This window comes from Lepisma saccharinum, chromosome 16 (genome assembly GCF_977018435.1).
Source record: "Lepisma saccharinum chromosome 16, izLepSacc3.1, whole genome shotgun sequence".
In the NCBI taxonomy this organism is placed as follows: Eukaryota; Metazoa; Arthropoda; class Insecta; order Zygentoma; family Lepismatidae; genus Lepisma; species Lepisma saccharinum.
Window position 1 is genome coordinate 48,082,519 of NC_139244.1, and position 111,081 is coordinate 48,193,599.

General features: G+C 38.0%; 2 protein-coding genes across 6 annotated transcripts; one reads left to right on the forward strand and one right to left on the reverse strand.

Annotated features, from left to right (window-relative positions):
- The first annotated feature begins 3,772 nt into the window (after positions 1 to 3,772).
- Positions 3,773 to 29,562, forward strand: LOC146000066 (thioredoxin-2-like). 2 transcript variants are annotated; one of them, XM_083137391.1, is made up of 4 exons: positions 3,773 to 3,885; positions 11,161 to 11,262; positions 23,300 to 23,431; positions 29,387 to 29,562. In XM_083137391.1, the coding sequence occupies exons 1-4, from the start codon at positions 3,781 to 3,783 to the stop codon at positions 29,462 to 29,464; spliced, it is 417 nt and encodes a 138-aa protein (XP_082993517.1). In that variant the 5' UTR covers positions 3,773 to 3,780; the 3' UTR covers positions 29,465 to 29,562. The 2 variants fall into 2 exon arrangements, with proteins under 2 accessions (XP_082993517.1, XP_082993518.1); XM_083137392.1 differs by lacking the exon at positions 11,161 to 11,262 and having other exon boundaries at positions 3,779 to 3,885.
- Positions 29,563 to 40,372: 10,810 nt separating this feature from the next.
- Positions 40,373 to 58,763, reverse strand: LOC146000472 (F-box/LRR-repeat protein 12-like). Of its 4 annotated transcripts, none has more exons than XM_083138137.1 (4): positions 58,671 to 58,746; positions 58,140 to 58,200; positions 50,672 to 50,855; positions 40,373 to 43,743 (listed from the first exon to the last, which is right to left on the reverse strand). In XM_083138137.1, exons 3-4 carry the CDS (start codon positions 50,797 to 50,799, stop codon positions 42,828 to 42,830), a joined length of 1,044 nt encoding a protein of 347 aa, XP_082994263.1. In that variant the 5' UTR covers positions 50,800 to 50,855; positions 58,140 to 58,200; positions 58,671 to 58,746; the 3' UTR covers positions 40,373 to 42,827. The 4 variants fall into 4 exon arrangements, with proteins under 4 accessions (XP_082994263.1, XP_082994261.1, XP_082994262.1 ...); XM_083138135.1 differs by lacking the exon at positions 58,140 to 58,200 and adding an exon at positions 58,500 to 58,556 and having other exon boundaries at positions 58,692 to 58,733; XM_083138136.1 differs by lacking the exon at positions 58,140 to 58,200 and having other exon boundaries at positions 58,692 to 58,763.
- Between the last annotated feature and the right edge of the window lie 52,318 nt (positions 58,764 to 111,081).

Below are 111,081 nucleotides of genomic sequence, written 5' to 3' on the forward strand. Positions count from 1 at the left end.
TGTTAATTTCGTACTGTGTGAAAGAGTGTGGTTTTTATTACTTGCCGTGCTACTTTTTTGTGTATAATTGCAGTGTGTGTGTTGTGTGTGTAAGTGAGGTGATTGAAATGCCAGCCGCAAAGTTCACGTTAGAACAAATATATTTTTTTTATATATGACACTTACGTGTGCGATTATTATTTGTGGGGAACCTTAAAGAATAGAGTCTACCGAAATAACCCTCATAGTATCTACGAACTAAAAGACAATATAAGGGCAGAACTTGGAAGAATTACGGAAGAAGAACTTTTGCGTGTGAATCATAATTTCGTCAAAAGATGCCAGGAATGTGTGACTGTAGGTGGACATCACATTGAACAACTCTTATAACACAGGTTAATGCTCGTCTTGCAACATTAATATAAATGAAGGGCCAGGGGGAAAAACGATGAATGTTCATTCGAGACGATTTGCCAGGAAATGAAAAACAAAGTATTTCTTTTCATAAGTACGTTAATATATGCCAAAATAATAATGCGTTTTTCAGGCACTTCTCATCGTTTCCCAACCAAGGCCGTTCTCATTCTTATAGTACAGCTTCTGAACTATCAGATGGCGTTGCGATCTCAAAATGGGCGAAAAATCGACATTCATCGTTTTTCCCCCTGGCCCTTCAAATATCTGCATGCTAAAGATATGTCCATAAAAATAAGCGGGACGTTACTAATCGAAAATATCGGCATCTCCGCTAGTTCCGCCCACCACACTCTCCCGATCTTGAAAAACTAAATATGCTGACCAAGGCAGTAATTTATTTTATTAAAAACATGAACTAACGTAACGTTTCAACCTTCTAGCAAGGTCTTCTTCAGACTCTGTATCAAGTACAAAAGTAGAGAGAAAATAAAAATAAAATTGAAGAGGAAAGGAGAGGGACTAGGATGGAAAGAAGAAAGAGGAGAAGAGGAAGAAGAAGAGGATACCAGAAGAAGAGTTGTGGTAATAGGGAATGTAGACCTAACAAAAGAAGAGGAAGTTTTTTTTAAAACTAGGCAGAGGTTTCAAAGTTAAAGAAAGAAATGTAGATTATGAGGAAGTTATATATGACATTGAAGAAGCAGTGCTCCATATAAAAGAAGAACCAGAAAGAGACAAGATTAGAAGAAGAACAGCAGCCATACTGAAGAAAGAAATGGGAAAACAAGGAAAAGTAGATAATTTGAGTCAAAAAGAAAGGGAAGGGATGAAGAAAATCAAAACAAGAAATGATGTGGTGATAGAGCAGGCAGATAAAGGAGGAGCAATTGTGGTGATGGAAAGAGAATGGTACGAGAGGAAGTTTGAAGACCTAAAAGAAAATGGATATGAGGAGATTTGTGGAACAAGTGAAGAACAAACTATAAAAGAAAGAATCATAAAATACTGTAGGAGGAGTGGTTTCAAGAAATGCATAAAGGAGACAGGAAGACTACCAAGTTTGAAAGGCTTTCCAAAGATACACAAAGAGGAGATGAAGTTAAGACCAGTAATGAACTGCAGAAACAATATTTTGGAACCCTTAGAAAAGAAATTAAAGAAAGTTATTGACGTGTTAGTAACACAGCAAGAAAGCAGAGCAGTTAAGAACAGTGAACAAGTAGTAGACCTCATAAAAGGACTTAAGTTAAATGAGATGAAGACGACAATGTTTAGCTTAGACGTGAAAAGTATGTTCCCGAGCATCAAGAGGGGACACGTTTTGGACATTATTAAAAAGAGAATGGGACAAGAAATTATAGGAGAATGGGATAGTGAAAGGGTAGTGAAGGCGCTGGAAACCATTTGGAATAACGGTTACAGTATAATGGGAGATAAAATAATGTTAATGAGTGAAGGACTAAATATAGGTTCCAGTCTAAGTCCAGCATTGGCTGAATTGGTTATGAATGAATGGGAAAAGAAAGTGATAGAAAAGGGAGGTGACAAAATGATTCTGTTTTGCAGATATGTGGACGACTGTTTTGGCATATGGAAGGGAACGAAGAGGCAGCTTGACATTTTTGCCAAAGAAATTCAAGATGAAGAAAGAGGGATATTATTGGAACTTGAAATAGAAGAAGAAGACAAGTTAAGCTATCTAGATATATTGATGAAAAGGAAAAGAGGGCAAGAAATTGAAACCGCTTGGCATCAGAAGAAGTGTGCAGCAGGAGTATTCTGCCACAAAAGAAGTGATGTAAGTGAGGTGACAAAAATAAATTTTATAAAGAATATGGAGGACAGAATCAAGAAAATATGCATGAAAGAATGTGAAAAAGAAGGCAAAATAAATAGCCTATGGAAACAGCTGGAAAAGAATGGCTATGAGAAGCAGGATAGACTGGACATAAACAGAAAAAGTAAGAAAACGGGCAGGGGAGAATTGGAAGAGAAAGAAAAAGAGGAGAGAAGGTTTGGAATAAGGAGTATGGGGAAGACCACAGAAAAGATATGCAAAGTGCTTAGGAAAGCGGGAATTAAAACTTACAGGAAGGGAGGGAGAAGCATCTTAGGAATAGCGAGGAATGCTAACAAGAAAAAGGAAAACAGAGAAGAAGAAGAGGAAGGGATTATCTACGAAGTAAAATGTAAAGAATGTCAGAGTGTGTACATAGGAGAAACGAAAAAAAGGCTGAAAGACAGGTTGAAACAACATAGGGATGATGTACGACTTAAGAGAGAGAGAAATGCAATATTTAAACACACGAGAGAAACAGGACATGACATAGAGTGGGATGAGGCTAAGCAGATAGGAAGGGAGAAGAGAATGCTAGTTAGAAAATGGAAGGAAGCCAAGGAAATAGAGAAGAAAGGTGAAGAAGACACAATGAACTGGAATGGGGGACTGAAGTTAAACAAAGAATGGAAGATGTTGGAAAGAGTGGAAAGGACAAGAGAAAAAGAGGAGAGGAGAAGGAAGAAAAATGAAGGGAAAAGAGCGTGAGATTAAAAAGTCCAACCACATTCTATGGAAGTAATTGTGTTTAGCCTTTTAGGTGAAAGTAAAGTTGGGAAGTGAAAGTCATCTGCTAGAAAGTTCCAAACAACTTTCTAAATAGTCTGGAGGGAGTAAGGTTTGTGTATATATATTGCCCTTTTGTTGTATCTGGTTACTTTTGTACTTGATACAGAGTCTGAAGAAGACCTTGCTAGAAGGTTGAAACGTTACGTTAGTTTATGTTTTTAATAAAATAAATTACTGCCTTGGTCAGCATATTTAGTTTTTCATAATCATGGAAACAAGGCTTAATGGTGTTATAATCTCCCGATCTCTCGGCCTCGCAAGGAACTGGGCGCACCGTAAGTTACTATTTATTTATTTTATTTATTTTATTACGAACACAAATTATATTTTATCTGTTGTAATTTATATTACTTATTATGCCTATAGTTTTATAGATGTAGTCTGTTTGTACATGTACAATGTGACAATTCCAAACTTTGTAAAAGTATAATGGATGCTAATAAATCAAATCTGTCTTACTATTTTACTTTGTTCTGGTATATTCTGGTTGCTAGCATTCTTCATCTTTCGTAACAACCTGAAAAGGGCGAACTTGAATATTTAAAATATAAAATCAATGAATGTCTGTTCCAGAAACTTCTAAATCTACGCTTTTCTGAGAATTTACTGTTGCACTGACAGTCCCACTGGATTTTTCATCCTATTTTTTTCATATTAATCTCTGACGTCTGTATGACAATCAATGAATGCTTTTATCCATTCTATGGTTTAACCTCATTATATTCACCTTGATTTATACTTATGAAAGAGAAGACACAATGTATTGCTTGCGTTCGTCTGTTAATAGTGCAAAGAAAATATGTGCAGGTTTGGATAATAAGAGGATCAAATTTATGGACATGATTCATCAAGTATCTACAAAGGTTTGTATTACGCAGAATATGGTTTTCATAATTATGACCCCTCTTTCTTTTCTAATGTAATATAGTATGTCATAAAATTTAAGGTCACTTAATGTTAATCAGGATATTGCCTATAATTTTGTATGAGGTCCGATTTTACTGAACCATCACCAGGAATCGAACCCTCAATATGAGTAACCAGAAAACTATCGGAGCCCTTAATGTTTTAAACGCATTAGATTATCGATATAATGCACTTTCTTCCTTCAAGCTACCCGAATTGAAGCTACACAAATTGCTATGGTGATTTTGCTGATGTTACTTTTAAACATCTACTCAAAATGTCCTTACATACAATCACCAATGATTTTCAACACCTTCATTCATCCGAAATTGTGTTTGCATTTTTGTATTTTTACGTCCTTTTCTGCCACTTTTAGTTAACCGCGACGATGAGTGGCGAATAGACGAAGTTGACGAAGGGACACTCGCAAATAACATCCACGCCACGCAGGAAATTCGAACACAGGAACATTGCCTCCCCGATAGTGTAGTGGTATCGTTGTCGCCTTTTAATCAAGGGGTCCCGGGTGCGTATTTATCTCTGAAATCTACTACACTGTCAGTTTCAACCCTGCCATCTAGCGTTACCTTGAAGAAACACTGCATTAACGCGTATTTACAAACCCTAAATTGCTGCAGAACCAGATGTATATAACGCTCTCTTATTGGCTGTGCGCACCGGAAGTGTTTACGTTCCTTGTCCGTCATTCCTTGTTTGACTGTTTGACAGGATAAATATGGAAAGATCAGACTCGTGATTATTTAGGAATAATATTTGTAATCAAATTGTCGAAATTATGCTAAGAAATATATATTTAAATAAAAAAAACTGTTAAGAATTGGATCGTTTTCAAGTGATAAAAATCAACATGAAGCCATCGAAAATAATAATGTTGGTATGTCTCAAAGCAAGTATTGAAAGCGCTTGTAACATAATTATAAAAAGTGACTACTATATTAAAGGAGAAATTTCATATCTTGGAACTGGGAATATACTAAATAAGAAATCGATTCACTTCAAGAAGAGTTCTGATTTCCTCTCTTTCAAAGCATTAATTTAAAAAATATGCTAGAAAATTAACCTCAGTTTGAGGGGGTTTCTTATACTGTTGGGATGGATCTCTGAAATCTACTACACTGTAAGTTTTAACCCTGCCATCTAGCGTTACCTTGAAGGAACACTGCATTAACTTCCCGAATGACAGCCAATCAGAAGCCACATATTGCTGGAGGTTCTGCAGCACTATGGGGTTTGTAAATACGCGTCCCGGGTTCGATACCCGGTGGGGGCACGTAGTGGTTCGGATCCCACTTTAATGTGCAGGACCAGTCCCGATTAGCTTTACTGTACATAAAGTGGACTTAAAAACATAAACTCACTCACTCGAACAGGGGAACGATGCTGGCGAGATCGCACCGAGCCGCCATTCATTCGCGTGTGTCGTTTCTTGAACTAATTAACTTGGCTTTAATTTTAAACACCAATAACATATCTTCATTTATATACATGAGAAAAATAAAGTTGTTAATAAATTTGAAACGTTAAATGGCTAGAAATGATTGATATTATTTTTATTAAAAAAAAATATGGATAATATGCAACTGATGTCGTTACCAGATTAATTATTAGACTGTCACTTTACACAAGGTGGCACATGAAAGAGTAGCCCGTGCCTACAGCACCGCAGATTAATACTACGTAAGTGAAGAATAAAGAAATACACGGGAAGGGGGAAAAGCGGAGACACTGCTGACGGAGACAATGGCATGTGAATCCTTTTGGCGTTCAAAACAATACAGGCGAATCCAAAAACCAACATTCGCTCCGGAAACCTGCCAATCAGCATTAAGATTGTTGTCACCTTCAAGTCATAAATTTTCTCTCAATTTCACTTGCATAACTCTAACAACGAAAAATATGAAATTTGGAGGCCAATCGCTTGAAAGGGATATCCCCGAAAATTAACAACCAACCATTAAACCGCAGAGCACAAAAAGAAATTAATAAATAAAATAAAATAATTGAAGTACTTAGCTTAAACCAGTGGCGTGCCCAGGATTTTCGAAAGGAGGGTGATTGCGTGTACTTTTTTAGCAGTCAGCTCTAATGTTGTCATCTTTTCCTGCCTTTGACATTCTTTCTTTACGAATACTGAGCCAATTCCCCTTGAGTTCCCCACTGGCTTAAACGTATGTACTATTTTCCTGCTTGAATCCATGATACTCAAAAAAGTAAATTAAAATCTGGAATTAGTAAAATAGTGTATAATTTGCCTTGTTCAGCTGCAACTAATGACTGTTTCAATTTACGATACAATGGCCTTACTACAAATACAGGTCTATTCGGAACTGAGGGACAGCCACATAAAACGCAAGATAATGCTTCAATTCGTCCATTCATGCCTTTATTTCACTATCCACGGCAGGCTCCGCAGTTGGCTAGGTCACCGGATTTGTTGGAAAATCACACGCCTATCCAGTGGCGTGGCGTGGATTTTTAAAAGTGTTACCGGTTATCAGTAGGACATTGAAGGGAGACTTGGGCGCCTCCCCACCTCATGCCCCCCCCCCCCCAATGTCTTCCAAGTAGTTCATATAATATTAATCTGGTACGTATGCAATTCAATACTAGATTTTGGTAAAGTTATTAATCAGGAAAAAAAATGTTGACATAAGGACTAAAGTGAAATCGCAAACATTAGTTGTTGACACAATAATACGTAATTTGATATACTTACAGAAACATCGAAGGCTACTTAGAGAGCAGATCAATCCGACTTTGATAATAGTTATATGATGCTGGGATCCCGGGTTCGAAACCTAGCTTGGGCATGGGCGTTTGTGATGTCTATTCATCAATTTAATCATATCATCACTCATCCCCATCTTCGCAAATTAGCCAAAAGTGGCACAAGCGAAGCAAAATCAATCAAATCAAATCAAAACAACTTCTATGATGCTGTCATAAAGAGAAGTTTTTCATTTGAATTTGAATTTTTGGGTGCGTCATGGTTATGGTCCATGTTATCCACATCTGAGTTCGACACGTTTTTTTTTCACCCGAAAATAGAGTACATGGCCAACAAAAGAGTTTCGACAACTGCACACATCCACATAACCACGGATAGTCGTTATACCACGAAACATTGAAATGTCGGTCATATCCAGCAGACGACTTGGTTTTTAAATCGTTCAAAATAGACTTTGGCCTCCCTTTCGCCACAATTTCGATTTTTTCTGCAAAATAACGAACCGAAAGATTGCTTCAAAATATCTTCTATCGCCCGATTACACACACTGTCCAGATAGGATGAACCCGCCACCTCGGAACTCGGAGCAAGCTTCATTAATTAATTGACAATGCCCGAAAACAACATAAAGACGAAAGACACCAGTCACAAAACTCCCACTGCACAGTCCCTCCCACAAACCATTGTTTACTTTTGTGACACGTGAAGCACCTTCCTTGCCCCCTCCCCTCTCAGCATCGTCCCTTCTCCAATATTTCCTTCGGAACCTGCAAGAAGTCCAGTTCTACTAATGTTGCCATCTTAGTTCTTTTGAAACCAGATTTACCCAAATCGCGAAACTTTTCGTTTCAAATAAGACGTATGTAGAGTAGATGTAGTCTTCATCTGTTTCCTAACTACTCCCACTCCCATGTTTCGCTAAATCCACTGAAATCTCATTTCTGACACCACTACTATTTCGTATATTTTACGTCCTTTGCTACCTTTAAGGCTTTCGCTTTATAGGATAATCGTGACGATGAGGATGCATGGTGAATTATTGAAATAAAATTATTATTTCTTTGTGTATGTAATTATTAATTTTTATAATTATGTAAGTAAAATAATAACAACGAACATTGAAATAACCATTTCTTGCTGAGGATTCGAACCTGCGACACCTGACACTTCAGAGCGTGCTAAGATAACAATCAGGAAATTATGCTTGTAAGTATTGTTTTCACCCAAAAACAGATCTACCACCTCAAAAACATTGCTTCAATCCGAAATTATTGCATTCCTGCGACAACGTATGTCAATCTCAATCAGTATTATCAACAATTATCACAAATTCCTGTAACCGAAATAATATTATACGTGTGAAATATAGAATTTTAGGTTGACATTTTTAGAAGGACAGCGGACCCCTTGACCATACCCATCCCTCTCCTCTCCTTCTCGCCCATGATGTCGAAGAAGGACAAAGAGGACTTTCGTAATCGCTGATATTTAGTGTAAATACAAAATATCACTTGGTAGTTTGCTTCTGCCCCAGTGTGATTTGATTTTTTAAAGTTTTGATTTGGCGATTTAAGTCCACTTCATGAACAGTAATGCTAATCGGGACAGTTTAAAGTTGGATCCGAACCACTTGTGCCTCCACCGGGTATCGAACCCGGAATCCCTTGATTATACTACCACTGCGCCATCGTTCCCCAGTGTGACTGGACACCTTCAGAGTAAGATAGACCCGATTAGGCGACTTAGCTCTTTTCTGTCAATTGAATATGGCAACACTGGTATGTTTCCGGTAAGGATCACCGGCAACTGCGCCGGCTAAACAGGCATGCCAAAAACCCGCCTCCTCCTCCTGCGGTCAGTCTTTGCCGCAACGCGAAGTCTTCCTTGCCTGGGCTCAGGGCCCTTTCCTCATGTTGCCTGTGGAGGGTACCGGATCAGTCCTCCTCTTCGCTTTTGCCGGTGTCAGAAAAAATGTCAGTCTGCAATGTTTACTTTACGACAATATTACCAGTTTATGTACGTAATAATATTTTAAGACGGGTTCTTCAATTCTTTATATTTTGGTGTTACCTGCGGTAACAGCGGCTACATGCACGCCACGCCTCTGCGCCTATCAAAGGTTAAAAACCCATCACCGGCGATGCATGCTATTCGTCTGCTTCTCAGCCGAACAAACAGGCCGAGGTAGCGAAGAGGAAGAGGTAGCTTCAGTGAATGAAAGAATAGGCACATCGCTATGAAATTCCAGTACACTGAAGTCAAGAAATATATTGTTTTAAAAGACGAAGAACAAGTAAGTGAAACAAATGAAAATTCTAATGCATTAAGCCAAAAACATGTAACGACATAATTTATCAAAAAAAGGAAATTAATTTAATACACACGTACCTTACGTTTCATCCAAAGTTTGGATTCCTTCAAGTCCACGCTCAGTCTCGTCAGATTCTCTGTCATCCAGGGTCTCGCCATCGGAGTCAGATTCACTTCCAGATGATAGAGAAATGATAAAGTTCTCTATAACTTGATCGAGCACCGAGTCCTTTTCACGGTAAAAGTTCTCTTTTCCGCACACATGGTCGCATGCTTTTCTCCAGTTTTCCGCTGTCACGCTGTCAACTGCCTCCCGAAATAATTTTTCAACAAATACAAATGTATATTGTATTTTGCCACATAACCTTTTACTTGCCCCCAGATAAGTTCTATTGGATTTAATTCGCACATATATGGTGGGAGCCTAGCAACAGTATGGCCTGCTTTTTCTGCCAAAGAATCAATGTCATATTGCCGAAACCTATCTTTGTGTTGTTTGATCAATTCATATAATTTTGGTTTTACCATATCTAACTCGAAATAAATATTTTTGTCTTGTAACCAGGCTTGCATTTCACCCTTTTTTGAATTTGAGGTTGGAGCTTTGTTAATAATCTTGGAATGATATGAGGCGTTATCCATAACTATCACGGAATGTGGAGGAATGTTGGGTAATAGTTGATTTTCGAACCATTTTTTAAATCGATCGGCGTCCATCTCTTCATGGTAGTCTTTTGTTGATTTGGATTTAAATATCAACAAAGTATTCGAAATAAACCCATTGGAACTTCCCGCATGAACAACAATTATTCGCTGCCCCTTTCCTAGTGGTGTTTTCAAAGGTGTTGATCTTTCATTCTCCATCCACAATTTGCCTTTGGTGTGGTTTGCGTTAACCCACGTTTCGTCAAGGAATACGATAAATCGTTTAGCCTCCCCAAACCTTTTCATTTTCCGAAGATACTCGCTTCGTTTGGAAACCACGTCGTTTCTCTCTATTAAATACTTTCTTCCCAAATCATTTTTTTTATAGACAAATCCAAGTGCCTTAATCACTTTTCTGAAAGCCCACATAGAACCTTGAAACGAAATAACCTCCTTTGCTTTGTTGTACATATCACGCAGGCTCGGAATGCACTTGTCATCCTTCTACGCAAGAGATCTCTATCAAAATTGTCAATATTTGACCTCGTGGCTTTCCTTCTCCTCTTCTTACCTGGAGTTTTCATAGGGGACCCCCTGGCATCTGCAGCCTCCTTTTCTTTCAGAATGAGCCGAATGCAAGTTTCCGAAAGAAACTTTACACGCTTGTGGCTTTACACGCTCTGGCCATCACCAAACTTACTGAAATAAATGGTTCGTTTCTTCTGCACGCATCAAATTCTGACTGAAAAAAATTATACACATTCACCACCAATTCCCTCGCATCTGACCGTATACTTCTTCCACTACGTAAACCTCCTACAACCAATACAAACACTAACACCACAACAAACACAGGTATCAACATTTCCATCTCGAACACGTATTATATTTTGAGCACAAGCGCGCTCACTTACAAAAGGCAGAGGTCACTCACCCTTCCAGAGGGGTGCAGCGAGCTAGCTGTGGCAACCAGGCTCGCTCATTCGCGGACCTGATTGGTTCTCGCTGACACACCCCATATTGTCGTCTGCTGCAAGCCCGCGAAACGATCTTTCTAAGACCGCATGGATTATCGAGCAGTGGCGGAGATGGGGTTCCAAAAGTAGAAGAAGGGAGCAAGGTTCCATTTTTTTCAGCTGATTTTCTAATTCTAAGGTGGCACATTTATTACTTACCTATATGATTTAAGATGAAATGATACTACTAAGGTTACCTATATTTAAAATTTTTGAAATTAATTAACAGTATAGTAGAGTAAGATTTCTTTCGTAACATCTGTGGCAATTATGCATTTGCAACTTGGGAGCGAATCATAAAACTCGAAGCGTCCAATCAACAAGTGAGCCGGTGACGTCATCTCAACTCAGCACCTATCACTAAGCCTCTTTCTCGCGCTCTAGGCTCACTAGATGGACTCGCGTAGTCAGCTAGAGATGTTCCGAAAACAATCGGACTCTACTCATACTTGGAATATCTTATATTCTTAATTTAATTGTACAATTTACTATAAAGTTTCTTATTTTCTCAGAAGGAAATTGACGACCGACTCAAAGACAGGGACAAGTTAATAGTTTTATATTTTACTGCAGCCTGGTGTGGACCCTGCAAAATAATTTCTCCAAAAATTGAGGTACTTAGGAAAAAATCATTATGTTCACAGCTAAAGATTAGGCCTACTTATTGTAGCAATGTTGGAAATATCAACATAAAAAATTTAGTTCAGTGTCGGTTTTACAACGCTAAAACAACTATATAATAATACCAATAGTAAGAAGAACTTGAACGTGCGTCATTACGAGACTAAATAAATATATAAATGTCGATGTTTCTTCGATTAAATGAAACGTAAACGGCACACCTTATAGTAAAGTGGGGTGCATAAGTAGCAAGCACGCATCTACTGTAGAAATATATTTCGGGGTTGGAGTCAGAAACAAGTGTCTCAAAATAATGATAATAATAATGTTTAAATTAAAATGATCTTAATTCTATTAAATCATTAATATTAAGTATTCATTAAAATATTGAAATTAATTAATACTGTATTATATTTGTATTACATCAATCGGTAAAAAAACGGTGTAAGTATAGTGATATAACAATAAGTATTCATTATCTACCTTACGTATAGTTAAGGTCGGCAAAATTTGTAAAAAAAGAAAAAAAAACGTCCTAGCGAGGAACTCAATGCCAAATAGATCAAGAATTGAATATCAAAAACGGTGTTAGATCCAGTAGACGAAAAGTAAAGTTCCCGGTAATATTTTTTTGCATATTATAAGTAGTAATAAATCTTGCATAAATCTTCTTTGGTACTGTCATCCAAAGCAATATGATCTCAATACAACACTTGCATTCCAAGAAGTTTTGCTTCTCGATTAAACAACAAGTATATTTTCATTATTTAATTTCATTATTTATGTACTTAGTAAGTCTTTCTGGGGGGGGTCAGACGCTCTGGTTTCCCCTCTAAATACGTCCTTGATAAGTAGTACCAAGCAAATTGTCCATCACCATGTACAGGGTGGCCCCAAAAGGTAACCGAACACATAATACAACGGTTCTACATTTCGGTTACCTTTTTTTGGGCCACCCTGTATATTCTGTTGGTTTTATGCCAGGAGAGTTTCAAGATTCGAAAAAAAAAACACCAAACAAGCTGCTGACAAATCTTTGCTCCAATATACATAAAAATCCATTCCTTGAACACACATAGGATGCAAGAGAAAATTCAATGAAAATAGTCGTGGGCAATTTGCCGAGGAATCCACTTCACGCTAAATAGTCCTGGGGCAACCTATGCATCCGAGCCCCCTTCCCCAACTTTTAAAATTTGTTTAATGTATTCTCCAACCTGTTGAATCATACAAGAACCCCTCTCTGGACTTCATTTCCCTGAAGAAAAAAAGAGCAAAAAAATTCGGTTCAATTTCCTATTCATAATTGCATTCGGGTATTTTCATCTATTTTTTTCCAATTTATGGCAATTTAAAAACGAAGAACTTTATTTCACTTAATCTTGGTTGTAACAAGTACCGTACTCATTATTCATATGTTAGGGCGTATCCAGGGTGTGGGTCCAGGGGGTCCGGACCCCCCAAAATTTTGAAAATACTATGGCCACTAAAAGTTCTTATGTATCAGCAAGGGTGTCCACAGGGAGGGGGGGTTATGGCGCAGGCTGTGCCATCGAGATTATTTGGGGGAATTTTTTCCCTTCAATTAATGTAAAATTCAACATTAATATTTTTCTAAAATGTATGTAAAAATTTTACACCTTAAACGCACCATATTTAATCAATTAAATAAAGAAAAGGAAGTGTTTAAAGGCATTATCGAAAGGGGGGGAGAAATATCCAACTCTTACATATTACGCCTTAATTGACACGAGTTCTGGAGGGGATTCTGAATTCAATGTTGGAGGGGGGAGGGACAGTACCAACTCTAGGTCTTAGATTATGACATGGAAATTTTGGTGGTAGTATTGAGTATTAAATATAAATGGAGAGATATGAAGCTCTTGATAAAGTGTTAAATCTTAGATTGTCAAGGGATTTCTGTAGTGGAGAGAGAGTTCAAACACTAAATTTTGGAGACTGTATTTAGTGATATGGTATCCACACGTTTTCGGCCCAGAACGTGCCAAAACAGAAGCTGGAAAAGACTAAATATCTCGGGATCCTAAGAAAGTATTGACACACCATTATATTAATATTCTTGAAAGCCTGCAAAGAAATGGATGAGAAAATTTTCATGCTCGCTTCGCTCGCAATGTTATGTTCACAGAATGCGTGTTTGGAACTTTGCTGGGGGTGAATACGTTTTATGCTATACCTGCATTACAAGACTTAAGCGATATTCTCAATATTAATTAATAACATCACTTCTTAAAATGTAATGCTTAGTGTTGGTACAGCTACTGCTTAATTTAAAGCAGGTGCATCAATTTGGAACAAAAAGCTAAGAAAAAGTTACTTTCGGTAGACACGCTGTCGTAATTAAATACTTTGTAGAGATTACAATATAGTTTGAGGGCGCATGGGGGGGGGCGCATGACATGTTTTGTTTTGGGGAGGATGGGCACCCCTGTGTATCATACTGGGTAGTGATATGTCAGCTGAAAATCTGACAGTTCTTCTTGAAAAATGTCACAAACTTGGTCTTGACATGGAAAAATTCATGAGTCAAGGTTATGATGCGAGTGGCAGATTTAAACATTTCCGTATTTAGAGGGGGGGTTTCTAGGGTTCAAACCCCCCCCCCCCCCCCGAAACTTCTGACATGTTGGATTAATGGAAGTTCAGAAACCAAAATCTGTAACTCATTTTCCAAATTTTTTTTCGAAGCATCACAAAATACAAGGAGACAACGTTGAAACGATCAAGCTAGAATTTTCATACATTTGGAATTCTGAAACTTGAGTGAAACAGGATTTATTCCCGGAATCGCAACTCGCCCGCGACCCCTCCATTTTCACTTCTGCTGTCCTCTTTCCAGTCTTGTTCCTGCTTCACAAGGAATATAGACTGAAAATTCACTTATGATTGTCAAAAAGTTCCCTTTCCAAATTTGTAATTCCCTGTTCGATAAAGTTGAAAATCCCCTTGATAGGAGTTCAAACCTAGGATCTCCAATTTCGTAGCGCATTACATTCGCGATTGAGACAATCCATGCACCAGGCTAAGTTTTAAAAAAATAATAACTGGTTCCACACTTTTCAAAATTCCAAAAATTAAGTTTTAAGGTCAAACAACAAAAACATTGTGACTAAACTTTTCATCAGACTTTTAAAGCTTTTTCTTGAAGGTATCTAAAATTTAATAACAAACTATAATAATTGTGGATTTCAGTACACACTGTATGAAACGTAAAATAAAAAACAAAAAAAAAACAACTTGTGCTGGATATTCACTCGTCTGCTAGATTGAGTGAGCCCCGTCAAGGATATAACAACAACAGGGGCGGTTACAACAATAATAATAATAATAATACTAATAATAATAATAATAATTGTTATTATTATTAGGCCTATTATTATTATGGAATAAAATTGTTTTATTATTATGAAATTTTAATTATTATTGTATAATTATAGTTATTACTACTATTATTCAAATTTCTCGCGACGCCCATGGGAACAATTATGGATGAACCCCCCCGGAAAACATTTCCTGTCTACGGCCATGGATTTAATGGTGTGCAATCATGAATAAATCAACAATACCCAAAATAAATGTGTGCGCACTCTGCCAGTCATACGGTAAATGCAGCCTTATCTTCAGCCATGTCGAACTCCACCGTGATAAACTGTATTGGTACAGTAAGAAAAGTTTTTTTTGTCAGAATAATACATGCAGTGGTGAAATACTAGAAACAATATTGTATTGTGTACCAGGCAGTAAAAAAACACTATTTCTCAGTGTGTGTGTGTCTAGTAATTATTATTATTATTAATCTTTAATAAGATAGTATTATTATTATATCACTGTTATAACACTGTCTTAATGTAAAACTTTATGCGGCTTATGACATGCATTGGGGAATGGGCACCCCTAGCTGGACCCCACAAATTTTATTTCTGGATACGCCCCTGTTCATATGATAAATTTATTGGATTCTAAAATAAACTAAACTAAAATTGCTACTGCTACTACTAATAATAATAATATAATAATAACAATAACATAATTTAAAATACCTATAATGCAATAATTTTAAAAATGAACCCCCCATTGACAAACTTCTGCATATGCCACTGGTTTGTCACAATATTTTTGAGGGGGTCTCCTCGACATCTTCGATTCGACCCCCCCCCCCCTACGAAAATTTCTGGCGACGCCCATGATTACATTCAGGATATTTTCTCAGCAGTTGAACAGCATTTTAACGTTTCTGGGTGCGTCTGTGACACCACATATTGTGGTGTTACATATGGGCTCAAACTGTGTATAAATAATTCCACTTTCCACTACAAATCTCGCTTCAATAAACTCGAAAATAGTTTTACTGTAGATATTATTCACAGTTCTTGGCTTACAAGTTGATTTTAGGGACAATATTCGTGCATTCTTCACAACGAGTAAAAAAGATAAAAAAATGTCAATTTATATTCAACGAACACCAACACTTCACCTCAGTTAAGAGCTTTGTGCTTGAAGCAATTTTGTAGTCAAGTGTGTCTATTGATAATTTCAACATTCTTCTATTGATCAACTCCGCAGAAGCAAACTGATCTCTCTCTCTCTTTCCCACCTTACATATTTTATCCCCTTTTTCTTGCCTTTCTTTCGTTGTTTCTTTATCCCTTTCTCCTGTCATACATCTGCTCTCTTTTCTTCACTTCCTCCCCGTACAACAGGCCCGTAGCCAGGCAGCCCCCCCTGGCACTGCCGTCAACCCCCATGACATTAGGTAAAACCATTTTGTATATATTTTTTTGCAGTGAAGAGTGAAAATGTAGACAGCACATATTATTTTGCTCACAACTTTGGTGAAGGATAAATTCACATAACATGAACAGCAGCTTTTACATTATTTATCTGTACCTTTGCTGCCACTGTTGCGACCTCCCTTTTAGGCAGAAATCTGTGACTTTGACGCCATCATGCACATTCCCTCCGCATCTGCGTCAAAGGTAAACAGATCAGTAGCGTACGCAGGATTTCATCAAGGGGGGTGTTATTTCTAAAACTTTATTCCAAATTGACATTACCATTGTTTTATTATACTTTAATTAAATAATAATATTCAATTAATTAATAATACTTATAATTAATTAATTAGCTGAATTAATACTAAAATACTAATACCACTACTACTACTACTATTTCAGTCGTTCACCGCCAGAGTGACGGCCGTTCGGCGGACTCTTCATGCAACAGGTCCCGGCAAATTGCGTTCAGGAAGTCCGTAACAGAAACCGCTTGTTTTGTAATGTTTCCACTTTTCACAATTACAGTTACAATTACAATTGAAATAAGCACGTACCTTGTCGCAAGGATGCTGTGTGTGTGTGGAAAAGGTGTCCTCCCAAATACAAATATTTCTGGCACCTTATTTCTGACAGAAAATCTTAGATTAGACATCGTTACTTTATCGTCAGTTGTCAGAAAGGGAAGACAGCATCCCGGCGCATAAAGCAAACCGAAAGTGTAAAATGATATTTAAAAGTAATAATAATGATGATCACTAACCTCCTGTGTTATAAGAGATGTTGAAAATGACCTCCTTTAACAGCAATACAACACGTTTCTTAGGTTCAAGAGATCCTGTCTATCGTAATTCCCTGACCACTTTTCTGCAAGAATTCGTTTTCACGTAATTATCGTACATAAAAACTCTCTGTTCAAGACTATATTTGTTTAACGACATAACTAATGAATGAATAACAATTAACACACAATAAAGCATAAAGCACTGGCCATGAGTAGCACATTACAATAACACAGTATAAGCAACACGTGTACTGATAAACGCAAACAGAAGTGAACATGAACGTACACTGACTACGTCTGGTAGCCGACAGTGTTGCTAACCATTTTTCGGCAATGTCCCTACAGACGTAGTCAAAATGTCCCTACAACTGACCAAATGTCCCTACGCCAAGTAAAGCGACTAAAAAAATTATCACCTCATGAGCATGCAAAACAGAAGATAAAATATACACATTTACTTACCAAATCTTTCTGCTCGGTGCTTCCACAATTAATGAAGGAGCGAATTTACATTTGCCTATCCTAACTTAACCTAACCGTACCTGGAAGCGGCTCCGGCGCCTACCCAGCGTCGAATAACATGGGTACCTGGGGGAAACCCTGGGGGGTAAAGGCGGTCAGGGGCGTGATGCTGATCACATCACCCCCACTCACGACCGGATCAAGAAAGTGTGGGGCGTTACCCTCACACCCCCTATACGCCTTCATGGCGTGGTGCTATGCACAGGGGAACACTTTACCTTTTTTGTACCTGAATGGTTCGTAGGGCTATCCGTCAATGGTTTGTTGGGCTACCCGTTTTTCGAGCCCAAATTTTAACTATGTTTGCCTTGCCTAACCTAACTTAACCTAACCTTACCGAGAATGCTCAGTGGGGCTATTCCTGAATGGTTTTGCGGTAATTGTGATTACGAACCGATAAAAATTATTTTTTTCGTAGCACTTTAACATCATCGAAGACGCCATTTTAGTATCCTGCAATTTTATGATTGATGTAATGTTGCCAAATTTACCTGTAATCAAATCAGTTCTTCTACATCGTGATTGTCGCTGTCACATGTAAGCACGTTCTTTGGGCAATATACTGAAATGAATAAGTTTATTAATTAGCCCTCCTGCACACTCCACCTAACAATCTGTATAACATTAACAACTTTTTTACTGTTCTCTTCCGCTATTCTTACACAATCCATGCTCTCCAAGTATGAAATCAACAGTGTGGCAACGCTGTAGACAGCGTAACTAATTGTCATTTGTTCATATCAACAAATATGGCTACCATACTTGTATACGGAGAATCATTGCGAGAATTGAAATGCTTATTTTACAACTTCTACACGTTAATTAACATTTTTTCCCCCTCACCCCAACATGTTAACTTGAGATAAATCATCACGAATAATTATTTCGTGAGTATAAGACGTAGCATAGAAATTACAGAAGGGTCCGGTATTGTAAATTCTTGCCTTAATAAATAATAGGGGTGTGCGGGACAGAATTTTTTGGGTCGGGAGGGGATCGGGACGGTAATTTTTTTAAATCCCGACATTCGGGACTGAAAAATTTGCAATTTCCCGACCAAGTCGGAAAATTTTCGGGACGGGAAATGTTCGAAATTTCCCGAAGCACTGGAAATCTCGAATTTTACAAGTCATTTTCACTTTAAGTGATTGTTTTTGCATTTCTAGAATAAAAACTTACAATTTTCGATAAGTTCCAGAAACTTACAAGGCAGAAAACGTCGAGAATTAACGACTTTTTAAAGTAAAGGATCCCGCACACACCTAATGAATAACGTTGAGTCGTTTACTGTTGATTATGTTATTTGAAGTCATACATGCTGCTGCTGTGCAGAGATAGGTGTTGGTTGGTGATGCTGTATTTCCTGCAGTCTTTAACAATTCTGGTCCCATTTTATTTCCCTTTTTTGTTTTTGTATCACTTAACATTGAAAATATTCTTTCCGTTTCCGCTTTAGAATGTGGCAATGTTAGCACTATTTTCGCGAGAGTGGAAATGTTTTCAAAAAGGAACTTGCCTTGAAAGTTTTTGGTAACCGATAACATGTTTCAAAATTCTGATGGAGATTTGTTAGTTAGTTCTTTTTTCTCCTCTTCGCTAAAGTATCCAGATAAACTAATTCATAAAATGTCATTTACCAAGATTGAAAAAAGTACCTACGTTTTCCCTCATTTGGCAAAATCTGTCCCTACGTTCCTACGCGGGCGAAATTTAGTGAAAAGTCCCTATGCTTAGGGACATGTCCCTACGGTTGGCATCACTGCCGACACGTGCAGTATGAAGCGCCCTCTCGCGGCTGACAACTCACCCAACCCCCGATAAGCTGCCGGCGCTGTCGTGACAACTGAGGATAAAGTAGCGATGACTAATCTAAGATTAGATGTCAGAAATATGGTGCCAGAAATATTTGTATTTGAGAGGACACCTTTTCCAGCATACTTGCGACAAGGTACGTGCTTATTTCAATTGTAATTGTAACTGTAATTGTGAAAAGTGGAAACATTAGAAAACAAGCGGTTTCTGTTACGGACTTCCTGTAATGCAATTTGCCGGGACCTGTTGCATGAAGAGTCCGCCGAACGGCCGTCACTCTGGCGGTGAACGACTGAAATAACCTCCCTGTATTAAGTATTAGAGATCTACATAAATATAGTATTTATGAAAACTATAGAACTAAATTACTTTCTAGTCATTCGATTTTTATCAAATCCTGGGAGCATTTTTTGTTTCTTTGTTACGAAATAATTGTCTGGTCAACGAGGTGAGACATTTCAAGGGTGAAGATGATCCATAAATACAAGAAAATATATTAAAATAAATTGAAATAATCAAAGTATGGAACTCATCCAAGGAGCTGTGGTGATCTGGTCGGTAGAGCGTCTGAAAAGTGACAATCACGCGGGAGATCCGGATTCGATTCCCGAAATTGGTTGGAATTTTCCCGGCTTTTTTCCGGCAGAAATGTCCCCGATAATTCACATCCTGCGTACGCCAGTGTGTTGAACATTGTTGCAACTGAGATACAAAACAACTTTTTTCTCTTTTAAATCATAGTTACCCTAACCTAACCTCAAAAACTCGTGTTTATTTTCAAGGCATCACTCTGAAAGACGCATGTGTTTGGAATGCTCAGCTTTTCTCCATGCTGCATGGACATAATAATTCAAATTATTTATTATTATTATTATTATTATTAGTAGTAGTAGTAGTAGTAGAAGTAGTAATAGTAATATTATTGTCCCAGATGTTTGACTGTGAAAAATTGGCCATTTAATTTTTTCCACAAGCTCAAGGGGGGGGGTTTAAACCCCGTAACACCCCCCTTGCGTACGCCACTGAAACAGATCCCAAGTTTTGGGAACGAAGGGGTGTTTCATTGCTTCGGGCAGGGGTTGAATGTACTGTAGGCACTATGATTGAATATTGTACATTTTTGTGTGATTATAAATATCTGTATCATCAAAAGTAGTATGGATTGTGTAGTAAGGGATGATTTCAATAGCAGTCAATTAACACTTCAAGCGAAGTTTTTGTATATTTCTAAATTTTATGTAACATTATGACACCCCCCCCCCCCCACACACACACGCACATACTTTACCTTCATTTAACACTGTTAAACTTTTGAAAAATGGACTTTGTTTACAAAGCCCCCCCTGATAACCTGTGAGCCCCCCCTGGAGATCAATTCTAGCTACGGGCCTGCCGTACAATCTCTTCAATCTCTTAGCCTCCCCGATGGCATAGTAGTATCGTCATCGCCTTGCAATCAATGGGTCCCGGGTTCGATACCCGAAGGACCTCTATTTAAACTGTAGGTCCAGTCCCAATTAGCCTTGTTGTGCATAAAGTGAACTTAAAACACCAACTCAACTCTTCAATCTCTTCCCCCTTTAACTCTCTATTTCTCCATGCTTTTTCTCTCTCTATATTTTTCATCCATCTCCTCTCCTATCTTTGTCGATCTTTCAGCTTGAAGTTTTAACTTGATTGTTTTCGAAAGAAACACGAATTTAATCGTGCACAACTGAGAACACAGGGGGCGCCAAACCAGGACGTGTCCTCCTTGAGTAGCTAGCTTTGAAACCTTAATTTTGATTACATAACCATGGCTATTCGTTTTTAAAAAGTTGTTACAAGAGATAGAAGCGAGTTTCAGAAAATAAGTCTAGATGGCAGCACAACGTGAAAGAATATAAATAAATTGTTGAAGGATAAATATCGATTTAGTGAAAGTAAATATACAGCAGAAATGTGTAGAAAAATGAAAGCAATTTACAAAGTATAGGTAATAGATGGAAAGGAAAATAGAAGTCGTTTTCATCGTTCCGCAAATTCAAACCTACGGTCAATTGTCAGGCACGTTTAAAGAAGTACTCAACGAAGCAATACAACAAAAATAAATACATTTTGCTTTGGTGCTCATTTTCATCACCTGTCTGATCAGCAGCAGCGCTGCAGCTATGTAATAATTAGAGCCCGGAAGTTTGGCAAAATGCCTCTTTTTATCTACTGCATATATTGATAACATTTTTCAAGATATACGTTTCTTATGTTGTTTCGAATGTTTTGGAAGCCTTTTCATTTTGCCTATTTTGCCTATTTGGGACCCCACTGCCTATTTTTAATTATAATGCCTTCTTTTTGCCTTTTTCAATGAAATTTGACATTTTTTTTAAAAAAAATGTGTATATAAATTATTTTTCTCCCAAAAAACGTTGTTGGCATTTATTTTTCTTCCGTTTATTATGTGAATATTTTTCGCCTTATTTAAGTAATATTGAACTCACGCATGTTTCAACATTGCTGAAGGAGAAAAGTGTGAGAAAAAAGTATTTCATGCTGAGTCAGGATATTGCCTTTCGGTTAACATTTCTTGTGCACGATTGACTGCTGAAGTGGACAGGTTGATTTCGAACACAAAGAAAATATTTCTGAAATCTCCCTATCGAACCCGAAAATTTCAGGAAGTTGCGATTCAGCTTAGTTTACCTCAGCAACCAATCTTGACGAGATAGGGAACCTGGATATCAGGAGCTATATATTATGCTAACAACCTTCAAAAATCAATGAAGTGATCGATGCTCTTCCAGAAAATGAAGCGGCTTCAATTCATGAAGTGAAAAAACTCCTGTGCTATTCAAGTTTACTTTTGCACATTATCGTGCATTGCCAGAGACAATTACAATTATAGCATCCATGAAAAATCTTCGAGGAATCTATGCAGCAGATGATGGAAGTGCCAGGAGAAAAGGGGTCAGCTGTTGCGGAAAAGTGCAAACGGGTAGTGAGTGCAAATGAGGACTTGAAACAATTGAAAACAATTTGTGATATTCTAAAAGGTGAAAATGCTGTTACCAAAATGAGTCCAGCTACATTAGCTTGTTATATGTATGCTCCAATAACTTCTGTCGAAGTAGAAAGATAATTTTCTATTATGAAAAATATTCTCTCTGACAGACGACTATCAATGAATGTTTAGAACTTAAAAAGCACCTTGTAGTTATGTGCAATCAAGACGGAGAAAATTGAAATGCTCTTCCCAATTTAGATTTTAACATTTTGCCAGAAATTATAGATAAAAGTAAGCGACTTCTAAATGTGCCTTTTTTCGGTTTATTTTGCCTTTTTTCATTTTTAGTGCCTATTTACCACATTATAAATGCCTTTTTGCCTGCCTATTTTAACGAAAATAAATGCCTGAACTTCCGGGCTCTATAAAATGCGGTACATTTATAAACCAACGAAGCAGTTGTAGGGTTCCGGGGGGGGGGGGGGCTATAGTCCCCTGATCACCTTACTAGTACTAGACTACGTGCCTCTCCAATGAAGAAAATTCTTAATTTAGTACTGACTGTATAACGTAATACATAAATTGCAAAATCTTGTAGCAATTTAAGCTGTTTTGATATCATTATGTAGGTATTAAATCAATGCATACCTACAATAAACATATTCTTTAACAGTAATACTTAAGGTATTTAAAAATATGGGTATTATTTTCTTATTTAAAACCATAAATATGTAACGTGGTCAAGATTTTTACTGGGAGTGGTAAGGATGTATAGTAAGTAACCCTCTTATTCACCTCGCCCAGGTGAAAATTTCATCTTGAGCTGCCAATGTGAGAACACTTAATTTTTGCAATATTTGTGCGTTTTAACTGCAAAAAGGCAAATTCACGCGAAATTACAGAAATCGTGTATTGCGTCAACATCCCCTTTGTTTACGGAGTTCACGAAAAACATGATTAAGATGTATTGTTCCAAGTATATATTCAATTTCTTGCAACAATTAATGATTTTCAGTATTATCGTTTTTAAATAAGAAATCCAGTGTCCACTATCTACTTTATATACAAGTCCTGGGTTGGAACGAAAATTAATTCTTATATAATGCATATTTTCACTAATAATACTTTCTATCCTTTAGGAGCTGGCAGAAACTATTTTGCAGGAGGCAGTAGCCATCCTGAAGATTGATGTTGATGAGCACATAGATATAACAGACGATTACGGTATACTGTATGTACCCACTTTTGTGTTTTTCAAGGATGGGAACAAGGTGAGAATAAATATTCTTCTATGTTGTACTTTGATAATTTTCGTCGCTTTTATATAACTTTATGTTAATCGTGACGACGAGGATGGATGATGGTTTGATGAATAACACTGTAGTGGAACCTGGACAGGAGTCGAGCGTAAATCCCGAGAGATCAAAGAACCAACTTCAAATTCTATTTTTGTCTTGTCCGCCGAAAGCAGGGAGGGTCACATGAACCATTGAACCAATCGCCCTTGGTCCAGTTGCCATGGTGAGGGGAAATTCTTTGGTATTCTAGGTTGCCAAACTTATGCAAAAGTTTTCGAAACAGGTGTGATATGTTCCTTGATCATGTGAGATTTTAGAACCTTCGGATCGAAGATTATGTAACGAACACGTTTTCAATGTTGGAAAGTTAGCAGAAAACATATTTTAAAATCCATCGTCAACCAGTCCTAAGAATAAACAGATGAACTATAGTTCATGATATGTAGTGGAATTTCGAATAAAAGGGCTTCTATCAGCTTTATTTATCTATCAAGAATGTATTTTACCATCCAGCATTTAAGAGCAAATTTTCAAAGACATGCCGGACCAAAGGGCATTATAACCCCCTCTTTGGAAGGCCACTGATAATGCGAACAAAGATATTATCCTGCACAGTGGCATGCCTGAGAGGGGTTGTTAAATTTCCACGTCCCCTTCGAACCTGCTTTCTTAAAGAAACAAAAATTAAATACAGGAAAATATGCACAATATAGGATTGATCACGAAAAATGGGCGTAATCAGGGACGGCTAATGATAAAATTTTCACCCGGGTGAGATGGATTTTTGGCGCCCCCTACGTTATACCCTGCCCCCCATATCTTTCTGCCCTGATCCTCCTACTTTCCCCCTTCCTTGAATAATAATAATAAAAATATATGACCAAGTTATATATTTATGGTTTTAATGACAAAAAATCATAGGCTTATTTTTTTAAATGCTTTAAGTGTAAGTGTTAAAGAACACGTTTATTGTACATGTGTTTTTTAAAATACCTACATAATTACATTAAAATAACAGTAATCTCTTGGCTTAAATTGCTACAGGATTTTGCAATGTAGTTATTATGATATTATGCAGTTGTAATTTCAATTAATTATTGTCATCAATAAATACAACTTAAGAAGAAGAGAAAATAGCCACGCACCCAGTGGAGGAAGGCACATGGTGGTTCGAATTCCACTTTAAACTATAGTTCTAGTCCCGATTAGCCTCTCTGTGCATAAAGTTGACTTAAAAATAAACTCAACAATCAAATAGCCACGGTTATGTAAACGAAAATAAAGTTTTGACGCTAATCAAATGGGGCATCCCGGGCAACCGTCCGGTCCTTAACCCCCCCACGTAATTACCTTTTGCAGTCGTAAATGTCCTGTACGAAATTTCTGAATTTATCACTTCTTCTTTATCTTTTTCATACAACTCATTTCTGTCCTATAAGGACAATCACAGACACTTCTGGGTTGTAACGATGACACAGGAAGTCAACCGAGAAATGTCCGTGACTGTACACGTAAGTCCAGTAGTGAATTGGCGATCTTACTCGTGGGCAGGCGCGTGCCCAGGATTTTCGTAAGGGGGGGGGGGTTATGAATCCAATACATTTTCCAGTTCACATTTCAAATTTCTTGTAATAAATTAGATAATTAATATACTTGGATTTTACCCCAATGAACGCAATCAATGTATTTGCTATGGATGCTTCATGTTTTTATTGCATCATATAAAAGCACCTGCTTGAATATTTCCAAATTATTAATATTTTATATTTAATTGCTCAAATATAATTTTTAAACAAAAAATATGTACACTCAACATTGTAACAACATTAAAGAGATTAAGACTACTTGATGTCTTAAAGACAGTAATAAATAAGGTACCTCAGTTCAACAATTTAAATTCTGAAATTTAGGCATCGAGGTTTCTGTGTGAGTTCTGACAGTATGTCGTCACAAGTAACTTTTATATCCCGGTGAATGTTCAGAGCAGCTAACCCATTTAATCTTTCTTCGCAAATGGTATGTCGAAGATAGGTCTTCAACCGCCTCAAAGTTGAGAATGATTTATCATTTGATGTTGTTGTTACCGGGATTGTACATAATATGCGCAAACGTGTTTACCCAGGGAAATATTGCTTCACTGCACATATCAATTGCTTCAAGAGCATTTACTGGACGTGTTTGCATTGCTGCAAGATGACGATACCACAGTCTCATTTCAGTGGGAGCGTCGTCGCCTTGTAATCAAGGTGTCCAGGGTTCGATACCCGGTGGAGGCACATAGTGGTTCGGATCTCACTTTATACTTTAGGTTCAGTCCCGATTAGCCTCACTGTGCATAAAGTGGATTTAAAACATCAATTTAATGAACATTGTACTTGTTGTGGAGATGATTTTGCTAAATATTGTGTACATTTTTGGCATTGTATTATTATATTATTGGTCAAAACATTTGTTTGACAGTCGACAAACAAATACGAACCCCTTCAGTAATTAACATTTTCTACTACAGTGTCATTAATGTGTCATATTCATTTTCATATTAGGTCTGTGGAGAGGAATTTTGTATAATGTTAACGTTATGGAACTGCGAAACCAACCGTTGAAGGGGCCACTCCCCCCTTCCCCTCCGAAGCCCAGTACCGCACCACAGGATCTGTCACTGAGCCCGACAAAATCTTGCCACACAGTGCTCGAAATAGAAATTCGTAGCCGAAAAGGGAGGGGATATTTGATCGATTTTGGAGATACGAGGGGGTACATCCTTGTATGGATCAACATGGAGACAATACAGTAGGTGGAGGATGCTCAATATGCAAATTATTCTAATTGGGGGTATGATTTGTGAAACTTTCTTAACTGGAGGCAGCATCCCCTACTTCGACCACTGATGCCAGAAAAGATGCTTTCAGAAAATGAATTTATTACTCCACACACATATTACTTATTGTATTTGTTGCGTTTGTACAAGAGAAATATTCAGAAGATTTGTAAGGAATATTTACAGTTAATAGGATGCCTATCTAGTCTATCCCGTGTCGTAATACAAATTTTATCCCTTTCCTACAAAATAATAAAACTCTCCATGGCAACCGTGATTTTATAATGTGGTTGCATACATATACACTGTATAGTAGCACCAAGTTTTCTGGGACCTCGGAAAATACGTGCCACTGCTCCGACGCCAGGGTTTCAAATGCCTTGGTGGATCTATAAGATAGGTAATATCGTTTTTCGAGGGTTCGTGAACAAAACAAAAAGTAAATGATTGTAAAGTCCATTTTATATTCAGATACGTTAATCGGGACTGGACTTAAAGTTTAAATCGGGATACGTACCACTGTGCAATGCACCTTCACAGGGGATCAAACCCAGGACCTCTTTGATTACACCACCATCGGTGAGGCCCCTGAAATCATTGAGGGAACTTGTTCATCTTCATGTTATCTCGCCCTGCGAAAGTTTATTGGTGACATCCTACACACGTCTTCCAGACATACACACGCGGGCACCCCCCCTCCCTGCACACACACGATTGTATGCTTACAGCACATGCTGTGGCCTCCCAGAAAAACAATTCTAAATCCGCCTATGGATATATCTGCTATCAAATAATGAACGTCACTTACCTCGACAGTTCCTTGACATAATTTTGCAACAAGGTTTGCAATATCTTCTGTTATGCCTTCTTGTTGAATATCAAGAGTCTGAAAGTTCGCACGTTTCACTCTCGCAATTCGGATGGAATTCCTCTGAACTTAAATCGACCATTTCTGACGTTCTATTTGTGGAAGGTGAAGCTTCAACTTCCATTTTTTGTTTCTTTTGGAAATAATCTAATACGTATTTCTCCTCTTTTCTCTATCCATCTTTAGTTCCACGTCAAAAATCTATTACACACGCAGAAACGTAACACACAACACGACCACTTCGACTTGCTACCTTGCAGACTGCAACTCGCTACAACCCCAGTGAACACCAGGACTTGGGACAAAGATACCGGGCGGTCGAATGTCTGAACCATGCATCCAGCTTGGTCCAGCTCAAATTACGTCACCAGTGTTGACAGCAACCAGTAGTGTCAGTGTCAGTAGTGTTGGCAACTGCTAAATTATTTACGCACAAATTCAAGTGAGATCTTTCACACATGTTACAAGAAAATTCAATAAACTGAAGGCTGGAAATTGGTTGAGAAAAAAATATCTAATTTGTAAAGAGCACAAGAGTTACCCCCACACCCCCTATACGCCTTCATGGCGTGGTGCTAAGCACAGGGGAACACTTTACCTTTACATTTATACAAGAGTAAAACGTATAATATTTTGGCATATTAATTGCTTTTATTTTGTTTATGAACTGACTGGGCCAGTTGGGCTATTGTTGCATCCTTCACCCCTCCCTTCCTCCCGGCATGCTATTGTACAAAACATCGCTTGCCTCCTTCGTAAAACCATGCTTCGCTACTGCCTGCAACAATTATTATTATTATTATTATAATTATTGATATTTTGAAATAAATATGCATCCAGGTGCGAAATAAGATTTCGACTTACTTTGCCTACTAATTGTAGTGATTCAAATCTCACAGAACTTTGCTCTGCTGGCATAAATGGTATAACAAGGGGGAAAAAAGGAAAGTTAGCAGCACTGTCGTAACAGGAAAGGGAGGGTCATTCTCCTAAGAGGGCCATCGTGGGTGAAAGAAAGGGGAGGAGGGATTCCTTCAGTTCGCATTCCAAGGGTTACGGCTCTTTTCTTGACCATACTGAGAAGGAAATTCTCCTTTCTTTTCAGTGACTAAGGAATGAATGAATGCTTGTGCATTGCTGTAACTCAACTCCAATATTATCAAAAGTAATTGAAGAAGCAAATACATTTCTCATTGCCAAATGTAAACATTTTACAATATTGGCGATTTATGAAATAAAATGTATTTCTGTTTTGAATTTTTTTAAATTACGAAACCAATGGGGGGGGGGTTTAACTCCCACCAACCCCCCCCTGGGCACGCCACTGCTCGTGGGCATCCTACTTTATTCACCTCCCGCTGAAATAGTATTCGTCTAATACAGTTCTTGATTTTTTCTTCCCGTTCGTCTCGCCTATCAATTACGGATTTATCGAAACAAGATTTGGCCGTGTCTCGGTTTTCTCTCGGGTTGAAAATACCGCTCTCGTTCTCGAATCCGTCTCCATTTATAAACGTTTTTACGAGGAAGTATTGATCTCGTCTCGCTCGAAATATACACGGTATGAATAAGGAATACATGTCATCGTGCCAGTAAGACAATCAACTTGTTTTTTATTTGACGCTAGCGAGACCTCCGAAAAAAAAGAGGGATTTTTATACTCGCTGTATGCAACCACGAAGCACAGGTTCAAAACTGCCACTAAAGGATAGACTTCAAAGTCAGATTTTTGTCTAAACGGAAGGCCGGAACAGGGGCAGAGAAGGTACAGATAAAGGCGTCCCCCGTGAAAGAATTTTCTAAAGTCTAGAGAATCACCTACATATTTGATGCTACTTACACTTCTGCTCCTAAAAAAGATGAACGAATGTAATAGCTGCTGTTAATGTTCTGTGAATTTAACCTTCACCAAGTTGTGAGCAAAATAATATCTGCTGCCTACATTTTCACTCTTCACTGCAACAAATTATACAAAATAGTTTTACCTAATGTCAAGGGGGCTGACGACAGGCCCCTCCCCGGCTATATTTATATCATATCTAATTAACCTTAATCTATATGGGTTGTATAATTAATACTGTATATAGAATAAATAACAAGCAGGTGAAATTTTGAGAATACGCCACTGATTGAAATATATTATAAGATTCAATATTAGTGATCAAAGAGCTAAGTGTCCCAAAATATGTTATGTCATTTGGAATTCATAATTGGGTTGATTATTTGATATTTTTCTCAACAGGTAAACACATATGTTGGCTCAAGTGTGGATGACTTCAAGAAGTTAGCATTGGAATTGAACCCACCATCAGAAACATAGAATCTTCAATATCAAGGTTTCCAATTTGGACATTATAGCATCAGTTTCACACAGCTGAGGGTATTTAGTCAGTGCACAGTGCTAACACAAGAATTGTACAAAAGCATTCAAAATTTTGTATATTAAAAATGTAGTTCTTGATACATCCAAAGGATCTTATTATTAAGAGTAATGTACGTGATTTAAGGTAACATTTTTCCAGGAACTTTGAATATGCACCTGCAGGATGTGCCAGTGCATCAGCAACAGCATTCAAGGGACATTGCACGCACTGGTGGAGAGTACAGATATCTGCCATGCCTTGGTGCCATTATAGCTACATACTTCTGATTCTTGCACAAGAAATTAGATTTAAAAATAACCTTTTTGTATTACATATTCACAATCTCCATTATCATATCTAACCCTAACAGACACGGTTTGTGCCTTGCTTTCCTGAGGGTTCACCAAAGTCACACGGCAAATATCCAGTTTCTGTAAATATACCTTTTCTGCCAAACAAGTAGGTGGTGAGGACTTGAAAAAAGTTATCCAGAACATTTTCATCTGGGGGCATAAAGTTTTATAGAAGGGGTAAATGCAACATCAAAATGACAAGGAATTCTGTCGTTATGAAAAACTTTGGAGGGTTGTCTGCAAAATGAATTAGCACATTGACGCCATCACCTGTCACTTCACTGTTGTTCCTTTCTTCATCAATATCTGGTTTCCAAATGGAGGTGAAAGTCAGGATGTGCTAGTCTTGTTTCCCGTGCCACACCAAGTGTTGCCCCTAGCTTCTGCTCTGTGACTCGAGCTGCAGGTCACATAAATGTAAGCAAAGGCAAAGGAGTTGATCAACCCGCAGAGGCAATTAACACTCTTCAGAAGCAATATTTTCATTACATATGTTTTTCCCATTGCTTTTCTGCTCAAGTTATTAACGTTGGTAGTAGAAATAGATGGAAACTATAAGAAATTCAGGATTGATTGCACACAAAATCTTAATTTGTTTCATTAAATTATAAAGGTTACTCATCTGCAAGTTTTTTTAAAAAAGCTAATCACTACAATCAAGATGGATGACGATTAGACGAAACAAAGCATGATAGAACATGCATATCCTGCATGCAAAAAAGTCATAAAATCTCACAACCTAGAACATTATCATGTCATATGCCATTATAGCAGACTACAATTACCCAATATTTCTAAAATACATCATGTTCATCAGCACCTGCATGTGGTGGAAGAGGTGGACTGTCATGGAACCTCCGCTGAAATAACCAATGTAATGAAATAATGAATGTGTGGTATGGGAAACTGTAAAAAGGGTGTTAGGGATGTGTGGATGAACCACTGACCTAACTCTTTCATACAACCCAAACAATAATCAATTATAAACTACACCCACAAATAAAGAATGACTAAGCAGAACTGGTCCTTCAGTTTTTACCAACAAATCGCAAGCACTGAAGTGTGCATATACTTGAAATTCAACCTGACACCCCTTGATTGAAATGTTGACATCTTGTTCAAATTTGGGATTATCTCTATCCCTTCAATGGACAAGAAAATTAGTCTGTGTTAATTATATCCAATTTCTAGTGGTCATTTCTTACCTTTGCAAATAGCAACAGCTACAATGTATTGCATAATGTAACCTAAAAACAGTCCACGCTTTGTTTTGCTCAACTCATTATTTAATATTTTCCAAAAACTAGCCAAGCACTTCAAAAACTAACAAACTTGAGGCTATGACAGGGTTAGTCACATCTTCGTATTTTGTCTAAGATTGCTCCAGTCTTATATTTCCATTTAGAGGAAGTGTTTCCACCTTCAAGGGCAACATCTGAAAGCATGAATGAGTTATTTTGCTAATGTATCTCTTATACTTTAATTCATCATCATTAATCCCAGTTTCACTCAAAACTAGCCATCTATCTCTACCACAATCTTGCAATTATTTGAATAAATTTGGCACAAATGTGATACAATAAAATTGAGTTACATTAGCATAATGGCTTCAAACTTGAAAGCCCACAGGGCAACAACACTGAAAGGGAGAAAGTAGCGAGGGTGGTGTGTTCTGCTGGAGCTTCTGAGAGAGCAGAAACACTTGTTTCTTGGAGATGAACCTTGAGTGCATTCTGCGTTAAAGGAGCCATCACAACTGGCTATTCTAAAATTATTTCTTGTGCAAGAATGAACTTCACCAAAAGCAAGAGCTCTGAGGCAAGTTAGTTGTGTTAAAATCATCTGCTAGTTGCAGAAATAAGGGAAAACAAGCAGGTTGAACTAAAAAGCACAGACCAAAAGTTTCTCCAAACTGCAGGAAATGCTGAACTGTTAGGATGATCAGTACGAGCAAAACGTAGAGTGGAAATTGCAACGTAATTAAAGAAAAAAAGGAAATCTTAAATTAGTATACCAAACCAGGAAATTTTGTGGCAAAACATACATTCTTGGTGAAAGCATTGTTTTTATCTTATTTTTCCAATCTTGTGGCAACATTGCTAACAGCTTGTGTAATAAACAACAATTTTTGATGAATTATGCAGGTCGGAAAATGGACATGCAGGCAGGAGTTGAGACAGACTAAAGCATCTGAAACATGTAGTCACGTGCAAGTGAAATTTGTACAAGTATTCAAGTTAACAAATAATGAAAACTGTTAAGAATTCTTTTCAAAGAATGTATTTAAGAGTTGGTCGAAATCTTGTTCAGAGATGAATAGCTTTTATATCATTTGTGTAGAGGTATGTGTCATGGTGTAGATTTCAGTATTTTATTTTAAAAGCAAACTTCAATGCAGTTGCAGATTCTTTTTCTAGTTCATTGTTATTAATACTGATTTATGGTATATTTGTCACTAATATAGCAGACCATTTATTATTCTCCATTCGTAGATATTTCAAACAAAATACATCGATGTCGTTCCTAAAGTCACAATAATAACTAGTTTCACAAGCTTCACAAAGCCAGTTACTTTCGCTCAATTTGTGCATTCTTTATAATTTTTGGAATGCACCTCTTTTAGTGTTTCCATCTGCATATATTTCACAATATGGCCAATCTGGGTTTCTGCCTGCTGTCCGATGTTTTCACCATGGTTAGTTGTCCTGTGAAAGTTCATCTGCACCAGCATGGCTGACTCAACTTCTCTCATTCTCAACACTTGCCGAGTTACAGCCACAAATACGTCACTTATTATGGGTGCTTTCCGAATCAAACGAGAATAACTGGCCTCGTGAATGTGGTGAAACTAGTTATTATTGTGACACTGACTGTGATTTATTTGACATTTTTACAAGTGGCGGTCAATAGAAGGTCTGCTATATTATGTGCTGCAGATGCCATTGTTAATAACAATGAGCTACAAAGAGAAAGCTGTATTGAAGTGTGCTTTTAAAATAAAACACTCAAATACAATCTGCATCATAACGTGTACCTCTATACAAGCTGTTAATCTCTATACACCCAGATTTCGACAATTTTCATGATTTGTTAACTTGAATATTTGTGCAAATTTCACTTGCACTTTCTGAGCACATGATTCAGAAGCTTCGTTCTGACCCAACACCTGTCCATATGCACACATTACTACCTGGATAATTAATTGAAAATGAATCTGCACAAGCTGTTAGCAATTTTGTTACAACATTTTGAAAATAAGACAAAGTAAGTTTCTTTCACCAACATTGTATGTTTTGCCACAAACTTTGCTGCTTAGTTATACGAACTTACGATTTCTTTCTACTACAAAAAAAACTACATAATTACTTATTCAAAGAACTAGCATGCTGTACAATTTCCTCTTGCTCTCCAATTACTTTGCAATTTTAACACTTATACATAACACACGTTTCACTCACACTCATCATCCTAACAGTCCAGCACTTTCTGCAGTTTGCACAGGCTTCTTGATCTGTGTTTCTTGGTTCAGCACATGTTTTCCCACATTTCTGCAAGTAGTACATGATTTTCATGGAACAAACTTGCCTCGGAGCCCGTGCATTTTGTGAAGTTCATTCTCACATGAAACGAATGAAACACAAATCTAGGAACGGCAAAATGAACTTGACATTCTTCATGAAACCACTTGTGGAATGGTCAGTACCATAACTTGTTAATGTGTTTAACTCATTCGACTTTGGGAATGCACCCTATGTAGAAATTTTAGCGCCAAATTGATTTTCACTGCTCTTGTGTGCTACAGGGGCAACAATGCCTAAAGCCTACATTTGATAATACAGTTCTGAGAATATTCTTCTTATGATCGAAACTTGTTCTGTAATGGTAACAAAATATCAGCATACTGTACAGTCAAGGAGGATTGACTTAAATCAGGTGGATTTTTTTTTTAAAAAATAACCGATTTAAATCATTTTAAATAAATAATTTATACAATAATGTACATAAGGATTTTGTAGATATCAGAATGACTTTTGGTGAAAGTACATTAATCTCATAATCATTTAATGGTGTTTATTAGGCTCTAAGAAAGGAAAAGAAAGGAAACAAAATACATGTACTCATGGAGTGAAGCACATACGAAATGAAATGTAATACGTTAACTGTAAACACACTTGCATTTCTCTTGATTTAAAATTCAATAATTTTTATGGGCAAAAATAGCAAACATTTTGCTTTGAAAAATATTCAAAATACTAATCATGTTAAATCGTAAATAGTGTCATTATTATTAAACTGGAAATAAACATTGTAGATTCATTAACACACTCAACAAACATTTCCATAGTAGGTTCATGTATACAATACTAGAAACAGAAAAATGTATATTTACATATAATTTATTATTTGCTTTAATAAAACTGTTCAAATATTTTACAGGGCCGTTTAGTAGAAACAGCCTATCTATAAAAAAACATATATCTGTATGTATGGTGCTAAAAACCATACAAACAATAGCAATTTTAAGTGTGATATTTAAAAAATATAAAAAAATCAATTTAAATTTAAAAAATCAGATTTAAATTTTAAAAAATCATGAAAAATGATTTTGTAAATAAACATGATTTTCATCCACCCTGTGTACAGATCTACTAGAGAAATAACTTGTTTTGTAGTTTAAAGGGATAAAGGAATTCTCATGATTACAAAATAATAGTAATATTTTCAGAATTACTTAAAATGTATTCTCTAACAATATGACTTAGCATTAACACACATTCATTCCCTAATATACAATTTATATACACATTATTGAAAAAGATGTAAATTACAATTCCAGACATAAATATTGAATGCAAATAGTAAAATTATCTACCAAATTACATTATACTTTATGCAAACATGGTTGGTCCAATTGATATTTCTTCTATCATAAATTTACCCTACATATAATTCAGATGTTGATGAACTTCATGAAACATGTTCTGGTAAAAGAGTAATCACATCCAAAAACTGATGTCACTAGGAAATCCACCTTACAGGAACACGAGTTCTCACATAACCTGTATGGGTTTCTATCATTCTACAAATCGCCATCTGAATATTATTTTGTCGTATCTCCACTTTTCGTCAGAAATAAGTTGATGTTATCATGTTCCAAACATTTTAATCCATTACGTTAACAAGCGGAGCATCTTGATGTCCAGTGGTGTAAATTATTAACATTAATAAAATGTTTGTGCATATATCGTGTAGTGTGTTAAAAATCCACATATGTCTAACTTCAATCGGCTCTCTTGAAGAGTTGGTGCAGATGGACATACAACGAAGTAGCATTCAGCCGGTGAAATGGTTGATTCTTTTGGTGAGAATACCATACTTACAGATACAATACTAAAGTTCTGAGACTTCTTCAGGTTTATCAGAAAGAAGTATAATTTAATTCATTGATCTGAAGCTTGAATAACAGGGTGGCTAGCCTAATGCCAAGTAGATGCATATAATCCAGAATAAACTGAAATATTTTCAACATGAAAAATTTCTTGTTATTTTCAATTTTCTATTCTTGACTACATCTGTCGTAAAATTACAAAGAAGGGATCCTCTAAGGGAGATTTTAAATTCTGAATGACATATTTCACATAAAAGCTGTGTTTCATTGTACATCGTAAAGTTAGAGGAGTTTGCTTATTTGTCAAAGAAGGTTGCTGTGATGTTTAAAGATCTTTCTTTTACAGATTTTAGGTCATCATAGCAGCAAATGCTAGGGGATTAAGCAGAATTTTCAACCTGAGGTGTTGCAAGTTCGTATTTAGGGCAGTATAAGGGTAAATGATCATAAATTGGGTCTCTGTTATCAAATTTAGCAGGTTGCTGAGGAAATGTACATGGGGTGGACAAATCACTGGCAAAAATTGAGGCGTAATTTAATTTTGCCTGTTTAGCAAAAAACACTAGTGTCTTAATAAGCATGAAACTACTACTATGATAAATATATAACATTTAGTTTCTGCTGTTTTGGATGACATATCTATCGGAACTCTTCAGTTTTCATGTTAAAAAGAAATATCCACACAATTTTTATGCAGTTCCCGGTGTCAATTATTCCCTTAGAATTCCTTGTCAGAAAACCTCAATAATATCACCTTTGACACACAAGAATGAGTGCACAATTAATTACTTTAGGCATAATAAAGTATAATGAGAGAATACAATTTTGCTACCATTCATGGCTGTAACTGTTACCTTTTCAGAAAACAAGTAAGGAAATTAAAGTTTACTTTTCTGTAAATTTGAAGGGCCAGGTACGTCGATTTTCTGTTGTAAGTGAGGAAGTTGTGTCATTTACAGCCATGTTGATGCTGTGCTGGACTTTATAATATGATTTTTTTAGTTTCACACATCTTACACTTCCATTCATCAAAGCATTGTTCTTGTACCTTTTCATTTGCATGTTGAGTAAGGTTTTGCGATTAAAATGAATTTTTTTCGAGTTTGACAAGCACTGACTAACTAGCTTTCCCCCCCCTGTCCCTTCATTTCGATATGAATAAAAAATATACACAAAGTTTGATATGAGCAAGTGTTTGTTGTACATGTGAGGGTAACCTTTGAATTTTTTATCTCTGTATTTCCATATTTAAACATATGGAGTTATCATCATTGAATGAACATTAACGTTAATTTTCCATGATCCTCAGTGGAAAAACAAAAACCCATTTGCAGTTCATACAGAAAACAAATAAATATCTAGAACCAAGTTATTGTAAACTAACTAACAATTACTTTTCAAAATAATGGTAACTAACAGTTACATTTTAAAATAATTAACTGACTGGACCTGAGTTATATTCTGAGCAAAGTACCTGTAACACACTGTTACTTTGATTAATTCTAGAAAACTGTTATTTGCAGACGACCTGAAATTCTTTCAAAGAATAAAAAATATTGAAGACTGCGTGTGTCTACAACAAGACATAAATAGGTTGAGTGCGTGGTGCTTGCGCGACGGTCTTTCTCTTAATGCAGCAAAATGCTATTCCGTTACTTATTCTAAACAAAGAACGATCTTAAATTTTCAATATAAACTTAATAATACCAATCTAAAAAAATCTGAAACAGCAAAGGACCTAGGAATATATTTTGACTCTAAGCTAACTTTAACTCATCATTAGAGCTAGGAATTTTAGGTGCAAAAATTTGCCAATAAAGGTGCAAAAAAAGGTGCCAATTTTTGTACAAAAAAGGTGCTAATTTTCAGATGTAAAATTTATTGTGAGAAGTGCATACATATATGATTCAGCTTGTCTGGATAAACACATAGAGTATTCTCTGGTTTTAAATCGTTTAATATAACTAAGCAAAGAAAATTCTCTGATACATTAGAAAGCGACATAAAGGAAAACATGCTTCTTACTTGCTTAGAATTAGTCATCTAGAAAACTGTTAAAATAGATTACATTCAAAATTTCTATGTTCTTCTGAGTAAGGCTACATATGCGGTCACTAAGCAGATACTTGTAAGTTGAAAAAGAACGTTCAACATCAAGAGACACAAGTGGTGCGTATTTTGTTTTCAACCGGTAATCCACATCCTTGTTGGTTGCGACTTCTTGAACATCAGGGGTTTTGGCTAAACTTTGTTCTAACTTCTCTTTCCCGACCCCTTGCAGCTCTCGTTGCACATCCATCAAAACAGCCCACTGTGCTTCCTTTTCAGGACACTGCTCCTCCAGTTTTGTGATTGTAGTAGTAAGGAAAGAGAAGCCATGTACAATATAGAGTTCATCTTGCAATTCCTGTTTATGTGCAAGTTTTTTGGCTTTTTCTACAGCTGAGGAATTTCTAGGCAAAGCATCTAAAAATTTCGATATTGTATGGAAATCATTGCAAATAAACACTGCAGCTTTTAACCATGTACCCCATCTAGTGAGGATGGGAGAGGGTGGTAGTGGACGTTTCGTAATTTCTACGTACTTCTGTATTCTAGAAGGAGCCCTTTTCAGTATTTTCTTAATGCTAGAAACAAATTCGTTCATATATGTATATTCATCTTTAAGAGCTTCACAAACTCGATGCAAAGCATGAACAATGCAGGTCATATGTTTTAAGTTAGGATATATATATTCTTCAGATTAGAAAATGCAGCTAACATGTAAGATGCTTGGTCTGTAAGAACTAACCACACTCTATTATATTTTACGCCCTCCGGCCACAATACAAAACTTGCATCATTGAAACTTTGCATTACACTTGCATTATCTGTTTTGCCGAGAAAATAAGTTTTTAAAAGCATGGGTTTCACTTGATGTCCATTGAGAGGTGCTACTAAAATGTTCAAAACGTACCTGTTTTGCTTATCTGTGGTTTCATCTAGTATGAAATAGACTGGATGGTCAGCTACTACTTGCCTGATCTGCGAGATTTTAGGTTCATAAAGAGGTTGAAGGTAAGATTTCCTTAAGGTGGTCTCATCTGGAACTGACTTCCCAGTCTATTTTGCAAATATGATTTCATGACAGGATTGTTAAGTTTCGAAAGAGGTATTCCACACACTATAAATGTCCTTGCTGTCTCACTGAAAAATTCACTTTTATTTTTGGAACTCGAAGATGCAAGTGCCTCACCAATGAATTGCTGTCGCTTCCCACCTTTACCATCTCATAGTTATTTATTCCTGACGTGCTTCCCACTTTGTAGATGCTGCACAACCCGAGTGCATTGGTGTTTGTCATCAACAGCAATAGAAATATCACACACATCACACCTCAGAACAGATCCATCACTCTGAATGCCGTCACTGCTAAACAATGTCCTGCAGTTTCCCAACATTTACTTTAAGTTTTGGCATGGTGAACAAGCAAATCCGATGCATCGATCAGTCGATCACATATTGCAGTTACCTTGCTCACTGAGACGGGAGAAGGAAACGAAAACAAAACAGCTTTCATACAATAATTCATAAACAATACAGCATAGGACAAAAAGAGCACAACTTCTAGCAATTGTAACTCGTCATTATTGGCACTGTTTAAAGTCCGCGCGCTTACTACATTAACGTCCAAGAACTGAAGAAAGCCGATTCATTGTTGTGCGGTAAACAAGAATCGCGTGCTAAGAAGCCGTGCCTCGAATGTGGGTGGGGTTAAACAGCGTGCGAGTTGTATTTTAAAAAATGAAAAGATGCAAAAAGGGCGAAAAGGTGCAAAAGGTTCTGAGATTGTGAAAAAGGTGGAAAAGGTTCCGAGATTGTGAAAAAGGTGCAAAAAGGTGCAACCGAAACACCATGAGTAGAGTTCAATACGTGCTTATTTTGGGGATGAGTCACTTTTTTACCCATTTTCACACAAAAAAATTTAAGGTGCAGCACCTAAAATTCCTAGCTCTGCTCATCATATTAACAAAGTACTAGGCAACGCTTACAAACTTATCGGGTTCATTATTAGAATGGGCAGAGACTTTCAAGACACCCAAACACTTAAGGTATTATATTACTCATTAGTGCGTTCAAAACTTGAATTCGGGTCTGTTGTATGGAACACTGACAGTATAGTACAAACTACAAAAATAGAGCGAGTACAATCAAAGATGTTACGTTATATGAAGTATAAACTTGAAGGTACTTATCCCAAATTTGATTCGTACAGTAATCTAACAGAAGAGCTCCGAATGCACAGGCTTGACGATCGAAGGACAGTGCGTGACCTGCTGCTGCTCTGGAAAATATATAATGGAAAACTTCGCTCTCCTCATTGGATCTCACAATTTAAATTACGCGTTCCTAAGAATAAGACGCGACCCAATCATCAAACCTTTTTTGTGAATAGAGCGCGAACAAACATTGTCAAGAAATCCCCTATCTGGAGAATGAGTATTCTCTACAATGCCTTAGAAAAGCGTAACAAAAAAATTGATTTGTTCTCTATGCCATATATACAATTTAAAAACTGTGTAATGAATACAATATCAAATAACAGTCACTGAAGCATGTATGAAAACCTGTATCTCTGAACTCTCTAACAGGGCGCCAGCCTGTTGAGTTCATTATTGAAAAAATAAAAAAAAAAAATAAAAGAAACTTTCAAAAGACTGATGACTACAGTGATACCTCGATTTTATGTTTTTTCAGGGTACCAAACGAAAAAAAACTTGAAATAAGGGAAAATGTAAAACTGAGGAAAATTTCTCAACTATTTGCTATATTGGGACCATCAAGATTGCCGCACTTTATTTACCTATTATGCATTCACTTGAAATTAAAGCTTGAACAGAGCGCAAATATATACCGGTACTGTATTACTCCAGCATGTAGAAGAAATATAAATGTATTGACAGTGAATATTTGCCAATATCTTAAGCTCTTAATACATATCAATACACTTGTGCATGACATGGCAGACAAAGGAATTGTTTTGAAAGAAAAATTTGTCGCAGGCTTAGCCAATCGTTTAATTTTAGTTGGTAAGTTACGAGGGAGGGAGGAACTGCCTGTCCGTTACATCTAAAATGCATACATAATATATGAGCACATGTGTGTTTTTTTATTTATATTTCTGATACATATTTTTTTTGTACAATATTTCAGTTGTAGCAGTCACCATCAGGTGATATAATTTTCATTCATAGACCAAATCAAAATAACGTCATAATTTCTAACTTGCCCCGTTTTTTCATGCCTAAGCTTATGTAAATACATTTCTAGCATCTAGCATTTTTGGTCTTTGGTGTTATTAACATTTTGTCCATCCCTTGATAAAAAATAAAATAATTTTGTTTGTTCATTTCCCCTTTCCTTAGAAGGGCAAAACATCTTGGTTTAACCACCTTAGAACAATATTTGTTACAACAGATGCATTGCACAAAAAAGGTGACAAATAAAGGTACCGTAAAACACATGCAAAAGTGTTCATATTTTACTCACACACACACACACACACACACATACATGTATACATGTATGTTTCTTGTTTCAATAAATATAATGGCACAAGGCATTAGCAATGATTTATAAGTCAACAGAATTGTCAAAAAGACACACACAAACGTAAACCTAGACTACAACTGGTTTCATTTCTGTAAGGAAGAAGAAAATGCACAGCTCGTTAGCTTTATGAACTTCAACCAGTATTTAACATGAAATTGACTTTTTGATAGTAGTTCGAATGAACATTTTTCCTTGTTAAATCCTTACTAAATCCATCACAAAAACACATTCTAAAGCAAAAAAAAAAACAAAAACTAGTTAACTTTTATCAACTTGTGATATAACATTGTCCAAAATTAATACAAAGTGATGAGAGTGCTAAATCCTGACTAAGTCCATCACAAAAACACATTCTAAAGCAAAAAAAAACTAGCAAAGTTGATACAACATTATCCAAAATTAGTACAAAGTGTTGAGATATTTGAAACACACAACGAAAAATTTGAGAACAAGCAAAACATGTAAGAAATTTTACACAAACATTGTTACAGTTTTTGATTGATGTTGAAAGTTGGAACAGACAAAATAGCTCTTTAAGTACTATTTGAAGCTACTGAGAACAGTACCACCAAAACACACCCGGAAATGCTCCAACTGCCACAGCTGGTCACTGTCACATTATATACTCCGCTGATAGGAATTCGCAAGCATTCAATAAAACATGATTTAAACTCACCTGAAAATATCCAAGTTGTTTTCAATCTTGTCCTACCATGATTAACTTTACTAGAATATTTCAAAATCACATAGTAAAGTTAAGTGAAAACGAAAACAACTCCACAAAACCAAAGTATATTAAGGATCAGCAGAAATTATGGTTATTAACAAAATTATTACAAGAAAACATACCAATTTGGGTTTGAGGTTGTATTACTTTGCATTAATTGTATTTAGTATTGTATAATGAAAAGTAGAATCTTCATATAAATCTCTTCTTTCAATGTTTTAAAAAGTTTAAACAACACACAAGATCATAAACATTAACAGTATGTAAAAAAAAAGGCAGAATAGTGATCGAAAAAACACCATTATAGACAATGTGTTATTATCTGATGAAAACAATGTACAGAACTAATAAAAAAATTGCATGACTAAATACATATTATATACTTCAAACACACCTGTGCATCATAGAGTAATCTGGAATATATTGTACATCTCAATTCTAAATTCTCAAAATTTTGAATGAAAAACAATGGAAAATACTGTGAAAGAGCTATGGTTGTGACAAATATGAGAATGTTGGTAATTAATAGAGACAAAACCTAACACTTCATCCGATGTGTGCTTGTTTGTAACATAATACCCTAAATAACATATTACCATTTACATTAAATGGTAGGAAACAATACCGATGCTAAAAAGTCACAATGTGTAATGAAAACAAATATTACAAAAAACACCCTAGATTTAATGCGCAATCTGATGTATTCTACAACAGGATCCATTACACGATTCTTTGGGCAGAGAGAGAACATTTGTTTCTTTGTTCTGTTCAACATGGTATATTCAAAGCCAAGATCCTTGGGTCCATTTACTTGCAGGAAAACAATAAGTTTTAACCACCACAACGTCTACCTGACTAGATGGCTTCACAAAAAATATATACATACTGCTGTTTCTCCAACAGTTACAAAACTAAACATTTTCAATTTGTTTTGTTTACATTGAATTGAGTATTAGTAATTTAAAACCAATGTATACGATGAGAAAGGAATCACAGTAAAGGAAAAGCTGTCTATGCATTTTACAAACAGCTGCTTTACATATGGCATGGAAGAATATCTCAGAAAACCAGAATTTACATGACTTAGATGCTACAGAAATGCAACATGCAGCATTTCAAAAATTTACAAATACATGTATACTACACAGCTGCAACTCCCTTGCACAGTACCACAAAAATATTATAAAATAAAAACAATACACACTTCAGTGCATAAATACAAAACGTAACAATTTTTCTAATACATGAGTAATGTCTTCTTATCTCCAATCAGAAATAATATCACAGTTGCATCTTTCAGTTTTGAAGTTCAGCACTGCTTCCCGAGTCACTTTTGTGTTCCGAACATCCAAACTTCTCAAACTCAATGCTTTCTCCGAAAGGTAACGCAAGACCCTGTCCGTCACATCACAATTTTCAAGTACTAACGTGTGAAGGTTTGGTGTGTGAGGGCCCAAGGTGCAGATGCTCAGATCCGTCACACGTTTATCGTCCTGGTTATCTTGTGAAGAGCGAACGCCATTACTGAGATAAAGCTGGGTGAGCGTTGCCTTTCTGTTGAACGACTGCACCTCACTGTCGCCAATGGAAGTCTTTCTTAAGTCTAAGACTTCCAACGCAGCGAAACCAAACCTTGCTGCTAGGGCAATATATGCAATGCACTCACCAACGTGAACGCACCCGTTCAGTCTTAGTTCTTTCAACTTCGGACACTTACTGATGGCCATTAACGAATAATCGTCCATCCATTTGCAACCACTTAGGTCCAGCGTTGCAAGGTTCACTAATCTTGAATGCAAACCGAGGAAATAGGAATGCTTCACTGGTTTATTCTTAAGTTCACAATTCTTCAGAGACAAGCAAATGATGGTCTCTGGGAATATATTTATTGGTATCTTCTTAGCATCTATGTAATGTGCTTCCAAGTACAAGGACTCTAAATTCGTGCACTCCTTGCCAATGCTTTTCAGCAAGACTGGTGACAAGCATTCAGTCCTCCACTTGCCAGTTCTTCCTGTACTTGTGATGTATCCAGATGCGCCAAACACCTTGGTCGTTGGTCTTAGGAACTTCAGGCACTTTCTCAACTGCATGAGAGTCAGAACATTGGGTCGGAAGTCGGCTGCAACCCACAGAGTACGATCACAAGCAATCTGGGCTAATCTCTCACAAGTGCTGCAATGCAAGGGCAAAAATCAAATACGATTATACCCCTACAAACTTGTGTGCTGTAACTAGTAAGTATAACTAGTAAGGCTTCATGTTTGAAAATTCAAAATGGGGCAGATTTCCATTTTCTTCAGAATTTCCCTTTTTCATTTCATTTGTATTAATTTAACTTAGTGTCATACTGAATTTTAACTCTGAAGCTTAAAAAATAAAAAAAGGTTAATAAGAAATATGAATTTTCAGATTTAGAAAGATGTCACTTAAATAGTCATCCTCTTAAGAGATGGAAATCTCTTCTACACGTTAGCCTCTCCGAACAGAAACTCTTCAGGTGCATATTTTTCGAACTTGCCACAAAAAAATCATACCTATTTAACTAATTGTCATAGAGGGATGAAATCGTTTTTACTCTTCTTTTTTTGTAATGATAGGACTCACAGTGGATGTTAAATTTATACGTTTTACATCCTAATAAAGAATGTTAAAAAAAAGAAGAAACAAAAAAATTTTCACAAAAAATTGTATCTAGTACCCTCATCATATGGCCACTAAGTCGACCAAAGTGAAAGAAAAATATAATATGTAGCAGTGGCATATCGCTACAACCATGTAGTCACACTCAAAATAGGTACACACTTCTTTGGGGGGGGATAACAACAATGCATAAGAAAAGCAGTGTTGCCATCTAATGAAACAATTTGTGGAAAATCACTTCTAGCGTTGGCCCTATGGATGCTGGATGGACCACATTTGCAGAAGCATGACAGAATACCACTGTTTGAAGGAATATAATACCCATCCCACAAAATTTTGAAAATTGAGGTCTCCTGTTGGACTCCTAATTGTCGCATGTTTTGAACAAGTTATCTCTTTCATTTTTGTCATTATTACATGTTGAATATCAGCACAAAACGGTGGTTGAAGAGTAATATCCCATTAATGTTACATCGCATGATTTTTGGAGGGAAAAGATCAAAATTTTCAAAATGCATTTGTTGAAAATAGTAACAAATACATTGCGTGGCTTAATTCAGGAAATGCATGTTACTTTTCTCTTCATAAAATTTTGTCTTCTCATTTAATATCTAAGGAACTAAAAGTTAAAATATACAAAACAGTAATTTTGCCTGTATTATTATATGGATGCGAAACTTGGTCCCTTACATTGAAAGAGGAGCATAAATTGAGAGTATTTGAAAATAAGATCCTTAGGAAAATATTTGGGCCTAAAAGGGATGAGGAGACAGTTGAGTGGAGAAGGTTACGTAATTTGTATACAGGTCCAGATATTATTAGAATGATTAAATCCAGAAGATTTAGGTGGGCAGGCCATGTGTCATGAATGGGAGAGGAAAGAGGAGTTTACAGGATTCTTGTTGGGAAACCTGATGTAAGAGACCTGTAGGAAGGCCAAGATGAAGATGGAGGGATAACATTAAAATCTGTAGGGATGGGAAAGAGTATATAGATCTTGCTCAGGATAAGGACAGCTGGAAGGCCTGTGTTGCTGCAACCATGAACCTTCGGGTTTAAGAAGGCTAGAGAGTTAGTTAGTTAAATACAATGCTTTGTCATTCAAGTATGTCATACCTTCATATGTATATAAATGAACAAAAAGACAGAACTGAAATAATATCTGTAGTTTTCAAGAAATGATGTGGTAACTGCTGCCACGTGGTGGTTGTTCAGTTTCATACCAGCCATCCTGAAGTGCATAATTTGGGTGGTTTTGTTTCAGACCAACTAAAGGTTAATACCATTCCTGCTTGCGCAAGTTAATACCATATTGAAATCTAATCCTAGATCAATATGGCAACAAAAATATTACAATTTTTCCAAAATTTCAATATTTACCATGTATTTCACACACATTTAGCATAATTTACTTGTAAATTACTTGGACATGAAAAGAATTTTTTATGTCTGCATAAAAAAGGCTTTCTTTGATTTATTCAAGAAAATATTTTACTCAAAACATTCAGATAATTGATTTGATTGTCCACCCATACCCAAGCCGGATTTTGAACGTGGGACCCCTTGAGTTGTAGTATGCTGGTCAACCACTGTGCCACAGAGGCCGAAAAAACATTTGGATGAATCCAAATACAGAGTTCAATAGGATTGTGATGCTGAAAAAGCACATTCTGTTGTGTTAAATATTTTTTTTGTTTGTTTCTATCAGTTGAGAAATCTCAATTATTGACTTCAGTTCCTAAATGTTGCTTAACCAAATGCCTCATGCCCTATGTGTCAGGCATACTTCACTTTAATGCTACATCAAGTCATTTCTTCTAACCATGAATATGGCTGGGCACCATTTCTGTAACAAAAATGCATTGGTATGTACAAAAAAGATCTCTCCTGATCAGTCTCTTTTTTGCTGGTGGAACCACAGCTGAACAATCTACAGGGTGTCCTGTAAGTCTGGACCCATACAGATTTCCAACAAGATGGGTGTCATCTGCATTACATGCTTATAGTGTGCCATTACCTTAACACACAGTTCCTGCACATTGGACTGCATGCTGAGGATGAATGAAGTGGCCTCAAGGAACCCAGATCTCAAGTCTGCTCAATTTTGTTTTGTGGGACCATCTAAAAGCCATGGTGCACAAAGTCAAATTCAGAACATTCTCCTTACAAATGCACTGTGCAGGCATGTCAGCAAATTTTTGCATCTTGAACTGTTTATGCGCTACAATGGTGGACACTATGAACAAGTTCTGTAATTCTATGTGCTTCTCACCTATGGGTCCAGACTTATGGGAAACCCTGTTCAAATGTTTAACAAACATAACTTCAAAATGTCAAATATTACATGCTTCATATGGTGTTTTCACATGTTTTGGTCAAACTCGAGGAGACTTTGACATCACATGACATCAGAATCAATGTTCAGGACCTTCTCCAGCCCCATATTTCCCCCATGGGTGTGAGTTTAGGAATTTGCAAAATTGGCATATTATCTATGCTTCTTAACGAGCTTACTGAGAAACTTTTTTTAAAAATTACCACACAAATGTTAATTTCATATAAATAGGGTGTTGCTTATCGACATGAAAATATGCTAAACATCTGTGGGTACTCAAGACTTACACCATCAAAACAAAGCAAGAAAATGGCACAGTGGGAAACAGAAGTATTACCCAGCAAATTGTTCAACATTATTTTCTGTCATTTTTCTCTTGCATCCCATGTATTTTTGAGAAATGAAATTTTATTTATTTATTTACTTAAAGTTTCAGATACACTACTGAAACTGTAGCAACAAGAAGAAAAAATAATAATACTAAAAAAAATAATAACAACAAAACAAGACAATACAAGATGGCAGACAAAAAAAAAAAAATTGTTACATTCTTAGCGATTGTCGGAAACTGTGTTCTGACAAGAAAATATCATAATTTACTGGCAGGTTATTATATAAGTGGGGGAGCCTATAGTTAAGAGACCGCTGTAGGAGAGAGAGCCTTGTAGCGGAAATGTGAAAGAGCTTTACATTGCGGGTTGGCTGTGCAGGTACTCGTAGATTAAATTGGTTGACAAGGAATTCGGTTTTAATTTTGCCATTAATGATTTTATGCAAAAATTTCATGTCTGCTAGTTCGTGACGAGTGTGTGGTGACTGGATGTTCAAAATAGACATAATATCTGATTTATGGAGGTGTCTGAGAGAAGGAATTCTATGGCGAGCAATTGCGAGGAAAAAGCGGAGGACAGAATCAGTCCTAAAAAGATTAGTTTTAGAAGCCATAGTCCAGATGGGGGAGCAATATTCAAGAATGGGAGAGATAAAGAATTTGAAATATATGCTAATGGCTGATTGGTTTTGGATTTCAGGGAACCTGTACAGAATACCAAGGAGACGCATGGCTCGTTTAGTAGTATATGTGAACATTGAAGTTTAGCTTTTCATCGATGATAACACCAAGATCTTTTAGGAAATTTTTTGATGGGACTGTTTTTGAGAGTATAAAGAGAGATCAGTTTGTTCCCTTTTAAGGAAATGGTGAGGCAGGAGCATTTTTGAAAATCCAATTCAAGTTTCCACTGGCGACACCACAAAAGTAGTTCTGTAAGAGCTTGTTGTAGGATTAGTGAATCGCGTTCCAATGAAATTTCTTTGAAGAGTTTACAGTTATCGGCAAAGAGAAGTACATTTATGGGAAGAGAAGACAGTCTGTCGGGCAGATCATCCATGTAAAGACGGAACAAAAGTGGGCCAAAGAAACTCCCCTGGGGGACACCAGACAGGATGGATAGAAAGCTGGAAGAGGGGCCACAGAGGATAACACGCTGCTCTTGTGCATGCAGATAGTCTGTTAGCAAGGATAGAAGTTTACCATGGGTGTGAAATCTAGATTGTAATTTATGAAGAAGGAAATTATGGTTAATTTTATCGAAGGCTTTTGAAATGTCCAAATATATAATGTCAAGCTGGGAATTGTTTGAGATAGACTGAGTAGCATGAGAAAGTAATACCGATAGCCAAGAGATGCCTGAAAAAAAAAAAACATGCTGAGCAGTATTTATAAGGGGGGATGTGAACCTTAGCAGCCTGTCTTTCATAATTTTCTCACAGATGATAAGAGAGTGTGACAAAAGAAAGATTGGTCGATACGATTTTACAGAATATTTGTCTCCAGATTTATAGATTGGTACATTTGCATGTTTGAACAGTTCAGGAAACACACCTGCATAAAAATACTTGTTTAGTAAGAGACACAGAGGGTGAGCCAGGGAGTCAGCAGTGTTGCGAAGAAAAATTGTCGGAATTTCATCGTGGCCTAAGGACCGGCGCAACGGCAAAGAGAGGAGGAGAGATTTGGCTTCTTGAGGGGAGGTTTTAATCGAAGAGAGTGTGTGGGAACTAACAGACTTGACATTAGGAACAGGTTTGGAAACTGTCTCCGAGGAGAAATTTTCATGGAAAAAAGTGTTAAAAGTTGTGCTCTTTCGTCTCCAACAGCGGTCAGAATTATTTACAATTTCCATAGGCACACGTGGATTCTGTTTACTCGAATTTAATAACGATTAGAACTTCTTCGGTTCAGCAACACAGTCAGTTGTAATGTCATTTACATATTTAGTAAACCTTGTTTTGAGTAAATATTTTGAATGTCTCCGAACATCACTAAACGTTTTGTGGGTGTTCATTCAGTTACTGCTTCCACAAGTTCCAGGCCAGATTTTTGTTTTTCAATGTAAGGATAAGTTCGCTGTCAAACCAAATTGGATATTTTGCAGAACGTGCTTTCTTGGTAGGCACAAGGTCCTTTATAACAGCATGCAGGGCTTCCAGGAACATCTCCACGGCATCGTTGACCTCTTCCTTTTCCAGAAGAAACCAGGGATGTGTGTCCAGGGCTTGCCGGACGTCGTTCCGGAGGGTTTTTCGCTGCAGGCAGCGAGGTCCGTTCTGGGGGTGGAAGTTTTTGACTTTCTCAGCGGAGGGGAGGCGCACAGCGACATCGAGAGAAACATGGTCCGAAGGCAGCAAATTCCTTTCATGTGTTATCTCTAGTTCGCACAGTGTTGCCAGCACATAGTCCAAATTGCTTTCTCCATACGTTTTGTGCATGTTATGCTGCTTCAACCCCAGGCCGTGTATGAAAGTGTCGAGAAACCACTGATCACTTGAACAATTTACAATTCCAGTTGTTGGATTTTCCCACTCAATGGAGAGATTGAAATCACCACACAACACGACATTTAAACATTACTGTTGCAGTTTAAAGGTTTGTATCCTGCATGATGGCATTCTATTTCATACATTGAACATTGCATAAAACAAAGAGAATGAACATGATGATGAACAATTTACCTGGTAATACTTATGTATCCCACTTTACAAGCTAGCAGTGTTTGATTATTACAACTCGCCAAGCACAATAACAACAACATCATTCTCTGCCGTTTCCTCCTCTTGCTGGGTCGGCATAGAAGTAAAGCCTCTCCCATTTTTTTCTGGGCTTCCACCACTCCTCTCTTTCCACGGTGTTCCAATTTTGTCCTCTTCTCCTAACACTATCCTCCATCTGCTCTTTCCACAGACGTCTTGGTCTCCCCCTTGGCCTTATTCCCACTCCTTGTGCATTGTAAGCTCTTACTGGCAGTATTTCTGCATCCATCCTCTTCATCTTTCGGAACCATCTCATCTGTGCCTGATCTATTCTGTCCTGAAGCTTTGTTGCACCCACTGTCTGTCAGATCTCCTCATTCCTTATTCTATCCCTTTTAGTATTCCCCAATGTACTCCTTAAAAATGTCATCTCCACTGCCTGCATCTTTCTTTTGTCTCTCTCTGTCATTGTCCAAGGCTCTGCTCCATACATAATTATTGGCACATAGTATGTGTTATATATTACCTTCTTGCATTTCATAGGTACATCCCCGTTCCATATTAATCTTCGAACACTTTGATATAGTCCACCACCCTTTGTTCTCTTCTGTTTACCTCCTCATCTATTCTTCCACTTCTTTCAATTATGGTTCCTAGATATTTGAAGCTCTCCACTACCCTCAATTCTTCCATGTCCATCTTTATTCTTGATACACTTGTTGTTATTATCACCTCACTCTTTTCTGCGCTGAATTTCATTCCTGCTCTTCTGATTTCCTAATTCCTATGAAGCTGTCTCTGTACTTCTTCTTCACTGTTTCCCCCATTACTAAATCATCAGCAAACAACAGGGCCTTCATCTCTTCCTCTCCTATCTTCTTCCCCACCTCTTTGTTAATTATATCCATTGTAATTATGAAGAGTAGTGGGGAAAGCACTTCCCTACTTTAGTTATAATGAACAACAACTGAATAATAATATTGGTTCAAAATGGAGGCGGTAGTGGTGAATGAGTAAGTCAATGCTTTTAAAATGTCTGAATTCCAACTGAAAGCTGCAGAGAAAAGTACATATTAAATTAAAATTTCTTACCTGTACACATTCATCAGATCCTTTGAACTTAGGTAAGACAATATCATGAGGAGAATATCATCTGACAGTTTCAGTAGATGGGGAGGAGACACCAAGTTCTTTAAACCTTCCTGCTGGTTTTGCTCCATCTTGTTTTTAAGTCTTCACCAATTGTCAATATAGATGCATGCTTTAGTCACAGTTCCTAAAAAAAAAAAAAAAAATAGAACACACATAAATTAATGTTTTAAGTACAATCAATAGACGAAAGTTCATTCTTGCATAACAGTTCTGAATGTTTAATGATTTTTAGAAGCTTTCTAGGAAGTATTGTACAATTCTGGAAGTATGTTTGAAGCTTCAAGGAATTAATGAGCACAGTTTAAAGTTTCAAGAAATATCATTTATTGGGAGAAATTAAAATTTCAAAAATAGCTTATGCAAGCAACCACACTCCTCAGCCAGCAGAGTCGTCCTGGACATGGACTGCTGGTGCTTTGTGCTTGAGACTAGATACAGCTGCTGGAAGTTATCAGGGACGTAACGTTAATGATCTGTCTAACCTAAATATGAAAGAATTTAGCAACATTCTTTTAATGCAAAACCCCTTGGCACCTCATATCACAAGGTAGATGACAGCAGCAGTCCACATCCAAGACAACAGTAGACAAATGTCTCCTTGTAAGAAAATACATACGAGGCACATTTCAAAAGAAAGGGCTGATATTTTATAGGAAACAAGAAAGTATGTTTAATAGTCACCATTATTTTCAAAGCACTTTGTTTACCATGGCACAAGCTTTTTTATACCCTCTGCATAAAAGTTCGCCACATGGGAGTTCATCCAATTCAACACAGTCATTTGCAACACCTCAGTTTCTTCAAATCGTTGAGATGAAAGCCACTTTTTTAGGTGCAGGAAGAGGTGAAAGTCACTTGGCACAAGGTCCACACTATATTGGGGGAGGGGGGGGTGATCAAAAAGTTCCCATCCAAACTTCTGAACCGTCTGAACAGTGAGGGCAGCAGTGTGTGGTCTGGCATTGTCATGGAGAAGCACAATTCCTGAATGCAACATTCCACGTCATCGATTTTGTATGGCACGTCTGAGTTTGGAAAGTGTTTCACAGTATGCTTGCAATGTGATTGTTTTTCCCGGTTCCAGGAAATCCACCAAAAGCACGTCCTGCTGGTCCCAAAACACAGTTGCCATCATTTTTCGTGCAGATGGGGCTTGCTTGAACTTTTTCACTTTTGGTGAATTTGAATGACGCCACTGCATCGATTGTTGTTTGGACTTGAGACTGACGTAAGAAATCCATGTTTCATGACCTGTAACTATGTGGCCAAAAAAATCACCATCCTCTCGGTTGTATCGATCCAAAAAGGCACATGCCGATGTCTCTCGTTTTGTTTTGTGAACATCGGTCAACATTTTGGGGACCCATCTGGCACACAATTTCCAATATCCTAATGTGTCTGTTACAATGCGGAACAATGTGGATGGCGAAACTTCTGGAAATTCGATGGTGAGAGAGCAACGAATTTCTTGCACTTTTTGATTCACAAGCTGCACCAAAACATTAGTCTGAATGCTCGGTGTTCTACTCCTCTCTTCATCATTGATATTTGTACGGCCTTCTTTGAATGTGCAACACAATTGCCGCACCTTTCCTTCACTGATTATACTGTCACCATACACTTCACACAATTCTCGATGAATTTGAGCAGCATTTTGTCCTTTGGCATGAAGAAATCGAATCACAGAATGGACTTCGCACCTGGCAGGATTGTGTATGCGCGTAGCCATTTTAACAGGATCCAACACACACACAATAACAAAAAGCTGACTAGCGAAAGTATGGTTGCTGGATAGCCAATGGACCAAGTGATGTTACTGCGCAGGCGTGATCTGATCACTGTTGAAAGTCAGTTCTTATAAAACATCGGTTCTTTTTTTTATATGTGCCTCGTATATTGTAGTGAAACAACTTTTAAGTGATCTCTGCAAAAGAAAGGCAGTACTCTCAACAAAAATAATAGTTAATGTATTTCCAGTAGCATAACCTGCACTTGGCTACTTTCACTGTCTTCCCTGGCTGAGAATAAGTTTGAGAGACCCTTCCAGTCATAAAGAGTGAAATTTCATGTAAATTGAGGTAGATTTCATCATGTCATCTGGCCTAAACATAACAACTTTCACTTTCTCAAAATATATAACTAAACAGAAGTAAAGGAATATTTGTTATTATCTTCTGTTGTTCAAATACAAGTAGCACAAATTTCTAATGGATGCTTATCGATCCACCAATTAGTGGACAGATACTGATAAAGCCAGTATGACACAGATGACACCATAAAGTTCATAGTAAAATTACTTAATATTGTTATGGTCATTTTATTTTCAATTAATCACCTTGGTTCAGGTTCTAATTGTGTAAATCAATATATGCATGATACATATATGTTGTCTCCGTGAATTGAATTTCATTCATGTATACAGGTACGTACTGAACAGTTTTCTCATTGCTTACTGAATTTATTGCACAAAACTATTTTTTCCATCCCATTCCTCTACAGTGGTTCCGGCCAAATAATGGACTTGGAAATTTTATTTTTATCCTTTCTGCGAAAGCCAAGGAGGGTGACATGAATAGCTGAACCAATGAACTTTGTCGGGTTGCCATGCTGAGGGGAAACTCTCGTGGTATTCTGTTGCAAATTTTTTCGTTTAGAGTTGTTTTCGAAGCAGGTGGCACCATCAGCAAGGCCAAGCCTAATGGTTGCTGCAGCGCACCAAGCGAATAGGTCTCTCAATCCTTGCCTCTCCCTGAAATACGAGTGTTGGGAGAGAGGGGGGTGGGGGGGCTTGTTGACAGGAAGAGTTGTTGTGTACAACTGGACAAAAATCAGGCATGAAGCAACTGGTAGCAACATCGGTTTCCCCCCTTCAACTGGAGATGGAAAGTCTGGGTTTCCTCAAGTCCATTCTTTGGCCAGGCAGACTTTAGGCTTATGTGAGTACATTAAGCAGGTCAGGGACAGTACTCTTAGCAATATAATGGTGTTACTACATGCTTGCAGTGTTAAGATTTATACCAGGGATGCCCTAACCTATTTATGTTATTGCTACTTAAGCCATTGACCTGATGCAATATTACATTATATATGTACTTACTTTAAAGATAATACATAACATACTAATTCCAGTGTACATACTATGGTGGACCACATGAAAAGCCAAGGCAGGATGGATGTAGACCAGGGGCTACAGATTGGGCAACCCTCATTCATAAGTTTTAAGTATGCTAGAATTGTTTGATTTGATTGCCTTAGTATTTGTAGGATTTCTTTACATAGAAAATTTTACATGAAAAAGTGTGGTCAGTTGCACTACCCATTTTTCACAATATGATTCCTTACAAAATAATACTTTCTACAACTTTATAGGCCTAATGCACAAACTGGATTCCCTGAACTTTTGTTACTATTTCCACCATTCTCAACGCCTTCCTTATTCTCCTGTGGAACCTGTAAAAATTATTACATGTTTGGAACTATTACCATTGCCTTTTGCACCAACATGTCAATACCAGAATGAACCAAGTGAATGATGACAGTTGTCTGTATTTTTCCTTCGTATGTTACTTGACTTTTCTGTTTCTTTTGGCTATCATCGTGATGATAAATGGTGATTACCTGAAATTTGATGAGGCACTAACAGAGAAAGAAAACGACGTCCAGGCCAGGCTTTTGACCTGGAACCCTAAGTAGCAAAATTGTGGAAAATGGTTTTGAATGTTTAATGATTTTTTGCAAGTTTAATAGGTGTAGTGGGAAGTACTTTATAGTACTGGAAGCGATTGTGGAAGTAAGTTCAGAGATTTTAGAAACTAAATAGCACAGTTAAAAGCTTAACCAAGCATTATTTACTGGAGAAATTATAATTTGACATGGAGCTTACCACTGGCAGCTCCAGGGGGGTACGATGGTACGGCCGTAACCCCTTTTGTTTCACAGATGCCAGGGCGACATGAAAGCAGAACGTAGCTGGATTTTATTTACTGAATGCATCCTTTGGGGTAAACTTGTTCTTTTCCTTGCACATATTTGTTGCTATGCAACTTCCACGTTGAAAAGTTCGAACTGAAACACTTTGGAGATATAAGAGGAAAAAATGCCAAAAACATTGTTTATTTTGTTTTGTTTTTATTTTGCTTGCTGCTTCAATCAAGTGTCAACAATCATGCAGAACTTGTCCTCTAACGTCAACAATCTCTTATAGATCCAATCTCACTTTCACGAATTAAATTGTCAGTGTTTCTTTTCTGTTCACTGCTTCAGAACGCGGCTGTTCGGAAGAGCTACTGGACATTTCTTTTAACATTTTAATAATCTGCAACAATAAGCGGCACGATAAACATTTAATAAAACAGTTCCTAGTATTGCTTCCCTTCGGATATTCAGTTGTAGTCTGGTAGTGAGTGAATTGCATGCATTAGAAGAGTACAGTCTTAACAGTTTGCATATTTCCAAATTTTTCTTTGTGGTTTTCAGTTTTTGCATCCAATGAAAATTAATACAGCAAAAAAAAAAAAAAAAAAAAAAGACTGTCAGGGGCAGAAAATAGGAAAAGACTACCTTGCGTCAGTCTACTTTCATGAATAATTTTCTGAAACGTTCGAAATCAGGTGAGTTATTGAAATCATTGAAAAACAGCCTACTTTTAGCAAATCATTTTTGTACACTTTTCCCAAACATTATCATAGTGAAAATTTTTTTGCGATTTGGGTTTTGAAACTAGAGATATTGACACTTGAATTCTGGATAACATTAGTTATGTCAGGTTTAGTGTTGTTTTTGTCTTTGCTTCTCTCCTGGCTTTTTCTTATGAAATCACAATAAAATTGCTGCAAGAATTGGACATGTCTTGGTAAAACTACGTATAATATTAGGTACGGCTAACAACAACAAAACGAAACGTGAGTTAACCAACCTTTCGTACGTGAAGTTAAGATATTGCGAGACAATGAGAACACGTAACATTTCGCCCCTGAGGAAAAAAGTTAATCAAATCATAAGTTTTGGGCAAGTATTTGAGTGAAGTAGTCATACCTAATTCTATAGTTTCACCAATTTCTCATACTTCCGGTCATCTTAATGATTCTAAAAGCAAGAATCAAATTCTCTTTTATTGTCCCCCAAAGAAAATCAATATTAGGATTAGACATGTAATTATACTGTTCGGAACTCTGAAGTTCCCTTTTTCTTCTTTGTGGCTTCTAGTTTATTTTATGTTGGTATGTATACTTAGAACCAAAAATCTTAATTTTCACGGTTAACACAGTAGCTAATGGGGAAGATGTTTTCACAAATGATTATTATGCATTTCTTTAACTTTTCTTCTCCGAGGCAACAGATTACGTCTCTTGATTGTCTCTCAATAACTTAAGGTTTAATAAATGTTATTGTATGCACATTTTGTATTTTGTTTAATCAGACACAAATGATCTGTGATAAAATCGTCATACAGATACTACATATAAAATTGCTAGCAAAAAATTTAGTATAATACATTCTACTAGAAGAGAAATCCAGGAGCAAATTTTATTGTACAAAATTATCAACGGAAAAGCAGGAAATTTTAAATTTATTGAAATTCAATGTGAACAAAAAATAGGTTACGCCCTTACGCAAAAATAGGTTTGCTTTTGCACTTGCTTCGCTTTTGCAGTAAATTTATACATTAGTCACATCAATTGTAACATATAAAAGACTGTGTGAAACTGTGTAATCGATTTTCATTCTGTATAAGTACAGGGGGGCTCTGTTTTGCTTATCATACCCCTTGTTCACGAATCCTGAAACCGCCAGTGGAGCTTACGTTAGCAGACGTTCTTGGTTTCCTGTCGACTAGGACATGGATTTTTGAGGATTTACATACATGGCCTGAAGGGAATTTCATGCTCGATACCAGAAATTAAGTGGCCAGATGTTTAAAGCATTTAAGAACCTTATTTTAATGCTAACAGTCCTAAACCTGACCCACTTAACAACAAAAGTAATAAAATACCTTTTTGCACTTCACACACGTGAGGAAGATGCCAGCATCAGTCTGTTATCAAAAACGGCTGTAAACAAATGGCTGCTCGCAAACAAAGAATCATATGAGTACATGGAAGGGAAAAATCAGGTACCAAAAATCATTCTCCAGAAAACATGCAGTAATTAATCACTAAGTGTGTGTTACCAGACATAATTAGAAATCGAACCATATAAAAAATGACTGCGAACTACGATAAATTTGGAATTAAACAATCAGAACTTGTGCCACATTGTGGACTCAACACCTCCATTTGCTCGATCACTTGGGTGGCAACAAAGATTGCAATGATGAAAGTATTTGCTACAAAAATAACTGAAGCCAACAAAGATTGCAATGATGAAAGTATTTGCTATAAAAATAACTGAATTGTAAGTATTTTCTTTTTTCAGTCAGTAAATAATAAACTCTGTTTAAAGTTCTACCACAACAATCAAATATCATTTTGGTAAGAATTTACAATATAGAGAAAGTCTCCAATTTTGTTAATTTTCGGTATACTAACTAATTTTGGCCTCCTGATCACGAATCTGTTGTAAAAAACTGGGGGTCACGCCTGGAAATTGTACATTTTGATGAAAAATTGTTCGTTAGCGCTAAAAACCATCCACGGGTAGCTCCGCAAACCATTGACGTTAGCCCCAAAAACCATCCATGGGTAGCCCCACGAACCATCCACGAGTAGCCCCACAAACCATTGACCGTAGCCCCAAAAACCATCCACGGGTAGCCCCAGGAACCATTCACACGAGGTTAGGTTAGGCCTGTTAGGTTAGGTTCCATTAGCACTCATTTCACCCCTAAATTCATCGAAAAAATAGGGATCGTACTAGAATGGAACATCATAAATCATTTTCTTGTAAAATAACGGTGTGGTTGGACACAATGACAGGAGATTACATTTTTGTTCGTAAAACTACGCATATACACCTATATATATATAAAAATTCAATCGGCTTTTTTTCAAATTTTCAGACCTGACCCCCGGTTTTTTTTCAACAGATTCGTGATTAGGAGGTCAAAATTAGTTATTATACCGAAAATTAACAAAATTGGAGACTTTCTCTATATTGTAAATTCGCTCCATAATTTTTTACAATTTTATAAATGTAGGCATCTTACTTATCATTATAGCAACAGTGGTGAATGTTTAATTATTTTTGCATGTTTTATGGGAGATTTAGGACAATAATGGCGATTGTTGAAGTTTGAACTTCCCAGAAAGTAACTGGCGTAGTTTAAGTTTCACAAAGTATATTTATCAGAGATAATACAATTTCAAAAATAGCTAAGTAACACATGTTAGTACACCAAGAAAATTAAAATACACTGAAACGCGTGGATAAATTAACAAACTGCCTTGTAAATTGTATAAAAAATAGATACCTAATTGTCGACCATCTCAGGATGTCACTTTCACTAATATCCAGAAAATGTCACTGTAGCACTGAAATTAATAAATTGTGTTGTTACGTTGCCACGCTAATATAACCGTACATTCAATACATCTCATGTTCGATAGTCAGACGATACAATATTTTTAAAGGTTAAATAAAGTCTAGTGCACTGATGGTAGTATTTTTTCTTTGTTCTTTTCTAGCTACAAGTAACCAGTATTCTTAAATTATCTCCCAAATTTATTAATAAAATATGGTAACCCAAAATAACAGTATGCCATAAGATACGAAGAGTGCGCACATATTTCCAAAATATTAGGAGTTTTCATTTGCATTCATTATTACCTACCTTACGGAACACTGGTTGAGGCAGGATCGCAAACTGACCTTGCATCATAAGGAAGGGCTACAATTAAACCAATAAATATCATGAATGTTAGAACTACGCAAGTAGTAAATGTCAAAGATGTATACTAGAAAAAAGCAAAAAAAAAAAAAAAGTTTCAGAAACAATATTTACCGAACGTCTAGCTCAACATACCTCCGAACAAATTTTATTTTGGCAAAGTACCGAGCAACAAGAAGAGAAGTTATCAATATTTCTGTTCTGTTCTTTGCACAGCGTGTTTAATATAGCAACTTCTTATATATACAGCACTGCAGCATATCTTTAAAGGTCGCAAGAACTACCGCGAAAAGGATTAACTGCGAAAGTGAAATTTTCGCGGTTGTTCCTTTCGCGCTTATTCCTGTGTTCAATTTTGGTTTCGCTGTTGTTCCTTTCGCGCTTATTCCTTCACGTTTATTCCGTTCGCGCTTGTTCCGTTTCACTCTTGCTCCTCTCGCGTTTAATCCTGTGTTACGTTTCACGGTTGTGGTTGATTGATTGATTATTTTATTTCGCGTTTTGTGCCTCTTGGCTAATTTGCGAAGATGGGGATGAGTGATGAAATGGATGAAAATGGACATTCACAAACAACCATACCCGACCGGGATTCGAACCCGGGACCCTTGGCGTCGCAGCGCGATGTGCTAACCACTCGGCCACAGGGTCGGGCTCACGGTTGTGGTCTATCGCGCTTAGTTCGTTTCGCGCTTAATCCCTTTCGCGGTTATTCCACCGTCCCCTTTATAAACACAAAGAAACACTAGGGCAATGATGAAAAAATACAACTACAACTATCAATCTCAGGCTCTGTCCGAAAGGTACAAAGTACGGACTTGAAGTATGGTCTTAGCGGAAGTTATGTCACCTAGTACAGTTCGAAAGCGCCAATAACAGAAGTATGCAAGTGCACAGCTTGCAGTACAGACGGGAGCTGACTAGGTCACTTGATTTACACACTCGTTGTTCATTTGTTTAAAATCACGGAAGTAGAAAGCCAGCAACACAGAAGTTGTTGGTTAAAGTTCATATAATATGTAGAAATGTATGTGTACGAACATTTGAAAATGCTATGTGATTTCTATGGTGAAAAACAAGTGGGGAAAAAACTAATACTAAGTTTTATTTACTGATCGTATTTGGAGCTGCAGTCGAAGTGCAATTCGAAAGACTTTCACTTCTAGTCTACGACCTGAAGACCGCACTCCAAGACCATACTCGGAGGATGCTCGCTTCAAGTACGGTCTGGCACCTTTCAGACACGGCCCTTGTAGTTTACTGCAAGGGCGAATCAAAGGTTTGATGGGGTGTTCATACTTCTCCTGCGGCCCTCACAAGGGCTTTATTTTAGTTATTTATAAAATTGCAAAATGAAATACATCAAACATTGTGGCATTTTACGACACACCCAAGAGTTAAAAACTAGCAACCATGGGAGGTGACACTACAGTGATTTTCTTGCCTATTGGGACAAGACATAAGTTAAGCCGCTCCACTGTTCCCGACAGTCACATCTATTGTAATCAAACATCAATTTATTGTGATTTTTTAGAAATCTGTTACAGTCTTTATTTTATTGAAGTTAAACAACTTAAAATGATTTGTGCTCATCAAACGTTGTAGTATTTTATGCAGGACTATAGAAACCGTAGGTGTAAGCGGTGCTTCAAGCTTTGGGGCCGCGGGCTCCTATATTTTAGATTTTTTTTTAATGAATAATCTTTTCCTTTTTTGTTCTACAGTTAAATAAAGTTGAAATTGGAGAAAACAATAATATATCACTTATTTATCACTTATTAAGTAACAGGCTTGTACCAAACGTACCGCAAGATCGAATAGAGACTTTGCGGGCCTTCAACAAAATCATTTCTTTGTTCTGCGGTGCTCCTTGATTTATCAAAAAACGAACTTCAAAAGTGTATCAATGATGTTAGTTTTAATCTCATACATACAATACATTCAGGCACTATGGTATGGAAGATATCACAAACGGTGGTGTGCACAGGATTTTCGAAAGGGGGTGTATGTTCTTTTTTTAGAAATACTGGGACAAAGGGGTGTTATAACTCAAGCCCCCCTTTGGCACGCTTCTGATCACAAAACTGGAGACCATTCGCGACGTCACTACTTTCATCCTGAAACACGATTATTACACGGATTTATTTACTGCTTGTTTTATTTCTTTTCACTTTACCCTTAACTGTAGAACGCGCACTTTCGAAACTCCAGCCACTATTATCTGCAAAATAGTGCTTCCTCGGCAAAGGTAAGCAAACGTATTCGTTTTGAACAATGAGCATTATCAAACAGGACGGCTAAACGTTGAACACACTGTGAAACACTTTGCTCATCCCTAAGCATGCAAGCGATTGTTTTAGTTTTTCAAATAATTAATTTACGCTGAATTTAATATCGTTACTTATTTCTTGTATCTTCATTGTTAAATACACATTCGTTACTTGTTTTTCTGTAAAATGTAAACTTCTTTCAATAAACATTACGTTACGTTAGTTTATGTTTTTAATAAAATAAATTACTGCCTTGGTCAGCATATTTAGTTTTTTAATAAACATCAGCCAGACGATGAGGATTTTCTAACTTAAAAACATTATAAGCATGCAATTCATAATTGTAACCGTCCTTATAGCGCAAGAAATACTTTGGCTGGGTGGTTTGCAAAAACATGGCACACGGCTGGGCCTCCAACAATTTAGTTACGACTGATTTTATGACACATGTGGTAGGACCGTAGTTTCTGAGGGAAGTGTGCTGGGCGCCGAAAGTTCGGGGGGGGGGGGGAATGGGTGTCCTCCCCATCCGAGAGAACGTCTTTAATCCGCCACTGAATTCTACCTACTGTATCCCCTTCAATTGATTGTTTTTGCATTTCGGGAATACAAACAGATAATTTGAAGACGTTTCACATTCTTGTAGGAGGCCTACAGGTTGTGGGTCCAGTCACCAGAGCCTCAAGTATGCGTGAAGAGAGGTGGGCGTTGGGATGACTTCGAGTGATACCCTTTACACCCCGGTATAACTTAAAATGTTAAAACAATAGGGCCCTTAGTTGAATAATAAAGTGGCCTTGCCACAGAATTTGGCTCAGGTGACCTCAAGGGTTGGCCTAAACATTTTCGGGTGGGATATGCTTCGGGTGACTATGGATACTAACATCCTCTTTTTTCTCTATTCCCATTTTTCTGTTTCTATCCATCTTTCAATCTTTACCACCAGCCAGGGGCGCCGACTTGTCAAAATTATTGGGAGGGGGGCTTTGATCACTGAAATAAATTAATGAATAACTCACTCCCTACCTTTTTTAAGTTTTGGCCTCAGTGTTCGGAATCTCGTAAAAGCCCATGAATATCAAAATTTCTATTCACAGTTCGAATGCAGAATGTCAATTATTCACATTCCCGACTTTTAAAACAGATCTCCCTAATATCAACGGTCTCGTTCTGAATGTCATGTGAGAGCCATTTGTAGCCCGAACGTCCCATCCACTCTCCTAGTTCATGTACATCGTCTTTTGAAACTCTTTAGTAAAAATGTTTGTTAACAATACTCATAATTACTCGTATATATACATAGGGAGCAGTGACGTGCACTGAGGAGTAGCTAGTCTAGCAGAGATAGATCAATCAATCTCACATTTCGAATTATATTCAAATCACAATATTTATTGTCTTGTTAAAGCCACAGTTCATATGCAACACTTGATTTTCCACGCGCTTCTCGTCCATCGGTGTGATCGGCGGACACAGCTGACTGGATACCCTATCTCGCTCTTCTTCCGTCTGACCAGTTTCCAGGTAGAAACAGCCGGCCCAAGGAAAAGGGAGATTTCTACCTCTACCTCCCTTGCCCCCTCGCCCCCTGCTGCAATGGTTCAAAGCGCGTGCTTTCAGGTCCCCCAGTCTATCTCCTATAGGACAGATAGGGGATTGGTTTCTCATAGATGTTTTGTAAATCCTCTAAAGAATTCAGGGTAAAATTTTCTGCAGTACTTATGTTCTCTATTTACACAACCTTTTACACGTTGTACAATATGTATGTATAATATGGGATGTAGTTTTATTATTTATGAAATGGGAACGTGTTATGTGCAGACAATAATGTTATGCTTTCTTTCTTTTTTTTTTCAAGTATGGAATATATAATGATTAAATTAAAATATGTGCTTGGGCTCTCTCTCACTCTGGTTTTGGTAGTGTTTTATTTAAATATACTACTCTTGGCCTCTAACAGTCATAACTACAGATGTATTTATTTGGGCAAGAGAACGCGCGTTCATATTGCTGTTGGTTTGGTTTATTTTACTTAGCTTTTCTGCCACATTTGGTTATCGCGAAAATGAGGTAGAGTGATGATATGATGAAATTGATGAAGGGACCTCATATGAACAATCCAGGCCGGGATTCGAACCCGTGATGAGTGTGCATTCTTGTCCTATGTGTTGTACTCTGCAGTGAATAATGAAATAATTTGGAATGAAAAATGTATCTCAGCACTCAAAAAGCTAAATGAATATTATTGAAGAAACTACAAAAAAGTGTGTTTTGTTTCTTGCATAAAGTGTACTTAAAACACCAAATCAACCAACCGTGGGGGATTGGTTATCACAGCGCGCTACGACACCAATAGTTCCGAGTTCGAACCCCTACCTGGGCGTGGGTGTTCTTTGTGTTTGTCCCTTCATTAATTTTATCGTATCATCTTCGCAATTAACCAAATATAAGAAAAAGCGACGCTAATTAACAAAAATTAAATCATTGATTGATTGCTTGATTTGCTTTATTTTACTTCGCTTTTCATCCACTTTGGCTAATCGCGAAGATGAGACGATAAAATTGATGAAGGGACACACACAAAGAAAACCCATGGCCAAGCCGAGATTCGAAATCAAATCGTTTTTTATTTTCGAATGTGGGCGGCGTTTACGTGTACTTTTTTTTAGTACTCGTTCATCATTTTGCAATCTTTTCCTGTTACTGACATTTTTTTTAAGATTACTAGACCCTAAAGGGGGGAGGGGTTGGTCACACCAACCCCACCCCACCCCCTTGAGCACGTCACTGACAGCTACCCCAAATGTCGACGTCACCGCACGTCACTGTTAGGGAGGTTATCTAAGTGTCCCCCTTCGATTTCCATGAAACTTGGCAGGTGTATAGAGAGAGCCAAAGGAAGAAATGCTGTTTTATTTTTGTTTCGGCTAAAAACTGTTTGAGGAGGCAAACCACCCTCAAATGTCAGGGTGAGGACAAATTGAAGTGGGGATCCCTGTGTCCACCTCCGACTTCCATGAAACTTGGCAGGTGTATAGAGTGGCCCAAAGGAAGAAATACGTGTTTTTTTTATTCAGCTCAAATACGGTTTTAGGGTGCAAACCCCCCCTCAAATGCCAAGATGAGGAGAAATTGGAGTGGGGATCTGACCCCGAAACCATAGGAAGAACACGCACATATAATTGGAACACAAACAGCACAGAACTGTAGGATTCTCGGTACCAAACGCAGTGCAATTGTAGAGAGATGCTGAATTCATAGACACCGTTGTTTCCGGATAGGCATGGGCATAACAATAGACGGACTAGAGCAGGGTAACGGTTAGCCGAAACAAAACACATATTTCTTCCTTTGGGCTCCTCTATACACCTGCCAAGTTTCATGGAAATCGGAGGGGGGACACAGGGGTCACATCCCCACTTCAATTTGTCCTCATCTTGATATTTGAGGGGATTTCCCCCCAAAATCCGTTTTCTAGCAGAAACAAAAAAATACACGTTTTTCTTCCTTTGGGCCGCTCTATACACCTGCCAAATTTCATGTAAATCGGAGGGGTACACAGGAGTGTCCCAACTTTAATTTGTCCTCATCTTGATATTTGAGGGGGGGATTTGCCCCCTAAACCCGTTTCTTAGCCGAATAAAAAAAAAACACACGTATTTCTTGCTTTGGCCCCCTCTATACACCTGCCAAGTTTCATGGAAATCGGAGGGGGACACTTAGATAACCTCCCTAAGTATATATACGAGTAATTATGAGTATTGTTAACAAACATTTTTACTAAGGAGTTTCAAAAACGATGTGCATGAACTAGGGGAGTGGATGGGACGTTCGGGCTACAAATGGCTCTCACAGGACATTCAGAACGAGACCGTTCATATATTAGGGAGATCTGTTTTAAAAGTCGGGAATGTGAATAATTGACATTCTGCATTCGAACTGTGAATGGAAATTTTGATATTTTTGAGGAATTCATGGGCTTTTACGAGATTCCGAATACTAAGGCTAAAACTTAAAAAAGGGAGGGAGTGAGTCGTTCACTGAGGGGCGATTGTGTTCCAAAACTAGGGGGCAAGCCAAGGTACCAAAACTAGAGGGGGGAGAGTAAGAACAGTTTACACTCCCTTGGTTTATAAGGTTTAGCACAGTGCGGGGGCAAACGTGGCAAAAAGGGGGGTTGCTCCCAACGCCCACCTAATTGCTGTCAGTGTTTATTATCATTATATTTTTATTATAATTTTATTTTCTTCAGGTACGAATTTGCCGAGCGAAGAAAATTTGTTATTATACACCAGTGGCGTGGCGTGGGATTTTTAAAAGTGTTACCGGTTATTAGTAGGACATTTAAGGGAGGAGCCGTAAGACTTGGGTGCCTCCCGACCTAATGCACCCCCCCCCCCAATGTCTTCCAAGTAGTTCATATAATATTAATCTGGTACGTCTGCAATTCAATTCTATATTTTGGCAAAGTTATTAATCAGGAAAAAAATGTTGACATAAGGACTGAAGGGAAATCGCAAACATTGGTTGTTGACACAATAATACGTAATTTGATACTTACAGAAACATCGAAGGCTACTTATAGAGCAGAATCCGGGTTCGAATCCTGGCTTGGGCATGGACGTTTGTGATGTCTATTCATCAATTTCATCATAACAAGCGAAGCAAAATCAATCAAATCAAATCAAAAAAGTTCTATGATGCTGTCATAAAGAGAAGTTTTTCATTTGAATTTGAATTTTTGGGTGCGTCATGGTTATGGTCATATCCATGATCCACACCTGAATTCCACACTTTTTTTTCCACCCGAAAAAAAGAGTACATGGCCAACAAAACAGTTTAGACAACTACGCACATTCACATAACCACGGATATCGTTATACCACGAAACATTGAAATGTCGGTCATATCCAGCAGACGACTTGATTTTTAAATCGTTCAAAATAGGCTTTGGCCTCCTTTCGCCACAATTTCGCTTTTGCAAAAGAACGAACCGAAAGATTGCTTCAATATATCTTCTATTGCACAATTACACACACTGTTCAGATAGGATGAACCCGCCACCTCGGAACTCGGAACAAGCTCCATTCCGCTTGTTAATTAATTGACAATGCCCGAAAATAACATAAAGAGGAAAGACACCACTCACAAAACTCGCACTGCACAGTCCCTCCCGCAAACCGTTGTTTACTTTTGTAACACGTGAAGCACCCTCCTTGCCCCCTTCCCTCTCAGCATCGGCTCTTCCCCAGTATTTCCTTCTGAACCTGCAAGCAGTCCAGTTCTACTACTGTTGCCATCTTAGTTCTTTTGCAATCAGATTTGCCCAAATCCCGAAACTTTTCGATTCAAATAAGACGTATGTAGAGTAGATGTTGTCTTCATCTGTTTCCTAACTACTCCCACTCCCATGTTTCGCTAAATCCACTGAAATCTCATATCTGACAACACTACTATTTCGTATATTTTACGTCCCTTGCTACCTTTAAGGCTTTCGCTTTATAGGATAATCGTGACGATGAGGATGCATGGTGAATTATTGAAATAAAATTATTATTTCTTTGTGTATGTAATTATTAATTTTTATAATTATGTAAGTAAAATAATAACAACAAACAAACAAATAACCATTTCTTGCTGAGGATTCGAACCTTTGACACCTGACACTTCGGAGCGTGCTAAGATAACAATCAGGAAATTATGCTTGTAAGTAATGTTTTCACCCAAAAACAGTTCTACCACCTCAAAAACATTGCTTCAATCCGAAATTATTGCATTCCTGCGTCAACGTATTTTGTCTCAATCGGCCCTTTCAACAATTATCACAAATTGCTGTAACCGAAATAATATTGTATGTGTGAAATATAGAATTTTAGGTTGACATTTTTAGGACAGCTGACACCTTGACCATACCCATCTCTCTCCTTCTCGCCCTCGATGTCGAAGAAGGACAAAGAGGACTTTCGTTATCGCTGATATTTAGAGTAAATGCAAAATATCACTTGGTAGTTTGCTTTTCCCCAGTGTGATTTGATTATTTTAAATTTTGATTTGGCGATTTAAGTCCACTTCATGCACAGTAATGCTAATCGGGAGAGTTTAAAGTGGGATTTGAACCACTTGTGCCTACACCGGTTATCGAACCCGGGATCCCTTGATTACAAGGCGGCGATGCTACCATTGTGCCATCGTTCCCCAGTGTGACTGGACACCTTCAGAGTAAGATAGACCCGATTAGGCGACTTAGCTCTTTTCTGTCAATTGAATATGGCAACACTGATCTGTATCCGGTAAGGATCACCGGCAACTGAGGCGGCTAAACAGGCATGGCAATAACCCGCCTCCTCCTCCCGCCGTAACAGTCTTTGCCGCTACGCGAAGTCTTCCTTGCGGTGGCTCAGGGCCCTTTCCTCATGTTGCCTGAGGAGGGTACCGGATCAGTCCTCCTCTTCGCTTTTGCCGGTGTCAGAAAAAATGTCAGTCTGCAATGTTTACTTTAGAACAATATTACCAGTTTATATACGTAATAATATTTTAAGACAGGTTCTTCAATTCTTTATATTTTGGTGTTACCTGCGGTAACAGCGGCTACATTTTATACATGTTATAAACAAAGAATTAAACATGCCAATAATATTTTGAAGACTCATGATCATGAAAGATGAATCATTGTTGAAGATAAGTGTGATGAGCGGAATAAATACAAAGTTCAAACACATTGTTGCCCCCAAAGCGTCTACACCAGAGCTGCAGAAGACGAAAGCAAGGGCATTGTTGCGTCAAAGTTTCGAGACTTCTTAATTTATACTCCATGTCTAAAGTAGGTCGAGTTTGTTTGACGGGGGAGGAACCAATCTGTATAGCTCAGCTATTCTGAAAAGAAACATGAAAATATGGTAAAGTACAAATATATTTCCATGCATCAACCTCTCGAAGACGGTGTTTTCCAAAGTTCAGTTACGTACGTTTAAAGTCCTCATTATTGTTTCACTTTGATCGATTTCGCTAAAATAAAGAAAAAAACTAGCTTAGAACTCCGAAGTATAGAGCTGCCATAAAAATTTACACCTCAATACATCTCAAATAACAGAACGTTGCAGGCGAGTAACAAGGAAAATCTATTTATCGTCCGCCATCTTTAAACGTTTTCACCAAATTTCGCAAAACTTAGAACCTCAGATCGTTCCTCCTAGGCCTCTAGATATGAAAAATCATCATTATGTGAGATTTATTCAGTAATTTCGAAATATGCAGCTTACACAGGAGATTTAAAATGTGGTAAATATGATATAGTTGAATCTACAGGGTGACTTGTAATTAGATGTATTCCCTGAAAGGGGTTAAAGTAGAGACAATTTGCAACAACTTCTACATTTGGAGCCACATGAAAGACTTAGTTTACAAGACACCGGTAAACTCGCAAGAAGAGCTCAGGGAGAGGATCTTAACAGCTGGTCAACACATCAAGGACACCATCACATCACGAGTTAAGAGACCAAATGTCCGTAAAAACCTCCGTGCCTGCATCCGTAATGTTCTTTAATTTTATTGTCCATTGATTCCATTCACATGAAGATGAATGAAGTATTATTTCTTGTACACAAATGCGAATCTTAGCAACATTTGTACCTTGTTGGATAGCAGATGACACAAGGAAGTAATTTAAGTAATTTGTACGCTTCGTGTCATACCATTTTTGTTATTAATACTTGCCAAGTAAGCTAAGAGTGCATTTTTTTATCATCACTTGTAAGTTTGGACCCACCCGTTATTTACATGTGATTGTTATTAGGGAAAAACTTTTTTTTTTCAACAAACCACTTATTTGTTAACTATCAGAAAACGCTGAAATAAGTTCCATACAATGAGCAGTTTTTTTCTCAATTCATCTTTTTATGTGGAAAATTGTCATTTTTTTAAAAAAACAATAGAAATTCGATTATCTCGAAAACTACTAATTTTCGGACGGGGTATCATATGGTCAAATTTATTGTAAATTGTCTCTACTTTAACGCCTTTCAGGGAATACATCTAATTACAAGTCACCCTGTATATCAATTTGTAATTCTGTAGATCTATTTATAATGCGAGAGAGATGCATGGCAGATGGTCTGGGGATCAGATTTCATCATAAACGTCTCCGCATAATATTTTCCTTTAGAAAATAAATGATAAATAACCATTACTGGCGTTCGCTACTGGAGCTACAGTCCCTCACGAAATTTTAAGAAAATCAGTAAAGAACTCGGGAAAAACAAAAGTGGTAACTGGTAGCCCGCCTTAAAATGACCCCTAATGAAATATTTTTATAGTGTACCCCCCAGAACACAGCTAGTTAATATCCACCTTTACAATTCCAGCACCCTAAAAAAAAAAAAATCCTTCGTACGCCAGTGCCCCACTCTAAAGGTCATCAACACACCACAAAACCACTGGGAACGCTACTATCATCCATTACTTAATTATATTAAAATTTAGTCATTATAGATTATCGGAAATAATTATTACTATTTCGTACCTTCATTAACTAACTTCGGTATTATAACTTATGACTTATTTCGAGTAACAGATATTCCCATTTCAATAAAAAGACAATTTGTTTAAAAATAAAAAATCCAAAATACTTTTTTGAAGAATGATATTTTTGTTTGCAAAATGTTCAATTTTTTCAACAAATAAAGTGACCAAGACATGGAAGAGAACGACAAAGTTATAAAATACCAATTTAGGAGTCATATTTCGAAAAAGTGCACAAAAATTTTAACGCATAGAGAAATAGAAATAAAGAAAATTGAAATTTTTCAAAATACTCTTTCAATATTATATGTAAAAAGTTAAAATTATTATCTTCTTACAATAGTACTTGAAGTAAAAACATTAATTTTAAAAGAAAAGAAAATAGCAGACAACTTTATTTCAACAATAAATTGTACCGTCCAGTTACTTATCAAGTAACTTTAAACAAATTTCCGATATTAATAAATATGTTAAAAGTTTATTACAACAGAATATTCAATTGTTACAAAATTTTTCCCACATAGTTGCCAGCAGGAATAGCTTCTAAACTGTACAAACTCTTCTCTTTACCGTCCGTTCATGGATCCAGTTGGAAAGTTCCCATCCTCCTCTCTTTACCGTCCGTTCATGAATCCAGTTGGGAAGTTCCCATCCTCCTCTCTTTACCGTCCGTTCATGAATCCAGTTGGGAAGTTCCCATCCTCCTCTCTTTACCGTCCGTTCATGGATCCAGTTGGAAAGTTCCCATCCTCCTCTCTTTACCGCCCGTTCATGAATCCAGTTGGGAAGTTCCCATCCTCCTCTCTTTACCGTCCGTTCATGGATCCAGTTGGGCAGTTCCCATCCTCCTCTCTTTACCGTCCGTTCATGTATCCAGTTGGGCAGTTCCCATCCTCCTCTCTTTACCGTCCGTTCATGTATCCAGTTGGAAAGTTCCCATCCTCCTCTCTTTACCGTCCGTTCATGGATCCAGTTGGGAAGTTCCCATCCTCCTCTCTTTACCGTCCGTTCATGAATCCAGTTGGGAAGTTCCCATCCTCCTCTCTTTACCGTCCGTTCATGGATCCAGTTGGAAAGTTCCCATCCTCCTCTCTTTACCGCCCGTTCATGGATCCAGTTGGGAAGTTCCCATCCTCCTCTCTTTACCGTCCGTTCATGAATCCAGTTGGGAAGTTCCCATCCTCCTCTCTTTACCGTCCGTTCATGGATCCAGTTGGAAAGTTCCCATCCTCCTCTCTTTACCGCCCGTTCATGAATCCAGTTGGGAAGTTCCCATCCTCCTCTCTTTACCGTCCGTTCATGGATCCAGTTGGGCAGTTCCCATCCTCCTCTCTTTACCGTCCGTTCATGTATCCAGTTGGGCAGTTCCCATCCTCCTCTCTTTACCGTCCGTTCATGTATCCAGTTGGAAAGTTCCCATCCTCCTCTCTTTACCGTCCGTTCATGGATCCAGTTGGGAAGTTCCCATCCTCCTCTCTTTACCGTCCGTTCATAAATCCAGTTGGGAAGTTCATATCCTTCTCTCTTTACCGTCCGTTCATGGATCCAGTTGGGAAGTTCCCATCCTCCTCTCTTTACCGTCCGTTCATGGATCCAGTTGGGAAGTTCATATCCTCCTCTCTTTACCGTCCGTTCATGGATCCAGTTGGGAATTTCCCATCATCCCTTCATTTAGGTGTATTCTCTGAAATTGAAACACATGACCTCTTAATAAGATGTTCATACTTCCGTTATGGGAACGGTAAGGTAAAGTTTCCCGTGCACATAGCACCGTGCCTTGAACGCACATTTAGGAGTTGTGGAGGTAGGGCCATCGGGCATTTTGGAGGTGATGTGATGAGCGCCACGCTCCGGCCCCAGGGTTGCCACCAGGAACCCATTGAATTGAGGCTGGGTGATACCCAGGGCCGCTTTATGCGGAGACAAGGCAGGAAAAATCCAACCTTAGATCCAGTGGCGTACGCAAGGGGGGTTTTGGGGTTTAACCCCCCCCCTTGAGCTTGTGAAATATTATAAAAAAGGCTGTGGAAAAAAAATTAAATGGCCAATTTATCACAGTCAATGATCTGGGACAATACTATTACTGTTACTACTTCTTCTTCTACTACTACTACTACTACTACTACTAATAATAATAATAGTAATAATTTGAATGATTATTTCCATGCAGCATGAGAAAGGCACAGCATTCCAAACACACGCGTCTTTCAGAGTGATGCCTTGAAAATAAACACGAATTATTGAAAATAAAATATGAGGGTAACTATGATTAAAAGACAAGAAAAAATGTTTTGTATCTCAGTTGCAACAATGTTCAATACACTGGCGTACGCAGGATTTTTTTTTTTTCGGGAGGGACTGGAATTGTAAATGTGGACACATGGCTTCGTTTTGGAGGGCAGGATGCATAATAAAATATTTCGTATTTTTGGAGCTTTTCAGTCTATTATTGTATTCAAAGTCAAAAATGGTAATCGGGACTCACTTGAAAAGAGGTTTCGCATTTACACATTTTGATTTTTTAAAGTTCTTAACGGATTTTAATTTGAAAATTCTGATTTTCTCAAAATTTCGTTAGAGGCTGGAACACCATCAGCCACCCCTCTACGTACGTTAGTGTTCAACGAACTTGTATTTTTTTGTGTGTGTGTGAGCAATGAGAATTAACAAAATAAAGTTCTTGGTTCGTTGTAAGAGGCTAATGTATAGACAAAGGCTAGGCGGACAAGAATAGTCACCAGTTCGCCTTCCCATTGTATTGTTTAGAGCAGCACATTTGAATGTCTCTCTTTAAAATGTCTCACCTTGTTGACTAGACAATTATTCAAATAACAGAAGCTTAACTATTGTAAAATATTTTGTTGGTAAGTACAGCGAGACAATACAGATGTGAATTATCGGGGACATTTATGCGGGGAAGAAGGCGGAAAATTCAAACCAATTTCGGGAATCGAATCCGGATCTCCCGCGTGATTGTCAGACACTCTACCGACCAGACCACCACAGCTCCTTGGATGAGTTCCATACTTTGATTATTTCAATTTATTTTAATATATTTTCTTGTTTTTATGGATTTTCTTAATCCTTAAAATGTCTCATCTCGTTGACCAGACAATTATTTCGTAACAAAGTAACAAATAAATGCTCCCAGAATTTGATAGAAATCGAATGACTAGAAATTTCGTTCTATTTTTTTCATAAATATTATATTTATGTAGATCTCTACTACTTAATAGTGGTAGTGGTATTAGTATTATTAGTAGTAATTCAGCTAATTAATTAATTATAAGTATTATTAATTAATTGTGATTATTATTATTTAATTAAAGTATAATAAAACAATGGTAATGTGAATTTGGAGAAAGTTTTAGAAATAACCCCCCCCCCTTGATGAAATCCTGCGTACGCTACTGCTTAGATCACCCACCCCTGGAATCGAACACGGGTCTCCCGCGTGGCAGTCAGATGCCTTACGAGTTTAGTAAGGTGTTCGCTGTTGAATGTTGATAATTGTTAATTATTTTGTTACCACGTCATTATTAAAATTTCTGCAAAAAAAAGTCAAATTATAGTTTATTTCCTCAATTAGGCTAATCGGGACTGGACCTACACTTCAAAGTGGGTTCCGAACTAATATGGAATATGCCTTCAGGTGGAATCGAGTCTCAGATCTGTTGATTAAGAAGTGACAGCGTGCCACAACACTAACTCTCACGCCCTCTTACGCCTTTGCCTGGTCATTGCTTGCTACGTAAGTGTAGGTCCAGAGCCTGAAATGTATTTCCAGAAATTATTTGTACTTCTCCTCGGTTACGTGTCAATCATTAATCTCTTTTGGTGGTTATCCTTTCCGAAGGCTCTCAGACTAGCGAGACTCTTTGTCTAGATCGACAGCCAATATGATTCATTGTGATTATTTTTGTCCTGTTTATAAATGATTGTGACTATTCCTTCACCAACTTCATCTTTCAGCATTTATTCTCATCGTCGTAAGTAACCGAAAGTGACAGAACAGCGAAGTAAAATATCCAATGAAATGAACTTCTTTTCATAAACTGCGACTGTGAAGATGAGGAAATGAAATATTTAAAGTACAGTACAATCACAGAGAAGATAATTTTATTATCATCTCTGTGGTACAATCATAAAGGAATAACCATGTTCTGTCCAGGAATCAAATACCAAAAACTATTTTCAGGTGTTGTCGTGGATCGAATGATCAACACAATCTGCCACCTAGACTGAGCTCTTTAAGATATTAAGAATGGCGAAAATATTGGAATCATGACTCGAAGTAAATATCTTGTAGACACATTGTCATTAACATAGCTAGTCTAGCAAAGTGAGTGGCATCTCAAGGTATACTGTAGGGGTACAACTACGGGATTGCTAAACGAATTCCATCACAGTCAGTTCACCTCAGAATTTTAAAAAAAGAATTAATTTACATTTAAAAATATCCTGATTGTGCAGTGGAATTGCTCAGACCCAACAACAAATCATATTATCTCTGTTATATAGGCCTAAGTGGCGGCCATGAGAAAGGGCAAGGGGGCAGTTGCCCCCCACTTTCCGCCACTTTTGCCCCTGCACTATGCTAAACCTTATCTACAAATGGAAATATAATGTCTTTGCCCCCCTCCCAGTTTTGGCACCTTCCCCCACAGTTTTGGAACACGATCGCCGCCACCGAGGCCTACTCTCATATCTTGAACGCCATCAAAGCATTACCAGCATTACCTTCTCTATCTGAAAGCCTAATGGCTTGCCCCGGTCACGTGACTAAACGTCAGCAACTGGAGGCGAGATCAAGGTTATTAGAAGTATAGCCACAGGTATAGCCGCCATGTGTGATTTGCTTCTTTGGAATCAATGTTGAACCTTTTTAGTGAATATGGAATTGCAATGCAATTTTAAGAACTGTAATCGAGTTTATATGAAGTGTAAATATGCGTAAATGTACAAGAGGTATGGTGTATAAGTGTTGTGTGCTCAATTGCAGGGGTAATTATGATGAAAAAGATAACACTAACGTTCACATTACTTCAAGATGTTGCTGAAAATGAGAAATGTTTAGGGCAATCCCATGTGATTCAGTCCCTAAGAAAAGATACAGGGTAAGTAACAAAGGTTTTATACTCATACATAAATAATAGAAACAGTTTAGTTCAGGATGTAAAGATTTCATGTGTCCGGAATAGGCATCTAACATACTCTTAAATTGTATCTTTTTCCTTCGTTTTGTCAACATTTTTTTAGAAATATCAAATAATTTACCCTGAATTACAAACTTTGGTTAACGTTAAGATGCGTTGTTGCTTATGGTTGCAAAATAATTTGTTTCAAAATATAGTCAATGTTTTACATATTACAGTCACATCTACCAAAGCAGTTTGTTAGTGTAAATTTTATGCAAGCATTCGATGACAACATATTCATATAATTTATATAAATTTTCAGTTTCAAAATATGCTTATTGAAAGAAAGCTACATAACTGGACCAAATTGATAAATGTGTACATTTACATTCTTATTTTAACCCTATTTTATGTTTCTTTAGGCTAATCGGAGGTTAATGGAAGACATATTGTGCATTCAAATACAAGGGTACGATGTGTAACAGGTACTTCGGTGAAATATTCGTGTGTAAAATTATCCAAGAATATATTATTTATGTTTTAAATACAAACGTTTTCACACAAAAAGCAATTTTACCGAGTTATTTTAATATGAACTATGCATGTACATTTTATAAGATTGATTTATGTGAATTGTCTCTTTATTATTTCTCGTCTTTGTGAAGCTTCGATGTTCGTAATTTTGATGCATTAAATCAGTGATGATGTTTAATTGTGTTCCATAATTCTCTAACATCCTTCACGATTTTATTAACAGTGTGTAAACACAGTGTAAGGAAATATTCCAAATGAACGCTAAGATCGAAATATTATTTTTCTTATATGAAAATATTGAAACTCATGCTATTGTCACAGATCATACTAACGACAATGAAAATATTTAATTTGTTTATTATCTATCGTTCAATAAAGTCAATAGGGTCGAAATTACAATGACAAATTATTTAGGTTTAGTCTTTATTCAAAGAAATGTAACATTGCCCTTGTAACAATTTATTTTGCTTTTGCTGCAAGGTTATAGAAATTAAGTTTTTGTATTGAGATCGTATAGCTACACAGAATGTCTGCATTATCTGGTTTTGGTTAAAGTTAAAGAAATTTTAATTGATTACGTGACTTTGTAAGTTTACGATCAACCCAATGCGGGGTTTTAATTTAATCAATTGATTTTTTACATTAAAAGAATCATACAAAAGCTGTAAGGAGTTTTACTGTAGCTGGCAAGTTTTCCGGATAATATTTTTCCGCTAGAACTTTTCTAACGGTTTTCAACCCTTTTTTGTGTTAAGGTGGTGGCTTTCCTGAATGAAAATTTTGATGTAAATATTCAATATTCTACTTTTTTTTCCTAACTATATTCGTTGGGAGGGTAAATGTCAAAATTTAACTTCATAAAATAAATAAATATACGTTAATTCTCTACGATAAAAATACGACAAGGTTTACAGCCATAAGTCGATCGCCTCCAGATGATGACGCCTTGACTAAGCGCTGCGGCCTGAACCTCAAGATGGTCTTGATCAAAGTGATCATTTTGATTTCAACAAATATCAGACACGTCTTTCTCCGTGTTTTTTTGACCATACTGCATCATGCGCTATTTAAGCGTTTCCCCCATGGAGTAGTGGTAACGTCGTCGCCTTGTAATCAAACGATCCAGGATTCGACACCCGGTGGAGGCACACATTGGTTCGGATTCCACTTTAAACTATAGGTGTCCTTATTAGCCTAGCTGTGCATAAAGTGGACTTAAAATAACAAATCAATGAATCAATTAAGTGTTTCAAAGCTATTTTATGCTCGAATAGGCTGGACCTACAGTTTAAGGTGGGATCCGAACCTGTGTGCAATGTGCCTCTACCGGAAATTTATCCCAGACCACTCGATTGCAAGACGATAACATTAGCTACATGGTATCGAAGAGGCCCGATTTGAACCCGGTATATCGGTTATTTACTTTCAACGAAATTTTATATACTTGTAGCTTGGACCTAGGTAACGAAGCACATCATTTTTTTTCTCTGGGTCCCTATACTTTTACAGTTATAGCAAGTCTATGATTTCAGAATTTCCTTGCATATATACTATCGCACCTGGCTCTTCGTTGTAGGAGTGCACAAAAATAATTATATTTCAGCATGAAACCTTCGTAACGCCATGCATTGTTCTGTAAGCCAATCAAAATGTGAAGATTCAAATATAAATGTGCACTTTTCCCATTGTTGCAAAAAATGATTTTATGTTAACGAAACATGTTTCTTACTGCAAAGAACATCAAATTGCATAAATTAATATTTTATCCAAAGCTGGTCCTTTGAACCTATCCTGATTTGACTTTCACTAATCTTCTAAGCATGTCCTAGCATACTGTGAAAAAGAGGTTGTGTTTTGATGGCTTATGTAAAAAAAATATGCTAATTTATAAAGAAAACGCTAATGGACACTTCAATTGAAAACACTGATACTGCACATTACCAAGACTTTTCTATTTTATTATAACTGTCCTATGTTGTTGTGTTTTCAGGCCCTTAGCGAGGTATAGGCTAGTGGAAGGGGGGGGGGGGTGAAGTAGAGGGCGCAATTCAAAGATTTTTTAAGTCAGAATATACGTCGAAGAAATTTACGCTTGAAAATTTCTGTTATCCAAAGTAGTAATACTTTCTAAAGATGTTCTTCAGACACTAAGATATAACTGAAATATTTTAAAATATGCTTTGGTTGGTTGATTCGGTGTTTTAAGTCCACTTTTTGCACAGTAAGGCTAATCGGTACTGAACCTATGGTTTAAAGTGGAATACGAGCCACTATGTGCCTCCACCGGGTATCGAATCCAGGACACCTTGATTACAAGGTGACGACGCTAACACTGCGCCGCCGGGAGGCCCTTTAAAATATGCTAAACGTTCTTTTAATCATAGGTGCAAACTACGAATATTTAAAATACAACCTATATTACTTTCTAGTGAGATTTTCACTGTTTCCTCATTTCAAAATTTGTTGGATGTAAATGTCACAAACCATGGCATAAGAGGAAAATATCGTTGGATGCACAAAATATGTCAGTGCTTGGTGAGGGAGGACACCAAACCACAATCCTGCCTAATGCGCCAAAATATCTCGCTACAGAGTGTGAATACTCCGCAGATGTTCGAAAAGAGGTCGCACCCAGTCTTTGACGTAATTCCTATCAAAGTAAGTAATTATTTTTTTACATGTTGTAACAAGTGCGTGAGATCCACAGAGATGGAAAGTTGGAGGTCCTTATTACCCCCCCCCCCCAAAAAAAACACTTACCAATTACTAAAGTTAAATAATGAAAATATAATTGTTTTATCATTTGATACATATTCGATGGTTATTTATTTCCGCTGAACTTATTGGAATGCAAGGAATTGGGATCATACGGCTCTGAAGGACAATTCCATGATGCAGTTATGTTATTATCAGTTAATGATAATATTATGCAGTGCCGGATCTACAAAACTTGAGCCTCCGCAAAATACTACCAAACTACCAAAGGCCCCTCTCTACCTACCTACTTTCACACAGAACACACACACACACACACATACATACTATACCGCGTGAGGCACCTAAAAGTACCACTTGAAATAGCGAAGAAACCAGAAACAGTAGCGATGTGAGGTTTGCGGGAAACAATAATATCAAATGGGGCTCGTAAATCGGAGGTATGGGGTGGGTAGAAAAATATCGACAAATGGGGCATCTGGAGCAAAGTCATCTTTTTTTTAAATGGAACGATATACAATAACATGCATAATATAAAAGAGCACACACGGAGAAACACAACGCCGTTGGTCTCATGCATCTACTGCACATAGGAACGAAGATATGGCCATGTGAAAATATGTAAACAAACTAACAAGTGGCCCACTTGACCGTCAGTACCACGGCATGTAAGACTTCTCAGGTGCCTGACAGAACTGCCTTTACGCAGAGCAAGTTTTGATAGCAGGTCCACGAGATTGTGTTAGTTCATAGCAAGCAGTCGTAGTGGTAAGAGCGAAGATTATGGTGTTCACAAACAGAAAAAGCGGACATGATCCTGATTTATGGGGAATGCCGAAAGAATGCCTCAGAAGCCTACCGTGTGTACGCAGAGAGATATCCGGACAGACGACAGCCATCTCGACGTCTGTTTGGTAAGTTTTTTATTACATTAAGAGACACCGGAAGTGTAACACCACGAGCACGTGTGCGGAACAAGCCAACTACAGGTGAGGCAGGTGCAACAAATGTTCTCGCCGCTGTTGCTGTGAATTCGCACGTTAGCTCCCGTGAAATTGCCAGGGATGCTGGGATGAGTCAGCGAAGTGTATTGCGCATTCTGCACACACACACAAGTTTCACCCATATCATATCTCCCTCCATCAGGAACTTCACGGGAATGATTTTGTGGACCGTGTTCGGTTTTGCACATGGATGTTACGACACAACACACCCGATTTGTCACGTATCCTCTTCACTGACGAGGCAACTTTTACCAATCATGGAAATGTCAATCTAAGGAACATGCACTATTGGTCGGTGACAAATCCACATTGGCTTCGCCAAGTAGAACGCCAGCGCCCATGGAGTGTGAACGTGTGGTGTGGTATAGCGGGTGAACATCTCATTGGCCCTTTTTTTATACAAGGGACACTGAACGCTGACCGATACGTACAGTTTTTATAACATGAACTGCCTGTACTATTGGAGGACATACCACTTCAGACAAGGAGGGAAATGTACCAACATGACGAGTGCCCAGCTCACAGTGCAAGACGCGCTACAGCATGTGTGGCCTGTCAAATGGCCGGCTCGTTCCCCAGATTTGCACCGTTAGACTTTTTCCTGTGGGGAAAGCTGAAGGACATTGTCTACCGGGATGTACCAACAACTCCAGAGGATATGCAACACCGCATTACTGCGGCCTGTAGGGACATTCCCTACGAGATGCTACATTCTGTGCAACGATCTTTGCTTGGGCGCCTCGTTGCTTGTATCGCAGCTGACGGCCACCACTTTGAACACACACTTTGACAGGTTTTCGCTTCTTACGCAGTGGTTCCTCGACATACTGTCATGGTCATTTTCATTATGCTGTAACACTGTCAAATACATGGTGCTGACGATGTCTACTGTATTTTTTCTTCCTTTATCACGTTCTGTCTTCATCTTGTCCAATGGCTTCCGACATCTCATACTTGTACATGCCGTGGTACTGACGGTCAAGTGGGCCACTTGTTAGTTTGTTTACATATTTTCACATGGCCATATCTTCGTTCCTATGTGCAGTAGATGCATGAGACCAACGGCGTTGTGTTTCTCCGCGTGTGCTCTTTTATATTATGCATGTTATTGTATATCGTTCCATTAAAAAAAAGATGACTTTGCTCCAGATGCCCCATTTGTCGATATTTTTCGACCCACCCCTTACCTCCGATTTACGAGCCCCATTTGATATTATTATTTCCCGCAAACCTCACATCGCTACTGTTTCTGGTTTCTTCGCTATTTTAGGTGGTACTTTTAGGTGCCTCACGCGGTATATATATATATATATATATATATATATATATATATATATATATATATATATATATATATAAATTACACATATGTTGTGTGTGTGTGTAATTTTTGATCTCATGTTGACAAAGTCACATACAAGGGTCTACAGGGTTATTCAAAATTCCCTTAACACTCCCTATAAAAAGTAAAGGATGGTCGTTCGTTACCCGCTGGAGGCACATAGTGGTTCGGATCCCACTTTAAACTGTAGGTCCAGTTCCAATTAGCCTTGCTGTGAGTAAAGCGGACTTAAAACACCAATTCAAACAATTCAATTAAAAAAGTAAAGGAATTAGGCTTTGTACATGATAGAAACAGGTTATGCTTAGGGGGAACCAGATTGGTGTGTTCCAAGCGGACGTACGTCATATTGGTGGCCGGCATATTGAATTCAACTCAGAACTTCTAAATAGGAAGGGGTTGATGTGCATAGGGGGAGACAAAGCTAAGTAAAGCATACATACTGATTTCTTTCTGTTTGCGGACGGGAGTGGGGCAAAGTTATTTTTTTAAAAGTTGGGACCTAATGCACTTGAGTTAAACTTTGAAAAATTGTAATATGTAATTATACAACATAATTCTTTACATGTAACTTTTGTTTGAGAATTTGATTATCATATTCCGTTTATAATACTTATTCCTACCATCCTTTATAGGAGTTTAATATCTTCACACATATTAACATAAAAAAGAAGGCCCAAGATAAAAATTTCATCCAGGCGAGGTCGATTTTTGGCACCCCAACTGTCCACCCTATCACCACCCCCCCACACCTCAACTTTCTACCCAGGTCTTACTACTTTCCACCTTCGGCTAATACAAAACATGACCGTGCTGTATATGTATTTACGGTTTAAACGACTATAAATAATAGCCTTGTGTTTTCAATGCCTTAACTTCAAAGAACGCGTATATTGTATTTTGATATCAAAATAACAGTAGCCTCTTAGTTTAAATTGCTACATGATTTTGCAATAGGCCTATACATTCCTCATTGAGAAGTAACTTGAATCATTTTTTTCTACACAAATCCAAATCTTTACATAAATGTGGATATTTGTTTTATAATCAGAAATAAGTATTTGTTTCTACTAAATCTGAACGTCCCGTTCTGGCACCGTCGAGGACTGTGCACCGGGCATTCGCTTGGGTCGCCCGGCCCTTAATCCGCTCCTCCATAGACACACATACACGTATTGTTTTAAACGTTTGTTAAGCACTGGTATAAATATGTAATGCTACAACTTTCAGCCACATCAATGAGGTATGAAGTAGCACCCACATGTTTACAGGTACATGTGAAAAAATAGTAATCCTGATTATATAAAACAGTGGCATATTGAGAACAGAATATTTTCAACTTATGCTTGACTTTTCCAAAGGGAAACAAAAGTATCTATTTTGCAATGGATTAGCTCATTCAAGAGCATGAAGACTACAGCATTCACATGCTTCTTCCTCTATTCTCGCACATATTCATTCATAAATCATAATATACCATGCGTTTTCCTTAATTCATTGTCGGTTTGAAAAAGAAAATACTGAATTAGTAAACGCACAAGCACAAGAAAGACACTCAAACTGAGTAATATTCCCATATTATTGATTCTGCCCATTTCAGAGCAGAATCCTGAGTAATTTCCCACCTGTTTTGTACGAAGTTTGTGTGTGCAAAAGTTATGTAATATGTTGAAAGTTAGACCTCCCTATGGGGCTGGGGAAGGGGCAAACGAGAACTGGAGGGGCCCAGGCCTCCCTGACTCCCCTTGGTTTCGGCGCCCGTGGTGATGTAATATATATATGACGCAGTTTTCTCACACCTGGAAAATGATACATTTGTTACAATCATGCAGTCTTAACATTTTCCTGATTAAAGGTAGGTTGAGGAAACCTTCACCTCTGCATTCTTCGTGAAATTCTAGCCTAATTTGATTCTAGTCTGATTGCCACGCGGGAGACCCGGGGTGGGTGATCTGAGGTAGGAATGTTTCCGGCTTTGTCCCCACATAAAGCGGATCGAGGGCCCACCCAGTCTCAAATCAAATTGTACCAGGTGGAGGGTAAAGGCGGCCGGAACTTGTTGCTGATCACATCGATGTCAGACATCGAAAATATGTGTGGCCCTACACCCCCCTTTACCCTAAATGTGCCTTTATACAGGGTGTTTCGTAAGTTCGTTTACAACGCTTGGGAGGTAATTGTACGAGTGAAAATAAGGTGGAAAGTTCATGTAACGAAATTCGCGAAACGGCTTTGTTGCCGAGTTATTGACGTTTGAAAACCTGGGAAAATGATTTTCCGAAGTCAATAATGGCAAAACGGGTGGAGAGAAGTCGTCTGTGTTGGGCGGTCCACTAAGAAATTGGGTACGCTCTTGTCAAAAAATCACGCGGCAATGTTGTGCAATGTCGGCGCAAGGGATTTCCGAAAGGACGTTAACGAAGATGTTGACGAGAGTGGGGTGGGTGTGCGTTCTGCGTGAGCTGGTATCGACGAAAATTTGCATATGTTGAATGGCACCAAAAAACACAGAAAATTTCCTGAGCGAAGGGCACCATGACGTAAAAACGAAAAAAATGAACTGTCATAGGTTGCATACCCTGAAGGGCACACAGTATGCTTAATGGAGATGTGAAGGGAACACACAGACGGTTTTCAAAGTGTCCACCATGCACTTCCAAGCAGAGGCGACAACGGCGAATCAAGGATTGTCTAGTGCGATCCAACAACCCCGGCGTTTCTGCTATCGATGCTGCAGCTACATTGATACGGGCAACGAGGTCCTCGGCTGACACGACAGGTGTTTCGCAAACGAGGCGTTTCATCTCTCCCCAGAGGAAGAAATCCAGGGGCGTAATATCAGGCGATCGAGGTGGCCATGGCACAGGCTCTCCCCTGCCAATGCACTGGTTGTGGAATACGGTATTGAGGAAATGGCGCACATTCCGATCGAAATGTGGAGCTGCACTGTCATGTTGAAACCACAGTCTTTGTCTCAGTGCCAAGGGCACGTCCTCTAGTAGTTCAGGCAAAACCTCACTGAGAAATGCTTGATAAGTGGGTCCACATAGGCGAACAGGGAGAATGTATGGTCCGATCAAATGGTCATGCAGTATCCCGCACCACACATTCACTGCAAATCTGTGCTGATGATGTGCCACTAGCAGTGCATGTGGATTTTCATGTTCTCACACATGACTGTTTTTACTATTGAACATACCGGTTTTCGTGAAGATAGCCTCATCAGTCCATAGTACCGTATTCTGAAAATTGGGGATAGTTTCAATTTGATGAACAAACAATTGACAAAAGTCCTCACGTGGGCCAAAGTCCCGAGGTAAAAGATCTTGCACTTTCTTCAATTTGTATGGGTGCATCCCCTCTTCTGCCAGGACTCGCCACACATTCATATGGGAGGTGTTTCGTTCGTGGGCTAGTGCGCGCGTATTGGTGTCTGGATAATCCATCACTGCAGTTAGCACATCTTCCACAAACCGTCGTGTTCGCACACTTCGCGGTCGTCCAACTTCTCGACGTGGTGGCAACACTGATCTTGTTTCCCGAAGTCGAGTGTCTACAGTTTGAAATAAGGTGTGCGATGGTAACACCCTATTTGGAAAACGTGCCCCATACAGACGCCTTGCAGCACGGCTATTACCTCCAGCCTCCCCATAAATCAGATGCATGTCCGCCAGCTCTTGGGACGTGTATGCAGCCATCCCTTACACCGGGCTACAAGTGTTTATGGCCGTTAACACTAGTACACTTCACAGAACACGATGGGCTGTGGCTAAGAATTAACACGTAACACTGCTAGGTCAAATGTTTGCCCAACACTACTGTCCAAGAACCTCACGTCTTTTCATTCAACCGTGAATGTTTAACAACCTGCTGCTGGCACAGCACCTGAAGCACGAATGGCACAGACACGTGCGCTCCTTAATGAGGAAACCTACACTGTTGGCGCCCCTAGCGGGAAATGTGGTACTTAACGTCAGATCACACGGACACCCATCTGCCCTTCAGGGTATGCAACCAATGACAGTTCATTTTTTGTTTTTTTGTTTTTACGTCATGGTGCCCTTCGCTCAGGAAATTTTCTTTGTTTTTTGGTGCCATTCAACACATGCCAATTTTCGTCGATACCAGCTCACGCAGAACGCACACCCACCCCACTTCCGTCAACATCTTCGTTCGCGTCCTTTGGGGAATCCCTTGCGCCGACATTGCACAACATTGCCGCGTAATTTTTTGACAAGAGCGTACCCAATTTCTTAGTGGACCGCCCAACACCGAAGACTTCTCTCCACCCGTTTTGCCGTTATTCACTTCGGAAAATCATTTTCCCACGTTTTCAAACGTCAATAACTCGGCAACAAAGCCGTTTCCGGAATTTCGTTACATGAACTTTCCAACTTATTTTCACTCGTACAATCACGTCCCAAACGTTGTAAACGAACTTACGAAGCACCCTGTATATTGTATTCGTCTATGTACCCCTGAGTAACTATGTTTTTTTTTAAATACGCGAACCCTCTACTATGTCAATGGCCGAGGCCCCCCTAAAGGCTTCCTTGTCTGCGGGGTTTTGCGGCGTGTAGATCAGGCACTGATAATATGCATAAAATATTAATGGGAAACTTTACTTTTCGTCATTCGGGTCTGATTCATTTTTTTGTTATTCAATAAATATTCAATTATTTATCTATTTGATATGAATCCCTTTTCAGTTGTTTCATGCAAATTTTGGCGATCTTTACTACACGTAAGTTAGATAATTAATACATGCTGTTATCTCTATTCTTTTAATTTAATATAACATAATTGCTCTAGTATTATTATTATTATTATTGAGACACTTGGTCGGACCCCTTCCGAAATATATTTCTAGATACGTGCCTGATCTTCATATTTTTAAAGCTTCCAGCTCACCCTAATTAAATGCGCTGCGTCGTTAAGGGATCAAGGATTAGGCCGTGTCCGAATCGACAGCTGCTGCCACATAAAGCACAGCTGCACCCGCGGAATTCCCGTACCTTAATAGTCCGAATCCCCGACATAAGTGGAGTTGGAGGGAAGTGGTGGAAGACTTGCTGTAGCCCTACGCTCGGTAGCTGTGCTGCAACTTTCACTTTGTAAAGGCAATGTTTATTGAATAAACGATCTAAAACTCGGTATTACCTGGACATTTCACAGATAACACTGTATTTTAAAAAAATATATGTACTTAAAAGAAGAAATCACGTGCCACATTTTCAATTTTTGGTAATAAATAGGCGGCAAGCATTATGATCTTGTACAAAATCAACATATGACATTGCATCTATGGCGTTGGATTTACTTATATGTTAAACTAGGCTAGCTCCATTTTTTATAGAGAGGGAGAAAGATTTTCACCATTACACTGTTTGATTTTTGTTGCTTAATTTGCTTTTTGCAAATGCTTTTTGGTTGTGTTGTTCTGTAAGTGACTGGCTGACGTTATGCGCACACCCATTTTATTGTTTTGATATTTAAACTGCAATTCTGCAATTTGACTGAATTAAGTCGTGGCATTTTGTGAGATATTAACGGATCTCGTTGTCCTATATACTGTAGGACTCGCGTACTTTCGACGTGGCCTTTGGCCACGTCTTGTACGCTCGCATGCTTGACCTTCGGCCACGTTGTGGTCGCAATCATGTTATAGATGGGGTTCTTCATAGATCTTAATGACTTTGAAAATGTCTGCATGTTGTATTGGATGATGGGGAACATATAACTATGAAAAGTTTAGAAAGTAACTTTATGTGTGTATGGGCTCTAATAAGGTACAAATATTCAAACTATTATTGTCTATTTTCTTCATAATGAACTGAGTAAGTAATAACCGTTTCAAGATAATTAGTTGGATGTTTTGCATTTACGAATTAAATTGCGACACTAAATTGAAAATGTTATATTTACTTCTTTTGTCATTTTCACATTTTTAAACGTAATTGGATAATAACTGTTTTCCGTCATTCCCCTCTTTTGCCTACCTTGCCTCTGTAATAAATTCTGATGCTCGCATTTTGAAATTCGAAGAGTCTAACATAATTCCCGGTGGAGGCACATAGTGGTTCGGATCCCACTTTAAACTGTAGGTCCAGTCCCAATTAGCCTTACTGTGCATAAAGTGGACTTAAAACACTAAATCAATCCAATCCAATCTAACATAATTCCCTTACAGTAGTTTTCGGGGTGAAAATAAACATTCTTTAAGTTCCCTAGCAACGTCCGTTTCCATGGACAACAACAGGCACGGCAAGCTCTAAGGAATTGCATGTCATTATACCCCCTAAACATTTCGTTAAAACAAGCACGAAGTAGATATTTACGCATTGAGTATAACAATATATACGTAATTGTATCTGGGCTGAAACTCCTTATTATGTAGATGTCACCCTTGATTCAGGCACCTTTTCAAAGTCATGAGTTCATTCATCTGTGTGCTATTGATCTGTGAGAAATATAATGTAGCTAGACAATTAAGAATTGAAGGAAACAATGTGTGCTGCAAAAAATGTCCTTTTGGGACGATTTCATGGGGGGTCGTAATCGGGCATTTTTCGCCTCCGGGGCTTCCTTCATGGAGAATATTTATGTCAGTGAGTCAGTGGGATTGGGGCTATATATATATTGGACTCGCGTACTTTCGACGTAGCCAAGGCCACGTCTTGTACGCTCGCATGCGTGACCTTCGGCCACTTTGTGGGCGTAATCATATTATAGATGGGGTAAAATGTCTGCATGTTGTATTGGATGAAGGGGAACAAGTGTATAAGTTCACTAATTTTAAAAGTTTAGAAAGTAACTTTGTGTGTGTAGGGGCTCTAATAAGGCACAAATATTCAAAGCATTATTGTCTATTGTATATAATAAACTGAGTAAGTAATAACAGTTTCAAGATTATTAGCTGGATGTCTTGCATAAACGAATTGAATAGCGACACTAAATTGGAAATGCAATATTTACGTCTTTTGTCATTTTCACATTTTTAAACGTAATTGGAAAATTATTGTCTTCCTTTATTTCCCTCAAATTCCTACCTTGCCTCTGTAATAAATTCTGATGCTTGAATTTGGAAATACGAAAAGTCTAGCATAATTCACTTACAGTAGTTTTCGGGGTGAAAATAAAGTTTCTTTAAGTTCCCTAGCAACGTCCGTTTCCATGGTGAACAACAAGCACCGCAAACTCTCTAAGTAATTGTATGTTATTATATCTCTAAATATTTAATTAAAACAACCACGTTGTAGATATTTTCGTATTGAGTTTACCAATATATACGTAAGTAATTGTGTTTGGGCTGAAACTCCTTATGTAGATGTCACCCTTGTTTGAGGCACCTTTTTGAACCAGGAGTTGATTCATCTGTGTGATCTGTGAGAAATATAATGTATTTAGCTACACAATTCAGAATTGAAAGGAAACAATGTGTGCTGCAAAAAATGTCCGCGGCAACGGTTGCTAAGGACGTGGAAAACGGCATTTTCACCCTTAAGGAAGGGTCAATTGAGCGATTTTTTAATTTTCTCGGCCTTTTGGGACGATTTCATGGGGGTCGTAATCGGGCATTTTTCGCCTCCGGAGCTTCCTTCATGGAGAACATTTATGTCAGTGAGTCAGTGGGATTGGGGCTATATATATATATTGGACTCGCGTACTTTCGACGTGGCCAAGGCCACGTCTTGTACGCTCGCATGCGTGACCTTCGGCCACGTTGTGGTCGCAATCATGTTATAGATGGGGTTCTTCATAGATCTTAATGACTTTTAAAATGTCTGCATGTTGTATTGGATGATGGGGAACATATGTATAAGTTTGAAAAGTTTAGAAAGTAACTTTATGTGTGTATGGGCTCTAATAAGGTACAAATATTCAAACTATTATTGTCTATTTTCTTAATAATGAACTGAGTAAGTAATAACAGTTTCAAGATAATTAGTTGGATGTTTTGCATTTACGAATTAAATTGCGACACTAAATTGAAAATGTTATATTTACTTCTTTTGTCATTTTCACATTTTTGAACGTAATTGGATAATAACTGTTTTCCGTCATTCCCCTCTTTTGCCTACCTTGCCTTTGTAATAAATTCTGATGCTCGCATTTTGAAATTCGAAGAATCTAGCATAATTCCTTTACAGTAGTTTTCGGGGTGAAAATAAACATCCTTTAAGTTCCCTAGCAACGTCCGTTTCCATGGACAACAACAGGCACGGCAAGCTCTAAGGAATTGCATGTCATTATACCCCCTAAACATTTCGTTAAAACAAGCACGAAGTAGATATTTACGCATTGAGTATAACAATATATACGTAATTGTATCTGGGCTGAAACTCCTTATTATGTAGATGTCACCCTTGTTTCAGGCACCTTTTCAAAGTCATGAGTTCATTCATCTGTGTGCTATTGATCTGTGAGAAATATAATGAAGCTAGACAATTAAGAATTGAAGGAAACAATGTGTGCAAATGAAATGCCCGTGGCAACGGTTGCTAAGAACGTGAGAAAAGGGCATTTTCACCCTTAAGGAAGGGCCGATTGAGAGATTTTTGAATTTTCTCGGCCTTTTGGGACGATTTCATGGGGGGTCGTAATCGGGCGTTTTTCGCCTCCGGGGCTTCCTTTATGGAGAACATTTATGTCAGTGAGTCAGTGAGTGGTGGGATTGGGGCTATATATATATTGGACTCGCGTACTTTCGACGTGGCCTTTGGCCACGTCTTGTACGCTCGCATGCGTGACCTTCGGCCACGTTGTGGACGCAATGACGTTATAGATGGGGTTCCTCCATGATGCAAATGACTTTAAAAATATCTGCATGTTGTATTGGATGAAGGGGAATAAGTGTATAAGTTCGCTAATTTGAAAAGTTTAGAAAATCATTTTATGGAAGTGCTCTAATATGGTACAAATATTCAACACATTATTGTCTATTCTCATAATAATAAACTGGGTAATTATTGTCCGTTTCAAAATAGTTAGATATTTCAGATAAACGAATTGAATAGCGACACTATATTGGAAAAGCAGTATTTATGTCTTGTGTCATTTTCACATTCTTAAATGTAACTACCTGATTACCCGGTGTTAAATGAATTCTAACTATAGCGTAAAATGTAACTAATTTTATTTACAGCTATTTAAAAGCACAAGTACAGTATACAAATTATATAGTAATATCTATTGAAATTCACTATAATATAAATTTAACAACAATTTATGAACGACATTTTTAGTTCCACCCACAAGAGCAAGAATAAATAAATTAAACGGCATTGGGAGTGTAACTATTCATCTTAGCGGCCACGAAAACTATTGATTCCACTCTAATATCGGTCGTTTTACATGTCAGCCACTTCCCACCCCCACCCCTAGGGGTGCCAAGGGTGTCTTGGAGTTAACGGCATTGGGAGTGTCATTATTCATCTTATCGACCCGGAAAACTATGGATTCCACACTAATATCAGTTCTTTTCGATTATTTTTACATGTCATCCCCTTCCCACCCCATCCCTAGGGGTGCAAGGGGTGCCTTGGAGTAGAAAGGCATTGGGACTGTCACTATTCATCATACCAACCCTGAAAACTATGGATTCCACACTAATTACGGTTGTTTTACATGTCACAACCTTCCCACCCCCACCCCTAGGTGGTGCCAGGGGTGTCTTATCCCCACAGTATTTCATTCCAGAGTAGGTGAAACCGTACGTTCTGGAAGGGCCCTTTGACCTACTTTTTATTTTACGACGTTTTACGCACTAAACTAACCTACAATGAGAGAAAAATGGACAGAAAAAGCTCTGGCATCACTTTTTAAGCTATTTTTTATGCCAACTCGTTTTTTTTACCTACATTTGAAATGACTTACGACATTTTCCTATAAGGCTATCCCCCTCTTACTGTAAGGCCCCCCTCAGTGTAATCTACTACGACCTGCTAATAGGCTTCTACTCTCAGCGTAATCCGTTTTACGGGCTAAACTAACCTACAATGAGAGAAAATTAGACAGAAGAAAAGCTCTGGCATCAGTTTTTAAGCTAATTTTTTACCTTCTGCAAATCTTGCTCTTATGCTACCTCGCTTTTTGACCTACATTTGAAATGACTTACGACATTTTCCTATAAGGCCGCCTCTCTTTTACTGTAAGGCCCCCCCCTCAGTGTAATCTACTACGACCTGCTAATAGGCTTCTACTCTCAGCGTAATTTGTTTTTTACGATGTTTTACGGATTAAAACTAACCTGCAATGAGAGAAAATTAGACAGAAGAAAAGCTCTGGTATTACTTTTTAAGCTATTTTTTTTATCTTCTGTAAATTTTGCTAACATTGTTTTTTGACCTATATTTGAAATGACTTACGACATTTTCCTATAAGGCTGTCTCCTCTTACTGTAAGCTCCCTCAGTGTAATCTACTACGACCTTGCACTCTCAGCGTAATCTGCTATGATGTGTTTTTATTTTTTAAAACTCTCAGGTGTGATTTTCTACGATGTGTGTGTGTGTGTGAGATAATCAAAATTTATTTTTGTTAAGGAAATCCCTGGCCCCTCAAAAAAAGAAAATATCCCGCCAGGGGTGCGTGGTGCCCAACACAGTTCTAATGGCCACGGCTAACAAAGCCATGCCTCTGTAGAGTTTCATGGGTTTTTTTTTTTAACCCCCCCCCCATGACTCCCTACAGAGGACCTCCGTGTGTAATGTGTGTGTTTTATGATTAAAGAGAAGAAAAAATTTTGGTTAAGAATGGAATGTGTAAGAACTAAAAAAAGTTTCCGTGGGTGTGCAGCATCTGAAAAAAAAATAAAAAAAATATACTCAAATAGTGTACATAATATGATAGAAAAATATAAAAAAAATGTGTGAATGCAAAAATTAGTCTGAATGATTGTTTTTTTTTAAAAAAAAATAAAAAAGTGGTGCAAGAAATAATACATACTTTTTTTGATGCGGAAGTCTAATGGTGCGAGCAGATTTCTTCCTCGTCATGACATCCCCATTCTCGGGTGTGGATGTTGCAGTCTAGTAGCCTCAATTTGGTGTCGTGGGGATCAAGCGCCACTTTATTAATCATGGATGTACGCAATTGGTCGATGGTGCTCGTGATCCGATGTTCGGTCATGCGTTTGATTTTTTTGTCGAACAAGCACGACTTGTAATCTTCTACGGTTAGTTTGTTTGTGCTCGAACGCCCCACCCCTTTTGCTTTTTTTATTTCGGTCTTATCCTGAACTTTGATGGCATACATTTTCGCTCGAAGACCCGCAAACTCTGTGATGATGCGGCCGTTGACTTCATCCTTCATCTTCCCGATCGTCATTTTCTGGCTGTCGTCGAAGAGAGGGTGATCTTTCGGATAATTAGAGAAGTCGAAATGCTGGCTCATGTTTTTCAGATCTTCGTATAGATCATCGGTGTGGATGTTGTACACGAAGCTGTCCGTGTCGGTGTACGCCACCTCGATCGCCTCTCCATAGCGTGGTTTCATGATGTCGTAGTGAAACTTGTACATGGCCAGCTTTGACAACTCGAGGATCGCGACTCCCGCGGCGATTGGTTTGTTGAATGTTATGTGGTGGAGAGCACGTTCGATCAATACCAACGTGTCGCTCAGTATCGTGAAGTTTTTGTACGTGGGCTGAGCGACGTGCTTGTTTATTTTCTTCGGGTTGGAGACCAAGTTGATATTTCTTTTTTTCCTCGCATCTTCCATGCTCTTGCCGTAGATGCTGTTGTTCATCAATTTGTATAGGTCTTTGTCAGCGGAAGAAGAAGCTGATGCTCGACGTTGAGTGTTGCCGTCGATATAGGGTGCTAGCCACCTGGTTTGTCTAAACTTCAATCCCGAGTGCACGCGCTTCAAAACCAATCCATGCCGGAGGTAGAATTGTAGGAGACGATAATGCACCACGTAATTCTTTTTGCTCTTGAAGGTGAGCATCAGCTTCTTCTCCGGAGCCGATTCCATCACAGGTGCCATCGCAAATCCATGGTGTTTTCGATGAAGCGATGCAGGATATTCCAAATCTACTTTCAGGAAACATCCATTTTCATGATCTTCGCTCCATTCCAAACAATCTTGAAGTTCCTGCTCGCTCATCCATTCGTATTCTCCGATGGGCAGAGGCTCGGACATGGCATAACCATACAGATTGTTCATGTCCCAGTATGCCAAGAAGTTTGTCGGTTTTTTTGCATCAAAATCGGCGACATATGGATTGTTGGCCTTGACGTATCGAAGGGGACACTGGACGATTCCACCACGTTTTGCCTCTTCAACAAACAAAAGTTGATTGACGTCTTTGATGAGTTCTATCTTCACCTTCGTGGATTTTAACATCGCCTGCCAAGAATAACCCGGTGTGGTGTAGCTGAAAGCGGGGTCCAAACCATATGCTGCCATTCCTCTCGAGCGATGGAGATGAAAACGATCGCTCAATAGCGTAACATCCAGTTTCAGATACAGATCGTGATAGTCGGCCATGGTTTGACAAGAGAATGTAGACCAGACGAGCTGAGCATGATGGTAGTCCTCTTCGGTGCAACAGGTGTCGCTAAGACGACTGTAGAATGCTTCTCTCGGTGGTAATGATGTTTCTGAGAATTTGGAAGCATCCGTCATGTATTCGTAGGGGTAAACACCCTTGCGTCTCAACAGTGCTAAATGTTGGTCGCCGAAACATTTCCTGGTGGCGACCAAATCATCGTCGGTGAGTTGAGACGCGAGTGTCGCCAAACTCGAAGACAGAAAGTTTTAGGAGTCCAAGAAGCGAATTTCTACGTGATTGCCATTTCCAACGTCCACCTTCTTGCTGAATGAAATGAATTTCTCGTTGGTGCGAACTATGACGCTAATGGGTTGAGCGTCGCATCCCATCTCCTTTATGAAGATTTTGGCGTCGTAGCCCTCCAAATTGTGAATGAATACAGGAATAAAATTTGGTTTTTTGATTTGAAGATTACAGTTGTTACACACGGGGGCCACATATTTTCCCGTGTGATGATTGTGGTGGCGAACTTTGACATTTTCGAGGGTGAAGTTACTTTCGCACACACCACACTGAGAGGCATGGTCGTATGCTTCCTTCTCTTCCTGGGTAAGAGACTCCATTGCTTTGTCTTCTCTTAGTAGAGGAGCGAATTGTATGGCCATCTGCTTCAGGGTTTGAACGAATTTTTGTGGAGCATCATTGCCACGATGTAAAATAACATTGCCTGTGTTGTTGACCATCAATCCAAAAGCGCAGGCTTCGTGATGTAGAATTTCGGTGGTGCTCGATACGCTGGGATTCGGTTCGCATGTGGCGAGTGGAAGTTGGAAACTTTCAAAGTCGGCGCATATCACCACGGGATGCCAGAGTAATGCCTTGTAGTTGGAAAATGTCATGTCTCGAGAAGGCATTTTGATAGCCGCGGCCGGATGTTTACTACACATTTCATGATGATCTCGGAGTTCTTCATCAGCGTTCTTTTTTCCTTGACCGTAGAATATACTCAGGCATCTGTCGCATACTCGAATTTTATGGTGATTTGTGGTAATTTGACTTCTTGTTAATTTTGGAAGATTCTGAATTAGACAGTAATGATAATTATCATCATCTTCGATCAGGAGTAATCTGATGACACGATTACTTTTAATGTTGCTGTGTCTGAGAACGTAGATGGTGTTTTTTTTGTCTAATCCGAATATGTGTACTGCTATACTTTCGTTTTTATCTGTCTTGTACTGTGTCTCAAATTTACTAATGTCTCGTAGATTTACAGGGTAATTAATGCCAGCCATAGATTTTTCGAATTCTGAGAGATATTCTGGCTTGTTGTAGTGGTATAAACAATGTTTGTTATTATTGGCTGGGTGATGATCGGCAATGATGCACCACAAAAAGCATCTGTTATCCTCATTTTGTATGTTGATTATGGCTTTCTTAGCGGCTATTTCCCGAGGCAAATTGATGTAGCTGGATGCTCCCATCGGGTTGTATCGTGCCACCTTCAAAGTTAAAGTGTGAGGCGAACCGCAAAGTGTCCAACCCGATCCACGTTTTTGGAAAGTCTCGTGCTTGTTCAACAAAGCGTCAAACATCTGGTTGCAAATGGCATCCACCTCATCGACGTCGGCGGCGTGGAGGCTCTTTACACCAGTGTAATGATGGAAAGTTTCTCGCTCTTTTTTCATGTTTTCGTAAATGACGGAAACGATGAGGTGGATTTTCAACGAGCATTGCAACAAAGCTTCGGTGATAGACGAAATTAACTTGCTTTTGACCGAGCGAAAAAAGTTGTTTAGATCAGATGTTTCTTCAGATCGGAAAGTCTCCTCGGTTAAAATATTTCGAATACTTTCGCCGGCACTCTTCTGCTTTTTTCGTGGCGCTTGATCGTCAACATCGAGCTCTCTCTTACTTGATCCTTCGCCATGCACATTCTTCCGATGTCTTCTCAAGTGAGAAATGGATATATATGTCCCACATTGGTCGCATGCACGTTTCGCTTCCTTCTTCTCCATTTTTTTTGCTAAGAAAAAAAAGATGAAGTTACTAAAAATTGCACATTTTTTTGTGGTGTTATTTATATTAGATACGACCTCAATTTTTTTCTTAAATAACCAACATGAATCTTTTTGGTTTCCGAAAGCAAAGAATGGAGACTGTACACCACACGACGACAGATCATGAATTTCTACCTTCCGCGTTAACTAAACTCAACGGTCTGTTGATTATTCACCTCAACAGCATTTGGACGAAATTGGATGAGGACGTGGGCAAGATGTTTTATGTTTTTAATAACAATTTACATTTCTATGAAATTCCGATCGACGGGAAACTTCGGATCACCGTGAATCCGGAGAACGTAGGCGAAATCAAAATATCTACCGGCAAGAACATTTTTCGAATCAAGCACGACAAAATGCTTTCTAACATGGCATACGATGTTTCCGCAGGAGATTACTTTTACGTGGAACTCCTCGGAGATTATGACAAACTTATTCCTCTCTTCGTAGAATTACGAATCGTCTATCCTATTATAAATAACCGTTAACCAAAAATGCCTAACGACATTTTCGGCAACACCAAGCGTGTAGACCATGCAGAAGAGATTCTCATGTTGGACATTCGAGTTAAGAAGTTGAGGAGCGATTTGATTGCTTTGCAGGAGACCTTAAACAAAAGTTTAGAGTCGGAAATCGCCACGCTCCAAACGCAATGTCTCGACCCCATTCTGAAAATCGATTCCGAACTGAAGACTCTGATAAAAAATTATGTCGACGTACCTTCTTACGACAGCGTTCAAAATATACAGTTGAGCGTGGATTCGCTTCAAAATGATTTGGCCAAATTACAGCAATTTCAATCGAAAAATGAAGATTTGGAAAAATTGAAACTCGAAATCGAAGAACGAACTTCCGCAATCGAAAAGAATTTCTCCGAACTTCAAACCGTGGTGAACGATATTGATGTAGAACGCTTGCACGTCGTCGTTTCCAAATTACAAGAAGAATTCACCGGCACGTTGGAAGAAATTAAATCCAAGTTGCAGACTTTGGAAGATACAATGACGAACCTACCATCGTCGGACGAACTGCAGGTCATCGGTAAAAGCGTCGCGAACATAAAAATTCAATTGGAGGCGTATCGAGATTTCGAACACATTCAAACCACCATCGCTACGCTTCAGGCATCCTTGGAATTGATCAACGAAGAAATTAAAAATATTCACGCTGAAGCAAGAGCGTTGACGAGCATTCAAGACACGTTAAGCACGGTTCAGCAGAAGATCGAATATTTAGAAAATTTGAACGTCGAAACGAATCTCGCTCATTTTCATCACGTACTCGACAACATACAGGGTGACTTGGAATCGTTACGGACGAGCGTGCCTTCGAGTGAAGATTTGGAAAAATTGAAAACGGCGGTGACGGCACTATCCGATTCGAGCGACATCAAAAGTTCATTGAGCGATCTCGAGAGTAGGGTGGCCAATCTTCCCAACTCCAAAGAATTGCATGCTTTGAAAAGAAACATATCTCGAATGCTGAAACGACTGGAAACGGAAACGGCGAACGTGGAACAGATTCGAGATGAAATTAGTTCGCTGGTGTCGACGCTGCCCACTTCGCAGAGCGTCGCCGACCTTCACACGCAGTTTACAGAGATGCGAAGCATCGTGAACGATCTTACCGAGAAGAGCTCGAAATTGAATCAAGTCGAGAACCTTCAGAACATTGTCGTCAACGTCAGAGATCAAGTTGGAGTGTTGGAATCCACGCAGGAATCGACGCTGGCTTCTTTCGGTGCCAAGTTGCAAGAACTCAACGAAAACTACAAGCAGTTAAACGTGGAAGTGAAAATCAAACCGTCATTTTCTACCGTAACGGATACCATAATCGAGCATTTGCTGCCTATCGAAAATAAACTCGGACACGTTCACAGTAATCTGCTCGGCGTCGACACTAAATTTGCCAAATTGTTCACCTTGCAAGCCATCGAAATTAACAGCGTACCCAATCAACAGAGAATCTCCACGTTCGTCGAAGGTAACAAACTGTACATGTTGCATCCTTATCATCCGTACTACAAGTTTCTCCTCGATGGCACGATTCAGATAAACGAATTTTCGTACTGGTCTCACGGCAGAAAAGCTAGCGTTCCCACCATGACCTTAATATCGAATCGTGGTGTCCAGAAAGCGGGAAACATTCCTCTGGCACGTTGGAACGAAACGCGCAACATATATGAAATACACGAAGACGAAGATCTCACCGTTTTCGACGTGAGTGCCGGCGATAAGCTGATCATTCAAAACACGAGCGAGGTGCCACCTTCTTTGAATCCCATCACGCTGGTGCTTCTCTTGAAACGTAATCTCTAAACAAAAAAATGTCTAGGCAAGCCATCGTCGAAGAATTGCATAAACCTGCACGCCGCAACTACGAACGTTTGGCTGTGGTAACCAAGGGCATCGACGACCTCTGGCAAAGCGATCTCGTGGAGATGAGTAGCGGCAATTTGAAAAACGTACATAAATTGAACAAGGGCAACAAGTACCTCCTCACCGTCATAGACACGTTTTCGAAATTCGCATGGGCTCTACCTTTGAAGGCGAAAACGGGAACATGCGTCACGGAAGCATTCAAATTAATTTTTCGCGAAAGCGGCGGTAGACAACCACGGTTTCTGCAAACGGACAACGGTAAAGAATTTTACAACGCCGTATTCCAAAAGTTTATTCAAAAACACAAGATTCGACATTATTCGACCTTCAGTCACATCAAAGCCAGCATCGTGGAAAGATTCAATCGAACCTTGAAAACACACATGTGGAAACGATTCACGCTTCGGGGAAATTACAAATGGGTCGACATCCTGCCGGAACTCGTCGACACCTATAATGATACGGTACACAGAACGATAGGCATGAAGCCAGCTGACGTTACGAAATCTGACGAGCAGCGTTTAATTTCTACCGTTTACTGTCCAAAGTACACACCCGCGACAAAAAAAGCTAAATACAAAATTGGAGACAGGGTGAGGATCAGCAAATTCAAACGCACCTTCGACAAGGGATTCACAAAAAATTGGAGCACGGAACTTTTTACCGTGGTTCGAGTTCTACCCGGAAACCGACACACGTATATAATAAAAGATAGTAGCGGCGAGATTTTGAAAGGAAGATTTTACGAAGAGGAACTCTCTAAAACGAAACACCCCGACACGTACCTCATCGAGAAAATATTGCGTAGGAAAGGTGACAAACTGTTTGTCAAATGGCTGGGACTTCCGGAAAAGAGTTGGATCGACGCGAACGAAGTGATCTTGTGAGTACGTGGAACGTGGTGAAGCGTCTACCGGATCCGGAAAGTCAAACGAAGAAAAAGAACGGCGAGTTGCTTCCCGACAGCATCCGCTGTCTGATCGTAGGTCCTTCGGGGTGTGGGAAAACGACACTGCTCGTGGACAATTTTCTCCTCGCACCGAATTGGTTAGATTGGAAGAACAGGCACCTGTACGTGTTCTCGAAAAGTTTGGAGCAAACCAAATACCAGCAACTGATGAAACTGTACGATGGTCTGGACATTGCAACGTTCGCCTCGGAAATAAAACCACTCGACGATTGTCGTGAAAATTCAGTTGTTGTGTTCGACGACGCCATCCTGGAAAATCAAAATGAAATTCGCAACTTTTTCACGCAAGGTCGTCACAAAGGAATGGATTGTTTCTACCTAGCTCAAACGTTTTCCAAAATTCCAAAACAGTTAGTACGCGACAACGCTAATTTCATATGTTTGTTTCGTCAAGATCACACCAACCTCAAGCACGCGTACGATGACTACGTAGGCGGAGACATGAACTACAATCAATTTTCGGAACGCTGCTGCTCTACTTGCTGGAACGGCGACGATTTCGGATTCGCGACGATCGACATGACGAGGAAACCCAACGACGGAAAATACAGAAACAAAATCATTTATGCTATAACCAGGACCGGAAAGGAAGAGCTCTCATCAAGCAGATTTGCTACACTTAAAACAAGCTCAACATGAGCATATGAGCTTTTTGCTCAAGTGTGGAACCCCGCCTAATCCAAGATTTTTGTAAAAATGCCCTCAAGAATTTTTCGGAAAGGAAGAGCTTTTTTCGGAAAAGGAAGAGCCTCCTCAGATTGATTTGTCTATACTTACAAAAGGCACTTCTGTGAGATTGTTGTCCATAAACTTGTCAAAAATATGCCCCTCTTGATGACCACATTTAAAATTAAGCCAAGATGCTTATAAAACCCACACCCACCTACACACACCCACGCACACCCACACATATTTACTTCCGGTCTACTTCCGGTCTACTTCCGGTCTACTTCCGGTCTACTTCCGGTTTACTTCCGGTCTACTTCCGGTTCACTTCCGGTTCACTTCCGGTCTACTTCCGGTTCACTTCCGGTTCACTTCCGGTCCACTTCCGGTTTACTTCCGGTTTACTTCCGGTTTGCCTACTTCCGGTCTACTTGTGGCCAAGTTGTGCCCTATTTCTGCTTTTTTTTATCCAGCATAGAGTTTTGAATTGAATCCCAAGAAATTGTATATAAATACCAAAGCCAAAAATATTAAGTGTATACACACATACACACATACACACACACACACAGTACAGTGTTGAATCCAACTGATATTTTTATCCAGCATAGAGTTTTGATTTGAATTCCAAGAAATTGTATATAAATACCAAAGCCAAAAATATTAAGTGTATACACACATACACACATACACACACATACACACAGCACAGTGTTGAACCCAACTGATATTTTTATCCAGCATAGAGTTTTGAATTGAATCCCAAGAAATTGTATATAAATACCAAAGCCAAAAATATTAAGTGTATACACACATACACACACATACACACAGCACAGTGTTGAACCCAACTGATATTTTTATCCAGCATAGAGTTTTGAATTGAATCCCAAGAAATTGTATATAAATACCAAAGCCAAAAATATTAAGTGTATACACACATACACACATACACACACATACACACAGCACAGTGTTGAACCCAACTGATATTTTTATCCAGCATAGAGTTTTGAATTGAATCCCAAGAAATTGTATATAAATACCAAAGCCAAAAATATTAAGTGTATACACACATACACACATACACACACACACACAGTACAGTGTTGAATCCAACTGATATTTTTATCCAGCATAGAGTTTTGATTTGAATCCCAAGAAATTGTATATAAATACCAAAGCCAAAAATATTAAGTGTATACACACATACACACATACACACACACACACAGTACAGTGTTGAATCCAACTGATATTTTTATCCAGCATAGAGTTTTGAATTGAATCCCAAGAAATTGTATATAAATACCAAAGCCAAAAATATTAAGTGTATACACACATACACACATACACACACATACACACAGCACAGTGTTGAACCCAACTGATATTTTTATCCAGCATAGAGTTTTGATTTGAATCCCAAGAAATTGTATATAAATACCAAAGCCAAAAATATTAAGTGTATACACACATACACACATACACACACACACACAGTACAGTGTTGAACCCAACTGATATTTTTATCCAGCATAGAGTTTTGAATTGAATCCCAAGAAATTGTATATAAATACCAAAGCCAAAAATATTAAGTGTATACACACATACACACATACACACACATACACAGTACAGTGTTGAATCCAACTGATATTTTTTATCCAGTATAAAGTTTTGAATTGAAACCCAGGAAATTGTATATAATAAACAACAACAAAAATGCCAAATCAAAAATATTGCAATCAGTGCAATAAAAATATATTTAGCTCTAATTGGGCCAGACACCAAAAGATTTGTAACCCAGACAAATGCAGAACTCCCACAAAAATTTGCCCCAAATGCCATAGAAAATACAGCATGCAATACTTCACATATACACATAAAGATACTTGCTCTGCACAATCATCAACACAACAATCTACATCTGGTCTGAAAAGAAAGCATGAAGCACCTGTTAATGCCAGAGCAGCAAAGCAGCCACGCTATGAACCCATCCGTAGCACTTTTAACGGCCAATTAAGGGATCACCGGTTTGTATCAGAGCCAAGATGTGGCATTAAGAATTTTTTGAACAGTAAAAATTCTGATCTGCAGGCAATTCTTAATGAACAAAATGGCTCTTATAAGCTCTCCCTCAAATTGTTTGTACAATATAAGAAACCAAATGGCACAAAATTTACACAGCCCCACATAACAGAAACTGTACCGGTTTATTCAAATACAAATTCGGACAAAATAATAAGCAGGTTGATTGATCAATTGAATATGAAACACTCTGAATTTGCAGCAAAAGAGTCTGGATGGAGCCTATGCGGTTCTCCACACAAGTTATATGTTAATATTTCTGAATTCAGCCCATTAAAAGGTTCTACATATCTGCCATTACCTGCCAATATCAAAAACAAACAAGCCGTGGTTAATATAAAAAATAATGACCAGAAATGCTTTTTGTGGTGTATATTAGCTGCTCTGTATCCAGTTTCAAGCCATCCTGAGAGAATAACTTATTACAAACAACACGAACACAATTTCGATGAGGCAATAGAGGGTTTAGAATATCCAATGTCTGTTCAGAATATTGATAAATTTGAAAAAAGGGCCAAGCACATCAACGGCAAACAATTATCTATTAATGTATTTATTTGTTCTACTGGCAATTGCCCGATAGCACCTCTCAGAATCAGTACACTTGATGATGAATCTGCTATTCCGATTGATCTGCTCTTAATTGAAGGGGATGGCACATATCATTACACTCTGATACACAGTCTTGAAGCTTTAGTGAGAACACAACTAGACAAAACTCATAAAATATTCAAGTTGTGCAGAAGATGTTTGACTGTATTTGATGGTAAAAAAATAATAAAAGGGGTTTGTAAAGTGAATGCAGAAATTGCAAAAAACAAGTTAATTGAGCATCTGAAATACTGTGGCAACCATAAACCTGTTCATATGGTGATGCCTAATCCAAGTGAAAATTGCAAATTCAAAAAGTTTGAAGCCTTGTTGGAACACCCAGTATATATTGTCTGTGATTTTGAATCGAACCTCAAACCTCTTGCATTCTGCAATCCAGATCCTGAGGAATCTTCAAGTACACCATACCAGCTACATGAACCTTCCAGCTTTTGTTGTGTGGTTATACGGGATGGTGTTGTTATTAAAGAATATTCATACAAGGGACCAAATGCCATCAAAATATTTGCACATAGAATAGAAAATGTGTGCCGTGACATAGCATCTAACATCTTATTAATATCAAAGCCTATGTTGCCTTTAACAGAGAAACAGATTGAGGATTTCAACAATGCAGAAAAATGCCCGGTATGTGATTCTGAATTTTCAGATACAAATATCAAGGTTCATCACCATTCTCATACAGATGGTAAATTCTTAATGGCCCTGTGTAAAAGCTGCAATATTAAGATCAAGAGACCAAGATTTATCCCCATATTTTGCCATGGAGCATCCAATTATGATTTCCATCATATGATCAGATACGAGGGGTTTGAGAAACAGAATTTAAATATTTTAGCTGAAAATGATGAGAAATATATATCTATTAGCAAAATAATTAAAGTTAATGGTGTTTCTATTCAATTAAGATTTCTTGATTCTTACAGATTTTTACCTGCTAGCCTGGCTACACTGGCAAATCAATTATCTGATGATCAATTCAAAATCACACGTGCCTCGTTTCCAAATCTGGACCTGAAATTAATTAGGCGGAAGGGTGTATATCCATATGACTATGTTACAGATTTTTCTAAATTTGATGAGTGTTCCCTGCCACCACAAGAAGCATTTTACAGCAGAATCAGAGGATCTGGAATCAGTGATGAAGATTATCACCATGCTCAGTTGATGTGGAACAATTTAAAATGCAAGACATTTGGTGATTATCACATGGCATATTTGAAACTTGATGTCACTCTCTCAGCTGATATAATACAGGCATTCAGAAAATCTTCCATGCAAAATTATGGACTGGACCCAGTATATTTTTACAGTGCCCCGGGCCTAGCATGGGCCGCAACATTTTTGAACACTAAAATGCAATTGGATCTGATCCACGATCAAGATACGTATCTGTTTATGGAGAAATGTATAAGAGGGGGGATGGTGCAATGTTCCCAGAGATATGCCAGAGCAAATAACAAATATATGCCTGATTATGATCCAGCACGGCCATCAAATTATATACTGTATGTAGATGCAAACAGCCTCTATGGTCATGCCATGATGCAAAAATTGCCATATGCAGGGCTTGAGTGGGTTGAAGATTTCAATATTGAGGATCTTAAGGATTTTGATGACAGTGACTATGGCCTCTTCTTAGAGGTTGATCTGACAATTCCTGATGATTTGCACAATAAATTTTCTGATCTGCCCCCAATTCCCGAGGTTCAGTGCTCACCTGGCTCTAAACAGAAGAAGCTCATGATGACTCTGGAGCCGAAACAGGGATATGTCACATATTACAAAAACCTTCAGTTCCTGATGAAACATGGTGTTCAAGTGACCAAAGTTGGAAAAGTCTTAAGGTTCAGGCACTCAGAATGGTTGAAACCATACATTGATACAAACACGGAGCTTCGAACATCTGCAAAGAGCCAATTTGATAAATCCTTGTTTAAATTGATGGTGAATTCAGTGTATGGCAAAACTATTGAAAATGTCAGAAAACATACCGATGTTAAAATAATTACTGATCCCAGCCTGAGCAAAAAATTGGTTGCAAAGCCCAACTTCAATTATAGAAGAATTTATGATGAGCACATGGCACTTTTCAACATGAAGAAAACAAAGATCAAGTTTGATAAACCTATTTATGTAGGGGCTGTGATATTGGAATCGTCCAAATTACATATGTTAACATTGTATTATGATGTGTTGAAACCTTTTTATGGTGATCGTGTAAAATTGATGTACATGGATACGGATAGTTTTATTCTTGATATTAAAACAGAAGATGTTTATCAAGATATGTCACAGCCTGAATTGTTTCAATACTTTGATACCAGTGAACATACAATAATTCAACCCCACAACAAAAAAGTGCCTGGCAAGTTAAAAGATGAGACACTTGGTGATGTTATTGTGGCATTTGCTGGGTTAAGTGCCAAGGTGTACACTTTTAAAACATGTAGTGCTGTTGTCAAAAAGGCCAAGGGCATTGGCAAAGTAGCTGTGGAAAAAGAGCTTGTATTTGAAGATTATAAAAATTGCATCAAATCATGTGGCACAATCAAAACATCAGAATCCAGAATTCAGAGTGAGGATCACTTGCTGACTAGCAATATTGTAAGAAAAGTGGCCCTGGACTCACATGATGATAAGAGATACATTTTATCATGTGGCATACATACTCTACCATGGGGCATTGTGATTTGAAAAATGGCAAACAATGCCCAATTACAGAGCATGATTTGAAATAAATAAACATGCCTATGAACTTATTTGGGTTCAAAAAACAGGCTATTATGGAGCTGCCAACACCACAACCCTCTTCTGATATGCTGTCTAAACTGAGTGGCTTGTTAATTATTCATCTGAACAGCATACTTACAGATGTTGATGATGAAACAGGTAAAACATTGTACATATTTAACAATAATTTAAATCATTACCAATTACCTGTAGGTGGGCAATTGCAATTTATTACAACCCCTGAGGGTGATGTCAAGATTTCAGTAGGGAGAAATATTTATAGAATTAAGCACTCAAACATGGTTTCTGGCACTGTATATACTGTTTCTGCTGGTGACTGCTTATATATTGAGGTCCCTGGATCCTATGACAAGCTTATACCTTTTTTTATAGAATTAAGAATTAGATATTCAATAATAAATAACCATTAAAATAAAAATGCCTAATGATATATTTGGTCATACAAGACATGAAGATCACAGTGATGAGATTCTGATGCTTGATGTCAGAGTCAAGAAATTAAGAAGTGATTTACAAGCTTTACAAACCACACTGAATGCCAGTCTTCAACTAGAAATTACAAATTTACAATCACAATGCATGGACCCTCTTCTTAAAATTGATTCTGAACTCAAATTGCTGCTTCAGAAATATACTGATTTGGCCACATTGGATAATTTTCAAAGTTTAGAAGAGGCTGTTGCAGCTCTTCAAGCCAAATTTAAGACCCAGGCTACCAACTCTGAGCAATTGAAACAGCAATTGGAAGAGCAGATAAATAATGTCCAGACACAGCTCCAAACAATTGTCAAAAGCATAAAATCACAAGAAGATTTTGATCTAGTGATTTCCACTCTAAAAGAACAGATTCAGTCACTCCAGATACCTAATCTGGACCCTCTGCACAATGCCATAGCCGAGGTTAAAGAAAAAATTGAGACACTTGAAAATTTTATGAACAACTTGCCATCTTCTGATGCTTTGAATGCAATAACTCGGAGTGTAGCAAATATTAAGCTGCAACTAGAAACATATGAAGATTTTGGAAAAATTCAAAGTTCCATAACCCATCTTGAAGGTACAATAGCAGCAGTGCAAAGTGATTTGGCAAATGTACTAGAATCCCGATTGCCTGGGATTGTAGATACCCTTGTCAGTGTCCAGCACCAAATCACAAAGCTTGAAAACCTCAACACTGAATCTGAGCTGTCACATTTTCATCACTTGATTGATGATATCCAAACAAAGCTTGAAATTTTACAACAATCAACACCGTCTCAGGCAGATATAGCCCTGCTCCAAGATGCTATGCAAAATGTGGCTGATGCTTCTGAATTAAACAATGTAAAATTGGCACTTGAATCTTTGCAAAATACAGTATCAAATCTGCCTACATCACAAGAACTTAAAAATATTAAGAGGGCAGTGAATCGCATATTGAAATCAGAAGATATCAAGAATATCCAGACAGAGATCAAACAACTTACTCAGACAGTGGCCACCCTACCAACTAATCAACATATTAATGAACTGCATGCCCTGTTTGAGGATATCAGAAGACAGGTCCATGATCTTACTGCTCAAAATTCAAAATTGGCAGTTGTTGAAAATTTGCAACAAATTGTAGCTAATATCAAGCAGCAGCTAGGGACCATGGAATCCAATCAAGCAAATGCTCTGTCTGTTTTTGCCACCCAGCTTCAAGAGATTGTGCAACAATACAAGAAACTTGTTGTGGACATAAAAATCAAGCCAGGCCATGATGATGTTGTTAGGACTATCAATGAGCACCTTGAATCTGTAACAAGCAGATTGCTCACAGCAGAAAAGGAAATAACAGGCATAATCGAGAATCCAAAACATTCAGTAATTCTTGAATTGTACAGCATCCCCAACAAAGAATATGATTCACCATTTACACCAGGTGGCAAAATATATATGCTGTCCCCTGCACAATTTTATTACCAGTTTTTTGTTGGGGGCACATTGAGACCAATCAAGATCAAATATTGGCTTCAACCACAGGCACACCACTACCCCACCTTATCAATAACAAATGCTGACAACAAAGTAAAAATCAGCAGTGTAGAATTGGAGGATTTTACAGACCCCAATACATTAGAAACAGCCTATGTTGAAGATGATGGCTCTTTGGAATTTAAAATACAAATAGGGGACAAATTATATTTAGAAAATCCTGCAGTATCAGCTGCTGAACACCCCATAGTTGCAATATTCTTGTTTACATATTATGTCTAGACAAATTATTGTTGATGAATTACACAGACAAGCCAGACATAATTATAAGAGACTGCCAGTAGTCACAAAGGGCATAGATGATTTATGGCAGAGCGACTTGATTGAAATGGCAAGTGGGCAGCTGAAAAACTTAGACAAAATCAACAAGGGCTACAAGTATCTACTCACTGTGATAGACACATTTTCAAAATTTGCCTGGGCTGTACCACTCAAATCCAAGACTGGAAAATGTGTTACAGAAGCCATCAGGACAATCATCAATCATTCAGGAAGATCACCGCGCTATTTGCAAACAGATAATGGCAAAGAATTTTATAATTCAGTGTTTCAACAATTTATTAAAAGCCAGGCAATAAAACATTACTCGAGTTACAGTGACCTCAAAGCCTCAATTGTAGAGAGATTCAACAGAACCTTAAAAAATCTTATGTATAAACAATTTACACTTCAAGGTAATTATAAATGGCTTAATATTCTTCCAGAACTTCTACATAAATATAACAACTCGGTCCATTCTACAATCAACATGAAACCCTCTGAAGTAACTCCATCTGATGAGCAAAAATTGATCAGCACTGTTTATTATCCTAGATACCAGCCAACAACAAGAAGGGCCAAATACAGGGTGGGCGATCAAGTAAGAATCAGCAAATATAAGCACTTATTCAAAAGAGGCTTTACAAGAAACTGGAGCACTGAATTATTTACAGTGGTTCAAGTTAAACCCGGGACCCTTAACACATATATAATAAAAGACCACCGAGGAGAAATTCTCAAAGGCAGGTTCTATGAACAAGAGCTCAGCAAAACTAAACAGCCTGACACATATCTCATAGAAAAAATCATCCGCAGAAAAGGCAACAAGTTATTTGTCAAATGGCTAGGTCATCCGGAAAACAGCTGGATCGATGCAGACAAAGTGATAATATGAGCACCTGGGATGTTATAAAGAGGCTGCCAGAACCTGAACAAGAGAATAAGAGAAATGGAAAATTGCTACCTGATAATATTAGATGTCTTATTGTTGGGCCATCTGCTTGTGGTAAAACTACACTAATGGTTGATAATTTTTTATTGGCACCCAACTGGTTAGACTGGAAAAACAGGCACTTGTATGTTTTCTCTAAGAGCTTGGAACAATTAAAATATCAGCAGCTGATGAAGCTATATGATGGATTGGATATAGCCACTTTTGAACCAGATGTTAAGCCACTTCATGAATGTCTCGATAATTCTGTTGTTGTGTTTGATGACATTATACTGGATAATCAAAACAAGGTTAGAAATTTCTTTACACAGGGCCGGCACAAAAACATTGATTGCTTCTACCTGGCACAGACTTTTTCAAAAATACCGAAGCAGCTGATCCGGGACAACAGCAATTTTATATGTGTGTTTCATCAAGACCATACCAACCTCAAACACATACATGATGAATATGTAGGTGGGGACTTGAGCTACAATGATTTTTCCAAGTTTTGCAGCAGGTGCTGGAACCAGGACACTTATGGGTTTGTCACAATTGATATGACAAGAACACCCAATAGTGGCAAATACAGAAATAAAATCAACGATTTTCTAGACGTTGAGACATAAATAAATAACCATGAAAAGGCCAATCATTGATGATCTTAAATTAAGAGATTATCTTGTAAAAAGATTTAAGGGATGGAAATCAGAGAACCGGGGAATTTATGAAAAACACAAACAAACAGAACAGCCTGTAATTGATGCTATTAATAATTTAGGTAAGAATATCAAAACTGTTACAGAGCAAAATCAAAATTTGATCACAGAGCTTGTACCTGTAGCTGCAAGAAACATATTAGATTATCCATTCACCCCACTTTCCAGTATTCATACACCTAGTCCTGTTGCTCCTAGAAGAATTGAGGCTACTCTGGATCCTATTGAATTGGGTCTTCTTGCTCAAAAATATTTAACCACACCTAAAGACAACAAAGATGAGGTGTTTGGCTTATATGCTGACACAGAGCTTGATGGTAGCATCATACATAGAATTGGCAATTTCAGAGTAACTTTTATGGGAGATGATATCATTGTTTATTCAGAATCTCGTCTCGGAGAAAAAGGTGCTTTTGTTAAGTACCCCGGCACACCTGGATTGTGGGAACTGATGACTAGGAAAAGGCCTGGCAGCTATACAGATCAGGATTATGAGGATTACAAAGAAATATTAATAAAATCAGATGCTCTATACCAGAACAATGATCCCACACAAAAAAGAGTCAAGTCTAGCAGTGGAGCAAAATACAATAATTTAATCAAGCCCATATGGTCACAAATCAAGACAGGCAGTGGAATCAAACAATACAACACCCTGCCTAAAGAATTTGTGTGGGTTGATGATGTCAGGAAACTTGTAGATAGGTTATTGGTGATAGCTGGGGAGGAAAATGCTGGCAACCACAATTTTTACAATGAAAAGGTTGGAATTATGGACATGATAAGCACCAAATTGTCTAATTTTATAGTGAATGACACTAAGGGGATTGGATATCTCATAAAAATTATTAATACTCTACCACCCAAATTTTGGAATATTTCTGAGGGTCGGGGTTTGGTTAATGACATTATAAACAAGCTGCCATTTGAACTACACATTCCAGGCTATCAGTATTGTGGTCCAGGCACAAAATTGGACCATAGATTAAACAGAGGTGACCCTGGTGTTAATCCCCTAGATGCTGCTTGTAGAGACCATGACATAGCATACAACACACATTCTGATCTTGACAAGAGACATGTTGCAGACAAGAAATTAGAAGAGGCTGCATTTGGTAGATTTGTAAGCAAAGATGCTTCTTTGAGTGAAAGAATAGCAGCATTGGGAACCACCATAGCTATGAGCACCAAACAAAAACTGGGGTGGGGGCTGTGAATATGTATATAATAAACCTACAATGAAGGCCAAGGGTGTTATGTATCAAATACCTTATGCAGGTCTCAAATCTCTTGGGCCTCTTGACAGTCTTTTGACCAAAAAGCAGCGGAAGAAAAAAAGCTCTTGTCTTGCAAAAGGGCATGGTATGAAATTGTTACTTAGCACCCCCCAATTAAAAAAATTACAGCAATCAAGAAAAAAATCACATGTGGGGGGATTCATATTTACCATCCCTGCCATCTTAGCAGCTCTCGGGGCTGTTGGGAGCTTGGCTGGGGGATCAGCTGCCATAGCAAAAACGGTAATAGATGCCAAGAAAAATAGGGCAGAATTAGATGAGCAGAGGCGCCATAACCTGGCCATGGAGAAAAAAGGCAAAGGTGTTAAGAGAGCCATGAATAAGTTTAAAAAAAACAAGAGCCGCTTACAAACCAAGATATTGAAGCTTTAATCAAGCCACTGGGCATCAAACATTTTAGAGGTGTGTACATGTCTGATTCTTTACCGGAACAACCACTCAACAAAGAGTGTGGCATTGTTAATTTGGATAAGTACAAAAATCAGGGCACTCACTGGATTTGTTATCTTAAATATTTAAAAGATGAGGCATTTGTGTTTGATTCATTTGGAGGTGTTCCACCTGAAAATTTAGTAAAATATCTAAAATCAACTAATCTTTATTACAATAATGCCCGTGTTCAAAACTTCAAAGATGTTAATTGTGGACATTTGTGTTTATCTGTTCTCAGATATATGTCTCAAATAAATAAACCATCAATTGAAAATTTTCAAAAAGCCTTGTGGTATCTGAAACATCATGGGGGTATTCCATCTCACCAGCCAAAATTCAATATTGAAACTCAAATTGCATGATGACATAGTGTATCCCAAAACAATAGCTCTCAGAGCATTTTATGGCATGTACTTGATACCTAATATTACACACCACAACAACACAATTGCAGTAGGAGATCAAAAAATTGTCATCACTCCAGGGCAGTATAATCTGTCCACTCTAAATGCTCAATTACCCAGAGGTATAGTGTTAAGTCAAAATTCTGTCACTCACAGAGTAGAGATTGTATCTGCTACAGAAACAGTGGATCTGGGTACTATAGGAGAGCTGCTAGGCTTTGAGAACAACACAAAACTTGAAGCGGCCATCAAACACACTGCTATGAATATACCTAAATTCTTAGCCATAGAGACTCTGAATATTCACTGTAATGTGGCCGAGGGTATGATCACCAAATCAAATGGCATAGGCACTCACAAACAAACAGGCATCATTGCAACATTCAAACCTAATTCCGAATTCATGGAGCCAATCATCTACAATCCATCCCCAACATTATATTTTCCTGTGTGCCATAACAGAATAGATTACATTGAATTGATGGTCACTAATGAAAAAGAAGAATTAGTTGATTTTGCTGGAGCCACAACAACTGCTATCATAGAGATTAATATTTAAATAAAAATACATACAATGGAAAATATTGAGAGTTATGAGCTACAATCATTCCCTCCAAACAGGAGGACATTTGCAAATTTAAATCAACCAACACAGAAATAGAGGTTGATCTTGATGTAGGGGACGGCTTTATACACCCCCACAGAGCAGATCTATACATCAAATTTGATGTTGTAAAGCTCGATGGAACAGATTATCCGGCAAATTCAAATATAAGATTGGTAGACAATTTTGTGCCGCATCTGTTCTCTGAAATTGAGATCAGAAAGCATGGTGTTTTTATAAACAGAGTGGATTATCCCGGCATTACCTCCACAGCTTTGGCCACATTAAAATTATCCAAAACCGAGGCTTCTTAC

Excerpts from the sequence above, each read along its gene's own strand:
- LOC146000472 (XM_083138136.1), bottom strand. The coding sequence starts at position 50,799 with ATGGAGCAAAACCAGCAGGAAGGTTTAAAGAACTTGGTGTCTCCTCCC. Across the intron at positions 43,744-50,671 it reads GATCTGATGAATGTGTACAG|CACTTGTGAGAGATTAGCCC; the intron begins GTAAGAAATTTT and ends CTTGCATTGCAG.
- LOC146000066 (XM_083137391.1), top strand. The coding sequence starts at position 3,781 with ATGTATTGCTTGCGTTCGTCTGTTAATAGTGCAAAGAAAATATGTGCA. Across the intron at positions 11,263-23,299 it reads TAATTTCTCCAAAAATTGAG|GAGCTGGCAGAAACTATTTT; the intron begins GTACTTAGGAAA and ends TCTATCCTTTAG. Across the intron at positions 23,432-29,386 it reads TTTTCAAGGATGGGAACAAG|GTAAACACATATGTTGGCTC; the intron begins GTGAGAATAAAT and ends TTTTCTCAACAG.